The sequence below is a fragment of the Gastrolobium bilobum genome, unplaced genomic scaffold (assembly GCF_033153095.1).
Source record: "Gastrolobium bilobum isolate Gb01-03AN ecotype WA unplaced genomic scaffold, APGP_CSIRO_Gbil_v1 utg21704, whole genome shotgun sequence".
NCBI lineage: Eukaryota > Viridiplantae > Streptophyta > Magnoliopsida > Fabales > Fabaceae > Gastrolobium > Gastrolobium bilobum.
Window position 1 is genome coordinate 3,294 of NW_026895606.1, and position 144,179 is coordinate 147,472.

Here is a 144,179-nt window from a genome sequence, read left to right on the forward strand (position 1 = left end):
CTATTGATATGCATCGAAGTGAACCATTGGGTGGAGTTTTCTCCAGAACCTCTTGGTTACTGAGATATATTCGTATATCTCACCCCGTCTCGGGGCATTTATTTCAGGAGGTAGCAGTGGAGCAGGAGCCTCGGGCAAGAGGCCCGCAGAGTGAGCGATGGAGCGTTTCTTATTTTGCATTTTGTTGGCCGTGTGGCCTAGGCTAGACTTAGGGCATGAACATGTCATTTGTATTTATTAGTAGCTTCATTAGCATCTTGTTCATGCCATTTTGCCTAAGTCTAGTAGTGATGTATTTGGTTATGTTGTCTTTTAATTAAGTTGAAATTTTAGAAGAATGTAATTTGAAGTTTTAGTTTCAAGTTGTAATTTGTAAAGCCATATTGTAATAGTATTGATGCATGTCTAACTATGATGGAAGGGCCTTAGGCTTATCTTAGGTTATGATAATATGTATGATGGAAATATGCATGAAAAAGGTGTTAGTGATTGCAACTACTTAAGAATGATTAATATGGACTCTATGTTTAATAACTATAAACTGGATTGGGTTGTAAGTGCCCCAAGGCGTTGTTGGTCCTTGTGTGTGCCACCCATTGGATTATTACTGTATTATCATGTGTTTATTAGGTACAATTGAGGTTAAATGATCTTTTACAAATTTGGGATTATTGGAAAAACAAAGGAAACTCTGGCGAATTTTCTGTAGAATTGGCAGATTTTAGGCGAACTTAGGGAGAGCATATCTCCCTCCATAGAAGTCCCCTAGGGACGTGCCATACGCCATTTTGAAGGTTGAGATGTCCTCTACCTTGTGTCCAAATTTGAGGAAAATCTGGGTTGATCTTCGGCCTGAAAAAAATAGAGAAACACGGACTGCCCATGTGCCCCTGCACCTGAGGCAGATTCTGGACCGGATTTGGGAAATTAATTCCCGCTTCGTTTCTCGGTCAAATTGAGCGTGTGATATATCAAAATGAAGTTTGAGGTGCCTAGTTTGTAGGATAAAAATTTGAGGGCAAATGGTTGAGTGGATTGAGTGCAGTAATTCGAGCAATGTGAGTGGTTTGGAGCTGTTTTTGGGGTTGTTTGGGCTAATCGCTTATCCAACTTCAAACGGCGATAACCGGAGCAAATGAGCTCCGAATTGAGCGTATTTTAGCTTGTTAAAAAGGGAATTAAGTAACACAAAGATATAATCTGAGAAGTAGGGTTGGTTGCGATCGGTTTGGTCGCAGAAAAACTTAGAGTGTAACATGTTCGAATTGGTATAAAACGTAAAGTTGGAAATTGGCTAAGTGAGTTTATGGGAACTCCTTAGTAACTTATAATAAGTAACGTAAGTGATAAAAACAGTTTAAATAAGTCTTCCGCAAGAGTTTACGGTTACGGTCACAGCTTTTAATTATTACGCCTTTTTATGATTTAAATGCTCGCGTAATAGTCGGAAAAAATTTATTCTCGTTTTTATAAATGAACTGCTGTGATTGTAACTGCGCTTAATATCATAATTAATGTTAACAATACCGGTACGTAACGGGCTGTTACACTTTCACTTGGGAAACACTTGGGAAACATCTTGAGAGGGTGTGAGGGTGCTGTGCTTGAGGTTTGGCCACTGTTTGTGGGCTGTTTGTGTTCTGAGTTGGGGTTTGGGTGGAGTGCCTCCTTGCTCATTGGGTTTTAAGGCTTAAAGAAGCTTTCTTGTTGAGTAAAAGGACCACCTTGGTATACCATTTTCGTGTGCAGAGAGAGACAGAACCTTGGAGTGACCTTTTGAGCTCCAAGAGCACCTCTTGTTGGCTGATTGAGCTTTGGTAAGCCTTGTCACCTTTGGTCTTGAGTCTTTGAACTTAAAAATGGAAGCTTGATGCATGTTAAGGCTTAAAGATGATAACTTGTTGTTGGGTAATGTTGAACACACCTAGAAATGCATGTTTAGGTGCTTTAAATCGTTAAAAACCCAACCTTGGAAGGATATCTTCACGAAATGCATTTTCTGCATTCTATCGTTAAATATCCGGATATGTGCCCGATGAATATCCGGATATGTGATATCCGGATATGGGTTTTGAGTATCCGGATATCAGATATTCGGATGTGGGATTCTGGATATCCGGATATTGCATATCCGGATATGGTCCCGAGGAATATCCGGATATTCTGGGATTTCGAAGAATAGTAGCTGTGCTGTGAGGACAGTAGGTTATTGGGGGGTTTGTGGACCCTAGATTGGTGAAGTTGAACTTCTGTTTTAATTAAACTAAGTCAGAATCAAGTGATTAAGGACTTATGGCTTGGTATGGAGCCTTAAGATGTTAAACGTATGGAAAGGCGTTGTCTTAATATTGTATGCTTGTGGTGCACGTTGTTGATGTATTGTTGGTCCCTAACAAATTGTGAATCTGCTGTGTTTGGACTTTGAGCTGTGGACTCTTGGCTTTTGGAGTTAGCTTGCAAGGTAAGCTTTCGTGTCCTCGGTTTAGCCATGTTGTGGTTCCACCATGTCCCACGAGGGTATGGTTTATGCATGCTGTGTACATGCTTTTGGATATTTGATATGTTGATTGAACTTTACATGTAATGGCTTTTAATATGCATGTGTTGTTTCATCTTGACGGGAAGCCTGAGTATGTAGCGCCATACAAGACGGTGTACCGGGGTGAATGCAAGTGGTACTTGCACGGTGTGTAGGTGATAGACGTATACTTGCACTGTCTCTGGCCAGTAGATTAGTATTGACACACATGGCATGATTATCTGCTGCATTGCATGGTTTTAGAAATGATAAATGATAAACTGCTTTTGAACTTATATTACACATGTAAGTGAGCTTGGGGTGGAAGATCCTTGAGGACTCACTGACTTACTGAGATTTCTAGATTAGAGATCTTACCCCACGTTTGGGGAATGCTTATTTCAGGATCAGGTAGTATGGGTACTGATGCCTCAGGCGGCAGGAGGCCGGAGCTTAGCTGATTATGTTGTTTCTGCTTATTTGTTAGCATGATTGGATATTGATGCTGATTATGTTTTATGCCTTTTATCATTATGTTGTTGTTGTTGAGACTGATGTTGGGCATGTTGCCTTATTTGAGTGAGCATGGGGATTGTCCATGACACTTTCTGTTAGTACTTTTAGATTGGAGTTGTATAAACTGTTAGATGGTTCGGTCTACATTGTTGTAGTTCCGTGACTAGAGCTACACTTATATTATCTATGTTATGAGATATTTCAGTTATCTATTTTATTGCAATTACATACAGGCGATGTTTATTTAATTGATTATTAAGCAAGTTGGTAATGTTAATGGCGTCATAATTGAAAAGAAAAAGTAATTCCGCATTTTTAATTAAGCGCGGCTTAATACGATATTATGATAACATTACCGGATATATACGGGGTGTTACACCTAGCAGCCAACCGCTTTCCTTTGCCCTTTCCAGCAAACTTCTTGTCTTTCCAGGAAGTGGAACTATCAGTTCCCTTCGTCTTAGCAATCTTGGCCCTCTTGGCCTTACTCATAATGCAGACATCCTCGATGTCCTTACACTGCTGTACCAGTGTACCAAAATCTATTGATGCTGCTCCAGCAATACGCTCCGCAATCTCGTCAGTAAGTCCCTTGCGGAACTTAGCAGCTAAAAAGGTCGGAGTAGGCACAGCCATCCGAAAGTGAGCGAACTTAACCAGCTCATTAAACTTTGTCAGGTACTCGTCAACAGACAACGAGCCTTGCACCAACCTGTCGAACTCCCCCTGCTTCCTCTCCTGCGCATCATAAGGGAAATATCGACCCAGAAAGCAATCCTCAAAGAATGACCATGTCATAACATCACCCTGCATCTCAAAAGCGTGAGAGGTGTTTATCCACCACTCATGGGCATCTCCCTCCAGCATACAAGTCACCAACATCAGCTTTTGCGGATCCGTACACTGCATCACACAAAAAATCTTATCCAACGCCTGAAGCCATCTCACTGCAGCAATAGGATCATACGATCCATCAAAGGTAGGTGGCTTATGCTTACGAAAAGCATTAAGCCGACGGTCTATCACGTCACGATCCTCAGTAGGCTCCAAGTAGGGTTCCATCATCCCGGTAAGAGGAGTGGCACCCTCAACGTGACTCAGGCTCTCGTCTTTAAGGCTAGGTGGAGGCGGTGGCGGTGGATGTGGTGGCGGAGGATGCTGGTCACCAACAGGACCAGTCCTCATCTCCTCCACCATAACCCTCATCATAGTCATGTTCGCCAGCCGGTTCGCCTCAAGCGCATCTTCTGTGGCCTTCCAGTACGCGTCTTGAATGGTGTCCATCATCGCCAAGTTGGCCAATCTAGTGGCCTCCTGATCGGCTAGTCTAGTTGCCTTCATCTCAACTAATGCAGTCAGAACAGGATCCGGCTGATCCTCAATGGTCTCGCGGTTTCTCCTAGGTATTACCATGACTCTGCACCAGTTACACAAAGAATGAGTTGATCAGGCCCACGCAATGTGGTCACGCGTGCATCATCATAGCAAAACCCCTCAGAGGAAACACTCAAGACAGACTCGCAACAAAACATCCTAAGTTATTGCAATACATACATGCTTTTCCCTAGAAAGTGCTTTGATACCATAAAATGTAACACCCCGTGTATACCCGGTTTGTTAACATGCCATCGTATTAAGCCACACTTAATTAAAATTGCGGAATAACTTTTTACTTTCAATTATGACGTCATTATACTTAGCCAAGTTGAATTACTTAATTCAATTCAAAAAAACATTGCATGCATGTAAATTACAAATAGACAGCTAACTGAAATACCTCAATATATAAATAACTGTGAGTATCTAAAATCACGGAACTACAACACGTAGCCCGGACATAATCCTGATACATTATTACATCTCAAATCTAAACTATGACATAGTCAATCAATGTGACATGGACAATCCCCATGCTCACCAAATAAGGCAACAAAGCCAAACATAGTCTCAACAACAGCAACAAAATAATAACAAGCTAAAGGCATATATCATCAGCAGATATAATCCAGCATCCAAACATATTATCATATAAACAACATATCAGCCAAGCTCCGACCTCCTGCCGCTAGAGGTCTCAACCCCCGCATTACCTGAACCTGAAATATGTGCCCCAAACGTGGGGTGTGATCTCTAAACAGAAATCTCAGTAAGACAAGGGTTCCTCAAGGATCTTCCACCTCAAGCTCACTTACATGTGCAATATAAGTTCCAAAAGTAGTTTAACAGTATAAGTTCCAAAACCAGTGCAATGCAGCAGATAATCATGTCATATGTGTTATAACTAATCTACTGGCCAGAGAAATGCAGGAATACGTCTATTACCCACACTAGTGCAAGACGCCACTTGCACCCACCCACAGTGTCACCGACTTGTATGACGCCACATACTCAGGCTTACCGTCCAAGTGGAACAACACATACATATTAAAAGCCATTGCACATAAAGCTCAACAACATTTTCAATTATCAAAGCATGTAAACACATCATGCATATAAACCATCCCCCCATGGGGTATGGTGGAACCACACAATGGCTAAACCGAGGACACAAAAGCTTACCTTGCAAACTAACAATCCAAGCCAAGAGTCCACACAAGCTCAAAGCCCAAACACAGCAGAATCACAATCTGTTTTGAACCAACAATCATATCAACAACTGTAGCTCATAAACATATAACATAAAGACAACGCTTCTCTTTTACGTTTCATATCTTAAGGCTTCTCACAAAGTCACAAGCCCTTAATCACTTGATTCTAACTTATATAAGTTATTACAGAAGTCTCACTTCATCAATCTAGGGTCCACAAACCCATAACTGCCTTCTGTATGAATAGTACAACCATTGTTCTTCGAAAACCCAGAATATCTGGATATCTATATTCGGATATCACAAGACACCATATCTGGATATCAATATCCGGATATTTCGCGACAGAATGCAGATTCTGCATTTCGCGAAGATATCCATTAAAGGTTGTGTTTTTAACACTTCTAAACGTCCAAGAACCCATTTTTAAGCATCTAAAGGTTCATATACGTGTTGGTTACTAGTTTAGCTCATTAAACATGTCAAGACTCCACTTTTAATCATTAAGACTCATGATCAAGGTAGGTGAACTTACCCAAGGCTCAAAACAGAGGAAGAAGTGCTCTTGGAGCTCACCAAATAGCTCCTCAAGCTTCTGATTTCAATGTGCACGAAAATGGCACACCAAGTAGAGTCCTTTCTCTTCAAAGGTCACACCTTGAAGCACAAAATGCCAAGACAATGGCTCCCTCAACTCACACCAAGAAGTCAGCACCCCAAACTCAGAAAAAGGAGCACCTTACACTCTCTCAAGTTAATGCACACTCACACAAGGAGTTTTTGAGAAAGAACCAAGAAGAAATGAGGTCTCTCGGCTCCAAAGGTGAAGGGAGGATGAAGGTGGCTGCTCTAACTTCAGCAAAACTCACGAAGAGAATGAAAAAAACTAACCTAAAAATCTGTGCCACCTCTAATTATAGTCTAAATAGTTTAAATCGCACAGTATTAGTGCTAATTGCTACGCTTAGCAATTTAATACCAAACTTAGGATTCTGATCCTACTCATTTTTCTAAGATTTATAATATTTTTATTTTATTTTGCGCAGTACCTTTTCGGTACGTGCTTTTTCATAGCCAGTATCAGTTCTGGCACAAATTCTCATTATTTTGACTTGAAACTTGTTTTACAAGTCCTATATATTATTCTAGTGACATATACATATTTTTTATAATTTTATGGGATACTTCATCGGTACGCATTTATACCGAGTAGCCGGTATCTGCACTTTTCATCCGAAAAGCGACTTTCAGCATTATTTCACATTTACTATAATTATTTAAGCCTTATCATAATTATTAGGGTCAATTATGGAATTATTTCCTAATTCTCATATTTATTTATTTAACTTTCTTAATTAACGGTGTGGGTCTTTACACAAAAGGTCATCCTTGACCACACTGATGGCTTAGTAATCACTGGGATACTAGTTAATTGCCGGGTCAAGAGGATTTTCATTGACCCCGGAAGCTCAGCCGATATACTCTTTTGGAATGCTTTCCAAAAGATGAACTTAGATAAGCAAGATTTGAAACCATGCATCACTGAGCTAATTGGTTTCAATGGAGAATCGTCTCCCCCAAAGGGTTACATTGACCTAAAGCTAACTTTGGGAACGAAGGAGTTCGATTCATTGTAGTAGATGCGACCTCACACCTTTTTTTAAGAATTCATGCAAGAACGAATTAGAACAGAAAAGTAATGATCATAATCATTAAAACAAATTCAATATGACATATATCAAGAATCAAAACAAAATTCAATTGATAGAAATCAAAAGATAAGGTAAGGAAGAATCACACCGGTATTTATCCTGGTTCACTCTCTAAACCACTTGAGAGCTACGTCCAGACTGAGGTTGGTCATTTTCACTATCATCAAGTTTCCAACAGGTGCTTAAAGAAACCTTTTTACAACTGAAATTTTACAAGTCTATGATCACACTTAACATAAGCCTTTAGGGTCATTCTAATTGTCTTTCTAACAATTATAGCAATTCACTCTTGCTAAACAGATGTAGAGTCACCTCTCTAAACAAAATAGAAAGAATTGAAAAGATTCGGAGATGAGAGAGTAATTGAGATTTTTCTCAAGGATATGCAAAAGCAAGCCAAAATGGGTTCAATTATGAGATTTCTTGATTCTGAGTGTTTCAGTGTTAATTCTTGTGTTCAGAACCCTAATGATATGTATTCATAGGTGCCAAATGAGTTATTAGTTGTTTATAGCCGTTGGACATCAAAATATTTGAATTTCTTTAAGTTTAAGTCATTAATAACAGAAAATATTCGATTACTTTTTGGGGAGTATTCAAATACTTTTTCAAACCCATAAAGTATTCGAATACTGTTCATCAGGTATTCGAATACTGTTCATCAGGTATTCGAATACTTTTCTACCCAGAAAAGTATTCAGATACTTTGCAAATAGTATTCGATTACTTTTATGCAGAAATCAATCTTCAGCTGGTTTTTCGAGATTTAATGCATCTTAATGATTTCCAGTGACTTCTAAATGATTCTAAGTGACTTCTAATATATGTATGATCATGTTTCATACTTGCATAACAACTCTTGATGTGTGTGAACATTGTATGCACGATCAAAGTGAATATATGTCACCTATATGAGTTTTTGGTTTATTTTTGCACTTCCAAGTTAAAAACTTAATAAACTCAATCCTAATAAGTTATAAGACTCTTAATTGTACTATATAACTAGTAAGTGCTTAAGTCTTCATTGATTTTCATAGTTTGAGTCTTCTAGTACTTCTTTTAGCTTGAAATCTTTGACTTGAGCTTTGACTTTGCATATTTGAGTCTTCTCTTCATGTTTGCACTTTGTTATACACTTCTTGTGTCATTTAGAACTTGTTGACATACCTTTCATTGAAAGCTTTCATGTTGAGCTATGTTTGTACTTATTGTTGCTTTGTTATCATCAAAACTTCATCAATATAGTCTTCTTGACCTATGATTCAACAACCACATGTAAATATCTCATCATTGCTTGAACAACATGCAGTTCTTATCTCGGACATATGATTCTACAAACAGACAAAGACTAATTCGGCTCATATACAGTCAAAATATAAGAAATTATGGTGAGCAAAGACCAAGAGCCGAATTTCAATAGAGATATTTCCTCACATAACAAAGTGACAGTAAGTCTTATATTGAGCAGTTGAACCTGGTTGATAAAAGATGAACCCGGGGGCAACTCATCATCAGAAGGTGAAAACAATCCAAGATTGGTCCCAACTTGGATCAAAGCAATATAAATTATATCTCGGCAAGTTGAAGATTCAATTTGCCTAGATATGGGACATATACATTATCCCTCAGAACTAATATAACAAACCTGGATACTCCTAAATAGGAATCCGGGTAATCATGAATGTAAACCTGGATACTTCTCAATGAGAAACTCGAGAAATTTTTTTTTGATACCCGGATAGGTATAAAAACCTTTTGAAGTCCGGAAAATCTTTAAAGCTATATGCACCCCGACAGCCCAAACACCCAGACTGCTTGGCTGGAGGGCAACTATTATGGATTCATATATGAGGCCCATTTAATATAAGGCCCAATAAGGGGTAATCCAAACACAAATCTAACATAATTAAAGGAGGATATCTATCAAAGATATTAATCCTAATACGACAACGTTAAACATGGGCTTGAGTTGCTAGAAGAGACACAAAATGTTTAAAATCATAATACCTACAAGTAAACTCTATAAATAAGAGGAAAAACCTACAGATATGATTATTCTCTCTATTATTGTTATGCTGTCACTCTACACATACACCACCTCTTTGGCAAAGCCATTCTTTATTCTTAGTGCACAGTAATCTGTCAAATTCAAGGGTATCTAACCCATAGATACCTTAGAGAGCATCTAGATCCAAAAGTAACTATCTAATCTATTGGGCTAGACATCTCTGTCTTTAGGATAGAACAATCACATATACATGTTTTATGAAATTTGTTTAAAATGTTGCCAAAACAAATATTACTTGCACAAATATAATTTTAATTTTTAAAATATTTCTTAACAGCACAAGTTTAGTAAATAAAATTTTACTTTTAGTAAAACAAGTTATTTGAGGATATTATCATTCAGTGAACATTCTTATTTAAGCAAGACAAATAAATATTATACGTATTTCTAAAAAAATAAATAAATATTATACGGCTCTCAACCATAAAGTTAATCAGAAAAATATTTCTACAGTTGTTGCAGATGAGCTATCTGCATTTACTTTCAAAACGATATCGTTTTGGAATTGAAATATTAAAAAATTATAATTATAAAAGCTATAATAACCTTGAAATAAATTAAAATTAAAAAAATATCATGATTTTCACTCAAAAATAACGTCATATTGAACTTATTGCATATAAGCACCGGCCACAAGCAAACTCAAAGTTAATACATTATTATAGCATAACTTAAGCACTGTTCCCTTTAAAAATGATATATTTGTCATGCACTAATCCGATTATTTACTGAATGTGGGAGTGGGAGTGAAAAGTGAAACAGAAAACATGAACTGAAAAGCGATCTGGGATTTTCTAAAATAATTTTTTAAGGGAAAAGAGAGAAAAAACTAGTGGCAGAGAAAATGATGAAGTTGCTTTTTTTCTTTTTTCTTTTTTCTTTTCCTCAAAAACTTTTGTTTTGTATATGAAATTGTTATGGTTGTGGATGGGATGGGCCTTCACCAAAGTTAAAAAAGAAAGAAAGAAAGATATACCGCAACGTCTTCAAAATTACATTGTTATTGTCTGATACCCTGAGGATACTTTTATTGAACAAGGACATGGTTTTCGCTTCATTCCGAAGATTCTTGAGTATGAGGCACCAAAGCTCCAAGGTTCAGGCTTTGTACGATCATTGCATTAACATCTTCTCACCATCTGGAACACCCCCTCCTTCTTCCCAAGCTTTGCAGAAGCTCTCTTCAATTCTGGGTATGTCTCTTTTATTATTCTCATAGTTCAAGTTTGCATCTTTTTATTTATTTATTTATTTAATTTTTTAAAATCAAATTCTTTTCAGCTTAATGAATGTTCAGTTGGTCAAATTGGGCTTATGGGTATTTTTAAATGGCGAGTTGTGGATATTGTTGGTGTAAGTTTGCTCTATTATGGTTAAATGGAAGGGTGGTGGTGGTTGTTGTTTTTTTTTTTTTTTAAATGTCAGATTAGATTTTGTTTGCAATTTATGAAACTCACGAGGAAAGAAGTAGAAGTAAGACCAATATAAATAAAGACATTAAAATTGTGAAAGCTGCATACTTCTAGTATGGCTAGCTTTTTATTGTGATTAATCTAGGTAATTTTACTTTATGGGGGAGGTCTAAGATGAGTTGTTGAACAACAAATTAGCTTTTGCCGTTTTTGTTTTGGTCCTTCAATTATTTAAGCACTCTCATTAAAATGATTGCAAAATTGAAAACGGTATTACAAAGAGTTGATTTATGGAGAATTTGGTCTGTTGCTGTGGATTCTGATGTCACTCATTATGAGCAGTTATTCAATAAACAGAGAACATGATATTGGTAAATTGTTGTCAAGTTTAACACTAACATTGTTTTATTTGTACAGAGTAAGAAGACATTTCCTATCAACATACAGGCTCTTTTTTTATAAATTTTGAACTTTGAAATGCACAACTTGTTACACTGTTTGGGTAATGGATTCTTGATCTTTGTAATTATTCATGACTTTGGCAGACACTGTTCAACCAGCCGATGTAGGGCTTATAGAGGAAACTGCAGATGATGATCGAGGGCATGGATTTTTTGGTGTTAACCAATTAAATAGAGTAGCTCGATGGGCTCAACCAATAACATATATGGACATTCATGAATGTGATTGTTTTACGGTGAGCTTTACCGTTTTAGTATGTACATCTATAAGACAACTACTCATATTAGCACAGTTTTGCATATCAAAGCTCTTGGCTCATAAATTGTGAGAACAAGGTCTGCATCTAGGCTTAGATTTGTTATCTTGTCTTCATGATGTGTGGCTAAAACTGCAATGCAGTTAACCAAATAGAAAAAACTGAATCTATAAGCCATGGCCATTTGAACATTTGCTAGTCATTCTAATGGAAATATCAGGTCCAAGTTAGAATCAGATTGTATGTTTAATGATTTATGAGTGAACTTTAAAGAGTTAGGTACCATTGGGTTTAGCCATTTACTAGCAGTATATCAACATCTTGATTCTTGGCTTGTTTAAACTCCAGCTTGGTAGGCATACTTTAAGCATCTATGTACCTTGTTCGCTTTGTCTTCTCTTCTCCAACACAATGATAGTCAATATTTATGTGTGTGTGTGTGGTGCATCAGCAAGCTGCATCTGCACTGATGCAAGCTTCATGTCTACGGCTTTGTATGCTTTTATAATTTTTAATATTTTTGTCTACCTCCTAATTGAAGACATTCTGAATACTGGTATGTTTTGCATGATTCAAATATAGCCAAACTGTTCATTGTGTTCTTGCAATTGGGTTGAGCATGATGTTTGTATTCTAACATCAATTATAGTGATTTTTTTGTTACATTCGAACCTGTGTGAAATGATATTTATACTTTAAGTAAGCAATGTCAATTGGTGCAGATGTGTATGTTCTGTTTTCCGACTTCTTCGGTTATTCCACTCCATGACCATCCTGAGATGACTGTATTTAGCAAAGTTCTCTATGGCTCTTTGCATGTGAAAGCTTATGATTGGGTTGAACCACCCTGCATTGTAGAAAGCAAGGGACCTAAATATGCTCAAGGTCTGACAAATGTATTGCATTTATTCATGAGTTGACTTTCATTTCTTCTTCTTAATTTGTTTATTATATGTTTCTATTTTTTTGATAAGGTGAGATTGCTCTCGTTAATTTGTCATCTGCTCTCGTTAATATTTCATTTGCTTTGTTTCCATTGCTCTTGTTAATCTTGCATGAGTGCATATTATCCTCCTTATGGGGTTTTTGTTTCAAACTTTGTTAAGTTACTTCCAGGAACCTAAATGCGGGAATGAAATATTCTTATGCTTGTTCCAAGTTTTAAAATCTTATTCCGAGGAATTAATTATTCCATGGAAAATGATATGCCCATGTTTTGGTCTAATTTCATTCCCATGAGTGAGGTTGGGTATCTTGTATTCCCACAATGCAGGCATCAAGCACAAAAATACCCACTCATTGCTCGTTAGTCCTAACTCCCCCCTTCCCTCACCTCACTCTCTCCCACTTCAAAATCCAGCATTTTGACTGGTCTCCGACTCTCCGCCAGCTGTGAAAATTTCTTCTCATTCTGCACTATATGTGCAACACTTGAAAATTATTTCAAAAAGTCTAAAACACTTTATAATTATGTTTTCACAGGATTATTTCTTTTGGGCATAAACAATATAGTGAGAGGTTCGGAACATGAAACATTTTGTTTAGTACATTACTCTTGTAAATATTAGAATTATTTGTATTAGCTAGAATACTCTAGAAGTGTATTTTGGCTTAGCCCATTAGGTCTTTTAGTCTCTTTAATAGAGGACTCTTGTAAAGCTATTATACAATTCAATAATATACAATTCAATTTGGTACCAGAGCTCACGATTCTGAGGGCTCTGCTTCCGCAATTGCCGCCATTAGAGCAGAAACCTTTTTCTGTTTGCCTCTCGCCGCCACTAGTCACCGGAAATTTTTTACGGTGACCTTTTGGACCGAGAGAACCCTTATTAAACTCCTTTTCCTCTGATCTATCTTTCTACGTATATTTCCTGGTCAATGGACGTCCCAAACAGCTCCGAAAACAATGAACCGCACCTGTTTCTCACTGTTACGCATTGTTTTGGTGACTTATTGAACTTCGACCAACCACAGACAAGAGCGTAACCTCCGGGCGACCCTCACCTGAAAAGCCTAGCATCGGCCGGCCAGGAACGCGCCCTCACACGCGCTTCCTTCTTTTGCGCTTGACATCCACGTGCCGACAAGTTCTCCGGCGCGTGACAGCGTGTGACAGAGGGGATTCACGTCGAACCAGCTTTGCTTAGCTCGTCTCCTTGCGCATCTGGATCTGTGACGATCGTGGCATTTCGACTCGGTTACGGTCTTCCTACAGTATTTTATTACTATTCACTGACACTTTGTTCATTGTTTTTTGGTTGTTTTCTTATTCTCAGCCCTTATATTATGTCGGACGTTGAAGATACTCCAACTAGTCAATCATCTGGTACACGCTTGATGGCTATTTTTTCTCCAAATGACCTTCTTCCTCTTCATCAGAATTATCGTCTTAATGGGAAGGATTATTTGCAATGGTCCCAGCTTGTTCGTACCATCCTTAAAGGGCGTCGTAAAATTACTCATCGTGAAGGACCTGTTCCTGCCAAAATAGATCCAAAATTTGCTGACTGGGATGATGAAGACTCTTATTATCACGTGGCTATGGAACTCTATGACTCCTGAGGTTAGTCAACGTTGCATGTTCTTACTTACCGCTCTTGAGATCTGGGATGTTCTTAGACAAACTATTCAATGAAGCAAGATGCTGCCACCTGCTATGATCTAAGGAATAAGATTTTTTCTACCAAGCAAGGCTCTCTCTATATAACAGAGTATTATGATATTATGAATGGGTTATGGACTGAGCTTGATCAGTATCAGAGTTTGAAGATCGAGTGTAGCAAGGATGCAGCCACTCTGACCACCTCCATTGAATGCAATAGGATCTTTGATTTTCTTTGTGGTCTCAACTCAGAATATAAACCTATTCGAGTTCAAGTTCTTGGTAAGGAAAAATTACCTTCTCTTTCTGAAGTTTTTCGCACTGTCAGGGGTGAAGAAAGTCACAGGGCTGTCATGATAGATGCCAAATTATTCGAAGAATCTGTCATGCTCTCATCTAAAGCTAACACTTCCTTCTTCTGATTCTAAGTCCACAGACGGATCTGCTATGATCTCAGCTAAGCCACCTCAGGGGTCCTCTTCCAAATTCAGCAAAGATGAGCGTTGGTGTAACTATTGTAAAAGACCAGGTCACACAAAAGAGGTTTGCTACCATCTTTATGGAAAACAACAGGTTCAGGAGAGGCTTGTAAGTCAACCTCACGTGGTCAATCTTTTTTAGCTCCTTCAGCCATTCCTTCTGTCAATGAAATCTTACATATGCCTGGTGAGTTTACTACTATTCGTCGTGAGGAATTGGAACAACTTAAATCTGTCTTTGAATCTCTCCATAAGCCCTCTGGTACTGGTACTTTGGCTATGACTGGTAAGAACTCATGCACTCATTCTTTTATTGCCTCTTGCACTGATTTCAAAACTTCGTGGATTGTGGATTCTGGTGCTACTGATCATATGACTTGCTGCATTGACCCCTCTTTTTCTTATAATCTTACTGTTGGTATCCGTACCATAGCTGTAGCTGATGGATCACATACATCAGTTGCAAGTTTTGGTAAAATTCAAATTCAACCCTCCTTGTGTCTCAAGAATGCTTTTCATGTTCCCAAACTTTCTACCAATCTTCTTTCTGCTCATAAACTCACTACAGATTTGAATTGCACTATAACCTTTTTTCCTACTCATTGTGTTTTTCAGGATCTCACCACGGGGAAGACTATTGGAGTTGCTAAGGAACAGGGTGGGTTGTATTATCTGGTTCCAGAATTTGCCGCAGAATGTACCAGGGATCAGATTTTGATTGCTAGTCAGTCTACTTCAGGTTCTCTCATTTGGCTTCATCATAAGCGCTTGAGTCATCCTCCTTTTAGTTTACTTTAGTCTATGTTTCCATCTTTGTTTGTGTCACAGTCTGTTGAGTCTTTTAATTGTGATGTTTGTCAATTTTCAAAACATCATCGTACATCTTTTCCTTCGAGTGTAATAAAAAGTGTTGAACCTTTTACTACTATTCGTTCTGATGTTTGGGGGCCATCCAAGGTTCCTAATGTTTCTGGTGCTAAGTGGCTTGTCTCCTTTATTGATGATTATACTTGAATAACATGGATATTCTTGATGAAAGATAAAGCAGAAGTAACAGTTGTTTATCCAATTTTATAATATGATTGAAACCAAGTTTGGTAAAAGTATCAAAAGCTTGAGATCAGATAATGGTACAAAATATGTTAATCATCATCTTTGCCAATTTATTAAAGACAAAGGAATGGTTCATGAACTCACATGTGTGGATACCCCTCAACAAAATGAGGTTGCTGAAAGAAAAAATCACCATTTACTTGAAGTCACTAGAGCATTGTTGTTTCAGACATTTGTACCTAATTTTTACTGGGGAGAAGCTGTATTAATTGCAGCCTATTTGATCAACCGCAGTCTATTTGATCAACCGCTTACCTTCCAGAGTTCTTGGCCATGTAAGTCCTATTGATCTCATGACCTCTTTTTTCCCTTATGTTCCAATTATGCAGAGTCTCCAGTCTCGTGTCTTTGGATGTGTTGCCTTCGTCCATGTCCATAAACAAAATCAGAGTAAATTAGAGCCTAGAGCCCTTAAGTGTGTCTTCCTTGTCTATGCTCCCAACAAGAAAGGATGCAAATGTTACCATATTCCAAGTCGTAAATTCTCTATCTCTATGGACGTTAGCTTTCATGAATCTGAGTCCTACTTTCAAAACCCTCAGCTTCAGGGGGAGAACAGTATAGAAGCTGCATCCATTTTCTGAGTCTGAGTCTCCCTTTTTGTTGCCTACATCTCTTACCCAAGTTGAGAAGGAAGACTTGTAGCTGAGACTAAAAATTCATCTGATTCCTCATGTGATATGCCTCCTATTGATCGACAGAGAGTACGCAAAGCAGGGACACCTGAACTAGTGTATCAAAAGAAGAAACAACCCACACTGCTCCACCAGCAACTGCAATCGCCAGAACCGCTGGTTAGTACTGAATACACTACTTTTATTCTTGAGCCTGATATTAATTCTGATGACTTACCCATTGTTGTAAGGAAAAGGAAAAAGTCTTGTATCCAACACCCTATTTCTCATTTTGTCTTCTCTAAGAATCTTTCTATGCAACATAGAAGTTTTATTATAGCATTTGACTCCATTTCAATCCTGAAATCAGTACATGAAGCATTAAAGGATGATAATTGGGTTTAAGCCATGCATGATGAGATGAATGTGTTGGAGAAGAATAATACATGGGAAGTTGTTGATAGGCCAAATGAAAAAAAGGCAGTAGGGTGCAGATGGGTGTATACTCCGAAGTATAATTCTGATGGGACTCTTAAGAGGTATAAAGCTCGTCTGGTAGCCAAAGGGTACACACAGACCTATGGTATTGATTACGAAGAAACATTTGCTCTGGTGGGCAAAATGAATACTGTAAGAGTTTTATTGTCTCTTGCTGCTCATTTTAATTGGGATTTGAAACAATTTGATGTGAAAAATGCCTTCTTCAATGGCGAAGTAGAAAAAGAGGTTTACATGCAGATCCCACTAGGATTTAACTCTACAAATTGAGATAATAAAGTTTGCAGATTGAAGAAGGCGTTGTATGGCTTGAAGCAATCCCCGCGTGCTTGGTTTGGAAGATTTACCAAAGTTATGCTTTCATTGGGATACAAGCAAAGTCAAGGAGATCATACACTCTTCTTTAAACATTCTCAGGAAGGTAAGACCACTATCCTTCTAGTTTATGTCGATGATATAATTATAACAGGTAATAGAATTCTTGAGAGACACTATTGATGCGAGAGAGAGAGAGAAGGAGAGAGAATATTTGGATCTGAATCTTTATTATGAAGAGTTCAACTTACACAATGCTACACTCTATTAATATATAGAGTGTGAGAATGCTGACTCAGCAAGTGAGTCAGTTCTAACAAACAAACCGTATAACAAAAAGCTATAACAGAAAGGGAGATGAGGATCTGATACATGCATGTGTACAATAGCAGAAAGTAAATCACCACTACTTATCTAATACACCCCCGCAAACTCAGGGATCTTGAGGCAGGGAATCAAGAACCCTGAGTTTGGTTCTTAACTCAGCAAAACGTCCAGGGGAAAGAGCCTTAGTCAGAGTATCTGCCAGTTGATCTGAAGCAGGAATGTGCGAGACAACAAGCTCATGAGCAAGCACACGTTCTCGAACAAAGAAGATATCCAATTCCATATGCTTAGTTCGAGCATGTAAAACAGGATTATGAGAGAGGGAAACAGTGCTCAAGTTATCACAGAAAATGCGTGGAGTAACATAGGAACCTGTAACTCACGAAGGAGGGATTGAACCCACAAAATTTCAGCACAAGTAAGAGCTAAACTTCGATACTCAGCTTCAGTTGTTGAGCGTGCTACCAAGGTTTGTTTCTTGGACCACCAAGAAATGAGATTAGGACCCAAGAAGAGAGCAGCACCAGATGTAGACCTCCTATCATCAGGGTCACTAGCCCAGTCAGCATCACAAAATGCTGTAATAGAGAGAGGATGTTGAGGAACAGCCCTTTGAAGCACAAGACCATATGTAACAGTCCCTTTTAAATATCTGAGAATTCTTTTAACTATTTTCCAATGATCATCTAGTGGCTGCCCCATGAATTGGCAGACCTTATTGACTGCATAGCTGATTTCTGGACGGGTTATGGTGGCATATTGAAGTGCACCCACAACCGACCTGTAGAGATGAGGATCTGAGAAATAATTAGAGCCAAAACGTGAGAGCTTACAGCTAGTGGGCATGGGAGAGGAGATGCCTTTTGCATCAAACATGGCAGCTCGAGTAAGTAAATCCCGAATGTATTTGCCTTGTGACAGAATCAAACCACTAGAACCATGAGGCTTTACTTCAATTCCAAGAAAGAAATCCAAGGTGCCAAGGTCTTTGAGAGCAAATTGAGAATGAAGTTGAGTAATCAAAAACTGAATGTAGGCAGCATCAGTACCAGTGACTATTATGTCATCCACATACACAAGGATATAAGTGCAGCGAGAAGAAGTCTTGGAGATGAATAAGGAAGGGTCACAACAGCTGGACTTGAAGCCAAACAACATCAAAGCACCTTTCAATTTATCAAACCATGCTCTAGGGGCCTGCTTAAGCCCATACAAAGCCTTGTTGAGCTTGCACACAAGGTTCTTATCTGAATTCTCAAAACCAGGGGGCTGACTCATGTACACATCCTCTAGCAAATCACCATTGAGGAAGGCATTGTTGATATCAAGTTGCCTAAGTGACCAAGAGTGAGTAAGTGCAAGAGTAAGCATGATCCGAATGGTAACAAGTTTGACCACTGGTGAGAAGGTTTCATTGTAGTCAAAACCTTCTTGTTGATGAAACCCCTTTGCCACTAACCTTGCCTTATACTTGTTCACTGTGCCATCAGGATTTTCTTTAACTTTAAAAACCCACTTGCAACCAATTGACTTCCTGTTAGAGGGCAAAGAAACAAGAGTCCATGTATTGTTATTCATAAGTGCATTGTATTCAGCCTTCATGGCATCAACCCAATGTGGACTGGCTAAAGCTTGCTTCACAGTAGAAGGTTCTGTATAAGCAAGAAGAGCAGTGGATCTGGCCAGAGATTTGGATCTAGTCATAATAGAATGAGGAGGAGAGGATTCCCTTAGAGAAGAAGAGGGAAAATACTCAGAACCTGAGGAGGGAGAAGACTCAGAAGTAGGAGATAAGGACAGTGGGTTAGATGCTGTAGAAGAGGAATTAGAGGACTGCATTGGAGTTGCAGGAACACTACTATGTGACGCAGGAACAGAGGATGGCAATGATGATACAGATGCTGTACAAGGAGAAGAAGAAATGGGTGAAGTGGACTTAGAAGATGGCTGGGGAGATTGCTGGGAAGAAGAAACTGGTGAAGAAAAAGACTCTGACATCAATGGAGACATTAAAGGTATAAAGTTATTGCCCGGACAGGGGGAGCCGTTATCTGATCCTGGACGTTATCGGAGGCTAATTGGGAAGCTCAACTATCTTACTGAGACTAGGCCAGATATTTCTTTCGCTGTTAGTACGGCTAGTCAGTTTCTTGATTCCCCTTGTGATTCACATTGGGATGCTGCTGTGAGGATCCTCCGATACATCAAAGGAGCACCAGGAAAAGGTTTGTTGTATTCAGATCAGGGAAATACAGAAATTTGTGGTTATTCAGATGCTGATTGGGCAGGATCACCCTTGGACAGGCGCTCTACTTCTGGCTATTGTGTCTTCTTTGGAGGAAACTTAATTTCGTGGAAGAGCAAGAAACAACCTGTTGTTGCTCGATCTAGTGCAGAAGCTGAGTATCGTGCAATGGCAAATGCTACCTGTGAGTTAGTCTGGTTAAAGCAGTTGATTCAGGAGCTTCATCTTTGTGAACAGAAACAACCCGTGACACTCATCTGTGATAATCAAGCTGCGCTACATATATCCTCTAATCCTGTCTTTCATGAGAGGACCAAACATATAGAGATTGATTGTCACTTCATTCGAGAAAAGATTCAGTCAGGAGAAATCAAGACTGCTTTCGTCAACTCCTCTGATCAACTAGCGGATGTTTTCACTAAAGCTCTTAGAGGTCCTCGGGTTAAATACATTTGTAACAAGCTTGGTGCTCATAATATATACGCACCAGCTTGAGGGGGAGTGTTAGAATATTAGATATGATATGATTAGATATAATTAGATATGATTAGATATGATTGGATTCCGTCTTATCCGTAAATATTCTGACTGTATTAGGATTAGGTTTGGGCCTTTCACTTAAGCCCATTAGGGTCTCTATATATTGTAACTCTCTGACACAGATCAATACACAACATATTCTTCTATTATTTTATATTCAAGTTTGTTTCACCTGTGGTCTTAGGAATAGAAATAGAAGAAAGACTAGAAACAAAGGTGAAATGAGGTGAAGAAAGACGGTCATAACTCAAAAAGGTATAAAGAGGATAAGGGTTACGAGTAGTACGTGTACCTTTTCTTTGAGCAATGGGAAGAGTCTCTGATGAAGGATCCGGAGGGGAAGAAGCAACAGCAGTGGGCGATGAGTCAGCAAGAGTTGAGTCGACAGGAGGCACAGTTTTGCGACGCTGATAGGTGAGAAGTGGACGGTCCTCAGGTATAGAAGTAATAGGTTGCTCATCTGGAATAGAAGCACCTGCAGCTGGCAAAGACAAGTCAAGAAAAGGGACAGGAAGTACATGATCAACCTGTGACATCTGAGATGGGATAGAATTAAAGGGTTGTTGATCAAGAAAAGTGACATCAGTGGAAACTAAGTAACGCTTAAGGTCGGGAGAATAACAACGATAACCCTTTTGAAGACGAGAATAACCAAGAAAGATACACTGAAAGGCCTTGGATGTTAACTTATCCTTACCAGGAGTGAGATCATGAACAAAACAAGTACAACCAAAGACATGTGGAGTTAGAGGATAAAGAGGAACATCTGGAAGCAATAGATTATGAGGAATGTCATTGTGGAGCACAGATGAAGGCATGCGATTGATGAGAAAACAAGAGATGAGTACAACATCTGCCCAGAAGTGAAGGGGAACCTGCATATGAATAAGAAGGGTACGAGCAGTTTCAATGAGATGTCTGTTTTTACGTTCAGCCACCCCATTTTGTTGTGGAGTGTGAGGACAAGTAGTTTGATGTAAAGTACCTTGTGTGGCCAAGAAATTAGAAAAATCAATAGAAACATATTCCTTAGCATTATCACTACGTAGAATACGAATAGAAACACCAAATTGAGTATGGATCTCAGTAGAAAACTTTTTATAAATGGAAAATAGCTCGGAACGATTTTTCATTAAATAGGTCCAAGTGCAACGGGAAAAATCATCAATAAAGGTAACGAAATACCGAAAACCTAAGACATACAAGGTACAACTTGGACCCCAGATATCTGAATGAACAAGAGAGAAAGGGGCATCAGCTCGTTTATTGACTCGACTGGCAAAAGAGGAGCGTGTATGCTTCCCTTGTTGACATTACACACAGTCTAAAGACTGAAGACCGGACAAAAGAGGAACCATTTTCTGCAACTTTGAAAGACTTGGATGACCAAGGCGACTGTGGATAAGTTGTGGAGATTCTGTGAGAGAGCATGCTACTGAAGGACGAGGCATATCCAGATAATAAAGCCCCCGTGACTCACGACCCACTCCAATCATTTTCCCCGTACCCGGATCCTGCACAGAAACAGAATGGTTAGAGAAAGTAATGGTGCAAGTGAGGGAGTGGATCAACTTACTAATAGAAATTAAGTTATAAGGGATGCCAGGAATGTAATAGACAGATGTCAGGGCCAAGGTAGAGGTCGGACGAGCTTGTCCAATCCCACGAACTGGGGCTTTGGTTCCATCCGCAAGGGTAAAAGACGGTAAATGATCAGAATAAGTAAGAGATGTAAAGAGTTCCTTATTACCACAGAGATGATCGGTAGCACCGGAGTCAAATATCCAAGTGCCAAGTGATGTAGAATGAGAAACACAAGCAACAGGATTACCAGTATAAGGCTGTGACTGAGGAAAAGCCTTCCTGAGAGGGGTTTGGAGTGCAGCATAGTCCGAACCTGAACCAAATGATGCATTGTCTGACTGAGCTATATTTGCAACAATAGAAGGAGAGTTAATCTCCGAGAGATCAGGAGATGCTGCTGCCATTTAAAGATAAAATATAAAAACCGTAAACGAAAGCAAACAATATCCAATCAAGAAGAACCACGCGTCTAAGGTCAGACCCACAGAGAAACAATCACAGATCCAGAAAGGGGAGGAGAAGGCGAGCTTCTCTGTCCAAGACCGGCCGGAAAAAGCCGCCGGAATAGTGCTCACGCGCCGGCAGAAGGTGGCGCGTGAAGCCCACGCGCAGAGAAGACAGGTGGCGCGTGACGGCGCGTGGGAGATGCGTTGCTGACCGGACCACCTCAGACCTGGTCGCCGGGAAGAGAGGGTCCTGATCGCGTGAAGTTTGGTCGGAAAAGTCGCCGGAAAAAGTCTCCGGTTGCCTGAACAGTGATTCTGACGGCGGGCGGTGGTTCCGGTGGCCGTCGGAGGTGCTGACGCGTTTGGAAAAATCACTCAGAGGCTGTTTACAGCCCTAGAAGGCTTGCCGGAAGGACGCACGGCAAGAAAGAGGACTCCTAAGCAGTGGGCTTAGGTTTTAAAGCAAAAACAAGGTTTCTAAGCGGAAGCGAGGGTTCCCAGAACGAAAGAGCTCTGATACCAACTTGAATATAAAATAATAGAAGGATAATATGTTGTGTATTGATCTGTGTCAGAGAGTTACAATATATAGAGACCCTAATGGGCTTAAGTGAAAGGCCCAAACCTAATCCTAATACAGTCAGAATATTTACGGATAAGACGGAATCCAATCATATCTAATTATATCTAATCATATCATATCTAATATTCTAACAGAGCAGAAACTGGAATAGTAGGGGAAGGATCAACTGTAGTGTTAGTCCAAAGAGCATAAGGAAACCTATATTCATTGAAAAGAGCATCCTTTGAAATATAGGTTCGGCCATCTTTATTTAAACAAACATATCCTTTATGACTTGTGGAATAACCCAGGAATACACACTCTTGTGAACGAAACTCAAGTTTATGACGATTATAAGGTCTAAGAAATGGAAAACAAGCACATCCAAACACTTTAAGAAACTGATAATCTGGATTATGATGATACAGCTTGGTATAAGGAACAGCAAAATTTAAGGATGTTGTTGGAAGCCTATTGATAGCAAACACAGCTGAAAGAAAGGCATAGTCCCAAAAGGATAATGGTAGGGAGGCATGAGACATCAAGGTTAAACCTAGCTCAACAATATGACGATGTTTGCGCTCTACAACACCATTTTGATGATGGGTGTGAGAGCAAGCAAGTCTGTGAATGATGCCATGGTGTTTGAGATAATCAGTGAAAGGTCTAAATTCCCCACCCTAATCAGTTTGTAAGGCTTTAATGGGAAGTTGAAACTGAGTTGTTATCAAGGAATGAAACTGTTTGAAAATGGAAAGAGCATCAGATTTTTGTTTTAACAGATAAATCCAAGTGTATCTGGTGTGAGCGTCTACAAAAGAAATATAGTAAGTGTATCCCAAGGTAGATTTAAAAGGAGCTGGTCCCCATAAGTCACTATAGACAAGAGCAAAAGGTGTGTCATACACAGTTTGTGATGAGGAGGAAGGAAGCCTGTGTGCTTTTCCAATACAGCATGAAGAGCAAAAATCACTAACATTTTTATTAGAAATTGAAATATTACAAGAGTTAAGCACTTTTGTCAAGGTTACATGATTGGGGTGCCCTAAACGACAGTGCCATAGAGAGTATGTAGAATTTGAAGGTACACAAGTTTGACTAACAGTATAAGGCTGATCAACAGCTCGATTTTCACTCTCAACAAAATTACAGTGAGGAAAATTATCTGTATTAACAATTGAAGGACTTGTTTGACTAACACTACAAGGCTGATCAACAGCTTTATTATCACTTTCAACAAAAGTACAGTGGTTAAAGCTTTCAGTTGAAGGACTGGAAGAAGACTTGAGAGAATGAGCTTGACTCAAAGCAAGGGAAATGTCTGAAAAATGATAAAGACCATCATTGCCAAGTACTCCACGAAGAAGAATGTCATGAGTGTCCTGCGATTTTACAAAGCAAACACTTGGATAAAACTCAAAATAGACAGAGTTATCTTTAGCAAATTGACTAACACTCATAAGATTTTTCATGATAGAGGGAACAAGTAATACATTTTTGAGATGTAAGCATCTGTGAGAATCATAAGGTGAAATGAATTTTGTGGAACCAACAGCTTGAATAGCCAAACCTTGCCCATTACCAATGATGACCTGATCTGAACCACTCAATTGTTGGCTCTGTAGTAAGTTCAGAGGACTCGAAGTCACATGATAAGAGGCACCTGAATCTGGGAACCACTCAAGAGCTGGAGCAGAAGACGGAGTTGGAAGCAAACCAGGTTGTGCAGCAATCATAACCTGAGGAGATGGTCTAACATACTGATACGACCTTTGTTGAGTCTATAGAGGCTGTCTCTGAGCAAAGTATGGTCCATTTGATTGAGTTTCTGGAGAAGGAAGAGTGGGCACAAAGTCTTCATCAAAACGATGCCAGCAACTCTTCACGTCATGACCATACTTGTGACACAACTGACAATACACGTTTTGTCTGCTTCCACGCCCTCTACCTCTGTTAGCTCTGCTATTATAGCGTCCTCGTCCTCTATATGAAACATTAGAATGAAGAGAATCATCACCTTCCCTCTGTACAGAGGTCTGACCAGTGCTCTGTTCCTGAGTTGCAAAAACAGGGGCAAACAGAGGAGTAGAACCAGACGTGTTACTCTGTTTTTGAGCAACATTCACAGTGACTGAATCAAGAAGAGACTCATTCTGCTTTAACAACATCTGTTCATGCGTCATTAACTCAATGGCTAGATCTTCAATCGAGTAGGGATTTTCTCTTCCATGAACAGTAGTCACAAACGCGTTGTATTCAACTGGAAGTCCTTCCAGTATGTAATCAGTTCTATCTTCGTTCCTAACTGGATTTCCTATGGCTTTGAGAGAATCACAGAGGCTTTTGATGCGAGACAAGTAATCTTTGGTAGTTCTAGTTCCTTTCTTTATAGATCTGAGTTCTGAACGTAAATGACGAGATCTGGACTTCATGACTCCATGAAAAAGCTTGTGGATCTTATCCCAAGCTTCGTGAGCATACTGTACTCCTAGTATCTCGTTCAAAACAGATTCAGAGATAGTGGACAAGAGCCAAGATAAAAGCATAGAGTCTTGTGTGAGCCATTGAATATACGCTGGATTCTGAATCTCATTCAAACGATCTTCTTCAGACTCATATTGAATAGGAATTTTTGGATTCACAAGATGACGATGAAGTTGATGCGATGTTATAATCGGTTCAACTATCTGATTCCAGAGCAGATAATTGTCATCTGTAAGCTTCACTGTAACTTGATGATTGAAGAGAAGAGGAGCACGATTTTCCATTGACGTTGCTTCTCTGTTCGACTTCAAGGATGCTGGAGCACTTTTACCAGCTGTAGCACTATCTTCAGAGTTGGATGCGGAAGACATAGTGAAGAACGATGATGGATCAGGCCCTCAAGATGAGAGCTCTGATACCATAATAGAATTCTTGAGAGACACCATTGATGCGAGAGAGAGAGAGAGGGAGAGAGAATATTTGGATCTGAATCTTTATTATGAAGAGTTCAACTTACACAATGCTACACTCTATTAATATATAGTGTGAGAATGCTGACTCAGCAAGTGAGTCAGTTCTAACAAACAAACCGTATAACAGAAAGCTATAACAGAAAGGGAGATGAGGATCTGATACATGCATGTGAACAATAGCAGAAAGTAAATCACCATTACTTATCTAATAACAGGGGATGATATATGTGAGAAATGTGCTCTGGAAAAAAGACTGCTGAATTTGAAGTTAAAAATCTAGGAAAACCTGAGCTACTTTCTTTGGATAGAAGTTGCTCATTCAAAACAAGGCATTTTTATTTGTCAATGGGAGTATGTTCTTGACCTCCTTAAAGAAGCAGGAAAACTCGAGTGTAAACCTTCCAGTACTCCGATTGAGCAGAATCACAGACTATAAGGGAAAATGAGAGCCCTCCAGTTGACAAAGGACAATATCATCGAATAGTGGGAAGTTTGATATATCTAGCTCATACTAGACCTGATCTAGCTTATGCAGTTAGTATTGTTAGTCAATTCATGCATGATCCGAGGGAGAAACACTTGCGAGTTGTGGACAGGATTCTCCAATACCTGAAAGGCACACTAGGCAAAGGACTATTGTTTCAGAGAGGAGGAAACCTATCTTTAGAAGTTTATATAGATGTCGATTATGCTGGGTCTGTGACTGACCGACGGTCTACCTCGGGCTATTGTATGTTTCTCTGTAGAAATCTAATAACATGGAGAAGTAAAAAGCAAAATGTGGTTTCTAGATCAAGTACAAAAGCAGAATTTCGGGCCATGGCTCAAGGTATCTATGAGTTATTGTGGCTGAAAATAATTCTTGATGATCTCAAAGTGAGATATGAAGGGTCTATGTAGTTACTCTGTGATAACAAATCAGTTATCTGTATAGCCCACAATCCAGTCCAACACGATCGAACTAAACATATTGAGATCGATCGCCATTTCATCAAAGAGAAACTAGATAGTGGACTCTATATATTCCTTCTGGTCGTCAATTAGCTGATGTCTTGACTAGAGGTCTTCCGAATGATAGGTTTCAAGAGCTTACTAGCAAGCTGGGAATGATAAATATTCATTCCTCAGCTTGAGGGGGAGTGTTGTAAATATTAGAATTATTAGAATTATTTGTATTAGCTAGAATACTCTAGAAGTGTATTTGGGTTTAGCCAATTAGGTCTTTTAGTCTCTTTAAATAGAGGACTCTTGTAAAGCTATTATACAATTCCATAATATACAATTCAATTATTACAAAATATCATATTTGTAATCATGAACATTATAAAATACATAATTATTTATAGTTTAAGTATAATAAACATCTTGTTTTTTATATTTATTTATTCCATTTTTTAATCAATTACATTGAAAAGAATAATATTTAAATAATAATTTATATATGTTGGCACCCAAATTTCCCAGAAAAGTAATAACAAAGTTAAGAAGAACAATAACAGCAAGCTCACTGAATATAGACGATTTTATTGATGGAGAATAGAGTCATACACTTAACCAAGATTATAACTCGTTACTATTGTAAATAATAGAATTATTTTATTATTTTGTAATAGTTAGAATACTCTATAAGTGTATTTGGGCTTAGCCCATTAGGTTTTTTAGTCTCTTTAAATAAAGAACTCTTGTACAAATATTATACAATTCAATAATATACAAATCTTCTTTTCTAGTGTTACGTTGACTAATTGACAGCAAATGAAACAGACTCAAATGGAAAAGACTCCTCCCTCCAATGGACTATCCAATTGGAGAAGAATAACAAACTACCACTCCTTCCACCAGATTAGGCTATCCCCTGCCTAGTGTCACTACCCACAACCATACACAACATTCACCCCTTTCCTCACTCCCTTAACTGACTTATATTCCTGAATCTTCCCTCCCCCTTTCTCCTATATTCCCTTCTCCATTCACAGCTTGCCAAGTGTCCACTTCAGTAACCAAATTTGCTTTGTCCCTAGCTCCTCTCTTATGGACCTTGCCCGTATAAACCTTGCCATAAATTTTGGGAGGCCCATCAACACCCCTTTTTCAAAATTCACCTTGTTCTCAAGGTGAAAGGAAGGAAATTGTGCCTGAAAATATGCCAAATTTTCCCAATTACAGTCACAATCTGCCAATTCTTCCCATTGCACCATAATTTCCACTAATCCATCCAATAAACGTCGAGCCTTGAGAATAGCAGCAAGTTGGACCTGTAATTCCAATGAGTCTGACAAGCAACGAGGAAACTCCAACACTGGAATAGAAGGATGAACAACCCTCTTTAATTGGGAAACATGAAATACGGCATGAACTTTTGAATATGAAGGCAGCTCTAGCCTATAAGCAATTGGACCCAATGTTATTAAAATCGCGTGTAAAATCGGTGGATCGATCGATTCTACGTTTTTTTCCATTGCTGCGAGTCAAATCGTGTGTAGGATCGTTTTGTTCTTCAACTGAGTGAGATCGTCGTGCAAGAACGTGGAATCGATGGGATCGTAAGATCTCACCATTTTTGCGATTGAACTCAAATAGCCTCCAACCAGAGAGAAAAGGAAGGTGCCCACCATCACCGGCAGTCGTCAGAGATCCACAGAGAAAAATCACTTACTAGCAAATTTGAAATTTGAAAGAGAGAAGTAAGAGATACAAAATCGATTAAACAGAGATGAAAACAAAGAAAAGAATTGTTTGAACATCTTTAAAAAAAAATATTAAGAGAATTGTTTGAACTTTGAAGGGAGAGAGAGAGTGAGTGCTGGAGAAGATAAGGAAAAAAAATGTCCTTTGGATTTTGAGCTGCTACGATGGGCTTTCTTTAGGATTGCTCTCCATCCACTCATTATGACCCGTAAATTCTTTTACTTTCTTCTTTCTTTACTTTTACTTCATCTTCTAGTATAAACTTGCTTACTAAATTAGGTGTTTGGGATAAAATAAAAGGTTATATTCTTTCTTCGATTAGTTTTTATATTTTATAGTATATTTATTCCAAATAAGGATTATGTGATAAATTATATTTTACTTTAAACAAAAGAGCTTAATATAATATGATTATATCAAATTATTTTATTATTCATATAATTTTAATATTTTATATGCACAGGTACGATCTTACGATCCGTGTCGATTTTAAGATTTACGATTTTTTTATCCCCTCACGATCTTAGGTAAGATCTCGATCTTAACAACATTGACTGGACCCACTCTTTCCTTGATCTCAAAAGGCCCGTAAAAACGTGGGCTCAATTTCTGATTGACTCTCCTTGCTAATGATTTCAATTTGTAAGGATGAATCTTCAAAATTACCTTTTCCCCAACAGCAAATTCTACTTCCCGGCGACCATTATCTGCTTGTAACTTCATTCTTTGTTGTGCTTGACATAGATTTTGCTTTAACTCCTCCAATATGGCATCCCGAGCAACCAGTTGTAAATGATGGGTGGATCACGCCCATATAAAGAACGAAACAGAGTCATTTGAATAGACCTGTTGTAAGAGGTGTTGAACCAGAATTCAGCCCACGAAAGCCATTTTGCCCAACCTTTTGGGTGGCCATTAGCAAAACAACGAAGATAAGTCTCTAAGGTGCGATTGACCACCTCCGTTTGACCGTCTGTTTGGTGATGGTAGGCAGAGCTAAATCGCAATTTAGTGCCTGTTAATTTAAATAACCCTCCCCAGAATTTACTGAGAAAAACTCAATCTTGATCAGAGATTATTGATTTCGGAAAGCCATGCAAACGAATGAATTCTCTCATGAAGACAACAGCTACGTCCTGAGCCTCAAAGGGATGTGTAAGAGTCATAAAGTGGGCATATTTTGTGAGTCTGTCCACTACCACACTAAAATGATATCCACTCCCATTGATTTGGGTAGACCTCCAATTAAATCCTTCGAAACTTCCTCGCACACCTGCTGAGGAATTGGTAGCGGTTGCAACAGTCTAGCAGTACATCAGTGAAAATTTGTTTTGTAGCAAGGTCATTAAGCCCCTCTTTGGACAACATTTGCAAATTTGGGTTGGTGACCAAGGTGAGTTCCTTGCAGTCCATCACACGTGACAATGCATCAGCAGCAGTGTTTTCAATCCCAGGTTTGTATTGAATCTCGAAATCGAACCCCACTAATTTAGCCACCCATTTCTGTTGCCCCTTTACCGTAAGTCGTTGCTCAGTTAAGTATTTGAGGCTCCTTTGATCAGTTTTAACCACAAAATGGCGCCCCAATAAATAATGACGCCACTTGTGAACAGCGAAGACAATTGCCTTCAGTTCACGCTGATAGACTGATAAGGACTTGTCTCTCTCAGAGAAGGCCTTACGAAGGAGGGCAATTGGGCGTCCTCCTTGCATCAGGACTACTCTCATTCCCACACCTGATGCATCTGTCTCCACTACAAATGTGTCATCAAAATTAGGGATCTGATGCATCTGTCTCCACTACAAATGTGTCATCAAAATTAGGGAGTGCCAAGATTGGCATATTCAACATTTCCAACTTCAAGGCATCAAAAGATACTCGGGCCTCCTCACTCCATAAAACCTGATCCTTTTTCAGCATCTGTGTTAATGGTTTGGCCATCTGATCGAATTGTTTCACAAAGCGCCTATAATATCCTGTCAACCCCAAGAATCTCCTAAGACTCTTCACGTTTTTAGGGGTAGGCCACTGTTGCACTACTTCCAATTTATGCGGATCAGCCTTCATACCGTTCTGGGATATCAGATGACCCAGGTATTCAAGTTCATGTCTTGCAAATGTGCATTTTTTTTTAAATTTGCAAAAAAGTGATTTTGCCTCTGATGAAATATAAGACTGAAATGTATTTTTCATATATTGATTGACACCCAAAGGGATCTTTATATACAGATTACAAGGTAGTTAAGGAGTTGAAGTAATAAATAAAATACACAGTAACCGAAGAGGCATCACACTACTCAAAGGAACAAGTAGCTAGAAACAAGTAGAAAACTCTAGAATATTCTACACTCCCTCTCAAGTTGGGAGATATATATTGATCATCCCCAACTTGCTAATTAAATCCTCAAAGATGGGTTTGTGTAATCCTTTGGTGAGAATGTCAGCTGTTTGCTCCTTGGTAGGTATATATGACAAACATACACTACCCTCCTCCAATTTTTCTTTGATAAAATGACGATCAACCTCCACATGTTTTGTTCTGTCATGATGTACAGGATTTTGAGCAATACTGACTGCAGCCTTATTATCACAATAGAGTCTCACAGGTAGAGAATAAGATATCTTTAATTCTCCAAGGAGCCTTCTTAACCAGATTCCTTCACAAATGCCATGGGCTAGCGCCCGAAATTCTGCTTCTGCACTGCTTCTGGCAACAACAGTTTGTTTCTTACTTCTCCAGGTCACAAGATTTCCCCAGACATAGGTACAATATCCTGAAGTGGATCTTCGGTCCATAGCAGAGCCAGCCCAATCAGCATCTGTATAGATTTCTATCATCCTCTTGTGTCCCCTTTTAAAGAGCATTCCTCGACCAGGGGTGTTTTTGAGGTACTTGAGGATTCTATAAACAGCACTAAGGTGTTTTTCCTTAGGAGAATGCATGAATTGGCTAACCATGCTAACCGCAAATGCAATATCAGGCCGAGTGTGAGATAAGTAGATCAGCTTCCCTACCAACCTTTGGTATTGCTCCCTGTCAACATCTTTTCCATCTTCAATTCCCAATTTAATATTGGGTTCAACTGGAGTTTCTGCAGGCTTGCACCCAAGCATACCTGTTTCTTGTAGCAGGTCTAGAATATATTTCTTCTGAGATAAGGAAATTCCCGCCTTGCTACGAGCAACTTCCATTCCAAGGAAATATTTGAGAGATCCAAGATCCTTTAGTTCAAACTGACTAGCTAAACCCCCTTTTAAAGATTTTATTTCTTCCCAGTCATCACCTGTGACAATTATGTCGTCAACATAAACAATGAGGATAGCAATTTTGCCACTATCGGAGTGTTTAAAAAATAAAGTGTGATCAGTCTGAGCTTGGATAAATCCTCTTTCTTTAACAACACGAGTAAACTTTTCAAACCACTCTCTAGGGGATTGTTTAAGTCCATAAAGAGATTTCTTCAACATGCATACAGAACCATCTCCCTGTTCAAAACCAGGTGGTGGGTCCATGTAAACTTCCTCATGTAAGTCCCCATTTAAGAAAACGTTCTTTACGTCCAATTGATGCAAGGGCCTATCAAGGTTGGCAGCAAGTGATAGTAAGACTCGGATAGAGTTAAGTTTGGCAACGGGAGCGAACGTCTCCTGATAGTCTATCCCATAAGTCTGAGTAAATCCTTTGGCAACCAATCTGGCCTTATATTTGTTGATGCTGTTATCTGCATTAAATTTTATTGTGAACACCCATTTGCAACCTACAGTTTTCTTTCCTCTGGGAAGTGCCACGGACTCCCAAGTTCCATTTTTTTTAAGAGCATCCATTTCTTCAAAGACTGCATCCCTCCATTTAGGGTCATTAAGTGCCTCTTGGATATTTTTTGGTATTTTTGTACCGTCTAATATAGTGTTGAAAGCACGAAAACCTGGAGATAACTTTTCATATGAAATGTGATGAGAAATAGGATGAGCAGTGCAAGATCTAGTACCTTTTCGAAGGGCAATGGGCACATCTAGGTCAGCTGTACCAGTGTTCTCAAGTGGATTGCTGGAACTAGGACTCGGGTCAGAATCCTGGCAGTCTAGAGGATCTTGAGGAGATTTTCGCCTGCTGTAGAATTTTCCCCATTTACCGGGAGGATCTCCAGTCTCTGGTACAATTGCTGTCCTTGTCTCCTGTACATTAACTCCCCCTGACTCCAAAGGTAAAGAAACAACAGATGTTTCCAAGGGTAAAGGTAAGACAGTAGAATTATTTGGATTCCAAGACTTGTCTTCATTTATACCAATAGACTCCCCCTGAAGAGAAGTCGAGGGAAAAAATGATTGTGTTTCACAAAAAGTAACATCCATAGAAACAAAGACCTTTCGAAGAGAAGGTGAGTAGCACTTGTAACCTTTTTGATTAGGAGGATATCCTATGAAGACACATTTAACAGACTTATGATCAAGTTTGGACCTTTGATGTGGAGGAATATGAACAAAAACCACGCAGCCAAACAACTTTGGAGGAAGGGAAGAGAGAGCCCGAAAGGAGGGAAAAGAGCGGGTAAGGCAAGATATGGGAGAATGAAAATTCAGGACGCGAGAGGGCATCCGATTGATGAGATATGAGGCAGTCAAGACAGCCTCCCCCCACAGGTATTTAGGGACATGCATTGTAGACAAGAGGGCTCTAGCAACTTCAATGAGATGTCTATTTTTCCTTTCAGCCACCCCATTTTGTTGAGGGGTGTTAGGACAAGAACTTTGATGGATAATACCTTGCTTGGTTAGGTAATCACCAAGAACAGAATTAAAATATTCAGTACCGTTGTCAGTTCGCAGGATTTGGATAGAGGTCTGGAATTGAGTTTGTACCATAGCATGAAAATTTTTAAAAGTGGCTGCAGCTTCAGACTTATCTTTTAGAAGATATACCCAGCATACTCTAGAATGATCATCAATAAAGGTAATAAACCAACGAGTTCCAGATATATTTTTTTCACGAGCTGGGCCCCAAATATCACTATGAATCAATGTAAATGGAGACGAAACATGATAATCTCTAGGGAAATAAGAAACACGAGAGTGTTTTGCAAACTGACAATCATCACAAAAAAAGGAACTTGGTTTTTTGTTGATAAATAAGTTTGGAAGCAGCTTTTGAAGATAAAAGAAATTTGGGTGTCCTAAACGACGATGCCACAACAAAACATCATTACAATCGTCTGATAAACATAAAGAGTGATTTGCAAAAAATCTCTTTTCATGAGAATCTTCTTCAAAATAGTAAAGCCCTTCTTCCTCTCTAGCACTGCCAATCATCAGCCCCGAATCCTGTTCTTGAAAAACACAGGTTTTGGCAGAGAATTTAGCAACACAATGCAATTCAGAGGAAAGTTTACTAATAGAGATAAGGTTACAAGTAAGAGAAGGGACATGAAGAACAGAATTCAGAGTAATATGTTCAGAGAGCTTAATGGATCCCTTTCCCGCAATATTAGAGAAACTACCATCAGCCGTCCTTATTCGTGACTGGTGATAATAAGGGGTATGAACAAAACAGGGATGCATTACCTGTCATATGATCAGAAGCTCCCGAATCAAGAATCCAACGACTACTATGATCAACATGGAATGCCATACCTTGTTGAGCAACATGACTAGTTGCCTTAGCAGATTGAGACATCACCTTCTGAAATTGCTCATAATTCTTACCGTTTAAAAGGTGGTTAGTAATCTGTATAGCTGGGTTGTCTCCGGAAGACGAAGAACAGGGAAGAGGAAAGACATCGGAAACATTACCGAATGATTTTTCAGAATGCTTATTCTCAGCCTCAATATTTTCAACTTCCATTGTTCAAAATAAAAAAAAACAAAAAAAACAAAAAAGGAACACCAATCGTTCAGAACTGAAAAATCACGAAGAGGAACCAACTGGACCCAACAAGAAGAGTGCTCCAATCGTGATTTAAACCCCCAGAACAGGAAGAGGAAGGCCATGCGAGCCGTTCTGTGAAAGCCGCGTGACAAACGGAGGCCGGCAGGGCGGCGCGTGGCTCACACGCGCCGAAGAGGCAGTTCTGCAGTGGCGGCGCGTGGATGACTTTCCGGCGACGGGGCTGACGTGGGTCGACTCGGAAATGGCTTCTGAGTCCAATGGTGGCCTTGGTTTCGTGATTGGAGGGGTCCAGATATGGTTTCTGAGTTATTTTAATAAACAGTGAAAAATGGAAAACGGAAGGAAACGTGAAGGTTTACAAGATGACCACAGGATAACCTGCTCTTGATACCATGATGAAATATAAGACTGAAATGTATTTTTCATATATTGATTGACACCCAAAGGGATCTTTATATACAGATTACAAGGTAGTTAAGGAGTTGAAGTAATAAATAAAATACACAGTAACCGAAGAGGCATCACACTACTCAAAGGAACAAGTAGCTAGAAACAAGTAGAAAACTCTAGAATATTCTACAGCTTCAAAATGTCCAATACTACCCTCAAATGTTCACAATGCTGGTCTACACTGCTACTATAAACCAGAATGTCGTGAAAGAAGACTAGAACAAATTAGACAATGTGAAGCTACTTCCTGCTCTTCTGCATCCATATTTTTATGCTACTTGTTAGTTGAATTTATTAGTTTTCGTTTTAAATTTTCTGTGTTGCAGTAAGACTAGCAAAGTTAGCAGTTGATAAGGTTTTGAATGCACCATGTGAGACATCAGTTTTATATCCAAAGCATGGTGGAAATCTGCACTGTTTCACAGCAGTAACACCTTGTGCTGTGCTGGACATTCTCTCTCCACCTTACAAAGAATATGAAGGAAGGAAGTGTACTTACTATCACGATTATCCTTATTCAACATTCTGTAAGTTACTGCTTAGACATATCGCTTGTTTCCTATGCATCATATAGCAGTAATAGTGCTAACTGTCCTTGAATCAGAATATTTTATGTCAATTATACGTAGCTTTACTCTTATATTTTATGTACAGATGTTGTTTCCCAACCTCAAACCTATGGTTTTCTAGTCACAAGGAGCAAGCTTTTCGCTGCTCCAAAAAATAAAAAATAAGTGTGATTGAATATTGATAAGTTGAATTACAATTTTTAAATTTTAAAAGTATGCTGATGCTGCCTAAGAAGTTAGAATCCTTTTATTATAGAAAGTATACATTCTTTTATGGAGGAGGTGAATCGAATATGAGATTTGCATGTGAGTGATTTTCTTGATGCTGTGGCTCTGCAGCAGCAGGAGATGGACCTATATGTGATGGGGAAGAGGAGGGATATGCCTGGCTTGCGGAGATAGAAACACCTAGTGATCTTTATATGCGCCAAGGGGTATATGCTGGCCCACCTATTCGGCTTTAGCTCTGTTGCTTTCATTTAAAAGCAATTGGCATGTTTGCTGTTGTGAAGGGTAGATGATATTAATGCCTGAAAACATTGTCTCCCCATTTTGCACCTGGAGGCTAGTGACAAGAGTATCCAAAATGCTGCTGCATGGAATGTTCTGCTTGGTTTATGCCTCCTTTCGCTGGATACATACTTTGGGCAAAGTTTTGAGTACATAAAATCTGCATTATCCCATTACCTTTTGATGATAAATATTAGTTACTAGAGTAGTCATTGTGCTTCATTTTATATTCTCTCACCGAGTGTTTTAAAACTTGGTGGGGTCATCGACTCGGTCGAGATACTGGATTACTGAGTCAGTGGTTCAACCGGTAGGTCACTGGTTCAACTGTATAAATTAAATTTATAAAATAATATATAATAAATATTAAATTATAAACATTATGTCCAATAAATAAAAGTGGTTATGTGGTAAGCCTTTTGATTCTTAAACATGGGGACTCAGATTTGAATCTCATTGCTTGCAAAATGTATGTATTTTACACAATTTAACATAACTATTTTGACTAAAAAACTGGTAGCACTTCAACCCCGGTTGAACCCAATTTTGGTCTGATTCACTGGTTTAATATCTGTTCGAGTATATAATCAATTTTATGGCCAGCTCGAACCGAGGAGGACATTGAGTTACCAAAACCTGGTTTGACCCAGCCGATCTAATCTAGGTTTTACAACATTGCTCTCAATCAGCATTATGAGGTCTACAAGATGTTATTTTCTTGTACATTATTATAAACATAATTATCTTATAATGTTCCTCATAAATGTAGTATATACAACTGATTGTCGTATCAAAGAAATGGTAATGCTTTTTCTTTTCTTGGTGAATATGACAATATTTTATTATCTACGAAAAGGATGGCATCTGTCATTCCCATCCCTTTACTAGGAGAAGAATTTCGGTGATCTGAATTAATCAAAATTAGATAATTACTAAGATGGGAGAGAGGAGAAATGAGAGAAAAAAGAAATTTGTCCAAATATCGTCAGGCCTAGAGCACCCCCCCCCCCCCCCCCCCAACCCACTATTTGTCTACTACTTTTGCTTCTTTTCATCTTCGGATTCCTATCTAACGAGGCACGAGTCCAACATTATCATTGCTTTTAGTTTCACATCATTTGTCTACTGGCCACCTTTTGCATCGTTGTGGTAATTACTCAGCATGTTAAAGGTTGTCAAAGTATCCATTTCCTGGTTCCAGTTTTTAACCCAGCCAAGGTCTTTTCATTTTTCTCTCGATAGTGTCTATGTACAGTAGGCGTTATTTTAACATGTTTGATTCAAGATAAATTTAGGTCCTCATAGCTGGGTCCTCTTATAAATTTTTTATCCTTGTAACTTTTATGTTCTTCAATATAAGTTATACTTTCATAGTTTTATAAAAAATTTGTACATTTATAAATTAAATTGTAAAAACTAATCTTTAATAAAATATAGTGACCTACTACTTTTGGTGAATAAAAATCGGAAGAACTAATAATTAAATTACTGAAAAATATATGAATTGATACTCAATAATAAGGATAACTATAAAATATAAAATATAAATATAAACTACAAAAAAAAAATATATTTCAAGTACTAAATTTAAAAAGTATATATGTATAGTTTCTTATTTAGGGTAACACACGAGAAAGGTGTTCACTAAAAAAGTAGAGAAGTACAAACATTGAACTAAAAATAACAATGTCTTAAGCTCTGTCCATTACAAATTCTTATTCCGGTAAGCAGAAGGGCTAACTCATCAAGTAGATAATTTTTGAATACAACTACGCAGCTTTGTCGCTGCATTTAATTTACAACAAAGTACTGCCTCACATTATAATAGTGGCTTCAGGCATCAGTTAATTACTCACTAAGTAATTATTTCAGTTCAAAACACACACTATAAGGCTAATTCATCAAGTAGATCTTTTGAAAACCCCATATAAGGCTAGCAGTTATATCAAAACTCAGGAATTTCCTTGGTCCCATTTGTTTTCTTAATCAAATCAAATTCTGATGCAGAAATATTTCCGGAATAAGTTTTAGAGATCACACTAAGGTGATCTGAAAGCTTGACCAGCGTATCGCACAGTTCCAAGTTCCTCTTCAATCCGAAGAAGCTGAAAAGAAATTTAACAATTTGTGAAAAAAAAATGTGTATTAGATAAATCACACCATTATCATGCTAACCATTCACATAGTATTCAGTAATTGAATTTTAGGCACCCAAAAAACAACTACTTTTCAAGGATTACGATGTTTTATCCAAAAAACAAAATTTATAGGTTGCTACCAGGTACTAAATTGAAAATTTTGACTATAAGCCATATATTCTAACCCTGCATAAGTATACTCAATTTCTTGTTTTTACTTCTATGAATTAGTTGCCACCGTCCCAACTAGTTTGGGATTAAGGTGATCTTGATGTTGACTTCTATCAGTTTGTTATAATACTGAGCACCCCCCCAAAACCTAAAAATAAATAAATAGATAAAAAATTAAAAAGACAAGTTAAAATAGGTCAGAGGCAAAGATAAAATTTATAGGGACGTTCGAATGAACACAACATGTAAACTTGTATTTAGTCTAGGTACAAGTATTTCTGATTTACTGTAAAACATTCACGTCACAGGCTGAGCTATAAAGCCTTGAATGGAAGAGGAGGAAGAACTTAACCCATGATTGTAGTTACCTGATTATACTTTGCCAATCGCTCGCTACGGCAAGGAGCGCCAGTCTTAATCTGAAGGACAGAACTTAGATAATCAACATGAATGTGATAACATCATGGCACAATTTTTACAGTAGTTTAAAATATTAAATTCACCAAACAAAAAAGATTAAGGATATATAACCTGTCCACTGGCCAAGCCAACAGAGAGATCAGCAATGAAATTATCCTCAGTCTCACCACTCCGGTGACTAACCATGACACCCCAACCTGCAGCCTTTGAGTCAAGTGCAGCCTGAATAGATTCAGTCACTGTGCCAATCTGGTTTACCTGCAGTCAGTGGATAACGATAAAACAAAAGAAGCATTAAATGGAATGCCTCCCCAGCAAATTCTGCCACATGCTGCTGGTGTTGTATTAGTTTTGATTACATGGCAAAGTGAAAAAAACTTACCTTAAAGCAAGCTGCAAAGAGGAAATTCGGGGCAAATTAAACTAAAAATATAAACACAATAATGAAATAAAAATTCTATTACATATTAGCAATCTTGCATAACGTGAGAAAGAAAAATTATTTAAGAATGCAAACCTTTAGAAGCAGACCATTGCAAGCCTTCTTCTGGATGGCTTCAGCTATTCTCTTTGGATTTGTAACTAACAAATCATCTCCTACAAGTTGTATATCAACTGAAGAGAGTAGTGAAGCCCATGAACCCCAATCATCTTGATCAAACGGATCCTCAATTGACACAATTGGAAATTCTTTCACAAAGTCTTTATAAAGTTGACCAAGACTCTCAGCAGAGTGAACATGAGTTCCATCATTTGGCTGTTTCTTGAAGTTTAAATCATACTTCCTGTCCTTAGTGTAAAACTCCGAAGCTGCAACATCCATACCTATTTTAATCTGCACCATTGTTTTTAATTTCCTGAATAGTGCAAATCGATATTCAAACTCAGTAAATGTAAAATAATGAAAGTATTGCCTACCTTGCCAGTATAACCAGCCTTCTCAATGGCATCAATGAGTAAAACTAGACCTTCCCTGTTATCCTGAACATTGGGAGCAAATCCTCCTTCATCTCCAACATTACAAGCATCTTGTCCATATTTTGCCTTGATTATGCCCTTTAATACGTGATAAACTGTTCTACCAGAATGATTGAGTCATTGACCAGAAAGGAAGGCATACCAAAATGAGAAAATGCACACAAAAGATGCATGGTTGTAGCAACAAGTCATATAAATTCACAATCATACTTCTTCAGGATGGTTACAGTCATAAAGCATTATGTTACTAACCTTCACTGCCCATGCAGAGTGCCTCAGCAAATGAAGTTGCTCCAACCGGTAATATCATAAATTCTTGCATAGCCAGATTATTTCCAGCATGACTACCACCATTTATAACATTAAAAGCTGGAACCGGCATAACAAGTTCCTTAGTTCCTGAAATCTCCTGGATGTGCTTGTACAAGGGCACTCCCTTTGCTCCTGCACCAGCTCTACACACACTCAGTGAAACTCCCAATATTGCATTAGCCCCTAGTTTGGACTTGTTAGGAGTTCCATCAATTTCCAGCATAATAGCATCCACATCAGCTTGATTCCTTGTTAAACACAAAGCCATAAATGTCAGCTGTATATCACAAACGTCAAAAACAGAACACCATACTTTGTCAAGAGTTCATGTAAATATAAAATCAGTTTCTCTTTCTTTTTTTCCTTTCGAAATGAATAGTAAGTCAGAAGAAGAAATGATGAAAATATTACTAATTTAAAGCAAAAAAGATATCAATTGCTAAGCATAACACTCAAAAAGTAGTGTTCAACTCACAATGTATAGCAGGCTACATAAACCTAGCTGAGAAAAGCTTAACCAAACTAGCCCTATGTCATAATTACATCAGTTTGATTCTGTGAAAGACACTGTTTCTACTGCGTCTCTTTATAGCATGAGCACTGGTTTCCAACTTGTAATACATTGTTAATCATTAATAAAGCACACAAATTCCATGTTTGTCATTGCTGACATTGATTATGGGGATCTAGTCTATAACACATACCTGTTATTTTATGAAGGCTTAACAACTGGAATCCTTTGATTGACAGATCAGTGTAAAATGCTGGTGTAAAGGAAAAATTGTACTAATAGGTAATAAGTTTTGAATTCCCAAAACAATTGAGATACCTATGATATGATCATTCTATGCTTCCTGCGTTAGCCCTATATTTTTAGATTGCAATATCATATAGATGCTAAGGGAATGTTTGGATGGAAACAGATAAAAAGGACAATTTTTTATTTTAAGTGAATATTCTCCTTAATTAAGAATTTTATAAAAATAAGATATTATCATATAACATTTGGATCTTCCATTTTTCAATTTTATAAACATCTTATGATTCTGTTCCAAACTCTTCCATCCAAACAAAGACGTACTCAAAGTGCATTTCCTTAAAATCGTCATCAACATCAACAAACACTGTTCAAAACAGAATCCAATAGAACCATCATTTACCTAACATCGACACCAACGAGCTTGGGAGCCAAAACTTCATTGATGTTCCTAACGGCGTTGAGAACGCCTTTCCCACCATAGACGCTCTTGTCTCCATCTCTGAGCTCCAAAGCCTCGTAAATCCCCGTCGACGCACCGCTCGGCACGGCGGATCGGAAAAGCTGGTCGGTGACCAGATCCACCTCCACCGTCGGATTCCCTCTGCTGTCCACGATCTGCCTCGCCTTCACCGACCTCACCGCGCACTCCCTCGACACCACCGTCGTCGCCGCAGAAGGAGCCGCCGCCGCCGAGTTGCGCACGGCGAGGGGGCGTCGCCGACAGTTACGGAAAGGGACGGAATGAGACGTTAATAGACGGCGAAAAGTAACAGAGGAGGACGGTGTTTGGAGAACGGTTTTGGTGGTGGGTTGGGGTGACAAACTCAAAGCCATTAATTAATTATTTTAATAAGTGTTTTGAGTTGTGTTTAATGGACTAAGAAGAATAGAGTAATGACGCGAAGTTTAAAAGGGTTTGTGATATGATAATATGAAGTGAGGAGTGTTTGTTTATATGAAAGTTGTGTTGGTGGGAAACTCCGCCGAGGGGCGAAGAAACTTAACTCAAAATGAAGCACAATAAACAACGCCTTTTTGGAGGTTGTTGGGGTCGCCATGACTCCTGGTTAGGGTGCTGTGGTAGGTGGTACTTGCTAGTATGCTGTGCATGCGTTTCTTTTCTTTGCCCTTTGCACTTGTAAAATTATATTTAGCTAACTGTCTTTAAAATCTATTTTAAGAAATTACAAATAAAATTTTTTAAAAAATATTTTTTTTTTGTTTTTAATTAAATTTTATTTATTTTATTTATTTTTGAAAATTAATTCTGTCTTTCTTGCGGTTTAACTCTTTTTATTTTATTATTTTAAGTGACAAAAATAAGATTATAATCTCTTAGTGGTGTGTGTACAATGACAACTGAGAAGGTTCAGAATGTGTGTACCTGGTTGGCCTAACTCTTTATTTATAGATACTTGGCAAGAGTGGACTTCAGAGCTTCTTAGGAATATTAGGGATCCAGTTCTTGATCCATTACTATCGTACAAGGATTAGTATAATTAAGGAATTTTTCCTTAATTTTCCTCTTAGCTGTTAGCCCTTCTTGGACCTCCTAGAATGTGAGCCTTTACGTCAGGTCCATAACAGTTGCCCTCAATTCAGTATTCTGATGTTCGGCCTGCCAGGATGTAATATCTATTGTCTTCGTGTTGATGGACTTGTCTTCTATTTTCGACAATTTTCCTCTGGGTTGAAAACCCTTCTTGGCCAACTTAATTTGGTCGGCAATTGCAGTTATTGTTTCTGAATGTGTTCAAGATCAAACTTGCTGAGCTTTGCTGCTGGGATCCAGTCATGTCCTGGTCCATGTTGGGTGCTTTGGTTTGGGACTTGCTAAGTGAGTCTAGACTCGTCTTTCAATTTTGTTATGCTGGCTTCTCATGCCGGCCATCCTCCCTTCAAACTTTTGTGATTGAAGTCCCTATTAGAAGTGGATGGGCTTGACCTTCTTGCCAGGGTCTTATCTCGACCTTTCCGAGTTGCAATGTTTTAGCTAGAATTCATGTAATGTTGTTGAAACGCGCTCCAGATTCTATACTTTGGGTACTCTCTGGTTCACACTGAGAGACTTTCTTATTGTACTTCATGATCCATATTTTTATGTCGACCTTTGAATTTTGGTGCTGGGTTTCGTGAGCCGGGTACTAAATATGCTGCTCCAAAATGTCCGATCCTACTTCCTCTAGTTGACTGGTATACTCGGTTGTCGATTGTCTTTGTCGAGTCATCAACTTCTATTCTGACATCTCCTCCCTTCACCTTTATGGTTGAGGTACTAGCTTGGATTGATTGATCTTGCTTTTTAACCGCCTTATCAAGATCTCAAATTATGAAAGTTGTTGCAATTCCTCGTCCTATTTTGATGATTGTGTTCTTAAGCTTGCCCCCCAGTTCGACAGGTTGAAAGTCCGAGATGTCGGGCTATAGTGTTTTTGTGCTTCGATTATACCCGGATCCTTTTTGTTTGAAGACTCTACCTGGTTGTGCCGGTGCCTGGTTGGGGTTTTCGGGCCGCTCAGTGTGTCAGACAGGTGACTTCTTATTGGTGTGGTGATATATGATTTTGTGGCCGTGATTTAATCCCATGTGCCAGTTGCTTACTGCTTAACTCTATCGTCTTGGCCGAGGTCCGGATGTAGAGTAGCTAGTCTTTCTATAGACAGTCTTGTTCGTGCTTCTACGCCGCCCTGTTTGGGCTGTCCTGGGTGCTGCCATTTTTCCCTTAATCTAAATTCTGAAATCGATCTGTGTCCAAGATTTTGGACGAATAGTTGTGTGTCGGGATGCCAACTTATTTTGTACATTACTTTTTCCTAAAGGCCCCTTTTAAATTTGCAGTAAATATTTCCAGGTTTGTTTCCAATCCTTTCTTTTTGTTCTTGTAGTTTGAATTCCTCTTTTATGAATGCATCTTTTGTTTAAGTTTGCGGAGTCGAATTCTTCCTCGCTAGAATTTTCCGAGATTTTATTGTCATGACTTTGATTTTGAGTTGGCTTCCTTCGCCTGAAGTCTTGAGTTTGGCGAGGCGGGGTTTGCTTCTTTAATTTTGAACCCCGACTTCTCTTGATGTGACTTTTTATCTTGACTTAACTTCTTTATGGAAGCGATTTTCTTTGTTTGTAGTCGCTCTTGTATTTGACTTGATTTGTTTTGCCATAATTTTAGGCTTGTGAATGCGGTGTTCGTCTTCTTGACTTTGAGCCTAGCAATATTCGTCATGAGTATTTTATCTAAGCCCCGCTTCTTTTGCGGTGGCTTTTTTATCTGAGCCCGACTTAGTTCACCATGGCTTTTTTAAGTTGACTTTCTAGTCTTAAGTGTACGAAGGCGGTTTTTCGACTTCTATTATCTAGCCCGGCTTAGCATACTGTGACTTTTTATCTTGACTTGGCTTCTTTGCCAAAGTCTTGTGTACGAAGGTGATTTTCCCCCTTCTATTTTCTAACCCAATTTTTTATACCGTAACTTTCTATCTTGACTTGGCTTCTTTGCCAAAGTCTTGTGTACGAAGGAAATCTTTCCCTTTCTATTTTCTAGCCTAGCTCTGTATTCCATGGCTTTCTATCTTGACTTGGCTTCTTTGCCAAAGTCTTGTGTACGAAGGCGATTTTTCCCCTTCTATTTTCTAGGACCAACTTGGCCAGGGTCCTATTTAGTTTATGGAGATGTTTTTTGCCTCTTTTCATTTGAGCCCGACTTCACATATTATGGTTCTTGATATGACTTGGCTTCTTATGCCGAAGTCTTGGATTCTCGAATGAGGAGTATGCCTTCTTGGTTTTAAGCCCAACTTTGTATACTATGACTTTTTTATTTTGAGTCTTGCTTCTTTCGTGATGTTTTTTTTTATCTAAGCTCGACTTCTTTCGCCTTGACTTTTTCATTCGACTTGGCTTCTTTCTCCTATATAACACCTCGTATTTCTAAATCATATATTAATATATTAAATGAGGATTAAAGGGAAGGTTTAGTGAAAATCCTGGAAATTAGGCTAAAATACAAAGAAAGGGTAAAACGGTCATTAGCCAAACACACAACCCTAGGAAGGTAAAATTGAGTAGAAGATCTCAGATGATAAAAATAACACTGGAAATGGATTCAGAATGAAAAATTGAGTGGATAGACAAGTTTTAGAAAATTCAGTAAATAGTGTTTTTATCGGATAAAAATACCGCGGTACAGTTGTACCGTAAAATGTGCCGTTTGAGTTTTGAGCTCTAGATTTTGGATACAAGTTATAAATGGTTTATAGAACTAGGAAATATGATTTCTGATGAAATTTGACGGAAATTAGTGAGTTTGGGGAAGCGTGCCTACGACGCGTGTAACAGCTTAAAACTGCATTTTCTCCGAACGACCGGAAAACTCAGGATTCATCTGATCAAGAGTAATTAAAGGACAATGGTTAATGTTAAAAATTAGAGTTTCTAAATAGGTTATGGATTTATGGACGTTAAGTGGAATCAGAGGAAAATTTGAATTAGTTTGAAATCGCGTGAGGTGGCGGTGGGACCCACCCCACTTAAATCACTTAAGACACATGGCAAGCCACTATTCATGATCATCTTCCCCTCCGTTTCTCTCTCTCAAAACCGAGCCTCACCCCCTCCATGGCCAAAAATTGCTTGAAACCTCAATCTCCCCTAACTTCATCAAATCTCAACCGAATCAAGTGATTTTTATCTTGAAATTTGTTGGAAACAACCTTCCAAACCCATTGGGAGTAGTATTAAGCCATTAAATCCACTACATTTTGAGAAAACACCCCCAAACCCGCGGCCATGTGTTGTAGATTTGTGTTCATGGAGTTGTTTGGAGCTCCAATGGTTTAGTATGTCTTAGAGGAGCCTTAGGCCAAGCTATTGAGTAAGTTTCATCATTTTCTATTGGTTGGATTGTTGATTTGAATTTATGAACCCTAAAGTGATTTGTATGATATGTATAGTTAGAGAGCTCAAATGAAAATTTTGTATTAGATGATTATGTCTTAGAATGATGTGTTGGAGCTATAAATGCAATAAAATTAATTGGTGAAAAATGAGTTTAACTTAGTGGAAAATTGGATGATGCCATGACTTTGTGTTGGAGATTGTTGTTAGGATTGTGTAATTGGATGGTTGTATGATGTTATAATGGGATTGTATGAGGTGTGGAATAATTGAATTGGATTGAAAATCCCTTGGGGTGCACCTATGATGATTTCGGCCTAGAGAGGAAAAGAGAGGAATGTGATGTTGTAAAAATTATTTGGATGATGTGTTGTGTGATAAATGGTAACTAGAAGGGTTGTGTGATGGTTGGAAGGTTAGAAAATTAATGGAAAAATATTGGATAGTGTGGAATTGTATAATTGAACCTAGAGCAAATTAATTGGCAAAATGATGTTTGAATGATGTAGGATGCAAATTGGCACCTAAAATGGTAATTTGGTAACCTAAGAGTGCTTAAGAAAATTAGAAAGAAAATAAAGAAAAATATTTTGTAAAATAACACTCATTTGGCCGAACCTCACTAGGTGGGGGGAGGAGAATTTGTCGTTTTGTGAATTTGATGGTTTACCGTGTTCTGACGATCCGTATATGGTTGTTGTAGGTTGCCGTACGTGGATTTGAACCCCGAATCGTGAGCTCAGTGGGTTGCCCTTGGTCCTGGACCAAGTGGGATTGTGGTGAGTATTATGGAACCATGCTTGTAGAGTTAATAACTTGCATGTGTTTGTATGAATGATAATTAATTGAGAATGTCCTCTGTGTAGGCATTTCTGTTGTATAACGAGCTCGGAAAATATATTGCATTAGAGCTACGTGGAGAGGATTATACAGGTAACCTCTTGGTACTGGGGTTTGATCCCCTTGTGTGCTCCACCATGCCCGTTGAGGGTGATGGTAGGAAGTGTATGTAAGTAATATAGGATAACATGTTCATGCATATAGTATGTGTGTTGGTACATAGGATGTACCGTGTCTCTGGCCAGTAGACGGTTTGCCTTTAGGCGTTATGAACTTCCACTGGATAGTCTCCGAGAGGGAGTTCCAGTTGACCTGGGGTCGTGGTGTGTGATCCAGATAGGAGCACACTAGGAAGTCTCGGGTGGTTATGGATAGAGGGTGCCTTGGTTTGATGTTCTGGGAACACGCCTTGGTTGAGACCCATAGGCTTATATACCGAGCAAATAGGCTGGACGTTGCGTGGTTTTGGCATTGACCATTCCAGCTTCGTCGTATTTTGTATCCCTATGCTCCCATATTTCACTAAATCCCTTGCTTTATCCTGTTTTAAGATGTTATGTTATGTTATGTTATTTATATGCATCGAAGTGAGCCATTGAGCAGAGTATTCTCCAGAACCTCTGGGTTACTGAGATATATTCATATATCTCACCCCGTCTTAGGGACTTTATTTCAGGAGGTTGCAGTGGTGCTGGAGCGGTGGGTAAGAAGCCCGTAGGATGATTTGGACTTAGGATTTCATATTTTGCATTTTGTTGGCCATTGAGCCTAGGCTAGACTTAGCTCATGAACAATGCATGTGATTAGGATTATGAGTATCATTTTGTTCATGATGTATTTTGCCTATGTTTAGTCTTGATTTATCATGTTTATTTTGGAGTATGTATTATGTCATTTGAAGGTTATGATTTGTAAAGTGTAATGTGTCAATTGAAAGACTTGTAATTTGTACATGAATTGATGTAATATGGAAGTATGTAATATGATGAAAGGGCAATAGGCCTATTCTAGGATTGATTTATGTTTTATGATGTAAAGAATGCATGCAAATGGATTATGGTGATTGAAAGATATTAAGTTTGAAAATAGAAGTAAAGTAATGGAAATTGAGTAATTGAAATAAACTTTGATGGGTTGTAAGAGCCCCAAGACATTGTTGTTCCTTGTGTGTGCCACCCAATGATTATTAGGTACAATTTAGGTCATAGATCATTTTTGCAAAATTGGAAATTATTGGAAAAATAAAGGAAACTCTGGTGAATTTTTTAGAAATTGGCAGAATTTAGGCGAACTTTGGGAGAGCATATTTCCATCCATAGAGGTCCGACAGGGAAGTCCCATATGCCATTTAGAAGCTTGAGATGTCTTCTATCTCGTGTCAAAATTTGGGATTTTTCTGGGTTGGGCGTCGGCCTGTAGAAGGCAGAGAACACGGACTGCCCTGTTTGTCCCTGCACTTGGGGCTGTTCTGGATCGAGTTTGGGAAATTTATTCCCGCTTCTTTTCTTGGTCAAATTAAGTGTATGATATATCAAATTAAAGATTGAGGTGTCTAGTTTGTTTCATAAAAATTTGAGAGAAATTGGTTGAGTTTATTTTCCAGAATAATTGATTGAGTGAAGGATGTTTGGAGCTGTTTTGGGGTTGGCTGGCAGATTTGCTTGTCCAACTCCAAACGGCGATATCCGGAGCAAACAAGAACTTTATGACTCGTATGATAGCTTCGTAGAAAGGTAATTAAGTTTAGAATAACATATCAAAATATGGGAGGCTTTTAGAATGCAGTTTGCCCGCATTAATCAGAGACCGAACCATGTTCGGATAGGTAGAAAACGTAAAAGTGAGATTTTAGCTAAGTGGGTTTATGAGAACCCCTTAGTTACTTGAGAGAAGTAATATATGTTATAAAAGTAGTTTAAATAATTATTTCGCAAATATTTTACAGTTACGATCATAACTTCTATTTATTACGCTTTTTATTGTTTTAAATGCTCGCGTAATAAACAGAAAAAGTTTACTCGCATTTTTATAAATGAATTGCTGTGATTGTAACTGCGCTTAATATCATAATTAATGTTAACAATACCGGTGTACAACGAGCTGTTATATTTTATGGTATTAGAGCAGTTTTGTAAGGGAACTCTGATAATGCATAACTGTATTTTGTGTTGCATAGCTATCTGTGAACTGTTTATGATTAATGTATATGTGATTCCTCAGTGTGGATCTGATCAGCTCATTCCTTTGTGTTACATGTACAGATATCATGAGTAGGGCACCAGGTCGCCGTGAAACTCGAGGTGCAGGTTGTCTAGCAGCACCAGATCCTATTACTGCAGTTCTAAATGCTCTGCAGGAAGAGACTGCTGCAAATAGAACAATGACCGAGAACCTGATGAAAAATAATCAGGATATGATGTATGCCTTCATGAATGAGATGAGGGCAGATAGGAATCGACATAGGAGGGATGATACTCCTCCGCATACGGCTACGGTGACTCCTACCCGTACGCCATCTGTTACACCTCATCAGGAGGGGAGTGGGGCTAGTCGTTATTCTGAGGAGGCTAGTCGCCACACTACTGATCCTACTTATATCCCAGAGTCTTTTGTGGATCCTTCTGTTGTTGCTCAGTCTTCTGGGGTTGCTGGGCAGGTATTTGCTGGTACTGATAAGCAGAGGCTCATATCTTTTAGGAAACACAAACCACCAGCATTTCAGGGGTCAAGGGACCCGAAGGTAGTGACTACCTGGCTGATGGAGATGCAGAAAATATTTCAGGTTATGAGGTGCCAGGATCCTCATAGACTACTCTATTCTGTCTATATGCTTGAGGGGGATGCCCACGAGTGATGGTACAATGCATCTCGCCCGTTTACTATACAGGGGGAAGAATTAACTTGGGCATTATTTGAAAGGCTATTTCATGAAGAGTATTTTCCCATGGATGTTCGGGAAGCTAAGCAGGGTGAGTTTGATAAATTGGTACAGGGTACCATGACTGTTGATGCCTATGTGGCGAAATTTAATGAATTGTTTAAGTTTGCGAACTACGGGGGTATGTTGTCGACTCCTATTTTTTATCTGCTAAATTTCAGAGAGGTCTGAATGAGAAAATTGCTAAGAGGATGTCTAATACTGCTGTGAGAAAATTTGCTGATCTAGTGACCTAGTGTAAAAGCGTTGAAATTGTTTATGGGAGGTATCCAAAGTCTAGTTCTTCGAGAGAGCAAGATAATAGGAGGACATCTGGTCCTTCTGGTAATAATAACAGAGGTGGCTACCATTAGAATAATAATAGAGGTAGGGGGTTGCAGGTAAGGCAGCCTCCGGGTCAATTCAAGAGGGGTGGTGGTCAGACGAGTGGGTTCAATGATAGAAATTCTCCTCCGCAGTGTGATAAATGTAAGAGGTATCATCGGGGTCCTTGCACTGTGGCTCCAAATTCTTGTTTTAAATGTGGTAAGATTGGGCATTTTGCCAGAGAGTGTTATAGTAATACTGGGCAGGCTGCGAATCTGCAGGCCTTGCCATCGGCTCCTACGGTTGGATGTGTTTATACTACTAATGCATAACAGACGGAGAAGGCACCTAATCTGGTTAAAGGTACAATTTTTATCTCTAATATTGATTTGTCTGTTTTATTTGATTCGGGAGCGACATATTCGCTCGTGGCGAAATATGTTGCTAAGGGATTGGGGTTAAGAGTATCACTGATGATTCCCCCTATGCGTATTACTACTGCTACAGGAGAGGTTAGTGATTCCTCCTTTATTTGTAAAGAGGTTGGGTTTATTTACGAAGGCAGGGGTTACACTATTGGATTTGATTATCTTGCCCCTGGCCTCTGTCAATTTGATTTTGGTTATGGATTTGTTGTCTCAAAATTGCGCAATGATTGATTGCAGCGGCAAGAGGTTGATATTAACTCACGAGAATCCCTCGGTTACTCCGTCTCCTTTTCTGTCTATCTGTCAAACAATTAAAGCCTTAAAGGCTGGTGATCTGGGTTATGTTTTCTTGGGTGGATTGGTGGGGGATAAGGAGATAGAAATTTCTAGTATTTCGGTGGTTAATGAGTTTATGGATGTGTTTCCTGATAAGATACCGGAATTCCCACCTGAGAGAGAGATTAAGTTCTCTATTGAATTGTTGCCTGGTGTGGGGCCGATCTCTTTGGCTCCATACCGGATGTCGCCACTGGAGTTGGTTGAGTTGAAGAAATATATAGAGGAGATATCTGCAAAGGATTTTATCAGACCGAGTGTGTCTCGTGGGGAGCACCGGTTATATTTGTGAAAAAGAAGGATGGAAGCATGAGATTGTGTACTAACTACCGGCTGTTGAATAAAGTTACGATTAAGAACAGGTACCCATTGCCGCATATTGATGATTTGTTGGATCAGTTGAGGGGTGCCTGTGTATTTTCTAAGATTGATCTCTGGTCCGGATACCACCAGATATTAAGCCAGAGGATGTGACTAAAACAACATTCTGTTCTAGATACGGACACTACGAGTATCAGGTGATTCCTTTTGGGCTTACTAATGCCCCTGCGGTGTTCATGGACTATATGAATCACATTTTTAAATCGTGTTTGGACCAGTTTGTAATTGTGTTCATTGATGACATTCTAATTTATTCTAAAAGTGAAGATGAGCATACGGAGCATCTGCGGACTGTGTTGCAGATATTAAAGGATAAAAAGTTGTATGCGAAGCCGTCTAAGTGTGAATTTTGGTTATCTGAGGTGCAATTTCTGGGTCATGTTATTTCTGCTAGGGGTGTGCGGTGGATCTAAACAAAATTGATGCTGTAATTGACTGGGAACGACCGAAGACTGTGACTGAGATCCAGAGCTTTCTGGGCCTTGCTGGTTATTATCGTAGATTTATAGAGGGGTTTTCCACAATGGTACTGCCGTTGACTCGATTGACACAAAAAGATACTCCTTTTGTGTGGACCCAGGAATGTGAGAAATGTTTTCTGGCTCTTAAAGAGAAATTGACTACTGCTCCTGTGTTGACCCTCCCCGATCCAGAAGGTGAGTTTGAATTGTATTGTGATGCTTCCAAGAAAGGTTTGGGGTGTGTGTTGATGCAAGAGAGGAGAGTGGTTGCTTATGCTTCTAGACAATTGAAACCTCATGAAGAGAATTATCCGACGCACGACTTGGAGCTTGCTGCTATTGTGTATTTGTCTTAAAAATCTGGAGGCACTTTCTTTATGGGATGAAATTTGCTGTGTTCAGTGATCACAAAATTTTGAAATATTTGTTTGATCAGAAAGAGCTGAATATGAGACAAGTGGAGATGGTGGAATTCTTAAAAGATTATGATTTTGAGCTGAAATACCATCCGGGTAAAGCTAATGTGGTGGCTGATGCCTTGAGTAGGAAGTCTGTTAGTGTGTCCCAGCTGATTGACACGAGCTGTTGAACTCGCGCAAATTAAAAATTATTTTTTAATTAGGGTTCAGAAAATTTGCAGTAAAGTGGAAACCCTAAGTCGTCTCTCAAGGAAATTGTTTTGGTTAAAATCGCTTATGAGAACAGAAAATTAAATGGGGGGTTTTGGATTTTGATTCAATAATTAAAAAGGCAGAATATAAATTTGGAATAAAAATTCGTAATTAAAAATTAACCAACCTAAGGTTTGGGATCCATGGACGTCTTTCCTCGGATAAGAAAATATCAGAATCGTGATTGATTTGTCAATCGGATCAGAATCCTTATTTCCAATTGACAACCCTCTCTAAGCGATCGCTTAGCATTTGATCAAAGACGATGCTTCTACTCATACAATCGCAGAGTATCAACCCGCTTGATTTAAGGTCATATGGTCAATCAACCTAATCATCAAATCTGATGATTAATCCATTTCCATAATCGCAATCGCGAACCTCAGATTGAATATCCACGATCGCACGATATCAATATGAGTTTGGAAGGGAAACGAAAACTGATTTGAAATAAACGCAGACCCTCAAGGCTAATCCATGGAATCCATTACCCTTAGGTTGATTAAAAGGTTCTTAGCCTCGCATGGCTAAGGTAAGCATAATTGAAATAAGAAGAAGAAGAAGAAAAAGATGAAGAACGCGAAGAACGCTTCAGAGAAAATACTTTTCTGTTGTAAACACTGCCTGCCGAAGGGTTTCCTAGAGTCTCCCTTAAATAGCCGTCACGCAGGACGGCTAGGGTTTCACCGCTTCAGCCAAAACATAAAATAAAAGCTAAATAAAAAATAAAACAATAAAATAAAACATGGCCTTGGGCCCTAAACACATTGGGTCCTAATGTGAATTACAAGTCCAAACGTCAAAATAAAATTCCAGCAAAACACGTCATCTTAAGATCAAGTTTCGACCATCTTTCCGTCCGAATTGGGCTTCAGTAGCTGATATAGAGATTGTAGCCCTATCTGTTAGCTGCAAATAGCAACAATAACGGAGTCAATCGGACATCTGTAGAGTGAGATATGGTCAAAATACAAAAGTAGTGTAAATCTGGAAAATTATGACGAAAATCAATTAAACCCGACGAAAATCAATTAAACCCAACTAAAATCTAGAATAGTGAATTGACCCAAAAGACCTTTATTTAATTCAAATAAATCATAAAAATACCAACCAAGAGTAATAAATAAGTGTAACAAAATATGAGTTATCAAATTCCCCCACACTTATCTTTTTGCACTCCTGGGCAAAAACAAACTAAAATTGAAAGCAAAGACTAAGATCAACCAATCCTTTCTAATAACTATGAAGCATACAGAAAATATACAAAGATCACAAGTCTTCCACAGGTAAATCAATCAGGACAGAAATTCCTTAATCTCAAATTACAAGACCTGTTAACTTCAACTGCAACTGCTAACTGCACAAAAATGGATCCTCACAAGATGCTCTCAATTTTTCTCTCAAGTGTATTAGTTAATTCAGTATATCACTCAAATCAACTCAAGAAAATCATCCTACCATAGGCTTGCTCAAGTTCTACTTCTCCACTGCTCATAACACATGCATGCACAAATCAAGAGGGCTTTATGCAGGGTTGTAATGGGGCTGAGGTAAAGGTATGGATGAATATGGAAGAGAAAGCTAAACACCCCAGAATTTTACAAAGAGCAAAAGTTAAGAACTAAACTAAGAACATAAAACAAAGATACTGAAAAGATAAACACTTTTTTTTTTGTTTTTTCGTTTTTTTTTCTCTTTTTTTTTTGTTTTTTTGTTTTTTGTTTTTTTTGTTTTTTGTTTTGAAGAAGTAAAACCACATAGCAGAAATGAATCAGATGGTCACCCCCACACTTAAACTTTTGTCCGTCTCGGGCAAACCCCCACACTTAAACACAACATCACAATAAAACCAATGCTCAGTAAAACTCCAGGGTGTGGAATTAATTGGTTTTTCACTTAGGCTTGTAATGCGGCTTAAGAAATAAAAGATATAAAGGCTCAAAGGGGCTCACCAAGGGATAATAATATAAGGGACGACTATCTGGCTAAAATGGGTACAGAAAAGAAAGAATGCCTCAATCATATTCATGCATGCAAGTGAAAAATGCAGTTTCAAAAAGAACAAGAGCAAGTTCTAGAGGACAACAATCAAGAGCAGAAACACACAAGAAAGAAAGCATGGCCAGAAGATATGCCATGTATGCGGGCTCAAAACCTCACAAGGGTAAACCAAGTCATGCAATCAACAGTACAGAATCAATCAACAGGTAGTTGTAATCCAAGAATCGAGATCAAAGCCTAACAGATTGTGCTATCAAACACTGTGATCGAAGTCTACTCCATGTACCACTCAATAATTATTAGAAAGAAAAGGAAAATCTACCTATGAAAAATCATAAACTAAAAGAAAGAAAGGAAAAGAAAAAGAAAAATGCAAATAACAGAAAGAAAAGAAAAAGTCAAAAACTAAAAGAAAGAAAGGAAAATAAAAATAAAAATGCAAATAACAGAAAGAAAAGAAAAAGAGGGAAGAGAACTCCCTGAACTCCCTAAGGAGAATAAACAACATCAAGTGGTTTGATTTCTTCCTCACTGGTTTAACACTTTCTTCAAGTAGAATACAGTGCATGCACGTGGAAGGACTAATGCCAATAACGTTAGCCATTGTCCACCCAATTGCCTTCTTATTTGCTTTCAGCAGGATTAACAGTTCATCTTCCTGCTCGGGTAGAAGGTTCTTTGCCACAATGACTGGTAGTTGCTCATTCTCTTCAAGAAATGCATATTTCAAGTGGTCGGGCAGAACCTTCAACTCCAATTTCGGAGGCTGCTCAATGGATGGAAGAGGTGTAGTTGGTGGTACAAATTCTGCAGAAAACAAGTCAGCAGCAATGCCTGTAAACAAATTCTCAGAAACAGAATTAGGATCATCAATAATATCAGCAGGCAATTCAGAAAATGCAGATTCACACTCAGAATCAGAATCATCAATCAGTGCATCATTGAAACCAGAAAGATGAGATGCTATTTCAGCACACACAAAGCACTCTTGACTATCACCACAACCACAGAAATCCGAATCAGTAGATGAAAAATCAGAAAAATCAGCAAGGAATTCAGCAGAAACATCCTCAACAACTTCGTCTTCAATGCAGAAAACAGAATGCTCAGATGTATCAGTGCTCTGCTTCTTGGAGCTAGTGTCACTTCCCTTAGATGACTCAGCAGCAGTGTGGTTTGGCTCTTCCATATGCTCGCCAGACCGCAGAGTAATAGCACTCACATTTCCGCTTCCCTTTGGATTTGGAACTGTTTGGGATGGAAGGGAGCTACCACTTGCTTGTTGATTTTGACTCATTGACGTTGCAAGTTGGCTAATCTGTGTTTGCAGATTCTGGAGGGAAAACTCAGTAATCTGCTGGAACTGCAGATTGTTAGTTGCCATCTGCTTCACTAAATTCTCCAAAGAAGGGCCATTGCTACTAGCTCGCTGCTGCACTAGTGGCTGTTGCATTTGCTGCTGCATTGGCTGTGGAGGTGCAAATTGGTGAAAATTTTGCCTCTGTTGTGAAGGTACAAACTGCTGCCTCTGCTGGAATGGTGCACTTTGCTGATTCTGCTAGAATGGTGCACTTTGCTGATTCTGCTGGAATGGTGCACTTTGCTGATTCGGCTGGAATGGTGCACTTTGCTGATTCTGGCTCCATTTGAGATTGGGATGATTTTTCCAGCCAGGATTATATATATTGTAGAAGGGATTATTTTGCTGCTGGTAATGTGGCTTTACAGGAAAAACTGCAGCAACAGACTGATCAACTTGGAAACCGCTGTCTGGAAAGGAAGGACAAGCATCTGTAGGGTGAAAAATTGGATACATAGCAAACAGAAGCAAAAATAAATCTACTAAAAATACTAAATGAACTCAGAATGCTATGGGACCAACTCTCCTAAACTCTAATTGACCTTTCGGACTCAAGAATCAAATAAAATTTTTTCGAAAAATAAAATAAAATAGTAAACAAAGGAATTTGACAGGGATGATCGTCTCCTTCAGCTCACTAATTTTCAGAGCGATCAGAGCATGTTGAACAAGTTCAGAAATACCCGATACGTCCTGGAACCAATCGCTCAAACTGAAGTAATACCGATTTCCCCAATTTTTTTTTATTTTTTTGATTTTTTTTTTCAAAAATGAAAATTAAAGAAAAAGAAGATGAAGATGAAAAAGAAGATGATCAAGAATCAGAAAACGATTTAGACCGATGCAATTTCCCCGGCAACGGCGCCAAATTTGACACGAGCTGTCGAACTCGCGCAAATTAAATTTTTTTTTTTTAATTAGGGTTCAGAAAATTTGCAGTAAAGTGGAAACCCTAAGTCGTCTCTCAAGGAAATTGTTTTGGTTAAAATCGCTTATGAGAACAGAAAATTAAAAGGGGGTTTTGGATTTTGATTCAATAATTAAAAAGGCAGAATATAAATTTGGAATAAAAATTCGTAATTAAAAATTAACCAACCTAAGGTTTGGGATCCATGGACGTCTTTCCTCGGATAAGAAAATATCAGAATCGTGATTGATTTGTCAATCGGATCAGAATCCTTATTTCCAATTGACAACCCCCTCTAAGCGATCACTTAGCATTTGATCAAAGACGATGCTTCTACTCATACAATCGCAGAGTATCAGCCCGCTTGATTTAAGGTCATAGGGTCAATCAACCTAATCACCAAATCTGATGATTAATCCATTTCCATAATCGCAATCGCGAACCTCAGATTGAATATCCACGATCGCACGATATCAATCTGAGTTTGGAAGGGAAACAAAAACTGATTTGAAATAAACGCAGACCCTCAAGGCTAATCCATGGAATCCATTACCCTTAGGTTGATTAAAAGGTTCTTGGCCTCGCATGGCTAAGGTAAGCATAATTGAAATAAGAAGAAGAAGAAGAAAAAGATGAAGAACGCGAAGAACGCTTCAGAGAAAATACTTTTCTGTTGTAAACACTGCCTGCCGAAGGGTTTCCTAGAGTCTCCCTTAAATAGCCGTCACGCAGGACGGCTAGGGTTTCACCGCTTCAGCCAAAACATAAAATAAAAGCTAAATAAAAAATAAAACAATAAAATAAAACATGGCCTTGGGCCCTCAACACATTGGGTCCTAATGTGAATTACAAGTCCAAACGTCAAAATAAAATTCCAGCAAAACACGTCATCTTAAGATCAAGTTTCGACCATATTTCCGTCCGAATTGGGCTTCAGTAGCTGAAATAGAGATTGTAGCCCTATCTGTTAGCTGCAAATAGCAACAATAACGGAGTCAATCGGACATCTGTAGAGTGAGATATGGTCAAAATACAAAAGTAGTGTAAATCTGAAAAATTATGACGAAAATCAATTAAACCCAACTAAAATCTAGAATAGTGAATTGACCCAAAAGACCTTTATTTAATTCATATAAATCATAAAAATACCAACCAAGAGTAATAAATAAGTGTAACAAAATATGAGTTATCACTGATATTGTAGGATAATGAAGTGATTGAACAATTTTGTGATTTGAAATTGATCGGATGTCTTTGTAGGTAGGATGGATGAATTTGAGTGTTTACGGGTGGAAAATGAATTACATGAGAAAATTAAAGAAACGCAGATACGGAACGGTAGTATCAAATATTTGAAAGGGCAGAGTGGGATATCTTTGAATGAACAAGGATTATTATTTTATCAGGGCAGGATTGTTGTGCCCAAGGAGTTAGTAGAGGAGGTAATGGTTGAGGCCCACACTTCAAGAAATATGATTATTTGTGACAAAAATTTAGTGATGAAAATACAATTGGTCACTGATAATATATTATCTGTGACCAAATTTTATTTTGTCACTATAATTATTTTTAATTATGACAAACTGATAAATTGTCACTATAATTTCATTAATAGTGACAAATATATATTTATCACAAATAATTCGTCACTAATAATATATTATTTGTGGCCAAATTTTATTTTGTCACTACAATTTTTTTTAATGGTGACAAAATGATAATTTGTAACTAAAATTTCATTAATAGTGACAAATATATATTTATCACAAATAATTCGTCACTAATAAAAATTATTAATTAAAACACTATTTTCACATAATCATATCGTCATTGATATAAAATTTTAAAGATGCAAAAAAAAAGTAATAGTAACAAAATTGTAAGTTATCATTAATTCTATATCATAATATTGACAATTATAAAACTTATCAATCATTTTTTGTTATTAGTGACAACTCACAAATAATTCATCATTAATGATTTAATACATTTATATTTAAAATTATTCGTCACAAATATTTAATATCAATATATTGATAATGGTGAAAATTTTCTCACTGCTATTATAAAAAACTATTAGGGACAAAAACTAAACTTTGTCATTAATATTATATTATACTATATGAAAATTTCTTATTCCCTCGTAATAGAGAAATCCTTAACAAAACCAAAAATTATACTAAAAACTAGAGATATATGTTAGTCTATAGATATTTTTTACGTAACAGATATGCTCCCTCACACATCCCAATACCAATTTTAAAAAGTTCTCACTTATAAAATAAAAATAAAAATCTTCTAATGGTTTCAAATTGCTAATTTCACGCCACGAAATACTAACCAACAGTTATGGCTATGGCACGTTCTACGAAAACAATATTCAAGTGAAAAGAAATTCAAGTAAGTGATGCACGTTTCACAATTCAACTAACAATCAATCATTTAAATTAAAAAAAATTAATAGTGATTGAAACGTAAAACACAGAAAATCAAGCTACGTGAATATCTTGTGATTTCAAGTAACTTCAACTACATAGCAGAATAGTAAATCCACTATCACTTCTAGCATATTCAACAAAAAAACAAAGACCGTGAATTCTCAAAAAATTTCATCAGCGTGTCTTTTGGTTGGGTTCTTAAACAAGATGTCAAAAAGAGAGCAAGCTTCTTGATTGGAGATTTGAAATAATCTTTGTTAGAGATTTTAAATAGTTTGCTGGATTAAAGGTAAGTTTTTTTACACCTTCTTTGCCTTTAATGGTGTAAGTTTTTTTCAGTTTAAAAAAATCTGAAATATAGTATTATGGTTTTGCACTTTAGCCTCTTCTTTTTCTAGAACCTGGTAGAAAATGACAAGACTTACTTAGTTCAAATCTTGTTTTACTTTTACTTTTTTTTTTTAATTTTTTAATTTTTTTGGCCAATAGTTCACCTCTCCCATCACTTGTATGTTCCTTTTTCTTTTTCAGTTAGAGTATGAATGTCCCGCTGTCGTGATATTCTTTTTTTATCTTCAAATTGCAAAAGAAAAAAAGTTTGAGTTTGTTATTATTTTTGAAATATTCTTTATATTTATTAAATGATTTAATTTTATTTTGATTTTTGTAATTGGTAGATGATGAAATCACCGAGACTGAATTCTAAAAGGATTTCTATTGATCAACCTTTATACCCTCTTCTTGAAACAGAAGTAAGTGACTCCCAACCTAATAATGCTTGTATTACCTCTAAAACTATCCATGAAGAACAAGTTGAAGTTGATAAAGGTAGTCTTGCAATATGTTTTTCTATTAAAAAATCTATAATATTATTAATGGAGTTGCTAAAGTTCTAATTTTTTATTTTCTTTTAGGTGAGCATATTCTTAAGAAGAGACGTGGACATACGATAAATGCGAAGCTTCAAAAGAGAATGGAAAAGGGAAAAAGTCTCGACATCCAGTTTAGGCATTTAGTTTTTTTTTTTAGTTTAAGAAGTCTTCAGTGATTGTTGTCATTGATTTATAGGTATTTGAATTTGGGAGCTTTGTTGAATATTTTGTTTTTGTTTTAGTTGTTGTAAGTAAATATATGTACTGGATAATTTATTTTTAAATGTTAGATTTGAATTATTTGAAGGTTTATTTTTTCTAAATAACAATTGCTATCATTTCTGTCTACAACTAAAATAGATGTCACAATTCCAAATAAATTTGAATAATAAGAATTATAAATCATTTTAAGAAATTTATAACAGTGACAAAAAATTTGGTAACTATTTCTAAAATAATAGTGACAAATAATTTGTCATTATAGTTATTATTATAATGTGACAATTAAATCATCACTAATGTTGTAAATATCTGTGACAAATTATTTGCGTCATTATTATTTACAAATATTCGTGACATATTTTTTTATCACAATAAATACCTTTTATAGTGTCATAAAAAAATATCGTCACTAATTTAACAGTGACTTTAGCATTAGTAACGAAAGTTGACGAAATAAAATATCGTCACAAAAGTGTTCTTGTGACGATTTTTATATTCTTCAGTGACAATTTTTGTCATCACAAATAGTGTAATTTTTTGTAGTGCCATAAGGGTCAGTATGCTGTCCACCCAGGTGCCACAAAGATGTACCAAGATCTGAAAACTAAGTTCTGGTGGCTTGGGATGAAGAAGGATGTTGCTGAGTATGTATCAAGGTGCTTAATTTGTCAGAAAGTCAAGATAGAACATCAGAAACCTGCTGGTTTACTTCAGCCGTTGGATATACCAGAGTGGAAATGGGAGAGTATCTCTATTGATTTCGTTGTTGGTTTTCCTCGGACTCAGGCTAGTCATGATTCAATTTAGGTTAAAGTGGACAGGCTTACGAAGTCTGCACATTTTCTGCCAGTGCGAGTGGATTTCTCTACGGAGAAATTGGCAAAGTTATATGTAAAGGAGATTATAAAGGAGATTGTAAGGCTCCACGAGATACCGGTTAGTATTGTTAGTGATCGGGACCTGATAAACCTCTAGTTTATCTTATTTTTATAGGTTAAATTAATATAAATTATCAAGTTGAACAAGTCAAAAACTAGGGTTTTAACACAAAATCATGAACATTATCTGATTATGAATTAATTAAATTATATTTACTATTTTGAAGGGATTTGATGACAAAAGGAAACAAATATGAAGATATGATAGATGGAGATCAAAACTATAAGATATGAGAATATATCCAAAGAAAATCAAGATCATCAAGTTGTTGAAGAGGAGGCTTAAGCCTCCAATATGGAGCTTAAGCCCAAAAAATATTCCAAAATACGCAAATAGCCTCTGCCTTTGGGCGCTTAAGCCCCCAATTTTAGGCTTAAGCGCGCCCAAGCAAGCTTAAGCGCGAACGTTAATTCTGCATTCGTAAATCAGGAAGCTTAAGCGCGAATGAGCAAGCTTAAGCGCCCCGAAAGACCCAACTTAAGCCCACTTGAAGTATCCACCTAGGGCACGAATTCTTTACCCTTAAAAATACATTTTGGGGTCAGAATTAATAACTTTTACACATTGGAAGAGAGTTCTTGGCACTTGGAGGCAGAGGAAAGACGAAAGATTCATCGTTTCATATTCGTGAGCGGCGGAGACGGATCAACATCAAGTCTGCACTGGAGATATTGAAGATTCACCAATCATCCATGGAGTTTGGGGGAGCTTTTATATTTTCTTTCGTTCTTGATATTGCTATGTCTGGCTAAGTCTTTTAGTAGTTAGGGTTAGATGGAATTCCATTTCGTTATTATGCTTTGAACAATTCGTTATGTTAATTTTCCTTTCTGTCATGAATGAAATTATCTATTCTTAATGCTTTATATAGGCTTGAATCTTATATATTGATCTTAGGTGAATGCATGACAATAGGAATGTTGGTGTGTGATCCTTATCTGATAATTTCATCGTACGCTTTATGATTATAGGGATAGACATAGAGTTTGTGTAATCTTTATGGTTCTTGAACTTAATGCTTACATTCTTGAAGAATAACCGGGGAACTAGGGTTCTTGCAAGATTGTGAAGGTTTAGGGTAACAAGGGATTGAACCCTAATTACATAAGAACGAATCGATTCGATTGATATTAAGGACAATTAACGTAAAGAAGGAATTCAAACGTAATAAATAGATGGAAGGAAATCGAAACCCTAGCTACGTTCTTTTAAATTAGTTAATTCAAATCTTTTAATTCTTGTTTTTAATTCTTGCGATTAATTAGTTTTAATATTTCAAATTTCAAATTCAAATCCTGTTACCAATACACTTTCGATTGTCCAACTTAAGTTGCAATAGTGAATTAGTGCTTGAGTATAATCCTCGTGGGAACGATCTCTTATTTAATCATTATATTACTTGTACGATCGGTGCACTTGCCGTGAGTCGCAACAAGTTTTTGGCGCTGTTGCCGGGGATTATTACTTCAACATTAGTAGTAGCTATTAATTCTTTAGATTGGACCTTATTTTCTACTATTTAATATTTTTTATTTAAATTGAGTTTTTATTTTTTTATTTTTATCCTTATAATCTATTTTCTGGTTTATGCGAGGTACCGTTGACACCGATTCCTTGCAATTCGACCCAGAGATAGAGAAAACAACAAAAAGAAACAGAAAGATCGCTAAAGAAAGAAAGCAGAAAGAAAAAGAAGCCTCAAGCTCAACAGAACCAAGAGAAGAAGCAATGAGAGACAACAATGGACCTCCACCACCTCCGAGAACATTGAGAGATTACATGACTCCCGCTCGAGTTCCACAGACGGCGAGCATTGTTAGACCAAACGTGAATGCTAACAATTTTGAACTCAAGCCGGCACTATTGCAATTAATTCAGAAAGACCAATTTGCTGGAGGAAGCACAGAAGACCCCTACAGTCATCTTGAAGATTTCCTATTTTACTGTGATACACTGAAGATGAACGGAGTTTCTCGTGATGCCATCTTGCTCAGACTCTTTCCATGCTCACTAAAGGAAGAAGCAAGAGCTTGGCTGCAGTCACTACCTCAAGGAAGTATCACCAGCTGGGATGACTTAGCTACAAAGTTCTTGGCCAGTTTTTTCTCATCTTCGAAAATGGCGAAGGTCAAGGCGGATATCACTTCTTTTGAACAAAAAGAAAGTGAGTCATTATATGAAGCATGGGAAATGTTCAAGGGACTACTCAGGAAATGTCCACAGCACGGTATTGAAGCTTGGGATAAAGCGCAAATTTTCTTTCAAGGAATGACGTCGAACACTAGAACTTTAGTGAATGCCGTAGCAGGGGGATATTTGAAAACGAAAACTCCAAAGGAAGCTTTGGAATTACTAGAATCTTTAGCCTCTCAGGAGTTTGATAATGCACCAGTATCGCAAAGAAGAGTAGGGATTATGAAGCTAGAAGGCTATGATGCCATCTTAGCTCAGAATGAGCAGATTTTACAATTTAACAAGAAACAGCAGCAATAGCTAGATGCTCTCACAAAGCAGTTTTCAGATTTTCAAGTTTCTATTGTTAACACTCAAGTTTCTTCTGTTAATACTCCTAATGTCACTTGTGGTTTATATGCAGGTGCTCATGCTACCGAAGACTGTGATTTCATGAAAACAACTGAGAATGCTGAAGTCAATGGAATCTGGCATGATCAAAAGGCTCCGTATAATCTGGGAAGGAACCAGTATGGGAATAACCATAATAAAGGGTGGAAGAAACAAAATCAACACCCGTGACTTAGTTACAAGTCAAATTACCAGCTGAATCCTCCGATACTAGTACAGTCGCAGCCTCCTCCACAACAAGGAAACACATCAGAATGGGTGAAAGCCTTTGCACAGCTATCCAAGACCACGTCAGATTATATTGACAATGCTAATGCATTCAGAGATGAAACACGAGCTCCACTCTGGAATCAAGAAGCATCAATCAGAAATCTTGAAACTCAGATCGAGCAATTGTCAAGGCAAGTTTCTGAAAGAGCTAAGGGTACCTTCCTGGGAGACACTGTCATCAATCCAAGTAGGGAACACTGCAATGCAATTATTATTATGAGTGAGAAAGCCATTGAACCTGTGGTAAAGCCTTCAGTAGAGAAAAAGAAAGATGATAAACCTGCAACTGAAAAGGAAAAAGAAAAGAGAGAAAATTGTTCCTGAAAAGAAAGAGTTCAAATGGGAGAAAAAGAAAGCTCAAGAAAGACAAGAAAAGCCATTGGAACTCTCACCTTATGCAAAGATTCCATATCCACAGAGGTTCAGAGAAGAAATTCGAAAGCAACAGTACTCCAGGTTCCTTGATATTTTCAAGAAGCTCCAAATTAATATCCCGTTTGCTGAAGCCTTGGAGAACATGCCCAATTACGTGAAGTTCATGAAAGATCTACTGTCAAGAACACGTAAGCTGCAGGAATGTGAGACGGTGACTCTGACAGAGGAATGCAACGCCATTATCTAGAAAAAGCTTCCTCCAAAGCTTAAAGATCCAGGAAGCTTCAGCATTCCATGCAACATAGGCAATATGGAAGTGGAAAATGTAACACCCCGTGTATACCCGGTTTGTTAACATGCCATCGTATTAAGCCACGCTTAATTAAAATTGCGGAATAACTTTTTACTTTCAATTATGACGTCATTATCATTACCGAGTTGAATTACTTAATTCATTTCCAAAACATTGCCCGTGTGTAAATTGCAAATAGACAGCTAACTGAAATACCTCAATATATAAATAACTGTGAGTATCTATAATCACGGAACTACAACACGTATCCCGGACATAATCCTGATATATTATTACAACTCAAATCTAAACTAAGACATAGTCAATCAATGTGGCATGGACAATCTCCATGCTCACCAAATAAGGCAAGAAAGCCAAACATAGTCTCAACAACAGCAACAAAGCCAAACATAGTCTCAACAACAGCAAGATAATAATAACAAGCTAATAACATATCATCAGCAGATCTAATCCAGCATCCAAACATATCATCATATAAACAGAAATATTAGCTAAGCTCCGGCCTCCTGCCGCTAGAGGTCTCGACCCCCACATTACCTGAACCTGAAATGGTGCCCCAAACGTGGGGTGAGATCTCTAAACAGAAATCTCAGTAAGACAAGGGGTCCTCAAGGATCTTCCACCCCAAGCTCACTTACATGTGCAATATAAGTTCAAAAGCAGTTCAACAGTATAAGTTCTAAAACCAATGCAGTGCAACAGATAATCATGCCATGTATGTTATAACTATTCTACTGGCCAGAGAAGTGCAGGAATACGTCTATTACTCACACAGTATGCGCCCATGTCGTACCTGCCCACAGGATCACATCCCGTCTAGGCGAACACCACATGCATATCATAAAGGCACTCGCATATACAGCTAAATAGCATTTCATCAAAACAATACATGAAAACAACATCATGCATATAACCATCCCCCCATGGGACATGGTGGAACCAACAATGGCTAAACCGAGGACACGAAAGCTTACCTTGCAAGCTAGCTATCCAAGCCAAGAGTCCACACAAGCTAAAAGTCCAAACACAACAGAATCACAATATGTTTTGGACCAGCAATCATATCAACAACCATAGCTCATAAGCATATAACATAAAGACAACGCTTCTCTTTTACGTTTCATGTCTTTAGGCTTCTCACAAATCCTTAAGCCCTTTATCACTTAGATTCTGACTTAACAAGTCATTACAGAAGTCCAACTTAATCAATCTATGGTCCACAAACTCATAACTCAGTTCTGTATGAATAGTATCGTTACTGTTCACGCAAACCCAGAATATCCGGATATATTTCGGGGCCATATCCGAATATCATATCCGGATATCTCAAGACCCATATCTGGATATCAATATCCGGATATTTCGCGACAGAATGCAGTTCTGCATTTCGCGAGATATCCTTCCCATAGGTGGTTCATTTCACGATTTCATAAGCTTAAAGATGCATTTCTAGGTGTGTTTAACCTTACCCAACCTTAAGTTATCAACTTTAGTTCATTACATGCATCAATGCTTCATTTTTTAACTAAAGAAACTCAAGAACAAAGGTGATTATCATACCCCAAGCTCAAAACAGAGGTGAATGATGCTCTTAGATCTCACAAGTGAGCTTCAAGGTTCTGTCTCTCAAGGTACACGAAAATGGTGATCGAAGGTCGGTTCTTTGCACCAAAGATCACTCCTTGGAGCTCCCACAACCAAGGAAATGGCTCTCTCTTCACCAAGTCAAGAAGTCAACCCACTCTCCCTACCCAACAGTGGCTGAACCCAGAAAAGGAGAGTCACCAACCCTCACAAGGCTACCTTACACTATCTTTAGGTGTTTAGGTGAAGGTTCAAGGAAGAAAAATGGTCACAAGGCTCACAAAAATGGAGGAGGAAGCAATGGAATAGTGTCACACTGGTCAACCCCTCCAAGAAGGTCTAAAAATTAAACTTACCTAAATTAAAAATTAAAACTAGACTTAAAACTGAAAATTAAACTAAACTAAATACTGAAAACTTAAATGTTGTTGGGTTGCCTCCCATAAGCGCTTGTTTTACGTCACGAGCCTGACGTACCTGATTTACTTTCGTGGTGGCTCAAAGCATGAGCTTAGTGATGACCAAGCTCCATCATTCAGAAATTGTGTCCTCCCATAGTACTCTTGTGCATATGAGTGAGATACAGTAGGCTCAATAGCTTTGAATTTGGAATTTACATGCTTTTCTTTGCTCCTGAGTTTCTCCATTTTAACCTTTCTCTTACCTTCTTAAGGAGGATTCTCTTTGTGCTCTTCTTCTCCTTTCTTTTCAGTAATATAGTAGACTTGATCTTCCGGTTGAGTTATAGGTGCAGGGACTTCTTTGTCAAAGAACTTGAAAATTGCTTTCTCCCCGTCTACCCGTAAGATCAACTCGTCTTTCGGTACATCTATCAGCGCTCCTGAGGTTGCCAAGAAAGGTCTTCTGAAGATCATAACAACAGTAGAATTTTTCTCTATATCAAGGATGACAAAATCAACAGGAATGATGAATTTGTCAACCTTTACCAGTATGTCCTCAATGATGCCATAAGCTTGCTTTGTAAAGCGGTCAGCTAGTTGCACTATTGTCTTGGTTGGCTTTACTTCAGTAATCCACAGCTTCCTCATCATTGAGAGTGGCATGACATTGATGCTAGTTCCAAGATCACATAACACGTTTTTTGTAAGAACCCGCAACGTTAATTAAGGAAATTAATTAAATAAATATGAGAATTAGAAAATAATTCCACAATTGACCCTAATAATTATGAGAAGACTTAAATAATTAAAGTAAGTGTGAAATAATGCTAAAAGTCGCTTTTCTGACGAAGAGTGAAGATACCGCTTCTGCTACTCGGTATATATGCATACTTATGAAGTATCCCGGAAAATTATGAAAAGTGTGTATATGTCACTAGAATAATATATAGGACTAGTAAAACAAGTTTCAAGTCAAAATAATGAGAACTGGTGCCAGAACTGATACTGGCTATGTAAAAGCGCGTACCGGAAAGGTGCTGCGAAAAATAAAATAAAAATATGATAAATCTTCGAAAAATGAGTAGGTTCAGAATCATCGAGTTGTTTGGAGCTCCAATGATTTAGTATGTCTTGGAGGAGCATTAGGTCAAGCTATTGAGTAAGTTTCATCACTTTTTATTGGTTGGATTGTTGATTTGAATTTATGAACCCTAAAGTGGTTTTGTATGATGTGTGTAGTTAAAGAGATCAAATGGAAATTTTGTATTAGATGATTATGTCTTAAAATGATGTATTGGAGCTATAAATGCAATAAAATTTATTGATGAAAAATGAGTTTAACTTCGTGGAAAATTGGATGATGCCATGACTTTGTGTTGGAGATTGTTGTTAGGATTGTGTAATTGGATGGTTGTATGATGTTATAATGGGATTGTATGAGGTGTGGAATAATTGAAGTGGATTAAAAATCCCTTGGGGTGCACCTATGATGATTTCGGCCTAGAGAGGAAAAGAGAGGAATGTGATGTTGTAAAAATTATTTGGATGATGTGTTGTGTGATAAATGGTAACTAGAAGGGTTGTGTGATAGTTGGAAGGTTGGAAAAATATTGGATAATTTGGAATTGTATAATTGAACCTAGAGCAAATTAATTGGCAAAAATGATGTTTGAATGATGTAGGATGCAAATTGGCACCTAAAATGGTATTTTGGTAACCTATGAGTGCTTAAGAAAATTAGAAAGAAAATAAAGAAAAATATTTTGTAAAATAACACTCATTTGGCCGAACCTCACTGGGTGAGGGGATGAGAATTTGTCGTTTTGTGAATTTGATGGTTTACCGTGTTCTGACGATCCGTATATGGTCGTTGTAGGTTGCAGTACGTTGATTTGAACCCCGAACCGTGAGCTCAGTGGGTTGCCTTTGGTCCCGGACCAAGTGGGATTGTGGTGAGTATTATGGAACCATGCTTGTAGAGTTAATAACTTTCATGTGTTTGTATGATTGGTAATTAATTGGGAATGTCCTCTGTGTAGGCATTTCTGTTGTATAATGAGCTCGAAAAATATATTGCATTGGAGCTACGTGGAGAGGATTATACAGGTAACCTCTTGGTACTGGGGTTTGATCCCCTTGTGTGTTTCACCATGCCCGTTGAGGGTGATGGTAGGAAGTGTATGTAAGTAATATAGGATAACATGTTCATGCATATAGTATGTGTGTTGGTACATAGGATGTACCGTGTCTCTGGCCAGTAGACGGTTTGCCTTCGGTCGTTACGGACTTCCACTGGATAGGTCTCCGAGAGGGAGTTGCAGTTGACCTGGGGTCGTGGTGTGTGATCCGGATAGGAGTACACTAGGAAGTCTCGGGTGGTTATGGATGGAGGGTGCCTTGGTTTGATGTTCTGGGAACATGCCTTGGTTGAGACCCGTAGGCTTATATGCCGAGCCAATAGGCTGGACGTTGCGTGGTTTTGGCATTGACCATTCCAGCTTCGTCGTATTTTGTATCCCTATGCTCCCCTATTTTACTAAATCTCTTGCTTTATCCCGTTTTAAGATGTTATTATGTTATTTATATGCATCGAAGTGAGCCATTGGGCAGAGTATTCTCCAGAACATCTGGGTTACTGAGATATATTCGTATATCTCACCCTGTCTTGGGGACTTTATTTCAGGAGGTCGCAGTGGTGCTGGAGCGGTGGGCAAGAAGCTCGTAGGATGATTTGGACTTAGGATTTCATATTTTGCATTTTGTTGGCCATTGGGCCTAGGTTGGACTTAGCTCATGAACGATGCATGTGATTAGGATTATGAGTATCATTTTGTTCATGATGTATTTTGCCTAAGTTTAGTCTTGATTTATCATGTTTATTTTGGAGTATGTATTATGTCATTTGAAGGTTATGATTTGTAAAGAGTAATGTTTCAATTGAAAGACTTGTAATTTGTACATGAATTGATGTAATATGGAAGTATGTTGTAATATGATGAAAGGGGAATAAGCCTATTCTAGGATTGATTTATGTTTTATGATGTAAAGAATGCATGCAAATGGATTATGTTGATTGTAAGATATTAAGTTTAAAATAGAAGTAAAGTAATGGAAATTGATATAAACTGTGATGGGTTGTAAGAGCCCAAGGTATTGCTGGTCCTTGTGTGTGCCACCCAATGATTATTAGGTACAATTTGAGGTCATAGATCATTTTTGCAAAATTGGGAATTATTGGAAAAACAAAGGAAACTCTGGTAAATTTTCTAAAAATTGGCAGAATTTAGGAAAACTTTGGGAGAGCATATCTCCCTCCACAGAGGTCTGATAGGGACGTGCCATATGCTATTTTGAAGCTTGAGATGTCCTCTAACTCGTGTCAAAAGTTGGGATTTTTTTGGTTTGGGAGTCGGCCTATAGAAGGCAGAGAACACGGACTGCCCTGTTGGTCCCTGCACTTGGGGCTGTTCTAGACCGAGTTTGGGAAATTTATTACCGCTTCGTTTCTTGGTCAAATTAGGTGTATGATATATAAAATTGAATCTTGAGGTGTATAGTTTGTTGCATAAAAATTTGAGAGAAATCGGTTGAGTGGATTTTCCAAAATAATTGATTGAGTGAAGGATGTTTGGAGCTGTTTTGGGGTTGGCTGGCAGATTTGTTTGTCCAACTTCAAACGGCGATATCTGAAGCAAACGAGAAATTTATGACTCGTGTGATAGCTTAATAGAAACATAATTAAGTGTAGTATAACATATCAAAAGATGAGAGACTTGTAGAATGTGGTTTGTCCACAGTAATTCAGAAACCGAACCATGTTCGGATTGGTAGAAAACGTAAAAGTGAGATTTTAGCTAAGTGGGTTTATGGGAACCCCTTAGTGACTTGAGAAAAGTAATATATGTTATAAAAGTAGTTTAAATAATTATTCCGCAAAGATTTTACAGTTACGGTCACAGCTTTTATTGATTACGCTTTTTATTGTTTTAAATGCTCGCGTAATAAACGAAAAAAGTTTACTCGCATTTTTATAAATGAATTGCTGTGATTGTAACTGCGCTTAATATCATAATTAATGTTAACAGTACCGGTGTACAACAGGCTGTTACAGCCTACATCTTAAGTTTGGCTTCATCTCAGAGTAGGGTGAAATTCTTTCGTTAGGATCACGATCTCTTCAAATTCGTCTTCTTTTTCATCTCGAATTCAACTTTCTTACTTATAACTTACATACATGCTTACTTACACTTTTCATGATCTATGTCTTATAAGAGAATGTCCTTTAGTTTAATGTCTCCTCTTAGCCCTTAGTCACTTTATTATACCTACTTCATTCTTCATATTTACACACGCCAAATTAAGACATTACAATTCTTTTTAACATACACGAGATTATCTTTGTACACCTGAATATCTCACTTTGAACATGCATTTCTTGTTATCCAAGTTATCACATTACTTAGATCCTTAGCATCATATATCTTTTTATCTATCAATTAATTAAATTACTAAATCCCTGCAACTTTACTAAATTCATTAATTGCCTTATTATCCATTATCTAGGCTTCACGTTATACAATACTCATCTCAAGACATTCATACATCCAACATGTATAATCCATATCACCTAGCCATCCATGACATGGGCGCCACATGCATAATATAATCTCAATCCAGACAACATAGGTAATTCTGTAATATGAACTATAACCGAAAAATCACAAGTATTCAACACTATAAGCTTATACATGTTCCCTAACAAAATAAACAAGCTTATTCTAAAAAGGTATAACAACCCCTATGCTCACGTCAAACAAAATATACATAATATAGACAATGATATTTAAGTGTCATATGCATAGGAAAATATCATATAGCAGCAATGCATGTATCATGCTAAATCTCTACTCCAGCTTCTTGCCTCTAGAAGTACCCATCTCATGAATATCTGCATCTGAAAAATGCGCCCCAAACGGGATGAGATTTTGACTAATCTCAGTAAACTAGGGTTCTCGAAGGATTCCTCCGTCCAAAGTCACTTTAGGTATAACAATGTAAAACAATGTGGAACAGTATGAGCAATATAAAATCCATATGATGCCACAACATATATATAACATGCATGTGTGCTAACAAGTCTATTAGGCAGAGAACTGTATGATTTACACACGTCTGCTACATACATCAAAAGCAAAAGGCATCTACCTTATACCCACACTCAGGGATTAACATCTTGTTCAGCTCCACTTTACACTCAGAGATTACCATCTTATATGTAATACACCACATTACTATAATATAAGGGCGCATCATTTCATAAATTTAAGTTCTAAATAAAACACATATACCATATCAAACAACCAACCTCCTCATGGAGTCTAGTGGAACAAACGAAGATTAACTCTGAGAACCGAAAGCTTACATGTTATAGTAACATTGTAACATACTCCAATGCTATGTTTCACCGACACTGACACGGGACATGAGACACAACACGATACACCGACACGTTAATTATAAAAAATACCATATTTCGACTCGCTATGATACGTTTTCATATTAAATAATATTTTTAATATATATAATATAATTTATATTTAATACATATAACAGCCCATAATAAGTCATATAACCAATCAAATTTACTATCACTTATTTTAATATGTTAAACTAGACTCTTCCACCTTTTCAACAAGGTATCACACGCCTCATTTGGGGTTCTCTAGCTCCAGTTATAACCGTTTGACATTAGACAAGCAAAGCTGCCAACTAACCTCAAACAGGGCACCAAATATCTCTCACTGTTTCTGCGATTCCCAATGTTTTACTCAACTCAATGCTCTCAAATTTTTATACAGAATAGTAGACACCTCAATCTTCAATTTGATATATCATAAGCCTAATTTGAGTAAGAATTGAGGAGATATCATTTTTAGAAATAGCAACCCGAAACAGTCCCTGCACAAGCCTACACTGGGCAATCCTCACTCTTTGCGACCTACAGGACGCTACATAACTCTAAATGGAACCAAATTTTGGGATAATATAGCTGACATCCTAAGATTTAAATGAGGTATGTCATGCCTCATTTGGACATCTGTGGAGGGAGATATGCTCTCCTAAAGTTAGTCCAAAAACTGATCATTTTCCTTGAAATTTTGACTACATCTCCTTAGTTTTATTAACTAATCCCACTTTCTCAAAGTCTGTTCTAATCCTCCAAATTGTACCTACTAGACCAAGGGTGGCACACAAGGTTCAACATACATTGGTGCTCTTACAACCCATAACAACATTTGCACAATCCTTATTTATTCCATTATTCAATTACATGCATTTAACATAGTTGAACAATATCATAACCTAGAATAGGCTTATTGCTCTTATATCACATACATTCATCATTAAATTACACAAGATCCTAAATACATCAATTACATTTAATCTACTAACAAATAAACTATTATATCATGATGCCCCAAAATAATATTACATACATAATCACTAGACTTAGCCAAAATACTATATGAACAACAACAAGGCATGGTATACATCACTCATGCAATACAATATGTTCATGCACTAAGTCTAGCATGTCAAATGAAATCCCAAATTGCAAAATATAAACTATCATAGTACAATCCATATGCTCTACTCCTCATCATCCAGTGGGCCTCTTGCCCAACACTCCTGCACCGCTACATGAACCTGAAACATAGCCTCATAACACGAGGTGAGATATACGAATATATCTCAGTAACCCAAAGGTTAGGAGGATCACTCCGCCTAATGGCTCACTCAGATGTGCAATGACAATAATACATATATAAATAGAACATGCAATCAATATGGCACAACGGCCTACGACATACGACAATCTAAATCAGGTCCTCATCCAAGAATATACCCCATGATATAATTCAAGGCACCCACAACTATAACTCCCGAGGCATTCCTAGAGTGCTCCTCAACGGATAACAACTCTATGGCCCCCGCCCAACTGAAACTCCCTACGGAGGCCTCTCTAGTGGAAGTCCCTTGACAAATTTGACAAACTATCTAGTAGCCAGAGATACGATATAAACTCACATATACCAATCAACATACACATGAATGATCATGTTATAACACATACTTTTACATCCAATAACTTCCAACCACTACACCACTGGGCATGGTGGAGCACACACGGGGATTAACTACAGTTAGGGGTGTTCATCAACCGATCCAAACCGATTCAAACCGCGGTGCCCGAACCGAAAAACTGATAACCGAATAAACCGAAAATCGAAAAACCAAAAACCGAAAAAAACCGCAAATTTTAAATGGTTTGGATCAGGTTTTGGATGGTTGATGAAAACTGATCCAATCCAAACCGATCCAATATATTAATTCTCCTCTACCTACTTGGGTCTTTCCCTAATCATAGCCTAAAATTTCTAAACCCAAGACCCATGAACCCATCAACTAAACCCAAGAAAAAATCTATTCACATCTCATCTACAAAATTTTATCTTTGTAGAGTTTCATATCTCATTGCCAAAAAAAACTATATTATAGTTTACTAATGCTTTTGTATTAAAAAAAAATTACAAAGCCAATATATACAAAAGATGTTATTTGCACAATAATCATGAAATAAATTTTAGAGTTTTCAAAAAATCAAAAATCGATCCAATGCAAACCGAAAAAATTGGATTGGATCGGATCGGATTTGAAAAAAATCCAAATCGAATGGATGATCTTATGATCAAACCGAAGGGATTGGATCAGATGATTTTTGCTTCCAAAACCGATCCAATCCAGACCGCGAACACCCCTAACTCCAGTACTAAAGAATTACCTCTTTGAAGCTCCCAAGCTAGGTAGCTTCAACCACAAGTTATTTCAAGCTTCAACTTGTACAAAAAAATGCCTACAACACATTTGGTTATCCAAACAATCACATAACCGAGTGATTCAACACCTACCAAAATCCTTTTGGTCAAGGATCAAAGGCAATCAACAAGCTCCAAGCTTCAATCTTCTATGGTTGTGTCCAAGGGAGGCAATCTACAATGATCACACACACATGATCATCTATCAACTTGTTCAACAAGTCATAATTTAAGACAACACAATACTCCCCCCATATTTTCATGATTCGACCATCAAGGCCTTAAAATCCAATTCTTGTTGTTAGTTTTATTCAACCTTCCCTATAGTTTCCTTAACCACCCACAACACCATATCAACCCACAATTACATCAAATCATAACTTAGCATAAATTTTCCCATAAATACCCTATATGGCCGAAAGTTATGTATCCAAGGGGATATGAAGTTTTCTTGCAATTTCAAGGTTCAAGGTGCATTTTTAGGTTCACATTAGTTGATTCAAACACCCACCAATTCAATTCATCAAGCCAAACACTAACTTGCACATTTTTCCCCAAATCCACCTAAATGGCCGAATACATGCCATCCAACAACCTAGGGGTTTTTCTCTCAATCCACATGCATTACACTCTCACACAATCCAATTATTAATGATTCAAATCATCAACAAGCTCAATTACACAATTTTGCACAATCTACCTCACATTTCCCTCAAATGGCCAAACCTATGTCTTCTAATGGCCAAGGGATTTTCACTTGATTTACAAGCATTCAATGCATCACACATCATATAATTAACTATCCTAACTAATCCACAACTAAATTTCACAATTTTCCAATCATCCATCAAAATTTTCACTAAGTTACCAACTTTTCCACAATAAATTTTATGAGTTCAATCATCATTAATCATCACTGTAAGCATTTAATTCCAGAGGAACACTACCATTAAAGGTCCCCAACCACCTCAAACCACCAACACATAGGCTTAGGTCACAAATTTTATGATTTCAATCAAAACTCACTAAAAATGAAATCTCTTACCACCAATAGCTTCCTAAATGAAATTACTTACCACCAATGGCTTCCTAAGGTTCAAGGGAGTGATATATTAGCCCTCAAGCAAGCCTAACCTCTATTCATGGCCACACCAAGCTCAAATTCCTTTCCAAAGAGTGCCAAGGATCTCCTTACACAATGGTTTTCAAGGGAAATACATAACTTGAAAGTTGTTCATTGGATGATTTGGATGAAGTTTCATGTAAATTGCTAAGTGTTTTGATCAAAGAAATGGAAGCAAGATTTTCTCCCTCTTTGAAGATGATGAACTCGGGTTTTAGAGAGAGAATAGGTGAGGAAGATAATAAATAGTGCAAGAAACACTTGGTCTTAAGTGACTTTAAGTGAGGTGGGTCCCACATGCCACTTCACACATTCAAATTAATTCAAATCATCCACTCAACCCACTAATCTTCAATTAATTCATGGACTGTCTATTAAATCTAAAATTTAATATTCATCAAAGTCCTTTAATTACCCTTGAACAGATGAATCCAAAGATTTCCGGTAATTTGGTGAAATTACTATTTTACCTCTATTTGTGCACCGTTGGCACGTTTTCCCCAAAACCCTAAAATCCATCAATTTGTGCCAATAATCACATTTCTTGGTTCTAAGTACCTTTTCCGACATATATTCAATCCTAGAGTACTAATCTTACTTTGCACGTTTTTCGGTGCAACTGTACCACAATATTTCATCCGTTAAAATCACTATTCATCAATTTTCCATAAACTTGCCTAATCACTCAATTTTTAGTTTTGAATCTGTAACACCCCGTGTATACCCGGTTTGTTAACATATCATTGTATTAAGCCACGCTTAATTAAAATGCAAAATATTTTTTTCTTTTCAATTATGACGTCATTAAACTTATCTAAGTTTGTTACTTAATCAATTTCATAAAAACATCGTCTGTATGTAAATTGCAAAAGACAGCTAACTGAAATACCTCAATAGATAAATAAGTGAGTATCTAAGTCACGGATCTACAACACGTAGTCTGGACAATATCCTGATACATTAATACAACTCAAAGCTAAAAACATAAAGTCAAGTCAACGTGGCATGGACAATCCCCATGCTCACCAAATAGCAACATAATCAACAGAGTCTCAACAATAACATCAGATGAAGCTATAAGCATGATATCAACAGACATAAACCAGCATCCAAGCATAGTCAGCATAAGCAGGTAAACATCAATCAACTAAGCTTCGGCCTCCTGCCGCTAGAGGTCTCAACCCCTGGGTTACCTGAACCTGAAATAAGCGCCCCAAACGTGGGGTGAGATCTCTAAACAGAAATCTCAATAAGACAAGGGGTCCTCAAGGATCTTCCACCCCAAGCTCACTTACATGTGCAATATAAGTTCCAAAAACAGTTAAACAGTATAAGTTCCAAAATAGTGCAATGCAGCAGATAATCATGTCATGTGTGTTATGACTAATCTATTGACCAGAGAGATGCATGAATACGTCTATTACCCGCACTAATGCAAGACACCACTTGCACCCACCCACAGTGTCACTGTCTTGTATTACGCCACATACTTAAGCTAACCGTCTAAATGGAACAACACATACATATTAAAAGCCCTTGCACATAAAGCTCAACAACATTTTCAATTATCAAAGCATGTAAACACATCATGCATATAAACCATTCCCCCATGGGGTATGGTGGAACCACACAAAGGCTAAACCGAGGACACAAAAGCTTACCTTGCAAGCTAACAATCCAAGTCAAGAGTCCAACCAAGCTCAAAGCCCAAACACAACAGAATTACAATCTGTTTTGGACCAGCAATCATATCAATAATCATACACAACAAGCATAAGACACAAAGACAACTTCTTTCCTTTACGTTTCATGTCTTAAGGCTTCTCACAAAGCCACAAACCCTTAATCACTTGATTCTGACTTAGTTCAATTATTACAGAAGTCCCACTTCATCAATTTAGGGTCCACAAACCCAAAACACAGTTCTGTATGAACAGTGCAGCTACTGTTCTTCGAAAACCCAGAATATCCGGATATTTGTCGGGGACATATCTAGATATCAATATCCGGATATCTGTCTGGCAATATCCGGATATTCAGAACCCCATATCTGGATATCAATATCCGGATATCCATATCCGGATATCAATATCCGGATATTTCTAACCCAATATCTGGATATTTCGCGGCAGAAATTAGATTCTGCATTTTGCGAGATATCAATCCAAAGGTTCGACTTTTATCGATTACAGAAGCTTAAACATGCATTTTAAGGTGTGTTTAACCATACCCAACCACAAGTTATTAATTTTAGTTCATTACATGCATCAAGGTTCCATTTTTAACCATCAAAACTCATGATCAAAGGTTGAGTATGTTTACCAAGCTCTCAAAACAAAAAAAGGCAGTGATTTGGAGCTTCCAATGCCACTCCACAGAACAGCAACCAAAGGGCCACGAAAAAGCACTTCAAGGTGGGTCCTTTCTTCACAAAGGTCACCACTTGAAGCTCCCACAACCAAGACAAGGCTCCAACAACACAACACAAGAACTCAGCCCCACACCTTCACACAAGACAGCACCCTCAACTCAGAAGATGACACCTTTCACCCTCACCAATGCTCACTCCCAAGTGTTTACTTGTTTATAGGTGAAGAAATCAAAGAAAGGAGATGGCTTGGAGGTTTTCTCATGCAAAGGTGACCAAGGAGAAGAGTGGCAGCAACTCACACACAAGAACTCACGTAGAAGAGGCTGGAGTATGCTGAGGATCAGCCTAGGGCTCAGTGCCAAGCCTATTTATAGGCCCACTTAAGTGTAATCACACAGTATTAGCACTAATAGCTACGCTTAGCATTTTAATCTCAAACTTAGGATTCTGAACCTACTCATTTTTCTAAGATTTTTCATATTTTTTTTTCGCAACACCTTTTTGGTACGCGTTTTTCCATAGCCAGTATCAGTTCTGGCACCAGTTCTCATTATTTTAACTTGAAACTTGTTTTACAAGTCCAATATATTATTCTAGTGACATATACACACTTTTTATAATTTTTCGAGATACTTCATTGGTACGCATTTATACCGAGTAACAGAACCGGTATCTGCACTTTTCGTCCGAAAAGCGACTTTCAGCATTATTGATCACTTACCATAATTAATTAAGCCTTATCATAATTATTAGGGTCAATTATGGAATTGTTTCCTAATTTCTCATAATTAATTAATTAACTTCCTTAATTAACGGTGCAGGTTCTTACAGAATCCATTTCTAGTATTATTTTCCTCCTTTGAGGTCTAATTCTATTATTTTATAATTTAGGGTTACATATTTGTTGATTTACCGTTTTACCCTTTATACGTATTTTGATCCAAAACTCAGAATTTTCACTAAACATCCTCTCTAACCCTTAATTTAATTATTAATATGTATTTAAATATGCAAGGTGTTATAGAAAAGACCAGGGTGTTATTCTAGCAGTTAAAACTTGCTTGCCAAAGCTGTTATTGCCTTCGTTTGATCTGTCTCATTTGCTTTACTTTTTCAAGGACGATCTTCTGACATTCAGATGCGTCCAACATTATTCTTTGCTTTGTTGTGCACGTTTTCTTCTATGCTACGTGCATTTATCCTTTTAGTTGTGTTTTGTTATCGCACACTACAGAAAAGCAAAAAATAGATGTTAGTAGAATCAAAAAGTAAAAGTAAGGGACACCTCATCTTTCTTTTCTCTCTTTCTTTTCTCACTTTTCCATCTTGACAATCGTTCCTTCACATAAGTCAACATTTATTGCTAACATACTATTATTTATAACATAAACATACTAAAAGGGGTAGAATGATTGGTGTTTTGCAAGAAAAACGCTGTAGATGAGAACAAATTTTCATCCCATCAATCCACCATCAAAACTAACACACAATCACTATTCACAAAATCACTATTCATCAAGAATCCCAAATTTTCAAATCTTCATGAAATTTGAAATGAGTTGAGTTTTCTTACCGTAAGTCTCTTTAAAATGAAAGGAGGAGGATTTTCCAAGTTAAAATGAGCTCCAACACTCTCCAAAATTCCAAACTCCAAGAATCTCTCTAAACTTTGAGAGGTGAAAACTTTCTCCACAAGGCTTCCCACTTGAAACTAAAGGGTGGGTTTTGTTCCTAATGAAAATTTAAGTAACTTTGGTGTTGGAATTTCTTGATTTCATCAACTATAGCTCATGTTAGGTTTTGGATCTCACTAACCATGGCTTCCACCGCTTGGAGAAGAATAGAAATCGATGGTGGTGGAGTTTTGTGTTTTAATGAACATACTCAAGCCTTTTAATCATTAGATGACCGAGTCAACACTTACTACATAGTCAAACAAATACCATTTTACCCTTCTTCCATATTCTTTTTCTAGCCCAATGACTTAACATTGTAATCATATATTTATCTCACAATCATGAAAATAGTCTTTCATTTTTTAGTTTCAGGTAATTTTTAGATATTTTCATTCTTAACTCAAAACTTTCTGTAATTGCATTTTTATATGAAAAGTGACTTTATTCTCATAATTTGTTTTCTCCTCTAATTACTCTCTTTTAATCATGGGTAAATTCTTAATTTCTCATTATACATGTTCGAGTCACTACAAGAAAAAATTTTATTAGTGTCGAAATTTTGTGAAATTTCGTCACAAATTTCTACGTCACAAGTAAATTTCATCACAAATTTTTACGTCGCAAGTAAATTTCGTCCCAAATTCCTGCATCGCAAGTTTATTTGTGACAAAATTTGATTATTTGTGTAAAAAATTGTCATTTGTGACAAAAATTATGACGAAATTTTTCGTCACAAGTAAACTTTTTTGAGTTATTATACATAACGACGCGAGGAACTATTTAAGAAATATGAACCTTCTTTTAGAGTGGGAACACCATTGTGATAGTTGGGAAGAAAATAATTCAATTCTGTTTATATATTCTGGGATACTATACTCTTAATTATTATTTGGATGCGAGAGCTTGCCCGAGTGTAATCATCTTAGAACAACTTTTCTTGGTGAGAAAATTACAATAAACGCACTTTTTCGAACCGGAATTAGAGTATTTTGTAAGTTTTATTTTTCTTTTTCTGAACGACAAAGGAATGAAAATAATGGAGATGACGAAAAAGGAGGAATCCGAATAGAACATTTGATCCAGTTGTGAAAGAATTCAAGGTAAAATTTAATGAACAATTTCCAAGAATAGGAAACCTAGATACAGAAATTCTCATGAGAGAGCTGCAACTATATGCCATCCATACAACTCGAATCTGATTAATCCAGTATTGAATAAATTGCTGGAGAAATTGAAAAAATAAAAAAAATAAGAATTAAAAAACTCGAAATGATTATGAAGTCATGCTCAAAAGTTGCTCTAGATATTCAACACCCAAATCTTCAAAGACCAGCACATTTTGAGAAGTACTAATCTGTAACTGATCCATGTCATGGCTCTTGGTTTTCTTTTTACTAGGCTTAGTAGAATTTGAGTTTCTTCTTCTTCTCATGGAGTGTTTTCTCTTGAGTGCCAACACAGGGGAGGAACCTTCTTCCAAAGCCTTATTATTAGCCATGTCTTTGAGGGACTCCTTCACCACTTCCTGTGGGAAATTCAGCACTGCCAATGAACCCCTTGTTGAGAATGCTGCTTGATCATAAGCCAAAGCTGCTTCCTCTGCTGTGTCAAACGTTCCAATCCACACTCTCACCCCATTTCTTGTTGAATCCCTTATCTCCGCCGCGAATTTCCCCCATGGCCTCCTCCTTACTCCTCTGAACTTGTGTGGTGATGCTCGAGTTTCTCTCACTTGTGCATGATCGGTTGTATTGGATGAGACTTCTTGTGACTCAACACTACCCAGAGACCCTGAAGATTTGTTCGATTGTGATTGTGATTGTGAGTGTTCGCTGAAGTTGAAGGGAAGGGTGTTGTTGTAATTGTTGAAGAAAATGAAGTCTTTGATGTCCCATGAGAAAGGGTCCTCAGAAACAAAGGAATTTTCAGGGAAGAAGTGAAGGTTTTGGTTTTGGGAGATAAGAGAGTCAAAATCCATCTATTGGAATCAGAATGCACACAAATTATCGCTTGGAATTCTCTATATATTTGTTTTTTTCTTTTGTCACGGTTGGAGATAATATAGCTAATACTTGTGTGCTGTGATGTTTGAATGAAGATCTAAAGGGCTTGCCTCGTTTATATACCCATTGAAAGGAAGGAAAGAAAACGACCGAATGACCATTTGAGTTTAAAAAATGTATAAATCAGTTATCATGTAAAGTGAATTTGATATTTTTGGGCAAGGAGGAGCATGCCTTTGAATATTTTTATCATTTGCTTGTATTAAAGAATGGAGTAATTCCTTTGCGGATAATATGCACGTGAGTCAAACAAATAATAAAGTAGGTGACTCTCACGCAACAAAATTGTACCTTTTTTTTAATCAAAGTTGTACTTGATTTATTGTAAAACAACTCTTATTTTAAAATTTTTATTTTGCTTTGAATTGTTTATTTTTGAAAAACTTGGTATTTTTAGTAAATAAAATAAAAAATAACATTAATAAAAAGTAATTTAACCAAATATAATTAAAGGTACATATATTAAAAATAATTATTATACAAAATCTTAAGTAACATCTATTTTAAAAATAGAAAATTATTTGTAAATAAAAATCTTACGTAATCCTATGCTTATTAAAAAAAAAAGTTAGAGAAACAAGACGTTAAAAATTGTCTATTTTAAAACCTAATATATATATATATATATATATATATATATATATATATATATATATATATATTAGGATTTAGTATTTCTTTTGCAATAAAAGATATAATCACAAAATAATGTTGTTTTCAGATTTAAGAGAAAAAATAAATAGATTTTTATAAAATTTTATATTATAAAAGAAAAGTAAATTTTTTAAAATATCTTACGTTTTTGCATTCTAAAATAACGTTGTTTTAAGATTTCGAGATTTTATTTTATATGTTGATTTAAGAAAGGTTATATTTACAATTTTTTTTTTTTACAAACTTTTACAAATTATATTATGTTTGACCAGTAATACACTCTTGAGTAAAGTATTACTAGTCAAACATAATATAATTTATAAATTTATAGAAATTTTTTTTGTAAACTTCATGTTAATTTTATCTCCTATGATTAATACTTCTTCCTTACCCAAATATTATTATTTACTCCGGAAATGGATACGCCACCCCGTGCGCACTCGCTTGAACAAAGGCATTGTGTCAATGTGGCACACTAACCGCATTTCTCCAACTTGGCTCGTCATATTCAGTTATTATTAGCCATAGATGCAAGAGCACTTCATTTAAGGTTCAGTGTTCATCGGAAGGATAATATCTCATATGGTATTGGATTTAATATGATAATGATATGTTATGTGAAGGAATTTTAAATTCTAACTATCAATGAATACATTAATTATGATAATTTTATAATTTTTTATTCTAATATTTTTTTTTCTCATCCTTTATTACTATTCATTCACCCTTATAAATGTTAAAATATTTTCATATAATATAATCATGTTAAATAACATATAGGAGGATGCACTCTCATATTCAACCCGCAGCAAAGTCTATTATCAATTTTTTCAGCAAAGTCTATTATCAATTTTTTTTTTTCACAGAAAAAATTGATAGCGTCTTTTGCTCATACGCACTTCAATTTATATATCAAAGTATTATCACATTTAGAGAAATAATAATCGCGTATATTGCTGTCAATATTATATGCTGTAGATATTATAGAGCCTAAAAACTCGGATATTAACTTCCGTAACTCACAACTGAGCTTTTAAGAGTTTGCTTGGGTAAGTCAAAGGATATATCTCTCTTCTCAAAGGGGAGATTAGTCTCATCCTTTTTCCGGTAGCGAAGCTTAATACACCTGCTGTTTAAAGAGGGATAGCTTTTTGACCGTACTCCGAGGACAAGATGACCGGAGGAGGTTGAATAGGGATACCCTCCAGGTTATACCAAAAAAAAAAACTCGGATATTAATAATAATGTATTAAAACATCGGTCATTCCAATGTCTTCATTAATTATCTATGTAATATATCGAGTTGTCATAGCTTCTTGCATACAGTGGCGGATCCAGGAAATTAATGAAAGGTGGACACTTAATAAGTCAGTATATATAAATTTGGGTCTGATCTGGAATGCGACTTGCGAGCAGCTGCCGGCTAACTGTGCCTGGTTTAGATCTAGATCTAGCGACTTAATTGGACCGATGATGGAGGAAAAAACAAATGTTCTAACTTCTAATAATGGAGATTGAGGTTTGAGAGGAGATGAATTAATATGTAGATGCAAACGAAGGTGAAGGAGAAAAAAAAAACTCACGGAAAAATAAAATAAAAGGAGAAAAATTAAATTGGAAAACTTAAATTTTAAGAAAATGACATTTTCCTATTTTTGGATCAGATTTAAGGGTGGGCACTTGCCTCCCTTCTCAACAACTTGGATCCGCCTCTGCTTGCATACACTTAGGGTGTGTTTGGTACAAGTATTTCAAAAGGATTACTGGTAAACCCAATTACCATGTTTGGTAGAAGGAACAAAAATCAGTTCCGGGATATCCAAAGATTATCGGTAATTTGATTTATAAAGAAAAATCACTATTCAGATTACCAAAAATAATATTGTAATTCAGAATACCAAGTAAAGGGAAACACAACAATAATTTTTAAGACAAAAATACCTCAACACACATAAAAACCTAGACCAAGTAAAAATAGTTTGGGGTTATTTTTGTAAAATAACCTCATGTTCCAAGTCATATTTCGTTCTAAATCAAACATGGAATCAATAATCTTTATCCAATATTTCCGGTAATATTTTGGCGAACCAAACACATTTTTCGTAAAATTCCAAGTAAACTCAATTTCTATTGTACTCCCATTAGTCGTGATTCCCGGATACCAAAAAATTTCTCTTGTACCAAACACGACCTTATGTATATCCGGAAAGTCCATGGTGATTTTCGATAAATTTGAGGATAAAATTTATGTGAAATATTTTTAGTGCTTGTATTATTTTTTTTAATAAGAATATAATATGTGAATTATTATTTACTTTATTTTTTTGAATTTTCGTATATAAAATTTGAAAATAATGTACAGATTTTATTTTCATTAAATACTTAATTTTTTTTACATAAGTCTCCTTTTATTTTAATATGCCTTCTTTGTCCAACTCGCATTAGAAGAAAAAATGAGGCACATAAATTAGATTAGTGTAGGCTCCATGGGTGAGAATTAATGGGGTTGAATGCATTGTATTTTTCCATTTCAATGACCCGTCTCTGTCTAACTTCTAGACCCTTGCCTACATAAACTGTGGAACATTTATTAGCCGTACAATAGCCGCCAGTGCGTCCTTTGCTTTGCAAATAAATAATTCAAGTTGATATAAATTAAAAGTCTTTTGTAAACCATTTTTGAATTTCGTTTCTTCTAGAAAATAGCAATGTTATATTATATCCAAGAAAATAAATCTAATAAGTATTGTATTACTTAATAATAAGTGTTAATTTTATCTCACAACGAATAAAAATAATGATTAATGAAAATTAAATTATAATTCAATATATGCATCCAAAATGAAAATGATTTTCAGCGCTTTATTATTATTTTTTTGCCTAAATTAGAAATAGTTTAATTTACGTTTTTTTTGTTGACATATTGGATTGTACTTTGTTAACGCATTACATTGATTTAGCACCACACTCATATACCAAGGCACACATTATTTTAAGTTTTTATATCAACTATAAAGGATTGAGTTAGCATACACATTTAAATCGTTTTATTAGTTAAAAAATATTTTATTTCATATGATCATTTGAGACTTTATGATTTTTTTGTCTACTTCTTAGTGAAAAACATGCATTAGAGTTGTGAAGGATAAAATAGCCAACATGAATAGAATTAATCTAATCCTGGACAGGAGCTGGGTTTGTTAAAGTATCCCACTTTCATAAGGAAGGCAACAGTGTTGCTTGCTAGAATGTGGACTTAAATTGTTTTTTATTTTTATTTTAAAAATATTTCAATAAATTCATTGTTTTATGAATAGTCCGATTCGGAACGGTCCCAATTAAAGTTTAAATTTTTTTATCATCCTTCTACTAGGTGCTTAGAGAGTTAGAGCTGGTCAATAGAGACCTGATGGGAGTGGCTAGCTTTCCCTAGAATGACTAGGTTTTAGTCTGTTTTGTTGTTTCTTTATTTTCCTGTAACCTCCACACACACACACACAAAAAGATAAGTTTATTTCGTACCTAAGAATTCTTGTTGCTTCTTTAATTCTAGCGTAAATTTATTTTATAAAATTATTATATTACTCAATAAATTGTAGACATGAAATCAAAAATATCAACTAGTTCAACTGCTAAAGTTCTTTGAACTTAATTACAGGCGTTAATCGAGTTTTACCTTTACATATCATTTTTTCTAATTTATGTAAGTGAATAAATTTACATATCCTCGCTTGAAATCTAAATAAAATTTCTGACCATACTATCCATGGCGAGAAACAATATAAGCATAAAATGACAGTATTATTTTTTCTAGGCATAAAATGACAGCATTTTTTTAGCAATAAAAAAGTTTTTTCGAAGGGAAAACAATTTTTTTTTCAAAAACAAAAATATAATTTTATTATTTAATTTTAATGCATTATAATTACAAATTTTTATACACTATCAATAATTTTGTATTGATAAATTATTTAAAATATTCACAGTATTATCTAGTAATTAAGTCTAACTTTTTTCTAATAATGTATTACATACCATTATGTGATATGTAACATTAAAAAAAAAATCTTTTAACGACACATAAAATTTAATCTCTTATTTTAAAGAATAATAAGAAAATTTATTTACAGCCAAATGTGAACTTAATTCTTTTTAAATGAAGTGTTTTGATTGTTTTAGTTGAATAAAATTTTATTGACGAAGAATATTTATTTAATTTTAATTATTTTATTCGTCCTAAACAGTAGAACGAATAAAGATGACAAAAGAGAATGCAGACAAAAGCTTTGATTGATTAAAACTTTTATGGATGGGCATTTACTTTCAACTTGTAATAAAGTTAGTATATATGTGCTACTTGCTTGCTATTAGTTGCATGCAATTGTTTATATAGGCTTATAAGGCCACGACGCCTCGTGCTTTTAAGGACAAAGGAAGCAGATACATGTATCTCTATTACTAGTCCCCACCAGAAACATATTTTCCACCCTTTCTTTTCATGATAAGTACAGATTTAACATCTTCGAACGAGTTGGTTGAAGTCACGAACGAGTTGCTCCATCGGATCGTCTGGACTTCTTTAAAAATTCCAAGTCAAGAAGAATAACGCAGAGAAGCCTTTGTTGAATAGTACAATCTCCTGGGTGTTATTTTGAGACTAGGAGGAAAACCAAAATTAATCAGAGTGTTTTGAGATTATATAAGAAATTCGTATGAATGACATAAATTAATATGGGATAGATTATTCTACCTACCATTTTTTCTGCTTACTTTTGCCTACTACTCTATAATACTATTAGATCAGAATCTTAACTAACATTTATCTTTCTCTCTCTTCTTGAGATTCTGATCTAACAATGTTAGAGGGTGGTAGGCAAAGGTAAGCAAAAAAAATGGTAGGTAGAATAACTTATCCCAATTAATATTCTAATTTGATGTTGGTTGACCTCATATTAAAAAAGAAAAAACTCAATATAACTTAACTAATATGAAAGAGCACAAAAGAAAATTAGGGTTTTCTGTCTACTATATAAATTGTGTTTAGCTATTATATCATAGTTATCATGATAACTAAAACATCCAAATTGCCTAGCTCCTTTTAGTGGGACAGATTTGTAAATGTTAAGAAATGTTGGGGTCAGTTATAGAAATTTTTAGAAATTGTGAACTGAGCTGAAAATTTTGAAATTGCAATAAATGGGTGGCTTTAGAATTTCTCGAATTGGAGAGCCAAATTAGGATTTGTTTTCAAAAGATTCATAAAGATATGATAAGGTGTACGCGGGTTCAAATTAGAGTTATTCACTCTCTTTTCGACCAGCCATTTGATCCAAGATCAAGGGATGCATGTGAGTATGCTTCATATGAGGTAGAGAATGGATCCTCTCATGTGGTGTTTTCACATGATTTGGTCATGTGAATGAAAAAAAAAGATGGCTAAACAATTACACAAGAGGGGGTAAATTTTGTGTTACTTCTAATGCAAAGACAATTCAAAATTCAACACTTTTCAACATAACTTCAACCAAAACGAAATTTGCTGATTATAAACTTTATTCCCAATACAAAACAAAATTAAAACAATTTGAATAACATCAATTCAGAAGCAATGCAACAGAATCAAAATTAAATGGGAAAATATATTCAAACGATAAACATGATTAGGAAAGTCAAACCTTTCAAAACCCGGTGGTTGATAAACATATACTTCCTCTTGAGTAATACTATTTAAAAATGCAGATTTGACATTCATTTTATATAATTTGAAATCATATATACTAGCATATGCAAGTAGTAATCTAATATCTTCAAGTCTTGCAACGAGTGCATAGGTTTTATCATAGTCAATTCCTTCTTCTTGATTGTAACCTTTAGCTACTAGTCTTGCCTTGTTCCTTATGATTACATCATTTTCATCAAGTTTGTTTCTAAATACCCATCTAGTGCTAATCACTTGATGATCTTCCGGTTTAGGGATAAGTTCCCAAACATCATTCTTTGTAAATTGATTTAGCTCCTCTTGCATTACAAACATCCAATTTTCATCTTGAATAACTTCCTCAATTGTCTTGGGTTCAACTTGAGAGACAAAAGCTAAGTGATTGCAAGCATTCCTCAAAGAACTTCTTGTTGAAACTCCCTTGGATAGGTCTCCAATTATAGCATCCATAGGGTGTTACTTTGCATACTTTCCAATCTTTAGGTAGCTATTGTTGCTCACTTTGTTGATTCCCTTGATCATCATTATTTTTCTTGTTGTTAGTATTTTTATCTTCCAAAGATAAGTCTTCCAAAGTATCTACAATATCATCATCACAATACTTTCTTTGTAAGAGAGAGTTAGTTTCATCAAAAGCAACATGAATAGATTCTTCAATAGTCATGGTTCTCTTATTATACACTCTATAAGTTTTGCTAGTAAGAGAATAACCAAGAAATATACCTTCATCGGCTTTAACATCAAACTTACCTAGGTTATCGTTACCATTATTCAAAACATAGCATTTGCAACCAAACACATGAAAATATGCAATGTTAGTGTAACACCTCATATATATTCAGTTTGTTATCATGTCATCGTATTAAGCGGCGCTTAATAAAAAATGCGGAATATCGATCTTTTTCTTTTCAATTATGACGTCACTATTCATTACCATCTTGATTACTTAATTCATTTCCAAAACATTGCATGTATGTAAATTGCAATTAAACAGCTAACTGAAAAACCTCAATAAATTAATAACATCAATATGTCTCTAATCACGGAACTACAACACGTAGACCGGACAACCTTGATAGTTTATACAACTCAAACTAAAAGTACTAACATCAAAGCGGTATGGACAAACCCCATGCTCACCCAAATAAGGCATAAGCCCAACAGAAGTCTCAACTCAAATATCGTACTAAAAGCAGAAAACATAAACAGCATTCAAATCCAGTCATGTCAGCATACAACATAGATATAATCAACTAAGCTCCGACCTCCTGCCGCCAGAGGCATCGGCCCCCAAATTACCTGAATCTGAAATAAGCGCCCCCAAACGTGGGGTGAGATCTCTAAGCAAGAAATCTCAGTAAGACAAGTGGTCCTCAAGGATCTTCCACCCCAAACTCACTTACACGTGCAATATAAGTTCCAAAAGCATTTAACAATATAAGTTCCAAAACTATGCAGTGCAACAGATATTCATGTCATGTGTGTTATAACTATTCTACTGGCCAGAGAAATGCAGGACGTACGTCTACAACCCCACAGTAAGTACAAGGAACACCGCTTGCACCTCACCCACAGCCTCACCATCTTGTATGTTCCCATATACTCAGGCTTACCGTATAGGTGGAACACCACATGCATATCATAAAGGCACTCGCATATAACAGCTCAATGGCATTTATCAAAGCAATACATGAAAACAACATCATGCATATAAATCATCCCCCCACGGGACATGGTGGAACCAATAATGGCAAAACCGAGGACACGAAAGCTTACCTTGCAAGCTAGCAATCCAAGCCAAGAGTCCACACACAGCAGAATCACAATCTGATTAGGACCAGCAATCATATCAATAACTATAGCTCACAAGCATATGCATAAAGATAATGTTTTTCCTTTACGTTCTATGTCTTAAGGCTTCTCATAAAGCCACAAGCCCTTAATCCCTTGATTCTGACTTAGATAAATTATTACAGAAGTTCAACTTCATCAATCTAGGATCTACAAACCCATAAAAGCCTTCTGTATGAACAGTACAACTTCTGTTCTTCGAAAACTCAGAATATCCGGATATATGTCGGGGCCATATCCGGATATCAATATCCGGATATTCCTCGGGGACATATCCGGATATCTATATTCGGATATTTCCGCATCCCATATCCGGATATCCAGAAACCCATATCCGGATATTTCCAGCCAAATATCTGAATATTTCGCGACAGAATGCATTTTTGCATTTTCGCGAAGATATCCCTTCAAGGTTCCATTTTTAACACCTTAAAACGTTAAAGCATACATCTTTAAGTCCATTTAGGTTCATATACCAGTTGGTTACTTAAACAACTCATTAAACATGCCAAGACTCCACTTTTAAACAATTAAAACTCAAGAGCAAGGTAGGGAACATACTCAAAGCTTCAAAACAGAAGCAACAAAGGCTCTTGGAGCTCTCTATGAAGCCCTTAGGTTCTGACTTCTCAAGGTGCACAAAAATGAGATCAAAGGTTGATCCTTTGCACTAAAGATGGCTCCTTGAAGCTCAAAGTGCCAACACAAAGGCTCCCACAACCCAAACAACCAAGTCAGCTCCAAGACTCAATAAAACAGAACTCCAAACTCAGAAACAAAGTCTCCCACTCATCCCCTATGATCCCTCTCACACACACAAGGCATTTTGGTGAAGAGAAATAGAAGAAAGGTGGTTTCTTGATGATTTCTCAAGGGGGAGGAAGGTGGAAGCAAAGGGAGTCCACACTCAGAATTTTCAAACGCTGGAGGCACAAGAATAGACCTAGGATCTTGTGCCAAGACTATTTATAGTCGATTTAAACTTAATCGCATTGTATTAGCGCTAAATGCTACGCTTAACATTTTAATCCCAAACTTAGGATTCTGAACCTACTCATTTTTCTAAGATTTATCATATTTTTATTTTATTTTTCACAGCACCTTTCCGGTACGCGCTTTTCCATAGCCAGTATCAGTTCTGGCACCAGTTCTCATTATTTTAACTTAAAACTCGTTTTACAAGTCCTATATATTATTCTAGTGACATATACATACTTTTTATAATTTTCCGGGATACTTCATCGGCACGCATTTATACCGAGTAGCAGAACCGGCATCTGCACTTTTCGTCAGAAAAGCGACTTTCAGCATTATTACTCACTTAATATAATTATTAGAGCCTCATAATAATTATTAGGGTCAATTATGGAATTATTTCCTAATTTCACATAATTAATTAATTAACTTCCTTAATTAACGGTGCAGGTTCTTACAGTTAGGCTTTCTACATTTGTAAAGTTCATAGGAGATTTTCTTATGGATAGGTTTAATTAGTGTAAAGTTGATTACATAAGAAGTGGTACTTACCGCATCGGCCCAAAAGAACTTAGGAAGATTTCTTTCACTAATCATAGTTCTAGCAAGTTCTTCTAAGACTCTATTTTTCCTCTCTACAACTCCATTTTGTTAGGGTGTTCTTGGAGAAGACAAATTGTCACCTATGCCATGCTTATCACAAAACTTTTCAAACTTTAAATTTTTAAATTCTCCACTATGATCACTTCTAATATGAACAATCTTCATGCTTTTCTCATTCATGATATGTTTTGCTAACTTATTAAAAGATTTGTATGTATCATGCTTGTGTGACAAGGAAAGTGTCCATGTAAATTGCCATCAAAACTCATTGTCCTTGTGGGACCTGTAACATCCCGCCTAATTAGGAAATTACATAACTTGCAATTAGGGGTGTGAAACATGATTGAAATTTCGAATTAAATTTGTTTAGAGTGAGATTAATTTAAGTAGGTAAATTATTTTGTTGTTATTATAAGCTAGCATATGTTAATATCTTAAAAGATTCATGACACTAGTAAAAAGGGATAGAATTACAATTAATTATAATATAGTAAGAATTCTAATTACTACCTAGTGAGAACATGAATTAATAATATTATGTATATATTTTATGTGACAAGTGAACCTTTCATGAATTAATAAATATTATGTATATATTTATGTGATAAGTGAACCTTTAATTGTCTCTCACAAAAAAAAAATCTGCATGCATGTAATTTTATTGGCCAACAAATGGCCACATGACAAACCCCTATCTACCTTATCTCACCACCCCTTGCACCCAATAAGAAGAGAGAAATCTCTTTGCATGAAATTCTATTGGTCGTGGCAGCCACATCACTACCCTAGCGCCCAATAAGGGCCAAAGGCTATCTTATCCTTTTGTTCTTTTCCTTATGGTACCTTTGGATCAGAATTTGAGTTAACACAATTCCTCCTATGCGCACAATGAAAAAAGACAAAGCTGATCCCATCTCCTTAATTCTTGTGAATCAAATTCAACCCCAAACCTACCTTTCCTGTCTTCCATGCGTAGAACAAAGGACCACCCATGAAATAGGATGCTCATTTTAACTCAGTTTTACAATTTAGTTTCTCCTTTGTTACTCCTCAAAGCCGTGAACCCTCTCAAGAAATAGTCATAGGCTGCATGTTAAATTCCTTCCAAAATCTACACCAAAATCCGTGAGCTATTGAGAGGAGAAATATCATCCAAGCTTCCTTCTTGTTCTCCTCACTGATTTGGCAATGAACAATAACCAAGGGACTGCCACATGAAATCATCCTTCACTCCTCTTTCTTGCTCGGTTGAAGGGAAACTTCAAGGAGGTGACGTACCCTTTGATGTCTTCGTGTCCCTTCTTCCTTGAATGGTTCCGATTAAATTATGTTCCATGGTTGCTAGCACAAGGTCGAGCAATGGTTGGTTTGTCTCTCCTATTGCATGCGGCTGAAGGCACGGTTCTTACTAGGGAAAATTATCACCCTAAATTCTGCACTATCACCCATTATACGCTAGAACAAGTGAGCCTTTTTCTTACCTTCTCTGTTTTGGTTTCAGCGCATGAGATGCAAGAGTGAGCTAGGGAATTAGTTTTTATGTCATTTTTCCTTGTTGTTCGGTCACAAAACTATTGGCCTTGGATGCATGCAAACTAAAAAAAAACTGAATTTTTGAAGTTTAAAATATAGCTCTTTTGAGGTGGTTAAACCGGTTCTTGGGAATAATAATTGGTTAGTCTTTTCTTATGTTAAAACTGCATATGTGACCTTGGAAGACTAAATGTTGTCATCTACATTCACTTGTTTCTGCATATTTGAAAGAGCCTTGGGACGTTTGGTATAGGCAAGCTGAAATAGAATTTTGATGAGCTTGGAAAGTAAATTACTGTTATGCGTTGGGGCTGCCATTTGAAACAGCATTATAATTTAGCCTTACTGTTTTAAATTCGTAAAGTCAGCATGTTGTAACCAAACTGGTTGAGACTAAGTGAGTTAGTAGAGTTTGACAATTAGTTGTGAGCTTGAAAGAGAGCTCCTTGCCATACCTTAGGACTGCTCTTTTAGACTAAATTAGTGAATTAGCCTTGCATGTTTTAAATTTTATGTGAACGGCCTTGAAAAGAATACTTAAAAACTGAAAGTGATAGTTTGTGAACTTAGAAAAATAATACCTTAATTCTGTCATTTTGCACAGCCTAGAACTTGATGCATGTGAGTCTAAACTGAAAGTCTATGGCATGATGTATGTAAACCAAAGCTGAATTTTAGGAACTTGGATATAGTTGTTGCAATTGTTGGATTGCCTTTCTTGCTAGAGAGATAATTATACAGCCTGCATGTGTTGAAATCGTAGGGGGAAGCGTGCTAATAAATTATAGAGACCATGCCCCGTGATGTGGGTAATGTTAAGTGGAAGAAAAATTGGAATTTCTTAGGTGATGCTATTAAAGTCGAGTCTGTATGCATGTAGGAAAATTGGGATTTTTGTCATTTACTATCAATTAGTGGAATAAAATGTAGGACATAAAATTAATAGTGTAAGAAACATGATAACCTAATTAAAATACTAGAAATTGGAAGGCAGGGACATGGCATATGAATAATAGGATTATAAGAATAAAAATCCCTAATGTATTTTAATGGTGAAAATCGATTTTATGTGACTTGAGAAACCTTGAATTCCTTCGCTGTTAACAAGTTAGTAAGTGTTATGTGAAGTCAGAAAATTATTAGGAAAGGAACCCAATAAACCAAATTTGTATAGACTGGAAGCCTTGAGTTCTTTTGTTGTTAATGGGTTATTAAATGAATATGCAATCAGAATTTGATTTAGTAAAAGAGGCATGATAAACTGAATAAGTACAGGGACTAGGAGGCAAGGCATGTTTGTTTGTGAATTGTTGAATCGTACGAGTAAAATTATGATTTAATTGCACTCTTGCTTAGGTACGAATAACCCTTGAATGTGGACTGATTGTTGCTACTGTTTAATAAATAATTGTGGCACACGAGGTATGTGTTTGGTGGTGAGACCTATTGTGACTATTAGCTAGCGTATAGAATTTTGAACTGATGCTCACATGTGCCTTATGATCAGTATTTTGTTATATGGTATAGGTATTCTGCCTTTGGACTTGTTATGAAGGAAAATTCTGCTTATGGAAGTATTTGTTATTCGGCAGCTTGGTATTAAATATACACGAGATATATGCTATTATGATTATGATCTAGTCATGCATATGCACATCATGTTTCACCTGTGTCTGTTTGTGTGTGTGTCAAGTATGCCATAGCATACAACATTATGCATTCATCTTGGAGACTGAAGTATATAATAAAAATAAGCATACGTTTGAGCACGCATCATATAGGCATCCCTCCGGTACCAGGGTATGAGACACTTGGCTTCAGTCCTCTTAGGTCACAGTTGGAGCCCTTTTGAGGAGCCACCCAGGATTCTCCACTGTGTTTGTTAGTACGTGCACGACGGTGCTATGAACGTACATCTTTGGCGTTATATACGCATCTTGATTAGTATTTTGGCGTTATATACGCAATATGATTAGTACTTTGGCGTTATATACGCACTATGAGTATATGTTAGCATCTGTCTGGAAGAATTAAATGTTGATGCGACTGTTTTGGAATTTTGTGCCTAGTCTAATATTGTTGTTGTACTAGTTTTATTGCCACACTACTGGGATTTTTATTTTTATAAATTGCAGGAGTACGAAAAAGCATTTGATGATGTACTTGTATTGGAGATGTTCTGTTTACATGCTGCTATTGGAATTTCTGCTGTCTGTTTGATGACTTTGCTGAATGCACATGAAATATTTGACGTTGGTGTAATATTTTGAGAAATTGGAACATGTGAGAAAATGATATTATTTTGCTGCATTTTGAATTTTTACATTCTGCCTTGGACTGATGTATTCTGGTACTTAATTGCGAAAGGAGTTGCTGTTGTAATCGAATTTGGATTTTGAACTGTTTTAGCATTTTGCGAGTTGTCGTTCTGGGGCTACAGACCTCCGAATGAGGTATAATTTATATGTATGTAAAGCCCCAATTGTGTACTTTCAGATTATATAATGGTTATGTTCAAAGTTTGTAATCCTGATTTATTATGATTTTTACAAGTCAGGAGGTTTTTGGAAAAATACAATGAATTTACGAGTACCTTGCAAGTCCTGTCTCGCGGGGCTATTCACCTCCGATTCGCGTATAATTTATATGTACGCGAACCCCTAGATGTTTAGTTTCTTCGTAGCAAAGAAAATTTTTGTATTTGAATTTTTCATGGTGTCTTCAAGACAGGTCATTTTCGAAAAAAAAATTCAGAGTTGCTTGACATTACGAAAGTTGTTCTTATTTTCTTGCCGTCTTTATTTTACGAAATCAGTTTCAAAGAAAAGGTTTTCAATGATAATGTCAAAAAAATTTTACGTAGCAAGAATTTTACACGTTAACGTTAAGTCTCTAATCAATTTTAGCAGACACCTCATTTGGATGCATACAGGGGAGGGTGTCACAGGACCAAACAAATCCATGTGCAATAACTCTAAAGGTCTAAAGTAGAAACAAAAATCTTACTTTTAAAAGAAGTTTTAATTTGTTTACCTTTTTGACAAGCATCACACAATATATCCTTTTCAAACTTGAGTTTAGGCAATCCAATTACTAAATCTTGTTTAACTAATTTATTTAGATGATTCATTCCTATATGTGCAATACATTATGCCATAGCCAAGTTTCATCGCTTTTACTAATCAAGCATGTAGCATCACTTGAAGAACAAGAATCAATATCAAGCATATACACATTATCAATTCTATGACCAATGAATTTAACTTCACCATCAAGCAAACTAGTAATATGACAAGTCATGGAATCAAACACAATTTTAAATTGCTTATCACAAAGTTGACTAATACTAAGCAAGTTATGTTTCAAACTTTCTACCAAAAACACATTTTCAATTAAAGTAGTAGAAGTGTTACCAATTTTGCCAATTTCTTGTATCTTGCCTTTGTTGTTGTCTCATATGAAACATGTCCATGTTGTTTCATGATGATTGAAGTAATATCTCCGGTCATATGCTTGGAACATCCACTATCAAGGTACCACTTGATGCTTTTTTCCTTCAAGCACACTTGTACCTACAAAACAAGTAGGTTTACTTGACATTTGGTATCCAATGGCTCTTGGATCCGTTTTTGTTAGGCATGGGCAGCAGCCCATCATGTGAAAACAGTTGGTTAGTGTGCCTTTAACAACCAAATTTTTTTGTAACCTTTCACATTTTCCCTATACTTGCATTGGTAATAATTATGGCCTTTTCTTCCACAATAATTATATTTCATGAATGGACTTTTAGACATACATTCATGATGTACATTTGAAGTCCTTTTTGCATTTAAATGATGCATGTTAGGTTTAACATAACCTAAACCATGAGTAATATGTGTAGGTCTTTGTCTACCAAGTATTTCAAGTTTAAAAGAAGTAGTAGAAAGCTCAAAGATTGAAGACAAAGTGAAGACCAAAGAAGACTTAGACTTACTATTTAAAATAGTTATTTTAAGTCTTTAGAACTTGTAGAAATGAGTTTATTGAGCTTTACCTTAAGGAGTGCATTAATAGGTTATAAACTCATGCATTAGTGACATATATACTTTGATCAAGCATACAAGATCATAGACACATCAAGAGTTGTTATGTAAGTGTGAGACATGATCATACACATGCTTGATGTCACTAGAAATTATTTAGAAGTCACTTAGATTCATTAAATTCGAAATGACAGCTGAAAACTAAGTTTCTGGTATGATGTAATTTGAATTCCGTCGAAAATCTTGTTTTTTCGTCGAAAAATAAAGCATTAAAATAATATTTATTTAATGAATTTCGTCAAAAATTTTCACACGGATTAATGACACGGGGTGAGGTTTCACGCAGATTGATGTCATTTTTTTTTCGAAATTTTCGACTCAAAAAAAATTTCATACAAACTTTTGACAGAAAAAATTTATTCGAAAAATTTTTACGGAGAAAAATTCGATTGAAAATTTTCAACAGAAAAAAAAAATTCGGTAAGAAATTTTCGACCGAAATAAAACTTCGTTGAAAATCTTCAATCAGATTGATGACGTGGATTGGTTTTGCATGTTATTTTTCAAAATTTTCGATGAAAAAATATTTCGTCAAAAGTTTTAATAAAAATAATCTCTTAAATATTTTCAACGGAAGAAAATTACATAGAAAGTTTCGATGCAAAAATATTCAGTAAAAAATTATCGACGAAAAAAAAATTTCCCTCAAAATTTTGACGAGAATATTTTTCGTGAAATTTTTTGATGAAAATTTCGACAGAAATGTTTCTGTTGAAAATTTCGATGGAATTTAGATTCCGTCAAAAATTTCTTTAGATTTTTTTCATCGAAAATTTTCGTCTGTGATTATTACTAAATCTTGTTCCGTCTCTAATTCTGTCAAAAAATGCGACGGAATTTTTTTCCATATAAAGATTTCGTTAGCGATTATGACCAAATCTTTTTCTGTCTCTATTTTCGACAAAATATTTTCCATCAATAAATTCTATCGGTATTTGAGACTTTTCTAATAGTATCACATTAAAAAATGATTCACATTTATATAGTTTTCACATTTTACTGATAATGGCAAATATGTAATTTTAAATATTTTTTCCCTCAAACCCCCAAATTGGGGGAACCTTAAATTTTTTAAGGGTGAGAAGGGTTTTGGAGGAATTTATAAAAATTTCTAATTCCCTTTTCCCATTTTATTAAACTCACAAATAAGGAGAAGGTATAATAAAATCCTCCATTTTCTTCCCTTTCCCTCCCAAAAGTGACTCCCAAACAAGCTCTAAGTCAATCACTTGGCAAGCATCTAGCATGGATGGAAAGAGTTGGCATCATTTGGTATTTTTAGGTGCACCTTCTCTTTTATCCGTTGCTAATAAGGCATCTTTAAAGTCTCTAGCTATAAGCCAAGGTTTTGACATTTGTTGATGTGAGGCAATGAGATGCGCCCATAAGTATTTCTGTTACAGTTATTTTTATTATTTTTTAAATTGTTGGGTTGTTTAAGTAGTGGATAGTGGTAGTTATTTTGTTATTTAAATTTAACTTTGATAAATAATAGGTTATTGTTATTAGTGGAGTTGGAACCTATAGTGTTACTGGGTAGTTACTTTTATGGTTGTATTATCTATTTAAACCTAGAAATATTGGAATAAAGATGATCAGATTAGAAAAGTTATTCTAAAAGGCACTGTGCGCAAGAGATCAAGCTCCTCAGTAAAACCATAGCCATTTGAGGTCAGGCTTCCACAATAAAGTCAAATTCCCATTTTTATTTATTTTGTTCGTAACACTTTCCTTCTCTCCAAACTTGTACCGTGATGGAGAAAATGTCTGGGTTCCACAAAATCCATATGCTCCTTGAGAACCCAATTGCATCCTTCACTATGGACTCAATACAGCCCATCTTGCATAATTTTCCTAACCTTAGATCCTCTAACCCTTGGCTCCAAAAGAATCATGATATCAACGTTATACTTCTTAGTCAAAGTGGCCATGGTGCTTCTAAAATATTTCTTTGCTGCACCATGACAATTCCAAATGAAGACATTCATAATTAAACAATGGGTGGGTTGCAGGAAGATAGGGTCCCTGCATATTCTCTACTTTGAGTTAGGTCCAGAGATAATTAGGCCACTAACACGATCAATGGCCGTGGGAGTAGATTTATCAGACTCAGTGCAAATGACATTTTCTTGATGTTGTTTCCTAGTCTTGGAACAAACTGGGTCACTGTTACTGCATACATCATGTGGTGTAGGATATAATAACCCTAATTTAGATAATTCAAAATTAAAGAGTTATTATGAGGACCTAAGGGTCATTAATGAGATGGGGATGAAATAATATGAATTTTGACATCCATATTGATGGTATTCTAAACAGGTGGATTTCTGCCTGTTATTTTTGATTGCTGATGCAGTAACAGACAGTAGAATAACCCTAACCACGTGAATCTGAGTTAGGGAGTTATTCTAATGATATAAGTATCATAGATGAGCTTAGAATTCAATTATGTGAATTTTGACCCCCACATGGTGGGTATTCTGAAAAAGTCACTTTTACTAGATATTTTGTACTACTATAACAGCAGCCGGTAGAATTTTGAAATCAAAAAAAGATGAGAAAAAGGGAATATAAGTCCAATATATGCCAAACAAGTCAAAATTAGACCAATGATGTAAAGTTAAGAAAGTTATGAAATCCGGATACAGTTAAGGATACCAGTATAATTAAACAGCAGTAAGAGTATATGTGAGATACTAATTAGACTTTTGAGATAGAAACATGATAATTAAACAAACTTAGGGGAATGATGCCTTTACAAACTTTTTTTTACAAATTTTTGCAAATTACACTATGTACTCCCGGAAAAACATAGTGTAACCTAGTGTTCTCCCGGGAGTACATAGTGTAGTTTGTAAGAGTTTGTAAACTAAAAGTTTATAAATATAACCCTCCCCACAAACTTAATATTAATTACTTAAAGTTAGAATCTTGGGGATTTTCGGATAAAAATCTGATAACAGTTCAAAGAAAAATTACATCGGGTGTCACTAAATGACAGAAATTCACTTAAGTGACATGGCAAAACCCTAAAATAAAAGGATACCTCTTCCTTTCCCCCTCATTCAGCCGCCCCCTTTTCTCACTAAGCTTGGAGGTTTTCAAATTTTTTCCTTCTTCTTTCTAAGATTTCACAACTCAAACTCCCTTAAAATCCAAATCTTGTTCCTTAGTTTGAACTTGTGAAAGCTTGTGTTCTTGACACTTGAACCTTCCATTTTCGTGGCTGAAGTTCACCAACCAGCAGCTGTATTACCTTTCCTTTTATGGCAAAAAATGGTGGTTGAAACTCCTTGTTGAAGAACACATCTCCTTTGGTCATCCTTTGAGTTTCTAGTGTAAGTTTATTGAATTTTCTTATTGAAAAACCCTACCTTTTAATCTTTTAAAGTTTTCTTCTTGGTTTTAAATCCTTGAATATCTTATGAAGGTGGGCTCTTGGTGGAAAAGAAGCATTCTTGATGGGAAAATATTGGATCTTGAGCTAAAGGAGCCATCTTGAAGAAGTAAGACATGAATATATGGAAAAGATGACTAAAAACCCTTCTCCTCTCCACTTTTCATTTCGACCTTGAAGAGTTTATGATGATGATGATGTTGTAATTTATTAAAAAATGGAGTCCTGGTGTCTAAAAGTGTTGGTGGGTGTCTTAAAAATTAAGAAAAATGAAGACTTGTAAGGAAAAAGTGTCACCTTTGTGTTAATGTGTAAGTTTCTTGAAGAGGATGAACTAAGAACCCTAAAACCAACCTACAATGATTCGGCCATATGAATCTAAATTAGGGTTTGATGGTTAAAAATAATAAAGATGACACCTTGATGGACTAATTTTGCTACTAAAACATTCGGCCATACAGGTATCACCTAGGGTTTGAAAATTGAAAATGGTTCTAAGACTTAAAAGGGAGTTCTGATGGCCAGCCTATGCCCCTTCCTACGTTGGCTATAGATAATCGTCCTGTGCAAGAACCAATGGCTGTGATGTCTGCTCGTATGACTATGGTGCAAGGTGCTACTCAGCGCCAATACTTAATTCAACGGTCGAATGCTGTACCGGAAAATGTTACCTGGGAGGCAGAAGGCTACCTTCATCTTTGTTACCCATCTTTGGACCTTGGGGACAAGGTCATTCTTGAAGACGCGAGGAATGTTACGCGTAGGACCTCAATGAGGGAAAAACAACCCTCAATACTACTTAAAGGACTTTGTAGCTTAAGCTGCCACATCATCATGGAGCCACGCCAGCTGTCACGTGGAGCTGTAGTGAGCTGTAGCTAAGGGAAGTCAGCATATTAATAGGAAATGTTAGTCGGTTCAGCAGCACTAACTGCGTGTGTGGTTACTGAGTTGGTATATAATATACCCATAGTGTAATTGGACCATTTTACTGGAAATTTGAAGTAAATCGTTCTTTCTTTTCATCTGTTTTCTCTGTTTGGTTCTTCTTAATTAGCTCTTTAGCTTGATCGTATCTCCTACATGTATAACATATGAGAAACAAGCCTTCATACTCAATACGGTGTATTCTCCCTTCTAGCCAAGTCAAGTTCCACATAGAGGCGCGCATAACATTCTCGTGTTTATTCCATGGTGGTAATTTGATCAATCCTCATTGTTTTGCCAAGTTTATCAGCCATAGCTTTCAAGAAGACACCTTCATAGTACTCCATAGGAATGTCGAGTAGCCTATTAATCCATGCAACTATTTTCTTAATAGAGTCCTGATAGGGATTTAAAATCAGGCTCCCAAGGTCCTATGGCTAGATAATGGCCAAGGATAATCGATGGGCCACGATAAGTCGATAATCATCGGCAGAGAATTGGACAGTGAAATAATCATTGGCAACATCAGAGACTACGAGAGATCCTTGTTGAGCCCAAAGTGTCTCTAGTCTCTTCTGCATAAATGTCACGCCTATCTTATTACCAAGGAGTTTGACTAGCTAAGAGTGTAGAGAACCACACCTTACGCATTCGTTGCCTCGCCTTTTGAGTATAGTAGAAATGCAAAAACCATCAGATGTGAAGCATTTGATTCCTCACTCGTTGGCCCCACCCTCAACAAGTGTGTCTTCCTGGTCTTTCTTCTCCTTCGTCATATCCATATAGTCAAAGCAGTCCTCCTTACCATTATATGCAATTAACATTCAGGAATGATATATTTATCACCGTAAAAGTTTATCACTTTTACAACTAATCTAATTATGATTTCCGTCAATCTAACTATTATAATTTATTGAAAATTATTGAGTTGCATTTATTAATTAATTAATAACCTAATAAATTATAATTTATTAAATTGAAAAAAATAATAATATTTGGATTATTTGTAAAAGTGGTAAACATTTTTTGTGATAAATATATCACGCCCGCGTTAACATATCCGTAAAGAATTGAATTGCCTCTTTGATTCCTCAGCCACATCAACGGTTCAGAACGAGGGGCCATGGTTGTACTATGTGAGAAGGGTGCATCACCACCCTTGTTGCGCTTTGTGCTATGTCTTAGAATGTTGTCCTCTTCCGCAGATTTTTCAATTGTCATTATATGATAAGAGTTTCCCCTGCGCTCCATTCTCTCAGTCAGATTGCTCTGCTTATTTTTCACCCGTTTGGCAAATTCAAATTCAAAGACAATTGGACATAATGGGGCTGATTTTAAGATTTTAAGTATAATTGGTAAGCATTAAAAGTTTCAAAGAAGTTAGTTTTAAATATATAATTTATTTTAAGTTAAAAATAAGGAAAAAGTTTTTGTCATTTTAAATGACATAAAGTTACGTCATTTTAATAGAGAGATAGCCACCGAATAAATTTTTTATTTAAATTTTAAATAAAAAAACCACCAACTTTCTCTCAGCCATATTTTCATTTTCTGAGTCTATCTCTCTTCTAAAATGACATAACTTATGTCATTTAAGATGACAAACACCAAGCCTTAAAAATAATAAAAAAATGTATACTTTAAATTTTGTTTTATTGTGTTTCATTTTTATTGACGGTTCCTAATTTTTCTTTGAACTTTCATGTACTTTTTCATAACATTTGAATTATTTTTTATTCGTGTTTTATCTCCTATATTTAAAATTTAAACAAGCAAGTATATTTTTATTAAAAAAAAAAAAACAGACAATATATAGTTATTATTCCTCCCTCTGTTGGGGTTTAAGGTAACCGTCCACTAACGTGTACATAACTTGGTTTCACACGTTTACGTGACACACTCCACCACTTGGAAAGTGGAAAAAACTATCCTCGATAACATATTTCATCCATGTAAATAATCTTGGAGGTGGTTATACTTACCACTAGGGGTGAAACTGGGCCGGGTCGGTCCACAGGTGTCTACGGCTCGTTCCATTAGTGGTCTTATCTGGCTTGACCTTTTTACTTGGCAGGTTGAACTTGGACTGGTGTAAAAGTTTGATTACATAATTGGACCGAAGTGTAAATATATTAAGCCTGACCCATGAGTCTCCAGGCCAACCCATCTTGTCCAAACTAAATATATTATTTTATAAAAAGAAAGAGAAAGAATGTACGCATCTTGCAGAATCAATTAGCTTGTATTTATTTCATTCGTTTCTTTTGCATTGTACCGAAAGATAAATACTTTATGAGCCTCGTTATTAGCTTTGCATTATACCTTATCAATGCTTTGGTTAAACAATTCATAAGATACAGTAGTAAGTAGTTCGAAGCATTTATATACGCTTTTTTTGCTGACATGTGTAGATTGTACAAGAGTGGAAAGCAAACAAATCTTGGCTTCCAAAAGAAATAGTAGATGAGGTATTTGATTTAACTTGATTTGAATAATCTTGAATTCATTAAAATTGATGCGTTACATTAGGAAAAATAATTTGTTGTGATATTTTATGGATTTTTAATATATACATGGCAAGATTTGAATATAGAATTTTGATATAACATCAAATGCATTTTCATTTTTAAATTGATGTGTTTTTTTTTCTATTCTTTATTCTTGTTTTTTTTTTCTATATTTACAAATTATTTGCCAACTTATGTAACCTTGGAATTGTATTTGTAGGGGAGAGAAGATGAAGATAAGTTTTTGGCTACTCTTGTAGTCATCATGATGTGTCTGTTATGTTCATGTAGTTATTTTAATTTACATAGTATGGATTGACTTGTTAGATCTGATGAAATATATGTTATTTAGTTTGAGCATTTTGCTTTTGACAGTGTCATAAATGCATATTGTGATGAGTTATTGTTGTGATTCATGGTTTTGTTTGGACGTTAAAATTGTAGTTTTTGTTTTAACAATAGAATTTGAGTATTTTGTGGAATTGAATCATGATCTGCTTGAAAGTTAAAAATTAACAGGCCCGTTGGCCGAGCCGGACCATTTGTTTTTTTTTTATAAATTAACCAAGACAGGCTAACAATTAGACTCATACTATACTATCGGGTCAGGCCAAATTAAAATTTTTCGGCATAGGCTTGGGCTTTACGGGGCAAAGCTCGGCCCAGCCCAGCGCACTTTCATCCCTACTTACCACCATTACAACTCCATTGATTTAACTTTGATTAAGGAATAATAAGATTAGTGGTAAAAGGTAATAAGAAAAAATATAGTAAATATAACTTATCCCAATAATATTAGTTGAGTATTTTTTTTTTCTTTTTTGTTTTAAGCATTCATTATAAAATCAGCAATAAATGCTTCATAATTTATACTACTTAATAAATGTACATTTTAGCGTCTTCTAGTTGCTGGTCACTATTTTCTATCTATGTCAATGTAATAAATTTGTATTTACACTTCATTTCTTAAAGTGAAAATCTCAAATCTCTTAACTGCTAAGTTTTTGTTTATGAGTAAGATGAGATCAATATAAGTAAGAGGATCTCAATCGTCTAGAGGAAATCAATGGAGATGGAAGAATGCATTAAAAAAAAAAAAGATTGAAAAAACCATTACTTTTTTTTTTTTTTTTTGTAAATAAAAACCATTACTTTTGATTTGTACAAGAATGGTTGTTGAGAAATTGCACATGACCTCAACGTGACAGGATCCACTCGAGTGTCATGCATACCGCACCAAGTCCCTCAAAAACCACGTTTGAGGCATCTTATTAAACAGTTTCTGCTTTACGTTTTTTTTTTTCATTTGAGGCGTCTTTTTCATTTCTCGGACGTTTCTGACAAAACAACAACACTCCAATCCAACACCAACAAAGTCTCTCTCTAAGGTGTAAGAAACACAAGATGTTCCGCATAAGCAACACCTTGGTTGGTGTCCTCAACATACTAACCATGTTTCTGGGTCTCGCCGCCTTGGGTGGCTCTGCCTACATCCACATCCACGGCGGTGCAAACGGCAACGATTGCCAGAAGGTGCTGCAGTACCCGCTCTTATTCGGAGGCCTCTTCGTCTTCGTTATCTCAATGCTAGCAATCGTTGGCTCTCTGTGCCGTGTCAACGCCGCTCTCTACATTTACCTTCTCGTCGCGTTCTTCTTCATTGTAGGGCTCATGTTATTCACAGTTTTCGCACTTTTCGTCACCAACAAGAAGGTTGGGGAACAGGTATCTGGGAAAGGGTTTAAGGAGCATAGGATTGGGGATTTCTCTCATTGGTTGCAGCATTATGTGATTAACGACCAAAGATGGAGCGAGATCAAGAGTTGTTTGATGGATGCACGTTTGTGTCAGAACCTCGCCGTCCACGGTGGTCGGAACAACAATGACTCTCTCATTTTCAAACCGTTGTCTACCACACAGGTTGGTTTTTTTTAATTATTCGCTTCCCAATTGACAAAAGCTTTTCAAAACGGCAACCACTAACAAAGTTTTTTTTTAAAAAAATGGTTTGTGAGATACACGTTTAACACATTAATTGGGTAAGAAATCATATAAAGTTTTGAAACTCGGTAGCAATAGGTATATGATTAAGGGCAATAGTTTGGAAATCTTGGGTATCTTTCGTTTAGAGAGAAAATTAAAAAATAGATATAATTATTTTGGTAATTGATTAATGTGTATCTTTGTGATATGCAATTGGGTGACAATTGTTAATTTCAGCAGATCCGGATCCTGGCATTTAAAAAAATAAAAAAAATAAATACCTTTTTTAGTTGAAATTGTGGTCTCTCACAAATTCAAAAAAGATCCATATTAAAAGGGACTAAAATGGGTCCACCTTCCGCCTTGAATCGTTAGGACTGAGTAATTTATTTTTGTAAAGGACTAAAGTGAGCGTGTTGTTTTTTTGGTTAGGGATCAAAACCATGTTTTTTTGGTTAGGGATCAAAAATGGTCTTACTCTACAAAAAATATAAGAAGTATATTTGTCTTTTTATATTTATATCTGAGAATGGTTGCTTTTGGTTTATGTTATTTTGTGTGTACAGTCTGGGTGCTGTACGCCACCGGAGCGATGCGGATTCACAATGAAGAACACAACATTCTGGGAAGTTCCAAAAACGGGTCCAACAGTGACCGATCCTGATTGCACAACTTGGAATAACAGTAAAGACAAACTGTGTTACGATTGCAATTCATGTAAAGCAGGAGTGTTGGCTGACATCAGGAACCAGTGGAGACATCTCACTATATTCAATGTCTGTGTGCTTATACTCGTCACCATTGTTTACGTCTTGGGCTGCTATGCCATCAGGAACAATAAATTAGACTCCAAGTATGACGAATACCATAGATACAGAACATACCCTTGATTCTGGTTGAGGATGTCTTAAATTGTTAATTACTGTTACTTGTGTAGACATACCCAGCCACATGATTCATTGGTCTTGGTATTTAATTTTCTTTCAGTTTTTTTTTTTTCCTATAATAGATTTTTTTTGGAATCTATATGAAGTCTCACCATTAGGAGATTATTTAGTGTGGCCCGGATCATCATTTTTTAGGTGGTCCCTTAGTGTAAATGGAGGGGTAAAATTAGAAAAGAGAAAAAATAATAAGAGTAAAAAGAGAAAAGAAAAATTGATGATGTGAGAGGGAGCACCAGATCATTGGATGGTCCTGGACCATAATAAATATTACCCATCATTAGAGTGTCTATGTAGAAACTCTTATATGGGTGCGTGACTAGGTGGCAGCATTTGGTATTGGAAAATATTTCTCACAACTGTTTCCATGAAACGGTTTGAGTCATGTCGTTTTATTAACTTGTGTTGAATAAACGTTAAATCTGAAGTTATGTGTCAGTTTAATTTTTAATGGGTTTAAATTTGTCAGTTATAGATAGTTTATGAGTCATGGGTTTAACATTTATTTTAGGAGTTTTGAAAGGTTAAGAGTCCGTCGTTATGTTTTGTTATTAAGTTTGGTTTTATTTTAGGAGTTTTGAAAGGTTAAGAGTCGATCCTTATGTTTTGTTATTAAGTTTGGTTTTAATTGTAATTTATGGTTATTTAGTGTTGCAGTTTTAGAAAGGCAAACTATAGCCTATAAATAGTCTAGTATATTGTTTGAGAAATATAGAATTGAGAAGCAACCAAGTTCAGTAAAAATTTTAATACAAGATTGTTCTGTTTCTCCACAAGTCCTCACAACATTGTTGAATAGTTGTTTTTATTTGTTGGTTGTATTTGAGCGATCCTACAACTTGTTAGATTTTATTTTGGAAAAACATTAACCGTCAAAGATAAAGGGATTGCATTTTGGATCTAGATCCTCTGGAAAAAACAAACATGATATGATCATGTGGAGAGGAATCATAATCATATAAAGGTGGATCAATGGTGATAAAGGAAGGTGGAGAGAAAATATTGAAATAAATAGTTATAAAATTGAAGAATTGTGTTGCTCTTTAGCATTTTAGCATTTGGAGTTTTTAATTATAATTAAAGGATAATATTTAAGCATGTATCTTATTTAAAAGGGGAAGGATACACTAACAACCAGTTAGTGTTACTACCAATCAATTTCACTGTTAGATCAGTTATGTTGATCTAACAGTTATATTTACTTTCATCTTTGTATGATTATGATTCTCCATATTTAATATTTTATATTTATTTTTACCTTTGTATGGTTATGATTGCCTATATATTTAATGCTTTCACATTAAATATGGAGAATCATAACCATAGAAAGATGGAAATAAATATAACTGTTGGATCAACTTAATCGATTTAACGGTGAAATTGATTAGTAGTAACACTAATTAGTTGTTACAATATTTTACCCCTATTTAAAATATTAAATATAAGAATTTATTTGTATATTTATATTTAAAAAATAAAATGCGTGGATAAATATTAATCGCTAAATATTAGAGACTAGCATCTTCTTAAAAATCTCATAGTACTGTATGAGTATCATATGTATTATATATTAGACCAAAATTCATTGGGAAGGCCCCCTTCGTCACATAACTCATTTCTTTAGAAAGAAAACAACCAAGAGAGAGAGAGACTCCCAAAGAGCCAACAAATCAATACTAAACTTCTAAAGAAAGGATACAATTCGTTTTCTTTTTTCTTCTCTCGTAAGCTCATCTCTATTCACCACTCCAGTTCCTCAACCACATTCATCTTCACATGCAAACACCCTATAACCCAACCAAGAGTCCAGTCATCCATACACTCTCTTCACCTCTCTCATTGCTCTTCGGGTGGTCTTGGTAGGAGCTTAGGACAGTAAATTAAACCACAATTCATGTCTTGCATGCAAGGAGAGTGGCAACCAGAAGACAAGGAGCAAGTGTGAGCAGAGAGGTGTAGCCAACCAAGAACTCAGATTATAAGAAGTCACCACCATTAGGTAAGTTATAAAAACTGGTTTCCTTTCTTTGTTATAAATGCTATTTTGTGCTTGAAGATTGCATGCATGACTTTCTATGGAGGATATCATCCCTGTTCTAGAAGGAAAATCATGAGAAACATGTTCAAGTATGATTTTGAGTTAAGTGATGAATTAAACCGTGTACTTTGTTCTTTGTCATTCAAGATTATAACCTAGCATTGCATGCATGATCTATAGACTTTAGAAAGAGTAATATGATGGACTGAGACTGGCACCATGGGTTTCAACCTTGGTAAGGACCTTGGTAAATTGCATGCAGGTGAACTCTGCATTTCAAACTTCGCTCACTTGTTGTAGCGAGGAGCTCAAACAGATATGTAAGGAAACTCTTTCTGGAGCTGCTCGCTGGTGCAATTTGCTCCAACAAGCAACCCCGTGAGCAGCCCCTGATAGTCCATCCTCCTCGGGTCTTCATCGTTGGTGCAGTTTGCTCCAGCGAGCAATGCAGCGAGGATGCCTGTAAACTAGAATTTAATATGCGTGACATCCAACCACATGATTAATGCATAACGATTTTATTTACTCATTTATTTGTTCCATTATAGCATGTTACTCTTTAGAATCTTGATACGTATACATATAGTGCAGTTGTGGGCATAATTCCAGATTGCTTTATTTGCTATTTCTATGTTGGACAAGTTGTTATTTCAGAGAATGATAGACATGCTACAGTTAAAGTTATGAGTATTATTCTATGATATATCACAAGGTGGGGGTGAGAGCATGTGTTTGGTCTTCTCCCGTACCATCTTTGGGAGGGGTTTAAAGCCTTAATCCTGCACCCGCCCCCGAATCGGACTAATCGCGAAGCAATGAACCGATTGAAATATTTTCAAAAAGAGAGAGTTATGAGTATTATTCTATGATATATCAAAAGTGTCATACAGTTACAATTGTAAGGGATGCCTCATGTGTTTGCTCTCAATAGACATATATGTCCATAACGAACGATCACATACAACCGTTATATACGGATTTCACAGCCACTGTATGCGGGTATAGACAACAACTTAACCAAGGCCTACAAGCCTATTCAAACCCGCATCGTCTAAATGACCCTAACATCAACCTACGGTCATAATAAAACAGTAAAAAGTACTAAAAAGATAAACTAAAATACTGAAAATAAAACAATCTCCAGCAACAAGGAGATGTAATCAATCCTCCGTGTCATCTCCCTCAGCAGCATGGGATGACTCAGCAAATGGAGGAACTGGTGGTACTGGATGCATCGGTGCATGAGCAGCATCGGGTGCTGGGTAATATGGAGTTGGGGGCACAAACGGGTACTGTGGCTAGAATGATGTATAATCCACGCCCCCAGCCTGAGCTAATCCCTCAAGGATGCGAGTCTGGTAAATGTGATGAATGGACATGAATTTCATCTACGCCTGCATGCGCAAGTAGCTCAGTGAATCCTCGTAAACTAGCTCATATGGTAGAATAGATGCCCTGGAAGATGATGCAGATGAAGCGGCAGCTGGTGGAATCTCAAGAGCACGGGGTGGAAGAAGTACTCGGGGTGCTCTAGGAGATGCAGGAGTATTAAGTCCTATCGTGCCAGTCTTGACCACTAGCTCCTGATCAGACTTAGCACAAATGTTGGTATAAGTAAAGAAGTTCATAAGAGAATCAGGAGCAACATCCAACTCTTCCTCCTCAGGGATCTCCAAACCTGTCTGGACACACAGATGAGAAATCAAAGAAGCTTGTGCCAGGAGGTGCTCTTTCTTGCTACCCCGTACCATACGATAAATACGATCAGATAAAATAGCTGATATATCCAACCTCTCCAACCCGGTCAGAATATATAAGAGTGGAGCCCGCTCCATATTAACATCAGTGAGATTAGAAGAAGGAAGGACATTAGAATTCACAAACTGATGCCAAAACCTACACTCACCAGTCAACTCTTTCATCAGTAGCTTGTTAGGAATATTAGCAGACTTAAGTTTCCATTTAGAATAGGGTGTAGTGATCCCCCTTCTAATCATGTCAGCAAGCATAGGCATCTCCTCTCTATACAATAGCCGCCCGGCTGTAGGCATCATTCTGTTGAACAGGTCAACACATTCACAAGGACCTGCAGCATGGTCATAACTAGTCTGCAGAAATCTCTCAATAGCCTTAGCAGAGAATGACACATCAATCCCTCTAACCCGGGACATCCTAGTCTGATCCAAGTCTTCCAGATTAGCATTTGCACAAAATTCTTTAATAATGGTGCAAGAACCCGCACCGTTAATTTCGGAAATTAATCAATTAAATATGAGAATTAGGAAATAATTTCATAATTGACCCTAATAATTATGAGAAGGCTTAATTAATTATAGTAAGTGATTAAGAATGCTGAAAGTCACTTTTCTAACGAAAAGTGCAGATACCGGTTCTGCCTCACGGTATAAATGCGTACCGATGAACTATCTTGGAAAATTATAATAAGAGTGAGAATATTCCTAGAATAATATATAGGACTGGTAAAACAAGTTTCAAGTCGAAATAATGAGAACTGGTGCCAGAACTGATACTGGTTATGTAAAAGCGCGTACCAGAAAGGTGCTGCGAAAAACAATATAAAAGTATGATAAATCTTAGAAAAATGAGAAGGTTCAGAATCCTAAGTTTGGGATTAAAATGCTAAGCGTAGCTATTTGTGCTAATACAGTGTGATTAAGTTTAATCCACCTATAAATAGCTTAGCACAACTCCCTAGGTCAGAAATACCACTCCTCTACGTGCCTCCTTTTCTGAGTTTGACACTCTCATGCTTGCCACCCCATTTCCTTCGAGAAAAATCAACAAAACTCACTCATTTCCCTTGATTCTTCCCTCTAAATCATTGTAAACACTTGGTAGAGTGCATTGTGAGGTTGAAGGTTAGTTTTTGTTGGTTAGGGGTGCTGTTTGGGGAGGTTTAAGGTGATGTTTTCTGAGTTGTGAGAGAGGAGACCCTTTTCTTGGCATTTTGAGCTTCAAGGTGTGACCTTTGAAGAGAAAGAACCTTTGTGGTGTGCCATTTTCGTGCACCTTCAAGGTCATAACCTTTGGAACTTATTGGTGAGCTTCAAGAGCAATCTTTTCTGAGTTTTGAATCTTGGGTAAGCTTCACCAACCTTGATCATGAGTTTTAGTTGTTAAAAGTTGAGTCTTGGCATGTTTAATAAGATAAACAAGTAGCCAACGTGTTAACTGATCTAAAAGGGTATAAAAATGCATGCTTGGACGTAGTTATGGGTTAAAAACCCAACCTTGAAGTGATATATTCGCGAAATGCAGAAACTGCATTCTGTCGCGAAATATCCGGATAGGATTTCCGGATATTGATATCTGGATATCCGAATATGGGGTCTTGTGATATCCGAATACGGATATCCGGATATGCATATCCGGATATGATATCCGGATATTGATATCCGGATATTGCCCCGACAAATATCTGGATATTCTGGATTTTCGAGGACAGTAGTTGTACTATTCATACAGAACTATATTTTGGGTTTGTAGACCCTAGATTGATTAAGTTGAACTTCTGTAAAGAATATCTAAGTCAGAATCTAAGTGATTAAGGGCTTATGGCTTTGTGAGAAGCCTAAAGACATGAAACGTAAGAGGAAGGCGTTGTCTTTATATCATATGCTTGTAGAGTATTAATATTGATATGATTGCTGGTCTTAAACAGATTGTGATTCTGCTGTTTGTGGACTTTGAGCTTGATTGGACTCTTATTTGGATAGTTAGCTTAAGAAGTAAGCTTTCGTGTCCTTGGTTTAGCCATTGTTGGTTTCACCATACCCCTTGGGGGAATGGTTTTATGCATGATATGTTTTCATGTTTGATGGTTGAAATGATTATGAATTGTTAAGTGCAAGGGCCTTATAATATGCATGTGTTGTTCCATCTAGATGGTAAGCCTGAGTATGTGGCGTCATACGATATGGTGATTCTGTGGGTGGGTGCAAGTGGCATCTTGCACTGATGTTGGTAATAGACGTATATAAATCCTGCATTTCTCTGGCCAGTAGAATAGTTAACACACATGACATGATTATCTGCTGCATTGCACTGATTTTGGAACATATATTTTTAAACTGCTTTTAGAACTTATATTGCACATGAAAGTGAGCTTGGGGTGGAGAAATCCTTGAGGACCCCTTGCCTTACTGAGATTTTTGTTTAGAGATCTCACCCCACGTTTGGGGCACTTATTTCAGGTTCAGGTAACCCAGGGGTTGAGACCTCTAGCGGCAGGAAGCCAAAGCTGGTCTTTGTATTGAGACTTGATGAGTATGCTGTTTATTTGGTGAGCATGGGGATTGTCCATGCCACATTGATCTGACGATGTTTAAGTTTTTTAAGTTGTATAAACTATCAGGATCTGTCCGGTCTACGTGTTGTAGTTGCGTGACTAGAGACTCGTTTTCAGTTAGTTATTTATGAGGTATTTCAGTTAGTTGTTTAATTGCAATTTACATACAGGCAATGTTTTGAAAAAGAATTAAGTAATCAACTTGGTAATTGATAATGACGTCATACTTGAAAAGAAGAAGATATTCTGCACATTTAATTAAGCGTGGCTTAATACGATGAGATGTTAACAAACCGGGTATACACGGGGTGTTACATTTTATGGTATCAGAGCACTTTCTAGGGAAAAACCTGTATGTATTGTAATAACTTAGGATGTTTTGCTGTCTTGTGTGTTTTCTCTATTGATTTTTGCTATGATGATGCGTTTTGTAAAAACCTTTATGGTATGATCATATTATATTAACCAAGTTGACTTACTTATTCTTTTCAAAATAACGCATGTATGTAAATTGCAATAAATAACTCACTGAATAACCTCATAGTATAAACAACTCTGTATCTAGTCACAGAATTACAACATGTAGACCAGACAATTTCTTGATACATTATACAACTCAAGTAAACTCAAACATGACTAATATCAATGTGGCATGGATAACCCTCATGCTCACCCAATAAGGCAACAAAGCCAAACAAAGTCTCAGATCATATAACAATATACTGGACATAAAACATCATCACTATCTGAACATAGCAGTAAAACAGCATGCATAATCAGCTCAACTCAACTCCGGCCTCCTGCCACAAGAGGTCTCAACCCCCGAAGTACCTGTACCTGAAAATGTGCTCCAACACGGGATGAGATCTCTAAAAGAAATCTCAGTAAAGCAAGAGGTCCTCAAGGATCTCTCCACCCCAAGTTCACTTACATGTGCAATATAAGTTCCAAAACAATATAACAATAGGATATATACATGTCATGTGTGAATGCATCCTACTGGCCAGAGAATAAAAGGTAAGGATTACATACGTCTACAACCTACAGTACAAGGAACACTGATTGCACCTCACCCATGGAGTTACCATCTTGTATGTCTCCACATACTCAGGGGTTACCATATAGGTGGTACACCATATACATATCATATGGCACTTGCACTCAATCAAACAGCTCAATAGCATATCAAGAATCATTATTTATTTTCATAAAAACATAGCATGCATATAATCATCCCTCCTTAAGGTATGGTGGAGCCAACAATGGGCAAAACCGAGGACACAAAAGCTTACCTTACAAGCTATCAATCCCAACAAGAGTCCACACCAGCCCAAGGTCACCAAACAGCACAATCACAATATGTCAGAAATAATCATTAATATTCATGGCACAAGGTTCCATTAATTGTTTAAGACTTTCTAACTTGTTTTAAGTGATTTTAGACTCAATCTGCAGAAGGTATTCAAATACTCCTCGATGAGTATTCGAGTACTCCATGTCTCCAAAAAGTATCCAAATACTTTCACTAAAGTATTCGAATACCACAAAAGTATTTGAATACTTCCACCACAGGATCCGAATACCACACAGTATTCGAATACTTTCACTACAGTATTCGAATACCACACAGTATCCAAATACTTTTACTAAGGTATCCGAATACTTTTTTACCCAGAAAAGTATCCCAATACTCCTTGATGAGTATTCGACTACCTGCTTATGAGTACTCGAATACTCCATGAAAAGTATTCGAATACTTATCAGACAGAATGCAGAAACTCATGCAGTTTCTGCATAATCTTCATTTTAAGGGTCATCTCACGATTTGGAGTCCAATAAATTCCACAAACAGAAGTTTATTAATACATTTTAACCATGGATTATTAATCTTTAACTTGAATAATCACGGGGAATTATGATGGTTTGCAGAAACTCAAACAAGCTCAAACCGTGAAATTTCAAGGGGAAGTGATCATGGTTTACCTCTAGGCTTAAGAACTCAGAAAAAGAAAGTGACTTGGAGCTTCCAACACAGCTCTAAGGTTCTGACTTTCCAAGACCACGAATTTGACACACAAGCTTGGTCCTTTATACCAAAAGGTGGTTTCTTGAAACCTTAAATGCCAAGAAAATGCTCCTACACACCTCAACAAGGATGAATAGCCCCAAAGCCCAACCAACAACAGCCTATCACTCATAAAAGATGACCCTTCTTCCTCCCTAAGCACTCAACTAGGTGTTTACAAGAATAAATGGGAAAAATCAATGAGGAATAAGAGGTTTTGATCAAGTTTTGTGCATAAACCCAAGTCTCCAAGAAGAAAGGAAGGTGGCAGCCAAGGTTGAGCATAAGGCAGCCTCGGAATTTCATGTAGAGGTTTAAGGTTTCTGACCTAGGTTAATGTGCCAACCTATATATAGGTTCACTTAACTTAATCCATCAGTAGTAGCTCTAACTTTTCTAGGATTTGTCATATTTTTATTATAATTTTCGCAGCACTTTGCCGGTACGCGTTTTACACGGAGCCAGTATTAGTTCTGACATCAAAACTCATTATTATGACTTCAAACTTGATATACTAGTCCTAAATATTATTCTAAGAATATTCATACACTTATTATAATTTTTCGAGATACTTCACCTGTACGCATTTATACCGTGAAGCATGACTAGTATCTGCACTTTTCGTCAGAAAAGTGACTTTTAGCGTTATTAAGCCCTTATTATAATTATTTAAGTCTTCATGTATTTATCCAAGGTCAATTATGAAATTATTCCCTAAGCTCAATATTCAATTATTAAAATTTCTAATTTAACGGTGCGGGTTCTTACAAATAACGCGATGAATTATTTTTAAGTTGATCTGAACCTTTTGTCATAAAGGGAATACCATTGTGATACTTGGGAACAACTATCCAGAACAATTCAATACTATTAACCATTACTTTATTCTTTAACATAGCTTAAGATTCATATTAGCAATACTATCTATGTGGGAATGATAATCTCGACATAAAACTCTCATTTATTATTTGATGCGTGCACTTGCACAATTGGATATTTCTGTTGGAAACGAATGAGTTTTCCTTGAGTAAATGCTAAGGGACCAACAATCATAATTCTGGGAACGAATATGTTTTCCTTGATTGATTGCATGGACGCCAACATACAACTTTAAATACATTAAGGCTCGTTAAGGCAGACCAAAGAAAGTCCACAACCTCCACACATACAAGGCCTCGCGGATAATGCGAAATTAGCATTGGTTGCTTGCCATACAATGCTTGAAAGGGCAACATCCGTATTGCTGAGTGCACTGCCATATTATAGTGAAGTTCTGCCTAACTCAAATACAATGACCACTTTCGGTTCAGATCAGAACAAAAAGCCCTGAGATATTGCACCAAATACTTGTTAGTAACTTCTGTTTGTCCATCTGATTGAGGATGATATGCAGTGCTTGTCATCAAGGTCGTACCACTTAAACAAAATAATGTTGTCCAAAATTGGCTGACAAAAACATTGTCTCTATAAAAAATCAAGGACTTAGGAAAACTGTGGAGCTTAACCACTATCTCACAAAACTTATGTGTTATCGAAGCTGTTGATAGTTGCTAGGCAATGCCCCAAAGTGAGCAAAATTTGTTAAACGATCAACAACCACCAAAATAACTGTGAATGCATTGAAAAGAAACAAAGCAGTGATGAAATCCAAAGTGAGGTCTTCAAAATCCCCTTTTGGAATTAGGAGAGGCTACAACAAGCCTAAGGGTGGTGACATAGCTGTCTTGACACATTGGCATATGTGACAACTTTTCACAAAGCCATTCACATCCTTGCGCATGTGTTCCCAAAAGAACGAAGCTGACTAACATAATAAAGTCCTCGTAACCCCCACATGGGCCAGCCAAGGGAGAAGAGTAAGCTCGCTGATATAGGATTGATGCAACGTTGGTTTAGGTCCAAGTAAATAGCGTCCTTTATGAAAGAGGATGCCATCTTTAACTGCAATCACAATATTCATAATCCCATAACTCTTGATGGATCTGGACCAAATATGAGTCTATATTATTTTCTGCACACAACTGATCAGTCAAACTATAAGTAGGCTCAGAAACCAATGCCAAAGTTGTGGCCACTGATTCATCATCATGGTTACATGACATTGCATCAGCTACAAGGTTGTTGGACCCTAGTTTATACTCAATAGAAAAGTCATACCCTACTAGTTTACAGATATAGTTTTGCTGCTATAGTGTAGAAACAATTTGGGTCAACAACTCCTTGAGACTTCGATGATCCATCTTGACCATGAATTGTGAGCCTAGGAAATAATGCCTCCAATGCGCTTAACTGCTTCCGTGAGAGCATATAGTTCCCTCACATATGTGGAAGCAAGCTGCATTCTCGTGCTCAGCTTCTTACCAAATAAGATATGGGTGGGGCCTCTTGAATTAACTTCTTCATTATAAATCATGTTGTTTCATTTCATCATTTTCATTTTATATTTCAAAAAATTCAACATTTAGTTATTGAAATTTTTTTTATTGTGATTTGATTTATTTTTTGCTTTATTTAAAAATTACAAAAATTTGTTTTCTCAATTTGTTTTTCCCTAAAAATAATTTTTTATTTTTAACTTTTGTTTTTGTTTTGATTAAAAAAATCTAAAAAATTAGTTTTCTCGACTTGTTTTTTCATTCTAAATTATATTTCTTTTTTAATTTTATTTTTCAATTTAATGTAAATTCTTATTTATTTATTTATTTATTTATTTATTTTAGGAATAAAATAAATATTTTTAAAATTATTGATAATTTGCACATTAATTTAGCATAACTAGTTTTTAATAGATGTACCTAGGTGTAGTGATATCAAGTTTTTATCATTTCCTGTACATAATCAGACTCTCAAACATTGAGCTTAAATTTTTGAAGATTATTATTTAAAATAAAAAGATATTCTACTTTTTTTAATTAAATAAAATTGGTAACAACTTCATGATTTATATTTTCTCAAATAAAAATTTCAGGTCGTTAAAGTTTTCTTTGACTTTTTTTATTTATACTTGTCATTATTCATTGTCTTCTATTTCTGTTCTCATATAGGTGATGCATCATACTCAATACCATCTTGGGTGGAGGTAGGCTATGACTGATTAGACAAATGCACTTCAATGCAGGGACATTTGCGAACTGGTTCTTCCTCCTCATGGAAATCCGATTTCTGGTTGTGGAAAGATTTTTTTTTGTTAAGGTTGACTCTAAAACCAAGATTGACTACGTTAAGGCTCATTTGCCGGCTAAATGATATATCCAGATTTTTGGCTTGGATTTCAGGGACATATTTTCATCGTTGGTGAAAATGGCCTCTATTTTCCTCTTTCTCTTTTGGTTGTTATTGGTCATTGGTCACTTCATTAGCTCAATATAAAAAAATGCATTCCTCCATAGTAATCTTGCCAAACTATAGAGCAACCTCCTACATTTTATTTCTTAGCGGAGTCTTCTAGCATTGTTTAGCATCTTCACAAATCTTTTTCTCTTAAGCAATTTACTTGAGCTTGGTTTGTTCGATTTAGCACCATATTTCAACAGTTTGCCTTCACAAGTGAAGTTGAACACTCCGTCTTTTCACAACTATTCAGCTTAAGATGTATTTATTTGATTTTAATTGCTGACGACATTGTTATCATTAGCACGAATCACCATGACATCATTAAGATAAAACAGTCTAGTTAATACTTTCATTGTAAAGATCTTGGCAAACTTCAATCCTTGTTGGGAATAAAGGTAGCACAATCAAAGGACGATATTATAATTTCACAAACACTCTTGAAGTTATCGATCTTTTGAAGGCAAAGCCAATTGACACTCTTAAAGATCCAAACACTGAACTTCTATTAAATCATGGTGATCAACTTTTGGATCTAGGAAGACATAGTAGGTTAATTCAAAAATTGAACTATTTCACAATTACTCTTCCAAATATCTTATTTGCAATCATTGTGATTAGTGGGTTCCTCAATTCTCCTTGTACTCGACACTGAGATGTCGTAATTTTTTTCTTAAAATATGTCAAGGTTCTCCAAGAATATGCCTTATCTTTAAGGAAAAAAGTCACCCATAGATTGTTGGATACTCGTATACTGGGGAAGTTCTCATACTGATAAAAGGTCCACTTATGATTGCTGAATATTCATAGAGGATAATGTGCTATTATTATGGAAAAGTAAAAAAATGGTTGCATGATCAAGTGCTCAAAAAGAATATCGCTCTTAGCTACTTATATACTTATCTACCTAAAACAACTACTTAGAGAGCTCAAATTTGAAGAGATTACGTAAGTAACATCCAATGTTTCATGAGAATTAAGAACATTAAGATTAAATATCACTTTTAGAGAGAATAAATTATTTGGAAACATCTATACTAATTTTGTTCACTCAAATAATCAACAGGTTGATATTTTCACAAAATCTTGGAAAAGTCCTCAAATAAGTTAAATATATAATAAATTTGGTGCGAACTTAAGAGAGAAAATGTTGGTGATTATGGTAATTATCTAAATAGTATATTGCTGATTATGTGAATGGTGTACTTAGAATCATGTAATTATAGAAATTAGGATACTAGTGATGCATGTATTTATTGGGTATTATTATTTTTGCTACATAATCGAAACCCCATTGTGTAATTGAGACATGAATTTTACCAAATTCTCTCGTTTTCTCTTTAACAATATCTTTGTCATATTTTAGAACTTTGGTTATGTTCAGCAAGTTGCTGCCGCAAAACCCTTCTCATAACTTTGTTTGATGCCGTCCTTGGAAGAGATGGCAGTGGTACTACTCGAGAAACCTATGCAAATGAGCATGTATTTAGAACACCAAAATAATGTGATAACGAAAAACAGGAATTTCATGAATAATAGAAATTAATCAGTACCTTGAACAATGGATTTAGTTTCTTTTGGAGAGCTGAATTGAAAGACATTCTCAATTGATGTAAATCTTCTGTTGTGCTGCTTGAATTTTTGAATACAACGGCTAAAACCAACAGCTCAGGCCCACCACCAGAACGTGGTACCCCTATTGCAGCTGTTTCAAGGATATTGCTATCTACTCCATTGCATATGCGTTCAATCTCAACCGAACTTACCTATCCAAACACCAGGGAATGTCAGAGAACGCTAATAAAGTTGAATGTTTAAACCTTCGGACAAACTATATACAGAAGAAGACAAGTCTTTCACTCTCTCTCTCACACGTGGGCGTACACATATTCTCACATAGAGAAACTAGTTTATTAACAAAACAAGACAGAAATAAAATTGAGAATCTATGTGTTTGGAATCACAGACAAACTTATAAAATAGAGAAACTAGTTTATTAACAAAATAAGACAAATAAAATTGAGAATCTATATGTTTGGAATCACAGACAGACAGACTTAAAAAAGCAAACTAGAGAAAATTTTAAATAAAAAGGTCTAAACAAAACAAAACTCAAAAAAGTCAATTATTTGATGCTACAAACTTGTGCAGAGAATTTTTTTATTTTTTTTCATGTGAAATGATAATTGAAGAGTCAGTTACTGGATATGAAACATAAGATTGAAAAGGAATTAAAGACGATAGCCACAGGATATATTCACAGTAGTAATCGATAAAAGAGTAACATAAATCGCAACATATTGTTAGATGTATCATATTCTGTGTTTCAATTAATAGGCTGCCCACATTCTATCATGCCCCAGATTCCTTTCTAGAGACTAACATTTTGTATTGATGTATTCTCTGAAAGTTAATTTCATACAATGATTTAGATTTTCATATGACAATTAAGTGTCCATATGTTATTACAATTTTCTAGCAGCTGTACATTATTACAATTTTAGACATGGAAGTTAGTGACAATACGTTAATCCATATTCACCAGGAATTACACCTGGCTTTGAGAGAATGCATCATTGCACCATTGATGAAGCTCCACGTGGTATAAGGAAAAGGAGAATGGTTGGTTTGCTTCCTATAACGGTTGGTGTTGATTTGGCACATATTTATATTCAACTGACATTCTAACTGCTTTACTAATTAAATATAAAGGCAAAATATTTACCTTGATTCCCCCAAGGTTCATTGTATCATCTGCACGACCATGTGCATGATAGTATCCTCTAGCAGTACGCTCAAATACATCTCCATGCCTCCGTAAAACCTGACTAAAGAAACTCAAATGTAAATATTCAGGCATCCTAGATACCCAATTACCACATTATTAACGAGAATGGTATGCCTACCTTTCCATTCCAAAGGGGCATTCCCTTGAAATAGACACCATAATGGTCAGCATTCAGCAGTGTATTTGATGCCCCAAACATGAGGGGACCAAGAGCTAATTCACCTATTCCTGGAACATTTTGAGGCTGTAACAGAAAAGAAGATTGAACATTAGTTTAAGTATTTAATCTCAGCAATATTTTGTTCAAGAAAGAAAAGTGAAGTGCCATAGACTTGAATTTTGACTAGTTTGGCAGAACCAAGTATGAAAAACTCTGGAACAAAAACAATAAATGAAATTGTCTTAGTGTAAATATAAATACTTATCATGACTAAGAAACTAAAACATTAATTTTAACGTCATTAGCATGCGAGAACTGCATATAGTTCACCAGCATATTAAACACTGATAATTGTGAAAAGTAACATAATTCAGAAGTAAAGTTGAATGAGTAGCGCTTACAATAGGATGGCCATCATCATCAAGAATAAACAAACTGCAGCCCATAGCAGGTGTGCTAAAAGCAGCCAATGACTGAGCCTGTAGTAATGAACCAGAAACAAATCCACCCCCAATCTCTGTACCACCACAATATTCAATGACAGGCTTGTAGTGAGCTCTCCCCATCAGCCAAAGGTATTCATCTACATTAGATGCTTCTCCAGTGGAGCCAAAGCAACTACATCATTAAAAAAAATAGTTCCAATCAAATACTGCATAATCATAAATGACATTCACATTCATGCGGCACCTCAGTGTATTAGGGTAGTAGATTGTTAGAGAATAGTATAAACCATTAAAAAGCCCTCACCCACCAGCTTAAGTTTTTGGGTTGAATTGGTTCTTTATATGGTATCAAAGCCTCGGTGTACCGAGTTCGATCCTCACCGCCCCCCACTTTCTTTCTAGTGGAATTTCTTTCTTTGCACAGGTAGGTGGGCATGTGCATCGTCCATCCTTCAAGCCCAGTGGGCTCTCGTGTGAGGGGGCGTGTTGAGATATATAAAATCATTAATGTAGCCTCACCCATTAGCTTAAGCTTTTGGGATGAATTGGTTCTTTACAAAGATTTAACTAACACTCACCGGATAGCAGACCAATCATAGCCAGATGTTGAATTCGCACTTCTCCAACTCCGTACAAGACTTGGAATTACACCTAGCATCGTTACTTTAGCATCCTGAACAGGGCACATAAGCATTCCGTGTGAAGAAAAGAATATAACAAAAACAATCCTAATGACTGACCAAAAAGGAACACAACTATATGATTTGTTTTGCTTTCTTGGAAAAACAGAAAATCTAGGACAAGAAATACTTGAACAATTTTTTGGCATTCAAATTATTAATATTATTTTTATTGTGCATATATATATATTGGTATCTATAGTGTCATTTGATTTGGAAACAAAAAAATTATGTTTAATGGTCATTTTCAAACTACATCAGTGGCAAAGTTGTGATCATCAACAGTTGTCATTATGCATAATGGTTGCCAAGTTATCTTGAATAGTTGTTCCCTATCTTCATAATTATGGAAAGCAAACATTCAGTTAATTGAAGAAACAGCAACTATTGAAGGAGAGATTCTTTTATAACTTGTACAACAAACATATATTCTGTCATGCTGTTGAATTACACATAACACGGAGCAAAATTTATTTAAAAGATCAATAGCTGCAAGCTGCACACTGCAGAAACACAGTCCATCCACTGCTTGTGTTATGGAATAAAACCAAAAACCGTAACACAAGGTTGACTTTCCCCAGATGCACCTTCCTATTATAGATTTTATACGTAAAACATTAGTTAATTAAAGCAAAGGTTATTGGCAGAAAATAAACTGCTAAAAAATTGTAGTTTCTGTTCTGTAGTGCAATGGAGAGAGAGAGAGAGTAGACTTATAGAACTGGTCCAGAAGTCAGGAATAACAAAAGAAATAAAGATGAAATTTTTATTGATATGACCTCCCATACCCCGGGATCAATGGATAACCCATGGTTAGGAAGAGAAAGAATGGTTACAAATCTGCTGTCACTCAGGTATTCGAAAGCCTATCTCTACCACACATACATCTGTTACCAATGAATGCCCAATCCTCTTCCTCTTCATTCGGTATATTCTACTTCTGGTTATTTCGTCAAAGGATCATCCTTATCTTGTTTGAAGTATCTTTTTTTGACTATAAGTTACTTTTGAGCTAAAACTAAAAATAAGAACTTAAAATATAAAGCTAAAAGTTATTTGTGATTATATAAAAAATTTAGCTTAAAAGTTATTTTAAAGCTCAAGCTAAAAATAAGTTATTTGATAAAATAACTTTCATAAGCTCTTGAAAAAGGTCATAATTGAAAAAAAAAAAAAAAAGAGAACTCAGAAAAAGGTGACATACGTCTTATAAATACTCCTACTTGGAGAATAAGGTTTATTTATTTTTTATTCATTATAAAAAAAAGCTTTTTTATGATAAGAGCTTTTATAAAAATATGTTTCACTAAGCTTCCCCTTAGAAGGAAATGAGAAGTTAAAAAAAAAAACCCGCCAAACAGGTACTAGGTAACTTTGACTATGGTATCTAACAGTGTCAATTAATATCAAGAAAAACTATCTATGATATCTAACAACATCAATTGTCAGAGAATGCTATGAGTCTAAGCTCAGCTAGGAGTGAGTTTAGGTTATGCTTGTTCTAGAATTAGCTTAGTCTGTCTACAAATAGGTCTTAAAAGTTCTGTAACAACTGTTAGTGGGTTACAACTATAACAGATTCAGTTAGAGTCAGTTAAGATCCTAGTTTATATATATTCTATATATGAATAAATTAGTTATTAGGTCAATTACATTTTCAAGATTCACTTCACACTCTCTGCTCTCCCCCTCTCTATCCCTGCTCTCTGTTTACGCATATTCAATCTCAGATCAGATCCTGCAATTTGTTATCACAGATTTGACCCATCCTATTTCAAGCTCCAGCTAGTTTTCCTTTGGTGCTAATTCCGACTTTACCAGCAGTCAAGGATTTCATGTTGCTCATGCTTCAACTGGTGCTCCTCAATCTCCAGCCTCTTCACCGGTGCCACATTGATAGGAATTTAGCCCTTTCTATCAATTAAGAGGGAGACAATTTGTATATTAATAAAAGGAACGATTACAGTAAGGTTTGCAACAGAAAAGTAAAAGAGCCAAGGCTCCCTGCTAAGGAGATAACTCCACTAGCCCCTCTACACCTGTAGAAAATTAACAAATCAATCGATACCCTCTCACTCCTACTCTCCACTCCATATAAACGTCTCAAAGCAATACTGAAAGCAATAACAACAATAATAAACTTCACCTCTCACTCTCTCTCCATAACCGTTTATTACAACTCATTACACGTCACACAATTTCCCTATTTCTATTCTTTCTGTGATAAACCAGCATTGGTTCAGTTCTACTTTGCTTGGGCTGCTCCTCTTCACCCATGGGCTGCTCCTTTTCTTCTACACATGGGCCTGCATCTGTTGGGCTGTTTGAAGTTGCACTTCTCTTATCACACATTCTTCTCCTACTCAATTTCCTGCCTTGCCATGGCACTAACAACCCCAAAAGCCACCACGATCCTCTCAACTTGTTCTAGTGCCACCACGTCCTCCTGCACCAATTTCTTATGCTCCCCATGGACAGTTTCCTCTCTCTGGTCCATCCTCTCAGCCTTCCAGGCCTTCTCCAATGGCATATCTTGCAACATCAGAAGCCTCAGTTGGTCAGAACTCGGAGGTTTGCAGACTAAGATGCCACTCATCATGTAACTGGCAACCCTTAGAACTTCCTTAGCAGCATGAGCTTGATAGTTCAGATCATAATCTCATGGGTGATAGCCAAGGGCTTCCTATTCTGTCAATGGGTTCAACTTCACTTCCCTCTTACACACCTTCACAAACCCTTCACCCTCAAAAACCTACTCCTTGTTCCCTCTATCACTAAAAGCCTTGGCAGTGTTAGTCCGTTTTCTCATGATAAAAATATTTATTTTGAGCTTCATTCTACCAATTGTCTTGTAAAATATCAGGAGACACACAGAATTATCTCTGAAGGGATGCTTAGGACTGATGGTCTATATTGTTTAACCCAATCTTGTGGTATCATCCCAGCTCACTTCATACCCTCCAGTGCCTCCTCTCCAAGTTGTCTCTCGGTTGTAGCTGCTACTGGCTATTCCAATTTCACCTCTCCTGTTGTGGTACAATCTTCACTTGTTCCTAATACTAGTTCACACTCTATTAACACCGTAAATGCACCCACTCCACCCTTAGGAGCACCCACTTTCTCTATGTAAAATCTATGGCATTGTAGGTTAGGTCATCCTTATTCCAATATTATAAAGTCTGTACTTCAAATGTGTGACCATTTAATAAAAAAGTGTTAATGATTTATGTTCAGTATATTGCTTAGGCAAAGCTCACCGCTTGTCTTCCTCCTTTTCCTCTACGATTTACGATTACCCTCTTGATCTCTTGTTTAGTGATCTTTGGGGACTTGCCCTTGTTACTTCCTCATATGGTTTCAAGTATTATATTACATTTGTTAATGCTTGCACTCACTACACTTGGATCTAATTCTTAAAACAATGGTTTTGCACTCACTACTTCCTCAGATGGTTTCAAATTCGAAGCTCTTACTGTTTCCTTCATTTTAAAACCGTGATTAAATTGCAATCAGACACTAAAATCATGTCCATTCCAACTGATTGGGGTGGTGAATTGAGATCCTTATCTAATGCCCTCTTTGACTTTGGTATATTTCATAGACTGATTCGCTCACACACTCATCACCAAAATAGTTCAGTTTGTCAAGCAACCAACTTTCCCAAAAGCTTAAGCTATTCAGTGAAGGCAGATGGATGATTTTCTACTTTATTTTATATTTCTAACTTACCCTCTCACACAAGAGCTCATTGGGCTTGAAGGGTTAACAATGCATAGGGACCTAAGTGGGTATGTAAAAGGAGGAGGAAAAATGGGAGACAAACAAGTGCAAGGAATAGAAAAATTAATTAGGCCAAGTGGCACGTGGCAGGTTAGGAATGGAGAAGGGGAAAAGGAGGATATCTGAATGATGAGAACAAAAGTGGAGAGGAGGGCAGGGGAATGGCACGCGAGAATTGTGTTGTTGGTTGGGAAGGGATTCTGAGATTCTCCATGAGGTCTCAAAGGATGTCTTGGGAGCCATGGTAATGTGCCACTTTAATTTCCTTTCAGTTTTCATATCAGTGACAGTGACTTGATTTTGATTTTGCTGTTCTGTGAATTCGCAATTCTATAAGGAGCTCAGTCTCCATCTCTTTTCCAATTAATACAATCAGTATTTCTTTGAGGGTTCATCACTCTAAGTCATGTCATTCCTTTCGTTCACTCTGAGTGTACATTTCTAGGTTATTCTTTTGCTCATAAAGAAGAAGAAATATCCTGCTTCTGACTAATTTATCAGAGAAATATCCTCCTATATCAGGCAGCTTTAATTACTGTATCTAACCATGTCAATTAATATCAAGTAATCTATCTACTATATCTAACAATATCAATTAATATCAGGCAGCTCTATCTAATATACCTAACAATATCAATTAAATCAAACTACTATTACTAACACGATCTACCCAACTAGATCATTGGAACCATCCTTATATCTTCTCACATACCCACTGCTCAACTAGATCATTGGGCCCATTCTTATTTCTTCTCACATACACCTTACTAATTGGGGGGCTGCTACTAACATAGACATGTATTTTTAGATAATGGAATGATCCAAGTACACAAGACAATTGTTTTGACTTGTTTTGGATGAGTTCAGGTAAATGTAAAAGTAAAATAGAAGGGAAAAAAGGAAAAGCCCGGCACATAAGGACCCCCAACTTTACGAGGGTAAAGGTTAGGGTCAATGTACACAACCTTACCTTTGTATTTTGGTAAACAGACTGTTTTTCGAACTTGAAACTGAGACCTTCCGGTCAAAAAAGAGCAACCTTATGCTGCTCCAATGGTAGCTCTCAAAAGTAAAATAAGTACAAAGTGATCTGCACAAACTTCTTAGATAAAAATATAATTGCTTTTATATAATCTTCCAAATAAGTACTTGCTTTTATGCACAAATAACTTTTTGAGAATGTGCCAATGAATAAATAGCAAACGTTGACAGGCAACAAAAGCTAAGGGAAGAATTGAAAATTTAAGCGGCAGGATAAGCTTATACCTGTACAAACTTGGCAAAGCCAGACCCAAGAGGGGATCCATTATACAAAGCCATTGAAGCTCCATTTATCAATGATGCATATACTAGCCATGGCCCCATCATCCATCCAAGATTAGTGGGCCAGGAAACTACATCACCTTTACGGATGTCCAAGTGGCACCATGCATCTGCAGCAGCTTTTAAAGGAGTAATATTGGTCCATGGAATTGCCTTTGGATCCCCTATACGGCCAAATCAGATGACACTTGATGAGCTTTAAGCCAGCTTCACATGGCGAACAAAGTCTTGGCATTGAATTAAGCCTTTTACCTCAAATCTCCTTAATTATTACAAAAGCTTTGCGCTTAAATATCTATGCTTTCAGGCCAAAATACAAAATTTAACTTACCAGTTGTTCCAGAAGAAAAGAGAATGTTTGTAAATGCTTCTACTGGTTGTTCTGCAGCTATGAATTCCTTCCCTCTATATGTTACATGACAACAAATGAGAATGAGAATTCCAAGAGAACTACACAATTAAACTATTCATGCTGTAGAGCATTCAAATCATCTCTGAACATTAGTAACCATGAGCATGGCGAAAGGATCAAAGGCATATAGCCTACCAATGTTTTCTTATAATTTATTTAATAAATTGTCCATCTCTGAATAAATGAGGACTAAAATGCATACCTGAGACTATTGACTCCATCCAAAAAATCAAGCCAAGAAAGGTCACCATTGCGCAGTTTCATGCTAAACCCAGAGCCTCTGGAAGGGAGAACTACTGCCATAGGTGACTGGGCATCCACAATTCTACTGCATTTGTGAAGCAACAACATGAGACACCCTATTACTGAGAAACAAAGGAGACAACTCAGTTGTAGGGTTACTTTACTAAATGGTAAGAAGGATTTTCACCTGTAAAGGGGGAGACTTTTGTCACCACGAATAATAAGATCCTGAAAAATAAAAGAGAGGAGGGAAAAGGAAGAATGAGACAGGAAAAAAGTCAATAACTATGACACTACAATTGGAGTGCCAATAATAGCTGACATCAAGAAATAAGCTAGGTTTCTTAAATAGTTGAATTATAGGAATTTAGATAGCAAAGGAGGAAAAAAAGAATAGAGATTGAATAATCTAAAATTGATAATGATTTGATATGAAGGATGTGATACAAAATACAAAGTTCTAACTCTTATTTAGAATAGAGGCCTGATCCTAATTAAAAAAAGGGGAACAAATCATGAAATATAATGTAACTTGGAAACCACTCCAAAAAAGATCATTTAAGAAACTCTCTTCATTTTAAGATACAATGATAATATTATGAGATATTTCTAGATATTCTAATACTCCATCTAAAATTTATTAGAAGATTATTAGATAGATGGGTGCGGCAAGGATCAAACTCTGGATAACTTGGTTATAGAGGCTTAAATACCTTGTCAAATAATCAATTCAACCTAAAAGTTTAAGTTGTTAAGTGAAGGTCATATTAATGATTTCATATATTATCTCTAACAAATCCCCTCACGCAAGAGCCCTTTGATCTTGAAGCATAGATAATGCATAGGCCTTTTTTTTATTTACCTTGTGCTGATTTTATCTTACTTTTGAATTTTATTAGAAAATAGGGATGGTGAGAATCGAACTCATGACCACTTGGATACAAAAGCAGGAAACGAACTATCCAAAAAGCTTAAGTTGTTAGGTGAAGGCAAATGAATCATTTTATATATTATATCATATCTCTAATAGTCTCTATTCCCTCTTTTCCTTCTACCTTTCCTAAAGTCTCAATATTTTCAATATAATATCAAAGCAATACCATCCTCCGTGACCTATCTCATCCTTTTCCAATGTCAAGTTTTCCAAAGTTGGAACTCTTTTTACTTGGTATATTTTGTTTCATCTTACCTTAATTTTCAGTGACTATTTTTCACCTTCCCATTAAGCATGACAAATTCAAGCCACCTTTTCTCTCCTTGGTTCATCTCTGTAACGGGCTTCTTCAGCCCAGCATTGCCACCATCCTTATTGCCAGTACATCACCATTCCACCGCTAGAGTTTCGTCGCTTTCCAAGTTGCCACGCATCCCCACATGTAAAACGTTCATATGCTAATCTACATGCTTAGCATGTGAGGATGCGTCTTGGTGTGAGGACACATCCAACAACATTTCTAGCCATGGTCGCTTCCATTTGACTCATTGTCTCATCCTCTTTCCATATCAGGGCTCACCTTGTCCAACCAGTCATTGAAATCAGTTCAATCAGCCTCTTTATTGCATGTGTTGTCTTTATTCATTCTACCTCCACCATTGTTTACCTTGTTGCGCCATTTCCAACCAAATCCTTCACTTCTATTTGCAGCCTTCTCATAGCTATTTGGCTCCTCTATTATAGTTTTCTGTGTTCGATGGCCAAATATGATTTATTCTCTCAAAGTCTCTCTGTCACGTTTGATGTGTTGTTTCTTGGCATTTTTTGCGGTTGTTGTATTTGATTTTCCATTATTTTTGCTACTATATGACTCTTTTTCAATCCTAGCATTGCATTGAGAGGGAGAAATTTGGAAGGTGTTTGTCATGCTATCCTTTTCCACTAATGAATCTGATAGGGCTCAACTTCACAAAGGCCAATTTGGTAAGGTTTATATTAGAGATCATAATAGGAGTAAGTGGCCCGATGAAGATGTTAGAGCTACTGTGTCACAGCCCAATGAGAATGCTGAGTCTGCTTGTTTGTTACGCAAGCTGTGCCTGAAAGTGATAAATTACGTACGTGAATGAGGTGTGGGCACCGTGGAGGTCAATTGAGTTGCTCAGGAAATTGTGGAAGATTCTCAGGGTGTCTCGAAGGACCCTATTTATTGCTTTTCGTCATTGTTATTTTCCTTTATTTCACCGTAATTCTAATCCATAGCTGTTACTATGGAGATGTAGCCATGAACAATGGTGAATTACTGGATTAGAGAATACAGAACAACTATTCATTAATTGTTTCTAGTTACTGTTTGTTTCCTAACAAATTAGTATCAAAGCTCCGACTGGGAGCTGGGTTATGGTGCGAACGAGAACCATGGAAGGATTGGAAGAGAGGTCACGTCGAACAGAGTTGGGACAAGAGGAGCTGATCAAACGAATGGAAGCAAGTGATATTAATCAGGAAGAAATCATCAGGCAGTTGAGGGAGCTCGGGGCTGGAATCCAAGAGCTCCGATCTGAAGGATTTTGGGACGAGCGAAATTTTGGGGGAAGAAGGAGAAGCGATTCCTCTGGTTCGAATGGGAATCGCAGAGGGGCAAGTTACGGAGAGCTGAGGTGCAGGAAGCTTGAAATTCCCTCATTCTCTGGGCAAAACGCATACGCCTGGTAAAGCAAGGTGGAGAGGTAGTTCCAAGCAAATGAGATTGGGAACGAGGAGAAAGTGGCGGCTGTAATGCTTGTTCTGGAAGGTGAAGCTCTCACGTGGTACTAATGGTGGGAGCTCAACAATGTCACCATCACTTGGGAGTTGTTTAGGCGTGAAATTTTAGGCCGTTTCCAACTAGAGATGATTGATAATCCTTACGGTCCTCTATACGCGTTGAAGCAAACGGGTTCCGTAGCTGATTTTCATGCAGAGTTCGAGACGGTGGTAGGGATGATGAGGTATGCTGATGAAGAGATATTGAAAGGGGCTTGGCTGAGTAGGCTGAAAGCTAGTATAAGAGAGGAAGTCCTTATGAACACTGAGCTGCGTTTGACTTCCATAATGAAATTGTCCCAAAGGATTGACCTTAGGAATGCTGCGTAGGCTGAGGAAGAAGTGGGCTTCTTTGGTCCTAAAAGTGCTAGTGGGCCTCAGAGACTCAATATGGGCCCAAGGAACACTACACACTGGAGTTCCTCTAATTCTGGGTTAAGGCACACAACACTGAAGGCAGCCTCAGATTTCCCCAAATCAACCCAAACACGTGTGACACAAGGAGAGCCAACGCAGGGAAGCTTCGTCGGAAGTCGCGCGACGGAGACATCCAGGAATAAGTCCGACGCCTTTCAGATGCTGAGACTCAAGAGCGAAGGCGTCAGGGGCTATGCTTTAAGTGCGATTAAAAGTGGGGACCAGAACACAAGTGTACCGCTCGACAACTTCATCTCCTCATCGTAGATGAAGAAGACGTAGAAGACCCAAAGTCAATGGAGGAAGTCGAGTTGGTCGTGGCTGTCCCGTTGCAGAACGATGAGGATACGTCTCTCCAGTTATCATTGCAGAGCCTGATGGGGATCTCATCGAATCAGTCCATGAAGGTATGGGGGATGATTGGTGGCAAACGGGTGGAGGTGCTCATTGATTGTGGGGCGTCTAGTAACTTCGTCAAGCAAGGACTGATAGACAGCTTGGGGTTGAAGGTGGAGGTGACGCCCACATGCACTGTCGAGATAGGGAACGCGCATAAGGTGACATGCCAGGGGGTGTGTAGGGGAGTTGTTATTGGAATTCAGAATAGCATCATTGTGCAAGACGAATTTTAGAGAGATGACCATCAAATACTTAATTGATGGGCAGGAGGCAAGCATTAAAGGAGATCCGTCTCTCTCCAGGACCATTGCCTCACTTAAATCGATGGCAAAGGCACTGGAGCAAGAAGGACAGGGCTACTACGTGAAGTGGGAAAATTCCCTTCCCTCTCAGAAATTCCAAGAGGAATGGAAGGAGCTTGACGATCTGCTAGTGCAGTTTGGGGATATTTTTGCTGAGGCCAAGGGATTTCCTCCAAAAAGGAGTTAAGACCACGCCATCATTTTGAAACCGGATGCTCAGGTGCCCAACAGACCTTACAGGTATCCTTTTTACCAGAAATCTGAGATTGAGAAGTTGGTTGCTAAGTGATGGTATGATTAGGCCAAGTGTAAACCCGTATTCGAGCCCTGTTATTTTGGTGAAAAAAAAATGATGGGAGCTGGAGAGTATGTGTGAATTATAGGGCCTTAAATAAAGTCACAGTCCCGGATAAATTCCCCCTTCCAGTTGTTGACGAATTATTGGATAAGGTGGGGGGTCAAGGGTGTTCAGTAAGCTAGACCTTAAATCAAGATTTAATCAAATCCGAATGAAGGACGAGGATATCCCCAAAACCGTTTTTAGGACTCACGAGGGACACTACGAGTATTTAGTAATGCCATTTGGCCTTACTAATGCCCCCTCTACATTTCAAGCCCTTATGAATTATGTGTTGAAACAGTATCTGAGGTTTCTTCGATGACATATTGGTATATAGTAAAGGGGCTGCTGAACATGTAGACCACTTGAGGAAGATATTTGATATTCTGTGTTCTCACAAATTGTTTGCAAATAAAAAGAAATGTGTTTTTGGACAAAAGCAAGTGGAGTATCTTGGGCATATAGTTACTGAAGAAGGAGTACAGGCTGACCCCTTAAAGATCAAGGTAATGGAAGAGTGGCCAATTCCAAAGAACGTTAAGGGACTGAGGGGATTCCTCGGATTAACAGGCTACTATAGGAAGTTTGTCAAGGATTATGGCAAACTAGCACGCCCTCTCACAGATTTATTGAAGAAAGATGCCTTTAAGTGGGATGAAAATGCGCACGCTGCTTTTGACCAATTGAAGAAGTTGATGAGTATTGTCCCTGTATTAGCCCTCCCTGACTTTTCCAAGACTTTTGTTGTGGTGACTAATGCCTCAGGTAAAGGTATAAGAGCGGTATTAATGCAAGAGGGCAGGCCCTTAGCCTATATCAGTAGGGGGTTTTCGCAGCACGTTATTGGGAAATCAGTTTACGAAAAAGAACTAATGGTTGTAGTATTTGTTGTCCAAAAGCGGAGACCGTACCTGTTGGGTCGGCATTTTGTTGTTAAAACAGACCAGAAAAACCTCAAATATTTGTTTGAGCAGAGGGTACTAGGAGAGGGTCAGCAAAAATGGGTCTCTAAACTAATGGGGTATGATTTTGAGATTCATTATCAGCCGGGAAAAGGGAATGTTGTCGTTGATGCTTTGTCTCGTAGTGAGGAATTTTTTCTGTTGTCTAAGGTACAACCTATGATGCACGGACACTGACACCGGACACGGGACACGACACAACATGACACGACACGACGACACGTTAATTCTAAAAATTGGCATATTTCGACACGTTGGATCACGTTTTGATATTAAATAATATTTCTAATATATATAATATAATTTATATTTAATACATATAACAGTCTATAAGTCATATAACCAATCAAATATTCAAATTTCATAACATAAATATAGAAAATAATAATTTTTCGTACGTTGTTAATTTTTTATGTCAAATTTCATAACAGAAAAAAAATTGATTTATAAATGAATTTTTTTATTTTTAGTTAATAAAATAAAATTAAAACTAAAAAAAAAAAAAAACGTGTCGGAGCGTGTCGGAACGTTGACCACCTGTCGAAAAAAGTTGACTACGTGTCAAAAAAACGTGTTGGAGAGTTGACCACGTGTCCCAAAATGTTGATCGCGTGTCGGAACGTGTCAGAGCGTGTCGGTGTCCGACACGCATTTTTTTTAAAAACTGGCGTGTCCGGGTATCTGAGGGTACAGCTGCCTCAGTTGGGGGAGATTGACCGTGAAGTGCAAGTTGATCCGAGACTTATGAGCATAGTTCAAGATCTGCTGGAAAATCCAGCCTCTCACGCCGGGTTCCACCTACAGGGGGGACGCCTTTTCTACAGAAACCGGTTAGTCCTATCCAGATCTGCTGGAAAATCCAACCATTGCCCATACCGTCTCAGGTTTGGATGGATATATCCATAGACTTTGTTGGCGACTTACCTAAGGCTCACGGAGTGGACACTATCTTTGTAGTGGTAGACCATCTCACCAAATTTGCTCATTTCTTGCCATTGGCTCATCCTTATTCTGCTAAGGAGGTTGCTGACTTGTTTGTTAGGGAGGTGGTTAGGCTACATAGGTTCCCTCTTACCATTGTGTCAGATAGGGACCGGTTGTTTCAAAGTCATTTTTGGTCTGAGCTTTTTATATGCGCAGGAACTAAACTTAAATTCACAACTGCATACCATCCCCAATCAAACAAGCAGACTGAAGTGGTGAATAAGAGTTTTGAAACCTATTTACGTTGCTTTTGTAGTCCCAAACCCCGCACTTGGCCTAAGTGGTTGCACTGGGCGGAGTATTGGTACAACACCACTTACAAGAACTCCACAAGGATGACCCCATTTAAGGCGTTGTATGGTGTTGATCCTCCTAGCCTCTTACGGGTTGGTAATAGTTTTCCAGCAGTGGATGCAGTTTCCCAACTGTTGGCTGATAGGGAAGCTATCTTGGAGGAGTTAAAGGGGAATTTGCGCAAAGCTCAGGACAGCATGAAGTCTCAAGTGGATAAAAAAAGGAAGGATGTGCAGTTTGAGGTGGGTAACTTTGTCTATTTGCGTCTCCAGCGTTGCAGATTGAAATCTCTGGCTTCTAAAGTTAATGAAAAATTAAGTCCACGTTACTACAGACCATTTGAAGTTCTGGCAAAGGTTGGTGAAACTGCTTATAAGTTGGCCCTTCCAACTTCTAGCAAGGTTCATCCGGTTTTTCACGTATCCTTGCTCAAGGAGGCAGAGCGTCCTATTGCCAATGCTCAAACTCTACCCTCTGGTCTTTCCGAGGAGTGGGAATTGTTTGTGGTGCCGGAAAAGGTGTTGCAATGGCACAGGGATCACCAGGGGCTGTTGCAAGCATTAATTCAGTGGCATGATCTTCCTCCTTTTGAGAATTCGTGGGAAGACTTTGTTGTTATCCAAGCCCAATTCCTTGATTTCTACTCTGAGGACAAGGTGCTTTCTTTGGGGGAAAGTATTGATAGGGCTCAACTTCACAAAGCCCAATTTGGGAAGGATTATATTAGAGACCGTAATAGGAGTAAGTGGCCCAATGGAGATGTTAGAGCTGCTGTGTCACAGCCCAATGAGAATGCTAAGTCAGCTTGTTTGTTAGAGGAGTTTGTTACGCAAGCTGTGCCTGAAAGTGATAAATTATGTACGTGAATGAGGTGTGGCCACCGTGGAGGTCAATTGAGTTGCTCAGGCAATTGTGGGAGATTCTCAAGGTGTCTCGAAGGACCCTGTTTATTGCTTTTCGTCATTGTTATTTTCCTTTATTTCATTGTAATTCTGATCCATAGCTGTTACTATGGAGATGTAGCCAGATTTATTTCATGTTAAACAATGGTGAATTACTGGAATAGAGAGAATACAGAACAACTATTCATTAATTGTGTCTAGATACTGTTTGTTTCCTAACAGAATCATATCAGTAGTGACTTCTTTCTCAGGAATGAATCATACTAGTTGTGATTTATGTTGACTATGACTCACACCAACCCAATACAGTTTAACCTGTCTTTATCCCAAATACAATCTGACATGTCTCCATCCCAGATGTTGGCTATGTTCTATTTTTCATTTATTTTATTTTAGTATGTTTAATTACAAGCTTGAAGCTTAGTAAGCTTCAGCTTGAAGGTGAGTATTAGAATATCTAGAGAATACCCTGTAATATCCTTATTGCCTCTTTGAATAAATAGAGTATCTTAGAAGATCTCCTAGGAGTGGTTGTCAAATTTCATTATATTTTATTATTTGTTTCCTTATTTAATTAGGAATATGAGTGTAGTATTATTATAATAGTGATTAGTACCTTGCATTTTGTATCATATCAAATGAATATCAATTTAAGATCATCATGTATCTATTCTTTCGTTTCGTCCTTCCCTACCTAAAAATGCATATAATTTCAATAGCAATAAACAACAACTTTAGTTTCCTAAGTGACAAATCCAGGAAAAATCATCAAAACACCTGAAAAGACAAGATAAAAAAATCACCAGATGAAAATAGGGAATCAACCTGAGTAAATATGACTTTTGCATTTGATATTTTCAGCCTGGTTGATATTTCAAGTGCTGCAAAACTATCAGCAATGGATACAACAGCATAACCTGCAAGAATGATAGCTAGGTAGATAACCACAGATTTAAAATTCATTGGCATATCAATCGCAATTGCACATCCTTTCTCCAGACCCAGTGATTCAAGAGCATGCGCAACTAACCTACAAGTTAAAAGATGCAACACAATTTCATTTCTTTCTTTTTTTATTTTGATATTTTGAACTAAAGAAGCTATAAGCATAGACTAACCACACTATGCACTGTTTCAAATTCAAAGATTTACCCAAAGATATACCATGAATTCAAAAACTGCTGCATAAAGCTACCATCTATATTTTTGGGGATCAAATCATAATTTTCAAATATACAAGTTAGGAAGCAAGTCAAATACACACAAGTTAGATTAGAAAGGTAGGAACTTGCACTTTGTTTGAAGCACGGACGTAGCCTGCCAACTCTTGTTAGCTGTGCAGCAAGTATCTTTTAGGACGTTATAAAGTTTGGAAAAACTGCTACATAAAGCTACCATCTATATTTTCTGGTACAATTGGTCCAAACCACAATCTTCCAACACACAAGTAAGAAACTGCACTTTAATACTGTGGAAGTGGGAGGTCTATCCTGCCAACTCTTATAAGTTGTAAACTGCCATACAAGCTATGATTATGGTCAAGAATAAAGGCAACAAATGATAGACTAAACTGATTATATGAGGAAAGCTGGCACAAAAGGAATTTTGAAATGTCCTGAACAACAACGAAGATACATATTGTACAATTCACAAGTGTAGCAAGAAAAAAGCAATAAAAGCTAATAGCAAATGGACAGGCTATTTTCAGCATACCAGACCTCTTCACGCAATTCCCCAAGTGTCATCCTTTGAACAGGAAGATCATCATGTAGTTCATCGCGCCATATTATTACAGTATCATTCAAGCTTCTTCTGCAATTTAAACTTAAACAATTCTTTGCCGCATTAATAGATGCTCCAGGAAGCCATTTACCACCTGGGTTTTCCCCCGCGAGGTTATCATGTAAGATGCATTCAGGTGGTTTCGAAAAAGATATGTTCATTTCATCCAGCATAGTTTTCCAATAAACCTGAAACAACACACAATAACAATGACAAACACTGAAACTGCCAAGTACGAGAAAAGTTGAGAAATTCAAAGAAATTTTTTGATATTATCTTGGTTGAACCTCAGGGTTTGAGACTGAAAATTTCTGGAAATCAGGAAAGCTTGTAATTGGATCCTTATATGCTGAACCCAGAAACTCTTTACCCCTCTTTTCTAGTAACTGACCAACATTCGTCACAGTAGCATTTTCCCTAATTACAGATGAATTAACAACAACAAAAAGCTCATTAGCTCTTATTTCATAATTTAAATTATTGCACACATTAACCACGGATCTTGCATGTGTCCACATAAAGAAAAATCATGAACTTCCAAAGTTTTATCAAAATATGTACATAAATGATACATATTGAACGAGAAGTGGTCTTAAAGAGCATACGGGTCGGGTATCCAAGCGGGTGGGTCGGGACCGTAATCCTTGTAGAAACCATAGTACAACATCTGATGAAAAGAGAAGGGAAGTTCAGGGTTGAGGATGCTGCTGGTGATGTTCTGCCACGTGGCAGGGGTACCAACTCCATGAATTCCAATGATTTCTGTGAGACGTTCATGGAGTGTAGCAGCAGCTTCTCTTGCAACTCCAAGGGATTCAATATCGGACACAGTGATAAAGCTTAGCGATTTGTAAGCCATGTAACCAACAAACACACCCTGCACCAAACTCACTTCACTCTATCTAGGCTCTAACTTCTTTGTGCCTGAAATCCAAAAGCAACCAAACATTACAATAAAATTATAAATCGAATGGAATTTCAAAAGGTTGCTACAAATTTAACCTTTCAATTGAAAACTCAAAACCGTGAAGATTCCATTCAGTATTTGTTATAATATAGATAAAATCATCACAAATTTTATTTCTAATCTATCAAAATATATATAAATAAATCTCATGACCAATAACTAATTGGATAGATACCAGCACATCCAGATCACTCTCACTGTCAGCAGATGCAGCTTGGAAATGTTATCTTTTGGGTTGGTTTCTGGGGTGCGAGGCCATTTAAAAAAATAAAAATTTAAAAAAGAAAGTTTGGTTCGGTTTGGTTTACCTTCCGCATGTCACACGGTATGGTCTCACGTGGTATGGTCCTCTTTGGCATGCCATTTTTAAAACAAAGGATAAGAAATAGAGCGGAATGATATTATAAATGAGTCCCCTAAATTCGATTGAGATTGATTGGTTCAATCAGGGACTACTGCTTAAATCATATGATAATTATATATAATTTTATAATTTATATTAAAATATTATAAATATAATCAAATATTTGTAAAAAATAAATTTCAAATATTTTAATATAAAGAATAATAAATCACACATTATTATCTAATAAAGGATCAAACAAAAATATAATGATCGTGATACGAGATTTTAGGTTCAGTAAATGACTTCTCTAATTTTAAGTCAAATTAAAATTTCTTGTATAGTGCATAATACAGATATATTAGTGTTGTAGATACATAACCTATGTAAGTCAATAAGCAAAAAATACTCAAATATGTCTATTATGATTTTTTTTTAAATGTTTTTTTTTTGCTATTTTTTTTTTTTGAGATTGGACCAGGTCGTGCCGGGTCACACCAGTTCTGATGTATAGCTAGTTTGTTGCTTCAATTAGATTGATTATATGACCGATTTATTGATTCCCAGATCTATTTCGCTAGATCGGTCCAATTTTATTAATATTGGTCCAGTATGTTTGTATTCTTATTGCACCATGCGAAGGAAATCGAGGAAAGGAAGACGAATGATATTTTACCACTATGTATTTTAAGAGAAATAATTATGTTTTGATATATAGTTAACTCTTTTGAAATGACTAATATTTTTTCCAATAATTATTCGTGGCTATTTTTTATTTTTAATAATATTAAATAAAGTATTTTTTATTATATAATATCTACGTAAGAGAAGTTATAATTTGCTCATTTTTTTCTCTCTTTTTTTTATAATTTGTCATCGTTACATTTTATCTTCATATTAATGAAGAGAGTCTATAGTTTGTTTGTCAACTCTCTTTTTAACTTAAAAGTTACTTTTAAGTTAAAGCTTAAAAATAGATTAAAAAATAAAATTAAAAGTTATTTAGTAATTATATAAAGTTGTTATGATAGTTTTAGAGTAGAGAAGATAAAATAATTTATTATCAGAATGAATTTTCAGGATAAATGATATAATTTATAAATATAAGTTTAAAATAAGAGTAAAATTGTATAATAAATAAGGAATCAAAAAAAGCTGACACATGTAAGAACTCGCACCGTTAAATTAGAATTTTAATAATAAATTATGATTTTAGGAAATTATTCCAAAATTCAAATAGGATAATTAGAGAGAATTTATAATTATTTAAATTAATTTACTTTTCGGGAAAGTGTAAATGCAGTGTATTTTATGGTAAAAAGATTTACCGGCGAGATTACCCGGAAACTTGAAAGAAATCAATTGTGATTTTAAGAATTATTTAATAATTTAATATTTCAAGTTTGATAATTAGAAAGAAATTTTAATTATTTAAATTATGTTAGCTTTCAGCGAAAAATGAGGATACTACGTGTTTCGCAGTAGACACATAGGGTATAGAAAAATACCCTGAACTTAGAAGTAAATTAATAACTATTATTCATAAATGTTAGTGAGCGAAAAATAATAAGAGATGCCTAAGTTAAGTTAAGAAAAGAGTTAATGAGTGGATTTAGTGAATAAGTGCACATTAAGGTTAGTGGAACCCACTTAATTGACTAAAACCACATTCCTCTAACCTTGCACCTCATTTCCTCAAATTTCTAAATCCTACCTTGCATATTAGAAAATGCATTATTAATGATTGAATTGTGGATTGGAGGATTTAATTAGTGAAAATTCTAAAATTCGGGTGAAAATACACTCGAAGAGAAAAATGGTAATTTGATAATTATTGTAACCCTAAAATTATGAAATGATATAATTAGACATTATTTGATGAAATACTGTATATAATTTTACAGAGAAACTTAAATGGGATTACTGTATTAGGATTGAATTATGTAAAAATATCTAAGTCTTGGATTCTAAAAGAAGTTTCAAGATGGATGATTATGCAAATTGAATTTTAGATATTTTATAACTTTATCAAAAAGTCAAATTTGGTGGCTAAGCTTTATTGGTCTTGAAATTAGCCTATTTTGACTTGTCTTCTTCCTTTCTCCTTGTGCTTGGCCGAACCTCCATGAGTGTGTGAGTATGACACCTCGTAATTCTAAATCATGTAATTATATTTAAAATATGGATTAAAGGGTAGGATTAGTGAAAATCCTGAATTCGGAGTCAAAATACGTAAAAAGGGTAAAACGGTAAATTGCCAAACACGTAACCCTAAGAAAGGAAAATTGAGTAGAAGGTATCAAATGGAAAAACTAACCCTGGAAATGGATTTAGAAAAAAAAATTGAGTGGTTAGACAAATTTCTGAAAAAAAAATATGAATAGTATTTTTACCGGATAAAAATATCACGGTACAGTTGCACTGTAAAGCGTGTCGAATGAATTTTGAGCTCTAGGTTTGGAAATAAGTGAAAAATGGTACATAGGACTAGAGATTATGATTTCTGATGAAAATTGATTAAAATTAGGGTTTTTGGGGAAGCGTGCCCACAGTGCACATAACAGTTTAAAATTGTGATTTCACCAAACGACTGGAAAACTCCGGATCCATCTGACCAAGAATAATTAAAGGACAATGGTTAATGTTAAAAATTGGAGTTTCTAAATATTCTAGAAATTAATGGATGTTTAGTGGTTTAAGCGGGAGTTTTTAAATTAATTTGAATCGCGTGAGGTGGCGGTGGGGCCCACCCCACTTAAGTATAACATGACACATAAGCTAAGAACATTATTCATGTTCTTCCCCACCTCTTCCTCTCTCCAAAATCGTGGCCCCCCTTGGTGTGTATGCAAGTTTTGCTTCAAAACTTCATCTCCTCCAAACTCCATCAAAACTCAACCAAAGCACAACTTTCACTACATCAAACTTTAAGTAAACAACCTTCTAAACACAACCATGGTATTTTCAAGGCATGAAACTCGCTAGATTGGGAGAAAAAGGGGACCCATGGCTACGATTTTGATGAAGAATGTTGATGTTCTTGGAGTGGTTTGATCCTCCATTACTTGCGTATTGTGTGGATGAGTCTTAGGCCTTGATTGTAGATAAGTTTCAACACATTTCATTGGTTGATTCATTGGATTTGATCTTGAAGACCTAAAGCATGCTTGTATGGATTGATATGGTTATGGACTTTAAATTGAAAATGTGTATTAGATAAAAGCATCTTAGAATGATGTTTTATGATGATTGAGCTCATAAAAATTATTGAGGAAAAATGTCATAACTTAGGCAAATTTTGAGATGGAAATTCAAGACTTCGTAAAATGGAATGGTTGTAGGATTGTGTAATTGAGTTGTGGAGTAATTGTATGAGTTAATTATAGGATTGTATGATGTATGGAAGTGTAAAATTGGATTGAATATCCCTAGGTATACATGCATGATGAATTCAACCATGTAGGGAAAATAAGGAAAAGATGATGTGAAAATCATGTGATTGGTGTTGTGTAGTTGTGAACTATGTTTAAATAGGTTGTATGTTGGTTTGATGCATGTGAGTTGGAAGTGGAACCATTAGATATGTCTAAGTGTAGAAATTTGCCTAAAGAAAGATAATTGGGAAAAATAATGTTGGATGGTAATGGAGTGAAATTAAGCAATTGGTTTGGTGTTGGGTTGAGCTTGTGAAGCCATAGAAACCTTGAAATCAAATTAAGAACATAGCTAAATATTTTTGGGCCATTTGGCTGAATCCATGAGTCTGTGTGTGGGAGCGTGGTGCTTTGTGTTTGGAATTGGTTGCACCATTGTATTGATGATCCTTGTGTGATCATTGTAGGTTGCCTCCCACGGACGTGAACTTGGAACGGTGAGCTTGGTGGGTTGCCTTTGGTCCTTGACCAAAAGAATTATGGTAAGTGCTTGTGAAAAGTGTATGAATTATTGTACAACCCAATGTATATTTTTATGTGGTTTTAATTGAAATTGGAATGACCTGTGTGTAGGTATTTCTGGTTGGACCAAGCTCGGTGGTACCTTGCATTGGAGTTACCTAGAGAGGGAGCTTTAACAAGGTAATCCTTTGGTACTGGGATTAATCCCCGTTTGTGCTCCACCATGCCCTTTGGGGGTAGTGGTTGGAGGTTGTATGTTAATAGTGTAATTATAACATGCTCATGCATAAGTATATATATTGGATACATAGGATATACCGTTTCTCTAGCCAGTAGATAGTTGCCTTCGGGCGTTACGGACTTCCATTGGATAGGTCTCCATGAGTGAGTTCCATTTGACCTGGGGACATGGAGTTGTTATCCGTTGAGGAGCACTCTAGGAAAGTCTCGGGTGTATTGGTGGTGGGTGCCTTGGTTGATGTTCTGGGAACACTTCCTTGGATGAGAACCCGTAGGCTATATGCCGAGGCAATAGACCGGATGTTGCGTGGTTTTGGTATTGACCATTCCAGCTTCATCATATTTTTACTCCTTATTCATCCCTACTTCACTAAACCTCTTACTTTATCCCTCTTTGGTTGTTATAGTTCATTATTGATTAACATCTGAGTGAGCCATTAGACAGAGTAATCTCCAGAATCTCTGGGTTATTGAGATATATTCGTATATCTCACTCCGTGTTGAGGTATTTATTTCAGGTAGTAGCAGTGGGGTTGGAGCTGTGGGCAAGAGGCTCATAGGATGAACACTTGGAGATTTGAGCACTTTTTGCATTTCGAGGCCATTTTGGCTTAGGCTAGACTTAGGGCATGAACATTGTATACGGATTTAGGATTATGCATATTCTCATATTTGTTCATGTCATATTTTGCCTAAGTCTAGTTATATATTTACCATGATTGTATTTGGAGGTTCATATTATGCTTTTCATTGGAGAATTGTAATTTGTAAATGTTGGGCCTTGTGTAAATTGAAGCATGATATATGATGAAAGGCAATAGGCCTATTTTAAGTTATGAATATGTGTATGTTGAAAGAATACATGCAAATGGGATAATGTGATTGAAATGATTTAAGTTTAACATTATAAGTAATGATTGTAAAGTGAGAGAAATGATATAAATTGTTGTGGGTTTTAAGAGCACCAATGCATTGTTGGTCCTTCAGTGGCACCCTTGTCTATTAGGTACCATTTGAGGATAATAACACACTTTTGATAAAAGTGGGATAGGTTGAATAAACAAAAGAGATGCCGTCGAATTTTATATAAAATGACAGTTTTTGGATGAACTTTGGGAGAGCATATCTCCCTTCATATAGGTCCAATTGGGACGTTTTATACACCATTTTAAAGTTTAAGATGTCAACTATATTGTGCCAAAATTTGGCAGCCATTAGAGTTGTACGTAGACCTGTAGACGCAGAAAAGTAAGGACTGTCCGGATTGCCCTGCACTTGGGGGCTGTCAGGAGCAGTTTTTGGGAAATTTATTTCTCCCTAAATTTTTGGTCAAATTAGGCCTATGATATGTCAAATTTAAGCTTAAGGTGTCTAATTTACTGTATAAAAATTTGAGATAAATTGGTGCAGTAGTTTGTTCAGAATCGCAGAAATGGTAGAGGCTATTTGGAGCCTTGTTTGAGGTTGATTGGCAGCTTTGCTTGTCCAACTTCAAACGATGATAATCGGAGAAAATGAGAAATTTATGGAGTGTG

General features: G+C 36.7%; 5 protein-coding genes and 1 non-coding gene across 10 annotated transcripts; 2 read left to right on the plus strand and 4 right to left on the minus strand.

The window, feature by feature from the left end:
* The first annotated feature begins 10,386 nt into the window (after positions 1-10,386).
* On the plus strand, positions 10,387-36,235 carry LOC133284131 (plant cysteine oxidase 3). Its single transcript, XM_061481123.1, has 5 exons — positions 10,387-10,595; positions 11,360-11,511; positions 12,255-12,417; positions 35,167-35,367; positions 35,749-36,235. The coding sequence occupies exons 1-5, from the start codon at positions 10,445-10,447 to the stop codon at positions 35,871-35,873; spliced, it is 792 nt and encodes a 263-aa protein (XP_061337107.1). The 5' UTR covers positions 10,387-10,444; the 3' UTR covers positions 35,874-36,235.
* A 1,390-nt stretch (positions 36,236-37,625) lies between these two features.
* On the minus strand, positions 37,626-41,775 carry LOC133284124 (enolase 1, chloroplastic). Its single transcript, XM_061481113.1, has 7 exons — positions 41,099-41,775; positions 39,879-40,186; positions 39,567-39,721; positions 39,166-39,483; positions 38,760-38,906; positions 38,597-38,647; positions 37,626-38,024 (listed from the first exon to the last, which is right to left on the minus strand). Exons 1-7 carry the CDS (start codon positions 41,530-41,532, stop codon positions 37,959-37,961), a joined length of 1,479 nt encoding a protein of 492 aa, XP_061337097.1. The 5' UTR covers positions 41,533-41,775; the 3' UTR covers positions 37,626-37,958.
* Positions 41,776-62,812: 21,037 nt separating this feature from the next.
* On the minus strand, positions 62,813-62,919 carry LOC133284145 (small nucleolar RNA R71). Its single transcript, XR_009747868.1, has one exon. It is a non-coding gene; the product is annotated as a small nucleolar RNA R71 (small nucleolar RNA).
* Positions 62,920-80,534: 17,615 nt separating this feature from the next.
* LOC133284136 (ethylene-response factor C3-like) lies at positions 80,535-81,239 on the minus strand. The gene has a single exon (XM_061481133.1). The coding sequence runs from the start codon at positions 81,237-81,239 to the stop codon at positions 80,535-80,537; it is 705 nt and encodes a 234-aa protein (XP_061337117.1).
* Positions 81,240-104,979: 23,740 nt separating this feature from the next.
* Positions 104,980-106,521, plus strand: LOC133284080 (tetraspanin-11-like). The gene is made up of 2 exons (XM_061481060.1): positions 104,980-105,495; positions 106,125-106,521. Exons 1-2 carry the CDS (start codon positions 104,980-104,982, stop codon positions 106,446-106,448), a joined length of 840 nt encoding a protein of 279 aa, XP_061337044.1. The 3' UTR covers positions 106,449-106,521.
* A 12,889-nt stretch (positions 106,522-119,410) lies between these two features.
* Positions 119,411-138,516, minus strand: LOC133284087 (probable acyl-activating enzyme 17, peroxisomal). 5 transcript variants are annotated; one of them, XM_061481081.1, is made up of 15 exons: positions 138,474-138,516; positions 137,804-138,122; positions 137,486-137,615; positions 137,130-137,386; positions 136,242-136,446; positions 128,264-128,304; positions 128,036-128,158; positions 127,753-127,826; positions 127,365-127,585; positions 122,217-122,311; positions 121,594-121,810; positions 121,151-121,276; positions 120,970-121,068; positions 119,798-120,010; positions 119,411-119,710 (listed from the first exon to the last, which is right to left on the minus strand). In XM_061481081.1, the coding sequence occupies exons 2-15, from the start codon at positions 138,055-138,057 to the stop codon at positions 119,600-119,602; spliced, it is 2,166 nt and encodes a 721-aa protein (XP_061337065.1). In that variant the 5' UTR covers positions 138,058-138,122; positions 138,474-138,516; the 3' UTR covers positions 119,411-119,599. The 5 variants fall into 5 exon arrangements, 4 of the variants coding, with proteins under 4 accessions (XP_061337065.1, XP_061337052.1, XP_061337059.1 ...); XM_061481068.1 differs by having other exon boundaries at positions 128,036-128,161; XM_061481075.1 differs by lacking the exon at positions 138,474-138,516 and adding an exon at positions 138,341-138,467 and having other exon boundaries at positions 128,036-128,161.
* Positions 138,517-144,179: the final 5,663 nt, after the last annotated feature.

Coding starts and splice junctions, on each gene's coding strand:
- LOC133284131 (XM_061481123.1), top strand. CDS start 10,445: ATGGTTTTCGCTTCATTCCGAAGATTCTTGAGTATGAGGCACCAAAGC. Junction 10,596..11,359: donor GAAGCTCTCTTCAATTCTGG/GTATGTCTCTTT, acceptor TGACTTTGGCAG/ACACTGTTCAACCAGCCGAT. Junction 35,368..35,748: donor TTATCCTTATTCAACATTCT/GTAAGTTACTGC, acceptor GTGGCTCTGCAG/CAGCAGGAGATGGACCTATA.
- LOC133284080 (XM_061481060.1), top strand. CDS start 104,980: ATGTTCCGCATAAGCAACACCTTGGTTGGTGTCCTCAACATACTAACC. Junction 105,496..106,124: donor AACCGTTGTCTACCACACAG/GTTGGTTTTTTT, acceptor TTGTGTGTACAG/TCTGGGTGCTGTACGCCACC.
- LOC133284087 (XM_061481089.1), bottom strand. CDS start 138,057: ATGGCTTACAAATCGCTAAGCTTTATCACTGTGTCCGATATTGAATCC. Junction 127,586..127,752: donor CTTTTCTTCTGGAACAACTG/GTAAGTTAAATT, acceptor TTGGCCGTATAG/GGGATCCAAAGGCAATTCCA. Junction 122,312..127,364: donor GCTTTGCCAAGTTTGTACAG/GTATAAGCTTAT, acceptor TGCCCTGTTCAG/GATGCTAAAGTAACGATGCT.
- LOC133284136 (XM_061481133.1), bottom strand. CDS start 81,239: ATGGATTTTGACTCTCTTATCTCCCAAAACCAAAACCTTCACTTCTTC.
- LOC133284124 (XM_061481113.1), bottom strand. CDS start 41,532: ATGGCTTTGAGTTTGTCACCCCAACCCACCACCAAAACCGTTCTCCAA. Junction 39,722..39,878: donor ACTCTGCATGGGCAGTGAAG/GTTAGTAACATA, acceptor CTGGTAGAACAG/TTTATCACGTATTAAAGGGC. Junction 38,025..38,596: donor GATTGGCAAAGTATAATCAG/GTAACTACAATC, acceptor ATTTCTTTTCAG/CTTCTTCGGATTGAAGAGGA.